Source organism: Adiantum capillus-veneris, chromosome 13 (genome assembly GCF_014529385.1).
Source record: "Adiantum capillus-veneris isolate H3 chromosome 13, ASM1452938v2, whole genome shotgun sequence".
Taxonomy (NCBI): Eukaryota; Viridiplantae; Streptophyta; class Polypodiopsida; order Polypodiales; family Pteridaceae; genus Adiantum; species Adiantum capillus-veneris.
This window is the reverse complement of record NC_140943.1, coordinates 50,374,504-50,513,365: the sequence shown is the minus strand read 5'-3', so window position 1 is coordinate 50,513,365 and position 138,862 is coordinate 50,374,504. Positions and strand designations below refer to the sequence as shown.

At 44.2% G+C, this 138,862-nt stretch overlaps 1 protein-coding gene across 2 annotated transcripts; it reads right to left on the bottom strand.

Moving 5' to 3' along the window:
* Positions 1-22,122: 22,122 nt before the first annotated feature.
* KEU (Sec1/munc18-like (SM) proteins superfamily) lies at positions 22,123-137,601 on the bottom strand. 2 transcript variants are annotated; one of them, XM_086526753.1, is made up of 21 exons: positions 137,369-137,601; positions 136,915-136,970; positions 99,158-99,239; positions 94,760-94,838; positions 62,429-62,479; positions 62,238-62,334; positions 62,125-62,157; positions 61,901-62,029; positions 33,469-33,663; positions 33,312-33,395; positions 33,119-33,214; positions 32,957-33,033; positions 32,601-32,697; positions 24,303-24,428; positions 24,084-24,179; positions 23,703-23,816; positions 23,552-23,629; positions 23,233-23,447; positions 23,066-23,156; positions 22,651-22,740; positions 22,123-22,575 (listed from the first exon to the last, which is right to left on the bottom strand). In XM_086526753.1, the coding sequence occupies exons 1-21, from the start codon at positions 137,442-137,444 to the stop codon at positions 22,519-22,521; spliced, it is 2,019 nt and encodes a 672-aa protein (XP_086382879.1). In that variant the 5' UTR covers positions 137,445-137,601; the 3' UTR covers positions 22,123-22,518. The 2 variants fall into 2 exon arrangements, with proteins under 2 accessions (XP_086382879.1, XP_086382880.1); XM_086526754.1 differs by having other exon boundaries at positions 23,552-23,626.
* Positions 137,602-138,862: the final 1,261 nt, after the last annotated feature.

Here is a 138,862-nt window from a genome sequence, read left to right as displayed (position 1 = left end):
GTGAAAATCAACCTTCATCAATTGCTTATCTAGTTCCTATAAAGAATTGTGGCCAAAAGTCCGAAGTTCTAATGACACGTATTGAGGTAAAAGAAGAAAGACTTGTCGAATACAATTTTTGGATCATTGATGGTCAACACTCAATTTATGTAGCCAAAATGTTAAGATTTCAAGAAATGAAAAAGGATGGTGGCTCCCAAAAGTTAATACAAGTTTATGAGAAAAGAAAGGCCCGGATTGTTGTCGATCCATCCCCACAAGTTGCAACAGCCATATCAGCCATAGCAAATGAGGAGGCCAAGGTGCTATATGTTAAGCAACCTTACAGTGACATTCTCAAGCACCTTTGCAGTCAGTGGATATTTCAAAAACACTCATCACGTCCAAACATTGGAGAAAAGGAAGGTGCAGAATCTCGCACACCTTGGATGTAAGTTTTTTTTCTTTCTCTCTCATGGCTATATAATGAGAAAACAACTGAAATTCTTATATTTTATTTGTTTTTGGTTTTGCAAGCATTTCTCAAAATGGCAAGGAATTCTATTGGTGCATCATTCATCACCAAACAAGCTCATATGGTCACTTACTCTGATCATATTTATGATCGATGACAAAAGATCATAGAGCAATTAGAGAGAGAGAGAGAGAGAGAGAGAGAGAGAGAGAGAGAGAGAGATACCAGGGGCCACAATTGTTAGGTATTTGTGTGGTCTAGACGAAGATGAAGTAGAGAAGATTCAAACAAAAATAGAGACTGGAATGATTGTTTTGTCTAAGGGTGCAAAGGACACATCAAGTGTAATAGACATGCTTGATCATATCAAGCAACTGAAACAAGATCAAGTTATTCAAGATGAGTTGCTTGAGAAATTCAATGTGCTCAATGAGGAGAATCCGTGTGAAAATTGGGAGGAACTTTCTACCGCATACAACATTAATGATGTTGTTTACTCCCCTTTCTTGACAGTCTATGATACTTGGCTGACATCATAACTACAACGTGGTACAAAGAAGGTTGATTTTCTAGAAGATGCAAGAAAGTATATCCAATGGAGATCAACATTGTGAAAGACAAAGCAGATTGAGCTATAGATCTTATATGGTATATATATGTTGTCAGTCTTTAAATGGAGGGAGAATCTTACTTAGAGTCATCTAAACAATCCTATCCCTATAGGATTGTGTATCTTGGACAACACACGTGATTTGGAGAGCAACACAGAATGGTCAACTGAAAGATTCAAAGGTCGCATAGATGGAATTATGGATATTGCAGGTGGGTCAACAGAGCCACAATGTGTGATCCTTTTATTTTTGAATAATAAGGACTATGTGTAGTTACAATCTGCTTTGCAAAGTATGACATACATGGTCTAAATACAGTTTGTTGGGGCATTGCACAATGTGAAGCATTTGGAATTTACTGGTGCTATAGAATTCTTCACCACTCTTGTGTTCTTGATCAAGGGAGATGCCTTAGGGACTTATAAGTTCTTCAGACCAGGGACACAATCCATAATACTAAATGCAGGACACCTTGATCTAGATTTTGAAAGTGTGAGTCAATTGTCAGATTTTGAGTTTCTACAACTCAAGAAGGAGTTGACAATCAAGCAACGTATTCAAGATTATTGCAAACAATATTTAAAGCTTGTTGACATGTTCATTGATGGCTACATAGTAGAGTTGGGAAGTGATATGCCTCGTGGACAATACTGACTACCAAAGAGAGCTTAAAACAAGACTTTTGAGCTTTGCAAATCAACATGATGAAGTCAAAAAATGGGCAAAACTTCAAACTGATCAATTAGATTAGCCCATTGATGACCATGGAGTATCAATATGGCAGGAGCATCGACAAGTGATACACCCATATCAGTTACGAACTTTTTGAACCTTGAAACAAGTGTGGGCTAAGTTTCTATACCCAATTGTCATGTAATTAAGTTATTTATTTGGAAATAAGTTTGATATCTTTTTTTAAACATGTAATGATATTTTCATCATTTATATTGTCAATTATATTAATCATTGATTTAAGATCTTTGACTTTATTTTTGCTCAAAATTATCATGTAGTGAACGTTTTTTTAATAGATCAAAATCATAGGAAAGATAAATCATTACTCATTACATCAATAATTTGAAGTCACATATCTACTAAGAAAAAATTTGATGTAAATTGGCATACAGAAAAATGATTCTTTACTATGTTGAATTGATACTGCATGGTATACAAAACTTAACTAAAACATATAGCCTACAACATTTGACATTTTTTTAACCAAAATATGTTAAACATTTTTGTATTTCAGACTCAAAAAGGATAAGAAGACAATATCTTGCACATTATGTGTGGCATGATAATCCTCTTGGTATACAAACTTTTCCCATTCCGAAGGATAAAGTCTTTGAGATAAGTGGTGTCATCTTTGAATCACCAGCTTCAAATATACAAGGAGCCGGTTATGGGATTTTTGTGCATACACCTCTTCAAAAGGGTATGACTATTCTCCATTATGGCGGTGATAAGTATTTCCATGAGACTTGGAAGAATTTGTGTGAGGTATCTCCAAGGAAAGCTAGGTACTCACTTTTGGAGGATCCAAATGTCAATTGTGTGGACGACGAGGTATATATTGTTGGTGACATAGAAGATGGAAATTTAGCAGGATATATAAATGGTACTCATGGTCTGAGTATGAGCCCAAATGTATGTTATACTTTTGATTTCAATTTTCTACCATGGCTATGTTTGTGTTGAAACCTTACACCACATAGAAAGTGGTGAAGAGCTTCTTGCAAAATATGAATTTACATGATATTACTCAAATCTCATGATAAAGTCTCGTATATGAAAGTTCTTGATAATCTATTTGAAATCGACCCATTACTGAGTATGTATCATGATAAACAATATGAAATGTGATGGTATTACCATGTTATGCAATGAATACTTAATTTCATACAAAAATCTGTTCCTAGAGTGATATCCATTGAATTTCACAAGATTTTTTGAGCAAGTGGTGGACCTTATGGCTCTCTATGGTCAAATGTAGCTTAGCTTGGACAAGTGGTGGACCTTATGGCTATCTATGCTTCAATAGAGCATAGTTTGGACAAGTGGTAAACCTTATGGTCCTCTATGCTTGAATGGATCATAGCTTGGACACCTGGTGGAACTTATGGCTCTATATGTTTCAATAGAGCTTAGATCGGTAGATGTTGTGTCTCTCTATGCTTGAATAGAGTAGAGCTTGGACGAGTGATGGAACTCACGACTCTCTATGCTTGAGTAAATCATACATTGGACAAGGGGCGGTAACTATATGGTTCTCTTTGCTTGAAAGGATCATAGCTTGTAAAAGTGGTAGACCTTATGCTTGAATGATACTTTATGCTTTAATGGAGCATAGCTTGGAGAAGTGGTAGAAATTATTGTTCTCTATGCTTCAATAGAGCTCAGATTTAGCGGTGGACCTTGTGGCTACCTACAGTGAACAAGTGTTGGATATAATGGCTCTCTATGCTTCAATAGAGCATAAATTGGAAAAGTGGTGGACCTTATGGTCCTCTATGCTTTAATGAAGCATAGATTAAACAGGTGGTGGACCTTATGGCTCTCTCTTCTTCAATAGATCATAGATTGGACACGTGGTGAACCTTGTATCTTTCTATTCTTGAATGGGTCTTACCTTGGAAAAGTGGTAAACCTTATGGCTCTATACCCTTCAATAAAGCGTAGACTAGAAAAGTGTTGGAACTTTCTATGTTTGAATTGATCTTAGCTTGGACAAGTGGTGGATCTTGTGGCTCTCTATGCTTGAATGGAGAATAGCTTGGACAAGTGATGGACATCATGGCTCTCTATGCTTGAATAAACCATATATTGGGACCTTATGGTCCTCTATAATTGAATGGAACATAGCTTGGACAAGTGGTGAATCTTATGGCTCTCTATGTTTCAATAGGGCATAGGATGCATAAGTGGTGGATCTTATTGTCCTCTATAACTCAATAGATCCTAACTTGGACAAGTGGAATGGAAAGGTAGTGAATCTAGGATGCATTTTTCCTCTTGCATCACCATGTTTAGAATGCTCTTGTGGTGGATCTTGGATGAACCAAACCTTTCTTGATTTGTTTCAAAAGGGCAAGTACTAGATACAAGATGCACTTTTCATTCTCACACTTTGCTCAAAGTGGCTTGGTGGTGGATTAAGAATTCCCTTACTCTTCAACAAGAACTTGAACTTCAAATATCCAAGTAATTCATCTAAGAAACAATGTGTGGTCTATAACTTTTTAGAACGGCCAAGTAGCAGATATAAAATGCATCAAAGCTTCTATAAGTTGTTTAAAATGGCCACTTATTGTGGATCAAGGATGTGATAACTGGTGAAAAACTTTTGTGGTGGATTTAGAATACACTCACTCTGACGAACGCCATTTAGATTGGCCAAGTGGTGGACCTTGGATGGATGGACACTTCAACAACTATGATTGAATATTTGATTGAGCTAGTATCTACTCTTCCATGATTTCTAGATTGGCCGAGTGGTGGATCTAAGATATATACTAGTCTTCCAAAACTTGTTTCGATTCAATATATAGGATGCACACCACACATTCAAACATCATTAGAATGACCTTGATTTTATTTAGGATACATCCTTCATTGCACAAACTATATATAATGGGAAAATGGTGGATTTAGTATGCATTCCCCCTTTTCGACTATGTTTAGAATGACCAAGTGGTGGATCTAGGATGCACTAAACCTTCTTAACTATTTTTTGGAAATCCAAGTGTTAAATAGAGGATGATGAGCTTTCCCTTCCAAAACTTGCTTAAGGTGGCCTGGTTGTGGATTGAGAATTTCCTTTCTCCCTCCAAGAACTTGTTTAGATTGGCCAAGTGGTGAATCAAAGATGCACCCATCCTTACAAAACTTACTTAATAGTATCGATTGAATGGATAGTGTTACAAATATCTAGAACTACGAGATTATAACCTTAGTATTTTTCAAGGACGTAAGTAAAAAAAAGAAAATACTTAGATTTTGGATAGATTTACCCTCTAAGTATTTGCATAATAGACATGGAGCACTAATGTTTGAGAAAAAGTGATGATTATGTGGATGTCAATAATCACGTCAAAAAATCTTTCTTGTGTGATCTTTCATTTTTTTTTTGCTTAGATCCAGGGTTTGAGGGTGGGATAGATAAGGAATGCTTCAATCTAACATCGATTAATGAGAGTCTTCCACATGTATCCACAAAGGTCTCACTTGAAGAATTGAATCCAATTATTGATACTCAAATGCGAATACATGAGGCCTCTTTGTTGCATCTTTCATCAAAGGAAGTCATGGGTGAAAACTTTCAATCTGTAAAAGATGTGTAAGAGAATGTTGTTGATGCAACTACTTTAATTTCATCAAATCCCGCCAAATCCATGTTGACAGTAATATTGGACTTGAATGGTCTACTATTGAAACGAATTCAACAGCCATCATCAATTCATGAATCTATTCAATTTGATTCACGAAGGCATACTGTGTTATGGCCAGGGTGCATCCACTTTTTAAAGACCATATTGAAGAGATTCAATGTTGGGATTTGGTCAACAGCTAGAGAAGCTAATGTTTACCAAATGTTGAGAACACTTCAAATCACTACATAGGAGATAGTGCCATTTTTTGTAGTTTGGTCTCAAGAATCTTGCTATGTTTAAGCTATTGGCAAAAATATATGCATGCTTTGAATGTGATCCATGCAAAACAATTCATGTTGATGACACTCCATAAAAATGTTGTGTTTCACCTACAAATAATTGCATATCTCCTTCAAAGTTTGATGAAGAAAATATGGTGATAATGTTCTCATTGAAGAGTTGCTCCTATACTTGTTGCAACTTGACGTGAGTGAATTCATTGGCTCTAATAGTTATGAACAAGCCCCAATTTCCAATGACAATGAATACAAAGGTCTCATGGACTATTGGAAAGATTAAAACTCAAGATGGTCTCAAAAGGAGATGACCACAAATAAGCTACCAATTTTTGAGAAGCTAGGAGACCTTTCCGGCAAGCAAGAGGAGTCAACTAATCCAAGCAGGTAAAAGCAGATTAGAAGGAACAAAATAGTACAAATAATGGCAAAAGGAAAAACCAATATTGATATGGTGAAGGGATCACAACTAATATCCTTATTAGCAAGGAAGATGGGTTGTGCCACACCATCATTGAAGATTGTAACAGCCAAGGCTTTTGTGAAGAAGCTACTAAATGAGCACAATCTTCTCAAACACTAAGGTACTACTCACTAGAAATCATGTTGACTTTTCAATACATTATTTTGTAAAAAGATATTTGTATTTTGATTCAAAACACTCACTTCATCATGGTTTCTTGCAGATTTCATTCAAATTATTCTTTGAAGGAGTATTTCATAGGGGATTTGGACCATTTCATTCAGATGAAAGAAGAAACCCCTAAGAACAACCATGGATTACTTTGCAAAATTTTATGCACTTGCAGCTAAAAACAATCCACACAAAGATTATTCTCTGTGTCTGAGTTTTTCTTGATATTCAACTATTGGTTTTAAGACCAATTGTCACCTAATCGTACTTCGCCATTGGTTTTTAGACCAATTGTATCAATTGACTTGGAGATCTTTAAATTTTACTTGTGTACTGACAAATTTCCCTACTCTCATAATCACAAGGTTTTTTCGTATTGTGATACCAATTTAAGATTCTTTTGGATGTCTATAGTGATCAAATGTTGAATGCTAAAATCATCAATTTTGTTTTTAAGGTTTAAAAATGAATATCAACAAAACGTTTTGTGTTTCTTTTCAGAGCCAAAAGAAAGAATTATGTTGTTTTTAGAGTGGAATAATTCATTTGGAAGAGAAAATTTCTCTATTCAACCTTTTATGGGGCCTCATCGAAGTCATCAACCACCCCCTATTCAATTACTACTACCTTGAAGCAACAATGGAGGGTTCTTATCTTACATATGAAGGGTTTAATACTTCATTCAATTGAAATGCAACACGGTTATATTGTTCCATCATAGGCAGAAGCTTTTTGGACTTTTGTTTTGATTATTTTGAACCTTGGATATGGAGTTTCTATAACCTAACCAAAGCTCAACATATACTTGAGATGTGCTTTCCTGGGCATTATTCAAAGTTCAAGATATTTATGAGCAATAAGAATTGTCAAAATCCAAATATTATGATTGGCTATAAAAGAGTTTATCATAAGAATTTGACTTCTGTTTGGAGGATGTTTGAGGATCTACATGCTAGCAACACATTAACTTTTTATGATACTCCATATAGAGTGATGTGGAATATGTCGAGCACTTATCTCATATTTCCAAAATTTTGGAGACAAAACACCTGAACAACTTCAAAGCTTCTTAGAAGGCACAATAATTCCATGGTTAGTGGGATGGTTGTGTGCAAGAAACAAGAGGAGTTATACTTCCAATATGATTGTGAACAAAGTAGAGGATCTTGAGACAACTTATGTCATGAATTTCTACTTGTCAAGAAGGCAGTGTTGAGGGTCACATGTTGAAGTTGTTTGGCAAGGATTGACAAAGATATCAACTGTACACAAAACCACATATCAATTAGCACTGGTCCTTTGTAAATTGTTATATAAGATGAATATAAATTGTACATTTATCTTTCATCAATCATTTATCACTTTATTTTTTTCTACTTAAAGTGTACCCTATTGTAAGGGGACTTCTTTATCAATCTAATGTGTTTCACATAGAGTGCACCTTATCATTTTGGGGATTCTTTATTAATGGTGCATCCTTCTTATGGGTGCTTTTTTCCTTGTTGCTATGAGTAGAGAATTATCTATATTGTGTTCATATCTTGTGTAAATGGATTCATCCTAAGTGTTTAGGCCTCGTTGTAACTTGGATTTTTCCACAAATTTCACCCTAGTGAAAGGGGACTTCTTTATTAATGGAGTGAATTCTAATTTAAGGAGACAATTTTTTCTTTGTATTTTTAGTTTGGAATGTGATCACTATTTTTGTTTACAATGTATAAATGGATTTAGTCAAGAGAACCCTTTTTGCTTCAAGACACAAGTACGACTTGAACAATGTCTTTTTTGCTTTAATACATGAGTACGACTTCTTATGCAAGGTTTTTCTAGTCATTGGGTGGTATATATCATTTTGTACTTAATATAAGTTGTATCAATAGGAGACCTATTTTTTTATACTCATTCAATAAAAAAACATACATTGAACAATGTTATTGTCATATTGGCATGAAGACTCATACAAGATTATTCCATGTTGTTGTGATCTTGGCATGGGAAGTCATATGCATGTATACATGCACAAATAAACAATTTCTTATCCAAATAATGTGCAACTATAACCCATTCATTTAGAACATAATGTCAAAATTGCAACTCTTTATCATAAAATCCATTATTGACATTAGTTTATTTCTTTTTCTTAAGACTTGTGTTTTTCAAATGTGTTTAATGATAAGAACAATGTAATAAACACAAGATATTTACATTTATTATAGTTGCAAATATATTAAAATTTTCTTTATACCAACTTCTTTTTTCTCGTAATACACATAGAATAGCATTGACACAAGTAACATGAAATTGATTGAAGAGTTTAGAATGGCCAAGTGGTGGATTTAAAAACTAGTTTGTATAAAATGTATTAAATTAGGATGACTTAACATAAGTGTAGTTGAATACCTAAATGCCTTATCCTCATGAACATGTTCAAAAGAATGCATCTATGTGCATAAAGTGGCGTATCACATGGTATTCTAGAATGTAATATATGTGATCTTGACACTTCTTGATGTATCTCAACAAATATCTAAACAAGCAAAGTGAAAGCAATATCTTAAATAAAATTCAAATTTTCTGTTTTGTGAATGATCAAATTGGCTATATTCATAAAAATTGAAAGTGATCATTAGTCTTGGGAACGGGGTTTTGCCCACTGAAAACCTTATTTATTTCAATAGAGAACAACTTAGACATGAATGTAGATACTCATTTTAACTTATCACTTTGAGTGTAGCTTGGACAAGAAGTTGACTTTGTATTCCTCCACAGGTTAAGGGAACTTAGCTTGGACAAGTGGTGGGATTTATGTTCCTCCATAAGTCAAGGGAGCCTAGCTTGATAAGTACACCATGAAACCAACACTCTTATGATGCAACCAAGCATATGATACATATTTTATGTATGCTTCATGCCTCAAATGAAGAAGTCCTAGATTAGCGGTGGACCTTTCTTGAATAAGCTTGAATGTCATAGAAAAGTGGGTTATTTTTCTCAATTTGGGTCCTAGCTTGGACAAGTGGTGGACCTTAGATAAGTTTAGGTACTCATTTTGAACTTAGCTTGGATAAGTGGTGGGCCTTGAAACCAAGATCTTCACTTTGAGATATATCATAGGTAGAACAATAAGACATACACAATGATAATGGATGGAATGTACTAGTATCTCAATGGTTGATTGACTAAAACCATGAAATTTCATGTCCAATTTTTTTATCAATCTGTAATGTACGTGCATAAATTGGAATGAGACCTTAAGCATTGATGTCTTTGACAAAAATCTCATTACTTTAAACATGATATGTTGAAAGTTGTCCAACCTAGGAATTGGGATTTTTCCACTTTACCTAATATAGTCTTTTGTGTCAAACAAGTTACATAGAGATATTGCTATGTAAGTTTGGACTTGAGGACTACAAGCCTATTTCCACTCCCATGGAAATAGGTTTAAAGTTGATTCTTCATGATGCTGATGATCTTGCCAATGTCACTCTTTATCAAACTATTGTTGGATGCCTTATTTATGTATGCGATATGAGGCCGTACATTTAGTTTGCAATCTCACAGGTCACCAGATTTATGCATAGCCCCAGGGTCTAAGAATTGGTAGGTTGTTAAGCGGATCTTTCTCTACTTGAGTGACACTTTACATCTTGGGTTGTTTTATCCCAAGTGGGGATCATTGCCGCCAGATTTACATGTTTTTTTAGACTCAGATTGGGTTGGGTGTTATGACATGTGAGTGTCCACAATTGGTTTTTGTTTCATGCTTGGTAGTTCATGCATATCATGGTTGAGCAAGAAGCAACCTACTATGGCCACTTCTAGTTGTGAGGATGAGTCCAAGGAAGTCTTCACAGCTACGGTTGAGTGTGTATGTCTTAGATGCCTTATGACTGATTTGGATGTTAGATAGGACACTGCCAACATCATCTACACTAAAAGTCAGAGTACATTGGCAGTTGCGAGGAACCCATTTTTTCATGCTCGCACAGAGCATTGAGGTGCATTATCACTATGTTAGGGAGATACTCTCATCAGGAGAGATCATCTTGGCTTATGTGCCAACACATGACAACCTTGTAGATCTTTTAACAAAGGCATTGTCTCATGAGAAGTTTGAAGCTTTCCATAAATCTTTGGTCTTACTCCCCTTTGTGGACTGATCATGTCCTCAAGGAATGGAATTTCCCTATACTCTATGTGCCAGCTCTCATTCACTGCATCACTCCCAAGGGGGATTTTTTACCATACATATGTGGTAGTGTTGTGTGTGACCACACTTAAGACCAGCGGGGCATTTTTCCCCTCACCATACATATGTGGTAGTGCTGTGTGTGACCACACTTAGGACCAACGGGGCATTTTTCCCCTCACTAGAAGGTTTTTTCTCCCGTGCATTGTATATACGCCAATCACTCTAGGACTAACTCATCTTTTCATTGCACACTAAGTAATATTACTCTCTATTGTCTGCCTTGTGCTTATTTGTCTTCTCCAAGCTGTGTGTGTTTCCTTCTCCAAGCTGTGTGTGTTTCCTTCTTGCAACCCTATTTTCCAATGAAACCAGTTTACAAAACCAGAACCACTCATATTGAACATTCCACTAACCTGTAAATTTCATTTCTAGTTTTCAAAGAAGGTAAGAAGGATGATCCCGATGTCCATAACCATCAGTCATTTGAGAAATATGAAGAAAAGGATATCGCAAATATGAATGGGGGTGTTATTTTTCCCAGAAAGTGAAAGAGGCGGCTAAGAAATGATCTAACCATTTCCCAACTTGCCAACTCAGGTCCTACAATAAGCTCATTAAGGCTTTTTGATTGGAGTACTCAGATAGCAGGGGAGATGAGTACATCCTATGCAAGCTAAACAAGATTAAATAAGGCAAGTTTTTGGTCAAAAGCTACATGGAAAAGATAAATGAATTAATTAGACAACTACAAGAGCCTCCCTCAGAGAAATGAATGAGAGCTTGGTTTTTGAATGGTTTCAAAAATAGCAAATTAAGGAAGTAGGAAGTCCCAACACCTACAAAGACGTTTAATGATTTGGTGCAAAGGGCACTAAAATTAGAACAACAAGCCAAGAAGGAGAAATGTCACAAGAAGCGATAGTCCAATGATAGTGAGCTGTCAATTGAAGAGTCAAACTTCCAAAAAACTTTGAGCATAGTTTTCAAACCATGGGATCCAACTTACATGTTAATCATGTTTTTGAAGGCAGATGGAAAGTGGATGCAAAAAATTCTACCAAAACATGTGTTTTCTCTCTTCAAAAGGTATTCGAGCGGGCCCCTTTTGGGTTTCAAGTTTTTTATGGATCCATGAGTGAGCCCCTCTATGCATCATTGCATGAACTAAGAGATTCTAAAGGGCTTGAACACATGCATGGAAGAGGATTAATTAAGAATATAATATATATACATGATGAACTAACAAAACAAGCTAGTACATGCACCAATCATAAAATGTGTAATGATGAGCACATATGTCCATGATGGTGGAGATAAAATATGGACAAAATATGATATATACAATAAAAATGAAAATAGAGGAGTCGTGAGAAGGCACCCTCATTGTTTTATTGATAGAATGATGCAATTTTATTTACTTGATGTAAACAAAAAAATCCAAAAATAAATATCTAGCAAAAAATGAATGCTTCAGTAAAAAGTATTTTTTGAATTCTCTTAGAGTGGATTCACACAAAAACTTAGGAAGGTTTGCATGAATGATTTCATTTATAAAATAGGGTGTATGCATAATGATAAGAGAAACTATGCCAATGGTAAACCAATATAATTGACATATTTAGGCAAAAACAACACACACCTAGGTGCAACTATCTAAATAAATACCAAAATGAAAAAAAAAATATCTAGGACCTCTGTAAGGTAAAATATTTACAAAAAAATGCACCATCATAGAGTTTTTATCCTTATTTATTGATATATTTTTTTATTCATCTAGCGAGAATATGCATGATCACAAAATCAAGTGGGTGTCCACTTATTAGGAAGCATTTTTTGGGTGGCCCAAAAACAAGTTGTTGTACATGCACACATTCTCAAGCATCCGCAAATGCAAAGCATTTGAGAGAAGAGTTTGAGAAGAAGGGTAGCAAGAGACACTAGGTAGAGAGATTTGTTAATGAATGCATACTAAGAGAAAATTAATAGGATTTTCAGCCACTTCATATCACGCAAAACGGAATGATCTCTTGGACAAATGTTACGTTGAAGTCAAAGAGTGTGTTGTTAAAGTCATTGTTAGAAATATATTACTATTTGAATGCACAATTGTCAGAGATGGTTAGTCTAATGTCCAAACAAGACCATTAATCAATGTTAGTGTGTCCAAAAGGAGAGATGTGCATAAACGTTATTGACAATTCCAGTGCTATTAAGAGTGGTTCTTATATTGTTGGTATGTTGACCACTATACTTAAAGAAACAGCTACCAAACATGTTGATCAAGTGGTCATGGACAATACAAATAATTGTAAAAATATTGATACTATGAAAAAAATATGTTTTTCACACATTTATGTCAATGATTGCAATACATGCAATTTAAACTTGGTGCTAAAAGACTAGTACACTACTGAAGAAACCACAAGGTTTACCAAAATAATCAACGTCTATCAAGTTGTAAAGTTTGTCTTGAAATGACAAAGAGTGTTTAATATATACAAGATGCACATGTCAATTATTTTGAAATTTCTTATTGACACTCGATTTTGCACGTACTATTACACATCAAAGTCTCTCCTACGTAATAAGTGCTTTGTAATTGACACGTTTGATTGTATAGTATTTAATGAATGGCAACTTGATCATTCTAAACGGGTGAAAGAGAAGGTATGAGTTTCGGAGGATCTCTAAATAGATCTACTTAGTGAAAGAGTGTAATGGATGCATATCACATGATGATGTCTGTTATGTTTGCAATTCACAACCTTAATAAAAAATCCCCAAACCTAGGGAAAGTATGGATGATTTGGTGGACATTCGAACAAAGTTTAGAAAATTCTGAGAAGTCAAAAGAGTATGTAGTGGAAAAAGAATAGCGAGTACCATTCTTGGTTAGAGAACGGAAAGTCTTGTTCAGGTACTTTCATGGTAAGTGGAAGAGTGCTCATAGTCCACTCCATAGTGTGGCTTACATGCTTGATCCTGAGTATTGAAATTTAGACTTAATGTCAAATGTAGAGGTGGTTAAGGATTTTTTTAGGTTCATCAATACATTCTATTTCAATGCTTAAGATCGTATTAGTTGCATCAAGAATCTGAGTGCATTCAACTTAAAAGAATAACCTTTTACAAATGAATTTGTCAATCAAGGGCAACGGAGAAATATGCATGGAAGTGATGGAAGATGAACGGTGGTAAGCATCCATTTGCAATAATATTTTTGGGACAATGTGTAATAAATTTAATATTTATGATAAATTGGAGTATGTATAAGTACATTCATACCACAATTTGCAATAGATTATTAGTTTACATGGTCTACAATGCAGAGATATTAAATCATATCGAAAGCATTGGCTACAAGTAAGAAGTGTCTAGTAGGGTGTATGATTGTCATGTAGAAGATGAAGGCGAGTTCAATGTTGGTGTAGCACAATGTACAATATATGAGATCAAAGAGAACCTTATGGCACCTCGGTCATATTGCATGTGGGAGGAATGTCTTCTTTGAAATCGATGCAACATATCTCAATGCTACCAAGCACTATTTTGATTTTGTGATATGGACCAAATTATGAAGCTGATGGTACCAATAACTCATGATAGGCTTCTTCGGTTGTAGCATTCGCTCCGTATTCTCCCACATAGTGCTAATAAAATCCTTAATGAAAATATCACTTTCATTAATCTGTTGGATTATGGCATCTACACACATTGAGATTGCTACTATGCTCTCTTTGCAAACTACTCGCATGATTATCTTTTTCTATTTAGGTGTCATCTCTACACAGGGCAATAATGCAGTATGTTAGTTTTATATTAATTAACATTTGTTTTATATCATAAGAAGAAATAATATCCTATGTTAGTTTGATATTGATTAAGACTACACACTCAATGAAGTTAAACCTCTTTTTTGGTATTATCAATTCAGATTCCTTTCATAACCTATTTTCTGCGTATAACAGCCATGTAGGTCACATTCCTTTGATGGGATATAGAGAAGAGACATTTGCACCTTCAGAGAGATCCTTCATCTTATAATAAAGAGGAGTAGCTAGTAAGACAAATATTGAGGCTTACAATAAAGGCCAAGATGCTAGTGTCATTCACATGAGTTGGATTGGGGTGTTTATGATCACACACAAACTCCCATGCATCGAGATCAACCTATGGTTAGTGTTCTTTAATCCAATATTTATTTTTTTAGATTCTTATAGTTGGGTATGTCAATGATATAAATACTATTGCACATCTAGGGATAGGTATCTCTAGTTGTTGATGAGGATGCCATCTATTGTCAATCTGGTTGTCATTTTCAAATATGAAACCCAAGAACTGCAAATGGAAGTCTTGTAGAAATCTTTGCCTCTTAGTCTTGAGAGAAAGACTCATGGCGATTATGCATCTTCTAATCATCTACATACTCTAGTGCACACATATAATTACAGACACTATGGGAGATGGCGTGGAAGATCTCTTCCTAGATATGGAGATATTTTTATCTTTTGGGGTGTGTGTTACATGATAGTTTCTTCTACCCTTTTGAATGGAGGTTGTGGCCTCCTCATTACATAGAATCTACAGTTTCTCCACATTCAGAGGTGACCCTTATGTGTTTTTGTGGATCCATATATGAAGGGAGTCATTGGCATCAATTGGCATGTGACATCTATAGCATGACCGTTTATGGTTTATATTTCAATGAAGCCCCCATTTCTCGGTGATGAACTATCAATAAAGTACAAATTTCATAGTTCATAAAGAGTACCTCCACCCTTGGATTGAATATGTAAATATGAAACGTACACTTTTGAATTATGTATTTAACTTTTGATTGATGCTAATTATTATTTTGATTAATCAATTTGTTTTTCTCTTGATTGATAAGCATATGTTACAAAATATTAAGTTTATTTCCCTTACATTGGATGCGCATAATCGTATCTATGTGATAGGTTCTAGATTATGATGTTAAAAATGATGTACGTCTACCTTCTCCTGGCATCTCAAATATTTCAATTGAGTGCATGAAACTCCTTTGCAAGAGTGATTCAAGCAGTTATGATAGATTAGAGAAACTATATTTGTCACATGTGAACAAATAACATGATCTCTTTGATAACAATGATGACATGGATGATTTTATTCATTAATGGTATGAAAAAAGTGGCATCGGTGATAAAGAAAGTTTCTTAGAGCAAAAGGACTTGAGAAAATCTACAAAATGTTAAATTTTTCACAGTTAAGTGCAACTTTGCTTATTTTGAACCTCCAAAATAGTTATTTTTGGAGTAATGCATTCGTTTTGGCACTATTAAAGTCAATGAATTCTTGATTATCAATGTTAACTACATTAATTTCAAATGTTTTGATATTGAATATGTATGTAGTGTTTGCTCAAAATGTTACAGGTTACTCTGAAAATCTTAAATTTTTCACAATTAAGTGCAATTTTACTTATTTTGAACCTCCAAAATAGTTATTTTTGGAGTAATGCATTCTTTTTGGCACTATTAAATTCAATGGTCTTGATTATCAATGTTAACTCCATTAATTTCAAATGTTTTGATACTTAATATGTATGTAGTGTTTGCTCAAAATGTTACACGCTACTCTTAAAAGTTTTTACCCTCAAACAACGTCCTTCTTACATCGAGAGATGACGTGAGTTGAGCAAGCTTAGATTCAATATTACAGCACCATGACATGCACGCATGTCACGACGATTGTATTTTGTATGGAAACAAATAAGGGTGAAGAGAAACACCCAATATATAAAACATCTCCAAATAAAGACACAAGTGATACATTTGTTGGGGCGTGTGACATATATTGCACCTCTATTTGGAGCCTTTCCCCAGAAATTTATGCATGCCTAGCCATCCCAAATGATGCCTATTTATAGGTATACAACCCATGGATGTTTTGACACATGTTCCACTTGCATATGAAGTGAAGAGGTAGATCAAAACAGCCCTAAAGGGTGCACACTAGTTTTTTCCTTGATTCTCTCCATTTGGGTTGATCCTTGAGCTCTCTCACACCTCATCCATGACGTAATCTTGGCCTATGCCTATATTCTTAAGAGGCACTCTTTTAGTCATTTCTATGTTGAATAAAGAAGCTCTACTATGTTATGTTCTCCCATGAATCTCAAAGATACAAAGAACATGTAGATGTCTTTGACCACAAAACAATTCATGCACGGGCTATGTGTCCCCCCATGAATCAGGTACCGGTCACCACCTTTAGTTTCGAAGCACGTATCTATGCCTTGAAGCCAATGAGTACCAGGGAAACCGCATCTCCAAGGGACCATTGTGGGTTTGTAACTCCTTTGTGCTCATGTCCAAAAGCACAACAATGGGATGTCGATGTGAACCATCAACGTCGTGCCTTCGTCATCAAATAAAGGTGCCACTTGAGGGAAGAAAACGCTCGCTACAATTGTGAATTCAAGATCCACGAGAAGAAAATGCCATGGACTAGCTTGCAAGCTAGCTTGTAGGGGAAGTTGAGAAAATTGTTGATACCAATCTAAAGCAGATGCCGATGCCAATGCCAAGAGCTCATGATAGAAGCAGAGAGACCTTGATGGCTCTGTGTATGTAGTACACTTCATGTGTAGCATTATGTCTGAGGTCAAGAGCTGTATGTAGATTGAACGTGTGTGTGTGTGTGTGTGTGTGTGTGCGCGCGCGCTATGTGTGAGTGCGTGATTGCGTGATTGCGTGTACGGAGAGAGAGAGAGAGAGAGAGAGAGAGAGAGAGAGAGAGAGAGAGAGAGAGAGAGAGAGAGAGAGAGAGAGAGAACACAAGATGTGGGTGAAGCAACTCAATACTATGTGTGTGTGAGAGCCCCTTATTCTTCTAACTACTAAAAAATAAGTTGTGTACAAGTAATGGGCGGTCGAATGTCTCTGGTGTGTCCAACCAAGGTAAGAAGCACACCGCCTTTACCGCAACAATCTCCCACTTAAAGAAGAATGTGTTGATAAGTGCTACTAATATAAGACCTAGTAGTATGTACAGTAGATAAAAGAGGAAACTTGTCTCTACCTATGCCCACTCGCTCTCTCAAAGCCAATGCATGCCGTCATGTAGAATCTAGCGGTGTGCAGAAGCATATATCCCTTCTAGAATAGTATGCATACCCTATAGGTATCCTGTAATGACCAGCATCACTCCATGATGCATCATGATAGTGTCAATCATTGTACGACTCACAACCCCAACTGCAAACGCTCCCATTGTAACTGTTATCTGAGGTCTCAACACTAAGAGGTCGTACATGAGAGTCCTAAAGGATGACAAAATTCGTGCAACCTCGGCTAATATGTCCCTGTCAACCGCCTCTGCATTACGTGCAATCCTTGCACCATCAGGACTAGAGACAAACAGATGTGATGAATCGGGGGTTCTCAACATTACGACCATCTCTACATCCACCGTACATGCTCTACTTGTCCTGGCATCACCATATCAGCCTCTAGCATGAGCATGTCAAGCAACTCCATATTGCTCATCTCCATGGTAGGAGGCATCTCTGTCCTAAGAGGATCAATCCGTTGTATCTCGCTAGAGCATGGGCGCTCTAACTTTGCATCTATAGACATGTTGTGCACAACACTTTGGAGCTCATCCGCAAAAGTACATGTCTGCAAAGTCACTGAGACTGCACCGTCTCGTACATGTGACACTGCTCTACTTCCTAATTGGCAAAGCGTCGAAATCTTTCACCACCACCGGTGACTGCTCTAGTCATGCACTCAAAGAGCTTTCGTGCTCTACATGTCTGTCCTCAGACCCTGCATGCACAAGTGAAGTGTCACGCTGCTTATCAGTAAAGTGTATTCGCCTAGGCTGCAAACATCTACATGGCAACAGACTCACAGAGACTATGGCGTCTCTGATACCAAGAACATAGAGAAGAGTCGAACGAGCACCACGATGGCCTCGCGCTATCACAAGAGAACCTCTCCTCATCAAGTAAAACTCATCAGTCAATTGAACATGACACCCATGATCTCTAAGCTGCGAGATGGAGATGAAACTCCTATGAGCATCATGCACATATTGAACATCATGGAGCACAAGCATACTCCCACTGACAAAACGCAAATGAATGTCACCTACACCATGAACACCATCCTGTCTCAAAGCAGAAAATGTGTTAAACCACTCCCCACGAGGAGTAACAAGGTTTAAAGCATTGATGTCGAGATGTCAATTGTGAGAAAAACTCCACGTATGTTTAGGTGAACCTGCGGAAGTAGGGATGCCTACCACACTCATATTCTCAACAATAGCCGATGGGTTGTCTCCAACGCCTGAAACAACATCTCCTCATGTACCTAAGTCTGCCACAATGCCAACAAACCACATGTTTGCGCCACTGAGATCTGCATGATGCACCAACCTGTGTATCCAATGACAAACTGTCATAGCAAGATTTTATAAGTGAGTGCAAAATGAGTCTATAGATCAGTCCACACAATATGTAAATGCATTGTCTACGAGCATATTTGCTCAACACAATGCAAAAGAAAACTAGTTGATCAAACACCTACTACCAAAACTATGGCAAACATAACATAAAGCACATAAACCTCTACCAAAACCAAGGACCAATCGTGTATCAATAGTGACCATACGCAATGAGAGCACAAGCAAAATGACCATCCGCATACGCACAAGCCAAAACTTGGCTAAAACAGCTCTCTACTAGCACCTGTCACAAAACACATAAAAACTTGGTGAAAAATCGGCAGTCTCGTTTGTAATTCAAGTAAAATCTCAATGCAAATCTCAACCATAAAACTGCATCCAAGATGCCAAAGTGGAAGAAGCTCTCAACCACTACAAACTAACCAAAATCTGTCAACAAATGTTATGGCAAAGTGGGAGTAAACTTCGACCACTATAGTCTCTGAAAGAGGACTCTAAACCATGAACCATAACACTACTCAATGTCAATGAGTAGTGATGCCAAAATGGCTCCACAATCTCACATAGAATGGTAATCCGCACTCAATGTACATCCATGAATGACCACGCATAAACAAGCGCCAGAAGCATTGACATCGAAAACAATGCTCTCAAGAGAGCTCACCGGCACTCAAAAGTACTCGCCAAAATGCATGTATAATGGACATCAACCATGCGCCACAACTATATGCAAATCCATTCGTAAAGATCATAAACTGAATCACAATCTCTGCCAAAGTCTCTTGTGAAAACCTGTAAGAGAAGCTCCACATGTGTGCTAAAAAAAAACCATGCTTCGTTGCCCAAATCTACCAAAACACCCTCAAAACACAAGCCCTACACAAGCTATGCACCCAACTTTGAGCACCTGCCATGCTTTCAAAAGTCCATCAAAGTCGTACACTGCGAAAACAGAAAACCTGAAATTTTTGTATGGACAGCAAAATGGCGAGGAATTTGCAAACCACGTCGAAACAGAAGCGCATGGAGGGAAGAATATTGAGATATGCATTCTACAAACAAAAAAACGAATTTGAAGACAGTGCTGCTGTGCGCACAAGTTTTAGGGCAACACTTTCACTTACACACAATCTTCCACACTCTTTTATTAGCTTCCACAAGAGTATGCATCACTCTCAGCTAAGCTCACAAGCTCCCATTGCATTCTCACAAAGCTTCTATGCTTTTTTAATCTCTCCACCACCGAGAGCGAGCGATCTATCGAAGCTCTCAAAGTCGTCGTGCTCCCCGCCATCGCCAAGTCGTAACTCTGATACCAATTGTGAGTGCGCGAATGCGGTGCGTGTGTGGAGAGAGAGAGAGAGAGAGAGAGAGAGAGAGAGCACAGGATGTGGGTGGATCAACCAATACTATGTGTATGAGAGAGTCCCTTATTCTTTTAACTAGTAAAGTATAAGGTGTATACAAATAATTGACGATCGGACGTCTCTGGTGTGTCTGATCGAGGTAAGAGGCACACCGCCTTAACCCCAACCATGTGTGTGGATGTGTGTGTGTTGACAAAGATATGTTGCTTGCTTGCCTCTTGCATGTATATGATGCTTCCAACGCATCCCCAGTTGTGTATGGTGCCTTCCGATCTACAAACAATAATTGAAGGTACTCACAATAAAATCCCATTGATTCTAAACTTCCCATGATATCTCTATGATAGCTATCGCTCTCTCCCACGCAATTTGTATACTAGCGTTGAAGTTGTATAGTATGTAGTCCTTCGATTTTAGCTTCTGATCACCTTGCATTGTCTTCAATGGTGCTCGCAAAATTTGTGCTCAAGTTTTAAGCCTTCCGTTAACAATGTGTTGCACTTTTCTTTTCCCTCCAAGGGTGCACTATGTAATCACGTTAACATACCACGTGAGTTCAGCAAAGAGGGATTTTTTTAAGCAAAAAGTTCTAGCATATTAACGGACACATTAACAAAGAAGATTTCTATATTCCAATTTGGAAAAAAATCCCTAAAATAAGGGGGTCATTTTATAAATTTAAACATGTTTAAAAAGGGGTTTTTCAATACTCCCCGAACACACGTTATATAGGGGGGTTCTCAATAGTGCACCCAATGAGTCTTTTCCATGCGCTGCTTATAGTGATACAGCATGTTGGCTTTAATTAGGTTTCCAACCTTTGCTTGAAAATTACCCAAAAATCTACGCTCCAAGCTTCCCTGTGATGCTTTTACACCTTGCAAAGGTCTCAAAGGTCTCTTTCCTACATTGCAGCAAAGCATAAATTTATATGCTTATTGCATCAACGCTGGTCGTTGCATAACACTTTACAAAGTGTCCCTTGTAAAGATTGAGCAACAATATCCCTCTCGAATGTTAGAACGAGCTTCGCTGTTTTCCTCCCCTATGTCGCCCACCCCGCAATTGTCGTGCACTCTAATACGAGTTGTAGAGACATGCATGATGCGAGTGTGTAGAGAGGGAAGAAAAGAGAGAGAGGAGAGATCTTTGGGTGGAACTACACTTGGTAAGTGTGTGCTTGTGTGTGCTTAGGTACCTCTCAAAAAAGAAAAAAAAAATTAACCTGATTGTTCCTTTGCCTAGCACGAGCAAAGGTTTATGCGCGCACATGCGAGCTTTATCCCTCCTCTATGTCAAAAGAGGGGCTTGTTCAATTGTGCATTCATGATTCCAATGAAGCTACATGATGAACCAAGAATTTTTCTCCACTACTCGCTCACCATAGGCCTCCTTTGGGGAGGACCTCCAACTTCTATCCTCCTCTCCAATGGAGTGAGTATTCTATGATTCTCTAAATGCCATTATGAGATGGCTATAGGCAACGTTAAAGATGTGTGAAAGGATGATGCTTTATTTAAGAGAGAGAAAAATGCTCTTTCTCGTTTTACAGGCATGGTCTTGCATGGGGTTCTTTTTGGAGCTTTCTAATGTCTTGAATGACTCCCAAGATTTACAATTTATTTTTTACAGTGGGAATATGTCTCTCTATGCATCAAAGTCACAAGTCTCTCAAGCACACAAAATGGAACCTCTTGTAGCCCCAGCACACTTTTCTTTTTTTGGTAGGTATTAACATATACCGTTTCATGCAAAGTAACATAGCATTTTCCACTCTTTCAGATATAAATGAAGCAAGTACTTCTTCTTCAAATTATGTACAACTGAGCCTTTAAAAATTTACAGCTCTTGAAAGTCCCTTCTTTGTTCTCTGTCAGTTCTAAGGGCCACAGCATCAAAACACCTCTCCCGAATTTGCTCGCTCCAACGCACACGTGCACACACACACCCCCACACAAAGCGAGTTTCAAAAACCTTAAAACTTTCGAGCATAGAAGTCCCTACTGTGTGATCATGGCAAAACTTATAAATGCCGGTACCCAAAAGAGTAACAAATATTGTAAGTTGTGGTCTACTTGTACAGCAATCTGGTACTCATGCCCCAGCTTGCAAAAAGATCTTGTATATCTTTGCCGATTGTTTAGATCTCGAGTTCATCCAAGGAAACCTCTTCCAAAACACTTAGCACTTTCAATTTCTGCAATACAATCTTAGTTATCAGTATGCTAGATCATGGGAAAAGCAAAACAGATCATTGTTGAAAGGCACTTACTGTCAAAAACTCATGAGGCTCATCAAGGCTGGTAGTTCCAAGTACTACTTCCCTTCGGAACTGTGCAGTAAGCTTGTGCACAGCACGCAACTGCAGAGATCAAGAAACTTTAACCTTCATGACAAGTCCCAGGCCTTCAATAACAAAAAACCAAGGCAATATCACCAAAATACCCCTGAAATTTGTGGATATTCCCAAAACATTACTCAAATTTCAATATTTCCGGAATACCAGTCATCTTCTTTTGAGGGAGAACCAGTCTTCTTAAGAAGAGTTGAAACAAAACGTTTTCTCTGCAGCTGTTTAATCTCGCAAAAGGGGGTATTTTGAGAATTTCCACAAATTTCAGGGGTATTTTGGTAATTTCCCATAAAACCAATATATTGCCCTCTAGATGACTTAGTGAGAACCAAACCTCAGATCGAGTAGCGCCTCCAACCACAAAGACAAAAATCCGTTTTCCAGTTATCTTGGGATCGCTGTAGGCATGTCTTAATGCTGACTCACTGCAGGGTGGGGGAAGTTTTGCATTCAACACTCGATTGTGAATTTCAAGGGCAATTTATTAGACTTCAAAAATACCTAGACTGTCCATCATCAGAAGGCCTCGATCTTGTCGCCCAAGTAGAACTCGGTTTTGATGTTCTCATAGACTGGGCTGGCTTAGAGTTTGCTGGTGTCGACCTTACAGAGACACTCTCTCCAGCCATTGAATGCAAAATTGCAGCTGATGGTTCTTTCACATAGGGGTACTCTTCCTTTGATAGCTCACCCTTGGCTAGATCCTCTAAGACTTCCTGTGTAATTAAAAAATTTTTGATAAAACACAACATATCAGCACTTCACATCCCGTAGGTCCACTCTGAGGCAGACATTTCTACGTATTAGCCTCATTTCTTACCTGTATCATTGGGCAAAAGCGAGCTAAATCATAAACTTCTTCATCTTGGTTCTTCTCCTTTCTTAAACCGCGCTTCTGCTGAATCCAGCATGCACTATTAATGTCCGTAACTGCACACATTGTGCTAGCAAAATATTACAGAGACACGTACTCTCCGAGTGCCAAATTTGAGTGAAAAACCACCCGTTTGTTTCTTTGAAACAGATACTCCCATATACTCCATGTTAACCACAGGATTCATATCTTCCTCACTGAGCCTCGCCAACTGAAAAGCAAGGAAAGCAGTAGAATATTATGAGAATCTGCTCTGGTTGCATATTTCAGACCCAAAATTATTTATTTATTTATTTTAAGTGAAAATTTTTGCTCTACAAACCTTCAAATGTTCAGAAAAGTCTTTACTTACAAAATTAAAAGACTCTCCTATCTCAAGTTTCACAAATAAAATTATCTTTTCTTGATGTCGAAATGTCCTGAATTATAAATATAGACGCAAACAAAAAGGAGAAACTCAGAAAGCGAGATGTCTGACCGTCATCCATTGAAGTCTTTTAGCAGCGTCAAGCTTTTCTGGATGTGAAGTAGCATAGATCATAAGCAAGCGCAGTTTGTTCTCTTTAGTTAAATTCTGCAATGGACCACTGCATTACATCATTTAAGAGCAGTATGTGCCAATTGAAACTGCTGCTGCTTGCTTAGAGAGTAGTAGACTAAAATTAAGGGAAAGCAAAACCACTTAAAAGTCAAGCACCTCATTTGTTGTGAGGATGTTTATAAGCTCCTTGCTGCTGGCATCTCCAAATACCAGCTCCTGCTCCAACGTGCCTACTTCACGCAAACAAAGCTCCCCAATCTTTGCATTCAATTTTGTCGCTATCTGCACGAACAAGTAAAATGCCAAAAAAGATACATTTAAATACTCTATGCAACTAAAAAAGAGCTTGGTAATTTCAATGCTCCACCACTACAATTAACAAAACAGGGATTTTCAGTCCAAGTAGATGAATGTTTCCATGCTTATTGCCAAGAAACACCAACATTCTTAAGTCACACACTCTCTGTACACACACAAGACCAGGTTTCATGGGGTGCAAGATACATAGACTTCCTCTGAAGTATGTGCTAATTCCCAATTGACAGGATTTGCACTGGTGAAGGGCAATCCCAAATCACAGATTACATAATATTCATCTGGAGCTCTCAAGTTTCATAGATTTGATGCTGCTGTGAATTCTAATGCAAGAACTGCATTGTTTAATAAAAGCATAATTAAGATGGTCATGCACCACACCTCTATATATGAAGGACATAAAAGTCTTTTTTTCCTTTCAAATCTACTACAATAAGGGGGAGCACGTGCGCAGAGGCTGATCCATCTCAATGGCATGCCATAATGGCCAAAGTCAGAGGTTACTGCAAATTAATATTCTTAGAAAACTGGCCTATGAGATCACCAAGGGGCCCCATTGGCTCTTATCAGACAACTACATGGTTGTCTAGTGTTGCTTGTCCTATATGAGTTATCCTCCTTACAATAAATGCATCCAATGTGATCACTAAACTGTGAATGGAGCTTAGAGTATCTGCTGAAAGTCTGACTCCGATAGACATTTTATCACAATCCATAATGAAAAGAAAAATCACCTCCAATGAACAATACTGAGTGCAGCCCGAATATTTGTGCTGATAACCCGATCAGAAAAAGAGAGGCCAAGGTACCACTAGCTCTCAAATTGCAACCTTATGGATGACTAAAAGGGAGTGTGTGTGCACTCTGACAGATATAACTTCAACATTTGATCAATAAATTAAAGAAATACCGACAAGGGCACGCAGTTGAGGAGCCAGTGCCCTCCCACACACATATATAGGGTGTCAATAAAAACCTCACGATATTGACCCTCAACAACGTAGGTTATGCAACAAAACGTATAGCCAAGTCTCAGAAATGGCTATCTTCCGAACCAAGTCTTAGAAATGGCCGGGACTGCCGTACTAGCCAAAAGATGGGTCCACAAAAGCGTACAATGGCAGTATCCACAAAGACGTAAAAGTTTGTCAAGACGCTCAAACAGGCGTCAAAAACATAGCATGCAAATAAACATCCCTGCAGGGAGTCAAAACGCTCTCAAAAGAGCTCAAACACTATCAAAAGTGTCAACATATGCATATACGCGTAAAGTACTGCTCCCACAGGAACCAGAGTATCGCAAGCACTGAAACCTGTACCTCTATTTGTACCTGTAGTCGAAGAAAATAATGCCGTCAAACTCCCACTCTATGTGTGTATAAGGCCACTCCGAAAGAGGCTACACACTCCCGAATGAGCCATGGGCTCTCGTAGATGGAAGAGACTGCAACAATGATACCTGTAAGTGGCTATGGAAACTCTGGAGCACAAACTACCAAAAGAGGGCTGAAAATTTCAGCTCCTGAACCGTAGCTCGAATGGGATTTCTAATGGCTCGAATGGCTCCAAAAGGGGGTAAATCGCTAGCACACCTGGTGAAAACGCTCTCAGAAAGCCGATGCCGAAATCGGAATCCTGTTTGCACTCTTGAAAGTGCACGCGCGGAAACGGTTTCGGAAATGAAACCGCTCTAGTGTAGATGCAACATGCATACCACTAGGGCTAGAGCTATGATGACACTCCTGATGCAGGTATCGAGTGACGGCCTGCATGGCTCCACAATGCACAATGCCAGTGTCAGTTTGATACCAGATGAAGGGGAGGAGCTAGGAGCACAGCGGAAGAGAAATACGCATGGACACACTCACACACACACCACCATAGCCACACACACACAGGTTGAAGGGGGAGAGCCAACGTATTGTGTGCCCCCTTTCTTTCTTCTCTATCTTATGCACTAAGGCACAATACACATTGTACTTAGTGTTAGTGGCTCACACAAGTGTATAGCTGTACACTTAGGGTTACTAGCAGATAGTGATGGGCGGTCGGCCACATGGCAATAAAACCTAACAGTCGGGCCAAAGTGATCCGGATCCTCTGATGCAGCCTCCGTCGTTGCTGTGTAGTCCTCCGCAGCCGTGGGCGTCTGGAACTCCCCATCTCGATCGCTCAATCGATCAGTGTACCTCTGGTATAAGGCGATAAACTCTACTGTGGTGGTAGCTCCTCCGGGTATCCAGTGTCTGCTCTAAAGAAGTCTGTGATATGTCTCTGAGATTGCCTAGCCTGTCCTCTCGTCAGGCTCTCTCTGTGTCTACGTAGCTCGAGCAGAAACAAACCAAGGCATCTCTGATCCTCGTACCGCATGACATTGGAGAGTGGTTCAAATCCCTCTTTGAACAAGCAGTGGAAGCAGCCTCGTATCTCGTAGTAGATGGGGCAGTGGCATGTGTAGTGCAACTCTATCTCAGGCTCCATGTCACACATGGGGCATGTCCTGGCCTCTGCTGGTACTCCGTTGTATCTCCGAGTCTCGATCCGCAGCTGGTGTGAAGATGTGCTTATCTGGCCAATAGCACATCGTATCCCATGAGACAAGCGGGTGTCCATATATCTGGGCCTCGTCACAAAACAGTCCTTCGTAAGCTGGAGAAGATGCTCTCGTAGAAAGCCATCTTCATGCCCATCTCCTGTACTGGCTGTATCCATGTCCTCCTGGTGTCTAACTGAGTCAAGTCCTGGCGGATGAACCAGTGATCTCTCGAACTGTGTAAGAGTCAAGAGGGTGCATCCAGTGAGTACTGGAAGGGGGGCAACCTGTCTATGCTGAACCCATGCACCTGAAACCATGATGTCATCTCCCCATACCAGTATGTTGTATCTCCCTGCATAGCTAACTGTCAAGAGGACTCAAGTGCAAGGTGAGCATATCTGTCTCTGGGAAGTTTGCACATGTGGTGTATGAAGGAGACAGATCTGGTGAGTGCCTCAACCACTAGTGGGGGGACAGCTAGCTCTGCTCGGATAATGGCACGTGGTACTGAAGCCTTGGCTCTAAAGAGCCGGGAGATCATAGAGACCAGGGGCTTCTCCATGTCTCCCCATCCATTGGTACGACCCGTCCTCCCCTGATGATCCAATGGAGATTCCCATATCTCAACTCCATAGAGCAATGCAGAAGCCACCAAAGTGTCAAAGAGCCAGAGCTTTGTCCGAGGTTCCTGAAACTGAACCTATGAACACATCCTCTCCAGTCTACCCAATGTTGCATGGGCTCTGGTCAATCTAGTCTCTGCTGCTCTCCTCAATGAAAATGCTGGTCCACTAAAAACCACTCCAAGGTAAGTGTAAGCATCTGTATACTCCACTGTCTCCTGGTCGAATGTGAATGCGGGTGCTGACCTCCTGATCCGCTGTGGGGTGGTATTAAATACCATGACCTTGGTTTTACCAAGGTTGACAGACAAACCACTTTCATGGGTAAACCTATACAAAGCATCCAAGTGACGTTGCATCCCCTCTAGAGAGTCAGAGATCAACACAATATCATCACCATATATCAATAGTGGAATCCATGTCCCTGCGAGCTGTGCACCTCTATCACCATCTCTCTCAATGTAGTCAGAAACCTCATCCACATACATACCAACTAGAGTAGGAGAGAGTGGGCAGCCCTGCTTCACCCCAATAGTGGAGTAAACCGGTGTAGATAGACCCTCCGAGCACAGTTACAGGGGACGCGGGGGACGGGCCCTAGGGCCGGGGGACGGCCGTAACCGGGCCGGGAACGGATGGGAACGCTGTGGGACGGACGGTATTCGGGCCAGACGGGCGGGTCGCAGGGGGGACGGCCGGAACGGCAGGGGTCGGACGGGGTCGGCCGGGAACGGCTGCAGTCAGGCCGAAAAATGTGACCGTTTTTGACCGTTTTTAACGGATCTGTGCAACCCCAACTGCCACATTTTGGGAGGCCTTGGCCCTTGGGAGGCTATAAAAGGCTCCCTTGGGCCTCTTAATACTCATAGTCTCATTCCAATTTGCAATTTCCCTCAAGCTCAAGCTACTCAATGCTTTCCTCTCTACTCAATGCTCATTGCTCAAGCCTCAAGGCTCAAGCTTGAAGAATGACCATTGACTACTCTACACTCTAGTCTCCACTCTCAAGTCTCTCCCTCTTCTACCCACTTTGAAGTTTGAACTTTGAAGCTCTCCTCTCCCTCTTCTACCCACTTTGAAGCTCTCCTCTACTCTCTCTCCACACAAGCTCTCCTCTAACTCCTCTAACTTCTAAGCTCTACTCTCTCGAGTCTCTCCACCATCATGTCATCTCAAGCCAACTCCACTTCTCAAGCCAGTTCTTCTCGAAGGAGGCCCGCCGTGCAAACGTGGTCGTGGTGGGATGAAGTCGACTTTAGCTCGCGTGGCAAAGGTGGCGGTGCAAGACCATGGACGTGCAAGCTATGCCCATACAAGAGAACGAGTGGTTCAAACAAAGTGCAAGCCCATCTTCTTCATGAACCCGGTCACGAGGTGAAGTTTTGCCCTCATGTAGCTCCCGAGAAGAGGTTGGATCTTCTTGAGAAGCTCACAGTGTATGAGGTTGCAAAAGCGGCCAAGAGGGGCCGTTTTGTTGCCGTTGATCCCTCCGCCACGGCGACACCGCGAGAGCAAAGGGAAGCCAACCTTGACCACATCTCTCTAAGCTTCAAGAGCCATGCATCTACACCGTCCTCTTCCGTTCCGCATCGCCAAACCACTCTCAACGAAAATTGGAATCCTAAATTAAAGGAAGAGGTGGATAGGTCGGTTGCCCGATTCTTCTTCCACGACCACATTGCCTTCCATGCTTCGCGGTGAGTTTCCCTTGGCATATGCACATTGCAATCTTCCATTTTGTATTCATAATGGGTTATGACTTCTCGACTCTCGACTCTCCATACTAACACAACATGCTCTATTTTGTGTGGATAGGTCTCCATACTTTCGAACCATGGTTACGAAAATAGGGGAATATGGCTCCTCTTATGTGCCACCTTCATCGGAGAGGCTTCGCACCACCCTCCTTGACAAAGAGAAGCTTGCCGTGGAGCAAGCGGCCCAAGCAACAAAGGATTTGTGGGAGACCAATGGCGTCTCTCTCCTTGTAGATGGATGGAGCGACACCCGCAAGCGGTCCATCCACGGGGTGGTGGCCTACTCTCGGGGGGAGATGTACTTTGTGGAGTCACATGATGCATCCGATAGTGGCAAGGCCGCCAAGATGCTTGCTGCGGAGTGGAAAAGCACCATAGAGATCACCGGCCCGGAGAATGTCCTTTGTATGGTTGCAGATGGAGAGGCGTCAAATAGGGCAGCCGGAGCTATCATTGAGGGCATGTATCCCAGCATCCATGTCACATTTTGCATGGCGCATTGCCTCAATAACCTCCTCAAGGACATAGGGAACTTGTCATGGATTTCACCCACCATTGGTGACGCCTCTCGAATTGTCTCCTTTGTGCTCAACCATCAAAAAGTGCACCATGAATTCTCAAAGAGGAGCCACTTGTCCTTGCTCAAATATTCAGAGACAAGATTTGCATTCAATTGGCTTATGCTAGGCCGCTTGTCTACATGTGGCGGAGCCTTAAGGGACCTCTTTCTCAGTGATGAGTTCCAGGCAATGTCGGAGTCTACATCAGCAGTAGGATTGAAATGCCGAGAATGGCCGACGACGCCGCTTGGTGGAAGGAGGTGAAGACTCTTGACGCCATGGTCAAGCCTATTCTACACCTACTTCGAGTGGTGGATGGCTTGCAGCCATGCATTGGCAAAGTCTACGAACCCATGGATCGGATGATAGAGGCACTTGAGAAGCTTGTGCCTGACCCTGTTCAGTATGTGGAGATTCATGGCTTGTGTGAGTCGAGGTGGAATGGATACTACTCTCCACTTCATGCGGCAGCTTATGTGCTTGACCCTGAGTTTCAAGGAAGGCGTCAAGAGACCGACAAGGAGGTGAGCAAAGGATGGCGGCTTGCATTGGAGCACCTTGAGCCTAGCAGTGACATTAGGAGCAAGATTAGAGACAAGCTACTCAACTACAGGGAAAAGCTACTCAACTACAGGGAAAAGAAGGGCTCCTATGGATGTGTAGATGCACAGCTTGATCGCAACAAGATTGGCTCGGTTTTGTGGTGGGAGGACTATGGAGGAGATGGCCCACATTTGCAGCGCTTGGCTGTTCGTCTCCTTAGCCAAGCATGTACCACTAGTTGCTTGGAGCAACTATGGAGTGTGTACAGCCACATTGCCTCTAAGAAGAGGAATCGCCTTGGGGTTCAGAGGGCCAATGATTTGGTGTTTGTGAGCGCTAACTTGCGCATGCTTACCAAGAGCGTCACACACAAGGCAGATCCTTTCACTGAGTGGGAGATGGCACAAGAGAATCCATCTATGGCCGATACTCTTTTGGAGGAGCTAGAGGAGGATTTCGAGCCTCCCGAGCCCTCATACGTCGCTGACAACCTCGACTATGACGACGATGTGGAGATTCAGCAGGCGAGCACTTCTTGAGTTTGATGATCATTGATCACTCGACTCTCGAGTCTAGACTCTTGAGTCTACGACTCTACCTACTACATAGCCCTTTGTACTTTTTGTTATCCTTGAGGCCTCAGGCTTGTCCTAAGTCCTTTAGACTTTTTGACTCTTGAGCCCTTGTGACATGCACTTCTCATTTTGTATCCATCGATCATCGATGTTTTATTAGCACATTTCAGCCTATATGACTCGTGTTCTTTGGTCTATTTAGTGTAAATTTATGGTCAAAGTGATGCTCTATGTGTGTGGCATGTGTGTAGGTCAAAAAATGCCAAAAAAACTCTTTTTTTTTGCCGTTCCGACCCCCGTCCCCGTTTCCTGACTTTTGCCGTCCCGTCCCCGTTCTCGACCCCAACCCGCCGTCCCATGTAACTATGCCCCCGAGGTGTGTACATGCCCCACTGCCGACCTGTATAATGCCATGACCCCCCAAATAAGCTCTGTGGGTACTCCCACCTCCTGTAATCTGCGCATCAATCTAGCTCTGGGTACTGTGTCAAATGCTTTGCAGAAGTCCACAAAGCTACAATAGATCCGTCTCCCATGTGATCTACCCTCCTCAATGATGGCTTTGAGTGTCAAGATATGGTCAAGAGTAGAAAAACCTCTCCTAAACCCTGCCTATCCGGCTACGCGTATCCCCTTCCTCTCTACCCATCTACTCAATTGATGTTTAAGAATGGATGCGTACAACCGTTGCAATGTGTGTCCAATCATGATAGTGCGATAATTCCCACGCTCCATAGGGTCTCCTGACTTGAAGATAGGTACAACAGTAGATACGAGCCTCCCTCCGTGCTGCCAGTATGTGGCACCCCAGTCGAACAGTGTACTGAAAGAAGGGGATCCCAGGGCAGATGATCGACAGAAGAGAAGGGGTCTCTCCAAAACCACTCTCCAAAGTCCCACTGCACTCGCGCCAGAGGGCAGCTCTCCGAAGCCCAAAGCCGCCAATGGCCTGTCTCAAAATCCGTTGCGTCCTCCCGCAGATGCCCACTACTCGTATCCTCTGAAAACAACGCTCTGCAACCTGTGGAGCCTCTATTGAGACTCTGTGTAGGCGACCTTGTCCCTGGATCTCAAAGAACACGGTGGGTACGGACTCCGAGCAAGCACGAACTGGGACGAGGACCTCCAATCGTGTGAAGGCCCCCATCCATCTGGGAGCTGCTGTCTCTAGACGGGTGAGCCAATCAGCTGGTAAAGCCTCTGCCAAGGACAAAGGAAGGAAGGGAAAAAGAGACAGCCACCTTCAGTCAACCCAGCCACCCCACAGACAAGAAGAATAGCAAAAAACAAACAAGCATCCATGTAAACACACACACCTCCCCACGTGAGCATCACGTGTAAGAATGCAAGACGCATACACAAGAGGACAAAAAAGAGAAGAAAAAAGTACAGAATTCTCCTCAGATAAAAGAAAGCAAGGAAAAACAATGGAAACACAAAACATACCCACCAACACGTATCTGAATAATCTTATGCAATCTTGGTTGTGCAAAAAGCCTGTAACCCAAAGACAAACACCATAACAACAAATTTATCAAGACTTACATCGATGTGCAAGCTCAGCTTCTCAATTTGATCACGAAATTGAGGTAGTGCCTGAACCATCTTTTGCATGTCACGGGTTGTTAGTTCTTGTCCTTCCCTTCATATAAAAATAGCCCACAATTAACTCTTGTAAAGAGGTGTGCCAAGACTCTAGACTTACCCTACGATAAAAGACTAGCTGAACATTACCACTAGCAAAGAATCAAACAGCACAAAGCACAGTGAAAATTCTCTCTTAATCTCAGAAAAGGAAAAATCAACTCTTAAAAATAGAGAGAAACTCAAGGGCGTCCTGTATCCTGCTACCAGTACGTTGGCTTGACTTCAGTTCACAATTGTGTTCTGCAGTAGTGTACCTAGCGCCAAGTCGTATTTGAGCAGCTTTGTTCTTTTCCTTTAAAGTTGTCATTTTTTCATCAAGCTTTTTATTCACCTGAAAAAATTACAGACTGCCACTCATTCTGGATCTAGAAAGAGCAAAATTCTAAATTGTGGGTTGCAATTTTAGTATTTCTTACATCAGCAATGTGGAGATGACGTAATTCAACCCAGACAGGATCGTGCTCTTCAAGAAGAACCTCTTTTCTGTCTGTTCTACCAGCGCTGGTCGTGATCTATTCATGGGCCAGTAGAATAATGGCATAAAAGCCAAGCATAATAAATAAAACCATAGATTTAAATTTGAAAATTGTGTACAGTAATGGCCAATACCTCATACACATACTTGTTTCCTTCCATGTTGAGCAAATCATGGCACATTGCATCATAAGTCCACTCATGTATTATAGGAGCAATCTGCAAAGCATGCATAAGATTAGATCACAGCTCTAGTCACAATAAAATGACATTGTCATTACTAGACACGCACCGGATCAATAGAGCGATCAACGATCAATAGCTCACAAGTCTCTTCTTGAGGAAAGCCCGATAGACCCTTGTATTTCTGAAGCCTATCCCAAAGAACCGCAGCCAGCTTGGTAGGTACAAGATCCCGAAAGGTTGTGGCAGCCATGGAATCTGCTGCTGCTGATCTCGCTGCCCGATACCTAATTACAGGAAACTCCTGGTTTGGAGAGTTTACACCCAAGAAAATCAGCAGTTAGCAAAGAACGAACATCTTGAGAACCATGACCCTCCCTCAAGAAAAACCTATCAATTATGTGAAAGGAGGTAAACACAGATATATCAGTACAAGGCATACCATTAATGTCCACACACACAATTTACAATAAGTCGCATTCAACCTCAATCCAAGACTAAGGTATTTTTGCAGCCAGCAACATCTACTAATACAATCGTGATCAATGCAAATTCTGCACCTGCAACCTCACATATCATGATAAGAGCAGTCCATGGTTGACAAATCTAACCTGAACCATTGTACGTAAGAGTTTCAATAGCTTTCGATGAACCAACAATCTCTTTTTTGTGTGAATTACTAGATCTCAATATCAGCTTTTCATTATGGCTTGTGGAGCCTATTTGAAGAGCCCAGGAGGGCAGGACATTATGTAGTACGAAGTTTTGTGCCAGTGTGCAAGCAAATTCACTCACACCGGGAAACCTGTACAAGGACAAGTGCTTCAAGTAGTGAAAATACTACAAGGGGGCCTGTTTTGTGGTCACATGACCTCCTGCCCCAATGGTGGAGTCACCAAGTGCTAGGTTGTCTTTTTGATTGATTCATTGTCGAAATGTTGGAGGTTTGTAAATTGAGTCAGCGACTGCTTGTCGTAAGATTGACAACCTAGTTTCAAGGTACCTGAAGCAAGGACCAGACTCTTAAGGGACCTCATCAATTCCCAGCGACCGCAACTGACTCATGGTGGTGCCTCCACTAATCGGGTACTCCGAGTTAGAGATCAACTGGAACCACTACACCCACTACTTAAGGATCAACTTGGACTCGAGCGTATCAAAGAAGCAGACACCTCAAGTGGAGCCGTCTCTTCATCTTGTCTAAACGTCCGTATCAAAGTGGAGCTTATCAAAGAAGCAGGCACCTCAAGTGGAGCTGTCCCTTCATCCTGTCTAAATGTCCGTTACAACAGAGAGTGCAACATTACATGAATGCTGAGATGCGCGATGAGATTCAAGTTATTGGATACCATCCTCACCTTTTGAGTATCTCAAATGGACCACAATAACAGGTAGGTAACTTTGAGCACTCAACTGAACGGAGTATTTTCATGTCCTTCGTATTCTTGGGCGTACCCACATCCTCCTAGACCTCACAATATGCTAACCAGCATAAACAATGGCACAATCTTTTTTGCATATCTTTTATAAATCCGCTACAGATTGCATCTTCTCCCATTTGTCTCAACATATTAGGCACTCAACTTTGTAGGCAGCTCTCGAAAAGGATTTTTCACAAGATATTTCAGGCCCCGACATCTATCCTCAAAAGCAGCTAATGTAAAATCCTCATACCACAATGCCACAAAAATCAGTTTGTCCACAACAGTGAGAGGAGAACGGGTGGCCAATGTAGTGGCAAGCTCTTGTGATGAGAGAATGGCAATGAAAGTACCTCTACCCAACAAAACAATGTCTTCCACTCGATCCTGATCTGTGGCAGCTAATCACACCATTAGCCATTCCCGAATTTTCACTGGAGTGTAGGAGCACCCAACAAGTCACCCAGTGACGCCTCTTTGAGAAAGTAGTTCAATCCTGTGTGGATGAGTGATGAGTAAGTGAGAGTCTGCGTGCGCGCGCGCCGCGCATGCGCGTCTGGCAAGTGAGTGTGTGTGGGTACACGCGAAAAGCTGCCTGAGCGGAAGCTGATAGGCAATGGCTAAAGCGGCTACAGCCTGACACTCACTCACACTCTCTCCCTCTTATATAGCAGGTCTTGAGTTCTGGATAGATCTTTGAGGTCTCTTGGATTGTTCCTACAATATTAAAATTTTCTCTTTATTCATCTTCATCTTGATCTTCTTCTCTCGCCATGATATCCAGAATGATCAGGTACAATTTCTTCTATACATATGCCAATTCAGAGACACTCTTGGGGAGTAGAAAGTTAACACAAAGCGCCAACCCAGAAAGGGATTAAGGATTTCATCACCAGCTCCACTCAAGATGGTGCTGAGCGGAAGCAATACCATGTCCCTCCCCCCCACCCCCCGGACAAGGTATATTGCTTGATCAAGCAGTCCAGCTTCATCGTTCCAGACGCTTGAGGCCTCGGAGATCTATGCATAGGCGGCGTGCACACATAAGGATACAGGGTATCATAGCTCAAGACCAGGTGAGACCTCCCCGGCATTTCACCATGGAGGAGATTACTGCTATGCTGCAGCAACCTATGCGGGAATTCATGGGATGACTCGTCACCCCCCCACACACACACACACACAATTAGTGTGTCCTCCTCATTGCCATACCCCCATTCTATAATTTGTAACGTGAGATTGTATCCTACTTGCCTACCAACTCCATGACCTTTCCTACTGAATTGTTTAAGGATTGGGGATGTTTACTTTTATGCTTTACCTCAGATGATTGTATGACACCTAATACAGTTATAACTTTTGGTCTCATAGGTCATTTTGGCCTATTGACAATGTTAATAAACATTTCATTTCACTCTCTCTCTCTCTCTCTCTCTCTCTCTCTCTCTCTCTCCTACCACAGCCCCTCGCGGTGCAACCCCCCCCCCCCCTCCTCCTTGCGCTGCCCCCACAAACCCGCCCATCCCCTTCGCGCTGCCCCCCCCCCCCCCCCCCCCACACACACACACCCGGAGGTACAGCAGCAGCTGATTTCAGAATTTTGCAGATTTTCAGAATTTGGCAGGTTTTTGGACAGTTGCAAAAATTTCAGGGAATTTATAGGAAACTACAGAATTCAGAAACTGCAGAAATTGCAGATTTTCAAAAATTGCCAAATTGGCAGAAAATTGCAGAAATTGCATAAAGCGAATTTTTTGACGTTTTGGTCGTATTTTGCAGAAATTGCAGGAAATGCACGCCATGTATGCTTAGTGTGGAACATGTTGCATAATGTGGAAGCACTTGTGCGTGTAGGTCAATTTTTTCTTGTTTTTGGCACCGATCAAACATGAGGAAGCAAAATGATATGGCCGACCCCTTAGAAGACGCAGTTCACAAGTGCAAAGAAGAAATGGTCGAAACCATTAACAAGATCAACCGCCACCTATTAGGGACAATAAAAATGCTCGAAGATCGCGTTTCGGCCCAAGAAAGCAAGATCATGGCAATGGGAGATCGGATGACGGCCCAAGACGAAGAGATTGCGTCACTCAAGAAGGAGCTCGCTGAGGCACGATCACAAAAGACGCTTGAAGAGGGAGAATTTCAGCCCTCTGTGATAGAAGCACTCAACACAATCAAAGAGCAAGTGCGAGCCATCAAAGAGGGGAAGAGCAGCATAAAGAAATGACGACTTCTTGGGTGGACGTTATTACAAAGACTCAACAAAAAGCAGATGACGCTGAGAAATGGATTGAGGTTTCCAAGAAAGGGAAAAGCAAGGAAACAACATCCACACCCACCATTATCAACCTGACATTAGAAAAGGAGCAAAGAAAACATGTACGCTCTCTACATGTGAGAATTTGCGGTCTTAAAGACAAAGGCAATGTAGACAAAGAGATAAAAGAACTCATGGCTTTGATGGGGGTTCGTGAGCCGATGCACTAAAGAGCTTGGAGAGTGGGCAACAAGAAAAATGGGAGCAAGGAGGAAACCTCGAAAGAAAGGGCACTCATCCTTCGTTTTCCCTCCATGGAAGCGAAGGACTTTTTGAAGAAGAGACCAACTCTTAAGAAGACAGACATCTTTCTCGGGGATGACCTTACCCTCTGACAGGTCGCCCATATGCAGGAAGTAATGCCAAAGATTAGAGCGGCAAGGGAAAAAGGTAAGATTGCTTTTACCGAGACGGAAGAGTGGTGATATTGGAGCCACGCTCCACATGACGGTGTGAGGCCTATGGGACCACACTCAAAGTTGCTACCTGAATTGTAATGGATCTATGCGTCTTGATGTGGGTGCTTTTGAGGAGAGTTTTACCGAGAGAGACATCATCTTCTACTCTGAGACACATCAGGCCCCTGGGCAGTCTATGACTCACATTAGTGGATACAGATGGGAGACAGTTTGTAGACAAGAGACACGATCGGAGCACAGAGGGCGGGGCTCAAGAGGAGTGGCAGTGTTATTCAGAGGAGGAGTTGCAGCCATTGATACATATAACTCGTAGGGATGAACAAGCTAGGTACATGTGGGTGAGATTGAGAGTAGAAAATGGCAGATATCTTTACATTGCCATTTGCTACTTTCCCCCGAGTACGTCAGTATATGCACCACCAAAAGGACAGTCCCCCTTCTCTATTTTGGATGATGATATATGGGAATTCTCTAGAGATGGTGACATTATCATTCTAGGGGACTTCAATGCTAGGATTGCCCATCATCACACAGTAATTTATGATACTTCAGAGGAGATGCTGAGAGAGCTGGATGTTGCAGAGACGGGCCTATCCAGAATATCACACGATGGGGAACATACTAAGTATGGACGACACTTAATAGACATGGGGACTGCACATGGATTGTGCCATCTTGAATGGCCTACAGAGATTTCCCGCTGCGGGAGGCTTCACATGCTTTCCACACAGACATGGAGCCAACACGGTAGATTATCTCATGGCACAGTCGTGCCTCATCTCTAGTATCCAAGATCTCATAGTTGGGCCCAGACCTGTGGGGGTGGCAGTGGATCATGCTATTGTGTCGATGACCATCTCTTTCCAGTTCAGTGTAGCACACATTCCACGAGTAGCAGCCCCTACTCGCTACACCTTCACGCGGGAGACGGATTCTGTATACATAGACGGGATTTACAGACGCCTATCCACTGAGGAGCCAAGGCGACCTCTGGAGGAGCTTACTACTATACTGACACAGACATTACATGATGCAGCAGCAGAGGCATACCCACACACGCAGCCTGAGCAAAGACGTCGTTCTGGAAGCATGCCTCAGAATAGCTGGTATGATGAGGAATGTCGTCAGACTAGAGCTAGACTTCAGAGGGAAGTGCTTTTGGGGGACATCACTCACAGACAGTCACAGATTGACTTCCGACACCTAGTGCGGTGAAAGAAGAGGGCATTTTTGGCTCAACTAGAGCAAGATCTATACCAGCTATTCTTGAGTCAGGACTTGCGTGAGGCATGGCGGCTCTTTCATGAGCAGTCCCCTCCCCCCTGCCATTACCTCTACACAGACCTGAGGTCAATACGCATGATCTTTGTGCACAGTCTCTGGACAGCAGCCCCTTCCCGACCCCCTCGATCCATGCCCACACACATGTGCTTTTTTCACCGCTGAGATGGTGAAGAAGGCCATTGACACGATGAGGACTGGGAGAGCATATGATCATGATGGCTTAGTGGCTGAGCATTTCATGCATGCCAGAGATCTACTAGCAAAGCTTCTAGTAGTATGTTTAAACGTGCCATGTGTGAGGGCTTGCCTGATACTTGGAGCCTATCTACGATTGTACCTATCTTCAAGTCACGAGACCCTATGGAGCCTGGAAATTATCGCACTATCATGATTGGACACGCATTGGCACCGTTGTACGCATCCATTCTTGAGCAGCAACTGAGTAGAGATGGCAGAGAGGGAGGGAATGCGTGCGATTGGGCAGGCAGGGTTCAGGAGAGGTTTTTCTACTCTTGACCATATCTTGACACTAAGAGCCATCATTGAGGAGGGCAGATCCCATGGGAGACAGATCTATTGTAGCTTTGTGGACTTCCGCAAAGCATTTGACATAGTACCCACAGCTAGATTGATGCGCAGATTACAGGAGATGGGCGTACCCACAGAGCTCATTTTGGGGATCATGGCATTGTACAGATCAGTAGTAAGGCATGTACGCACCTCAGAGGGTCTATCTACACCGGTCCACTCCACTATTGAGGTGAAACAGGGCTGCCCGCTCTCTCCTACTCTATTATGTATGTGGATGAGGTGCACCGCTGGCAGGAACATGGATTCCGCTATTGTTATATGCTGATGTTATTGTGTTGATCTCCGACTACAAAGGGGATGCAACGTCACTTGGATGCTTTGCATAGGTTTGCCCATGAGAGTGACTTGTCTGTAAACCTTGGTAAAACCAAGGTCATGGTATTTAATACCACCCCATAGTGGATCAGGAGGTTAGCGCCCGCATTCGCATATGGCCAGGAGACGGTAAAATATACAGATGCTTACACTTACCTTGGAGTGGTTTTTAGTGGACCAGCATTTTTTTTAGGAGAGCAGCAGAGAGTAGATGGACCAGAGCCCATTCGGCATTGGGGAGACTGGAGAGGATGTGATGTGTTCACAGGTTCAGTTTCACGAGCCTCGGACGAAGCTCTGGCTCTACACTTTGGTGGCTTCTGCATTGCTCTATGGAGCTAAGATATGGGGGCCTTCATTGGATCATCACGGGAGAACAGATCGCACTGATGGATGGGGGGACATGGAGAAGCCTCTGGTCTCTATGATCTCATGGCTCCTTAGAGCCAAGGCTTCAGTACCACGTGCCATTATCCGAGCAAAGCTAGCTGCCCCCCCCACTAGTAGTTGAGGCGCTCACCAGATCTATTTCCTTCATACACCGCTTGTGGGAACTTCCCATAGACAGATACACCCACCTTGCACTTGAGTCCTCTCGACAATTAGCCAGGCAAGGAGACACAGCATGTTGGCATGGGGAGATGACGTCATGGTTCCAAGCATATGGGTTCAGTATAGACAGATTGCCCCCCTTCAGTACTCGCTGGATGCACCCTCGCTGACCCTTACACAGTCCAAGACCACCAAGCTCATCCGCCAAGACCTGACTCAGCTAGACACCAGGAGGACATGGGTACAGCCAGCACACGAGCTGGGCACGAAGATGGCTTTCTACAGAGAGCATCTTCTCCAGCTTACGGCGGATGGTTTTGTGACGAGGCCCAGATACATGGACACCCACTTGTATCATGGGATACGGTGTGCTATTGGCCAGTTACGCACATCTTCACACCAGCTGCAAATCGCTCAAGACTGGGAGATAGAGCGGAGTGCCAACAGAGGCCAGGACATGCACCCTGTGTGACATGGAGCCTGAGACAGAGTTACACTACACATGCCGCTGCCCCGTCTACTACGAGATACGAGGCCGCTTCCACTGCTTGTTTAGAGAGGGCTTTGGACCACTCTACAGAGTCATGAGGTACGAGGATCAGAGATGCCTGGGTTTGTTTCTGCTCAAGCTACGCAAACACAAAGAGAGCTTGATGAGAGGAGAGGCTAGCCAGTCTCAGAGACACATCACAGACTTCTTTAGAGCAGACACTGGACCCCCAGAGGAGCTACTACCACAGCAGATCTTATTGCCTCACACCATAGGCACACTAATCGATCGAGCGACTAGGCTGGGGAGATCGAGACGCCCAAGACTACGGAGGATTACACAGCATCGACGGAGGCTACATCAGAGGATTCGGATCACTTTGGCCCGACATGCACGATGCCCGATCAAACTGCTGTCCATGGAGGAGATTGATGAGATCCGCCAATGAGACCAATGCTAGATCTCTTGTGACTTGTGATTTAGCTACCCCAGCTAGCATCTTAGTTCACGCCTACCAGTTGAGGATCCCATAGTACTTTTATTTTATCATTTTGTTGCTCCGACTTTGTATCAGATTCACCACATTGTAACGCTCTGGTCTCATAGGTCATTTTGGTCTTTTGAAGACGTTAATATAACATTTCATTTCATTTCATTTCTCTATCTATCTATCTCTATCTATCTATCTCTATCTATCTATCCCTATCTATCTATCCCTATCTATCTATCACTATCTATCTATCTATCTCGATCTATCTATCTCTATCTATCTATATCTATCTATCTATCTATATCTATCTATATCTAACTATCTATATCTATCTATCTATCTATCTAAGGTCATGAGTTATGAGAATCAGAGATGTCTTGGGCTATATCTACTTGAGTTACACAGATATAGACACTTTATTGGGTAGAGCTAGAGAGAGACAGTCCTAGTGACAGATTACAGATTTCTTTTCACTAGATATGGGACATCCAGAGGAGCAGCCATCACTACAAAGCTCGGCCCCCACTCGTTCGACCACCACCGGCACTCTCATCGACCGAGCACTAGAGCTACGGAGATCCAAACGGCCACGATTGAGGAGAGAGGCTACACAGCATCAACGGAGACTACAACAAAGGATTCAAGCCATACTCTCTCAACATCCAGAGTGCATATGAGGATGGATTCTAGTAGTAGTAGTATTTTTGTTCTAGACTTTTTGTACCCAGACATGGTATCAGATTCACTATTTTGTATCAGATTGGTCTCATAGGTCATTTTGGCCATTTGACACTTCATTTCATTTCTCTCACATCCGCCAGCGACCAATGATGGATCTCCTATAATTTAGCTCTATTGAGGGTTGTACATCCTGCTCATCTTGTATCAGTCTTTGTATCAACTCTCACCCATTATATTCCCACATTGTGTTGTATTAGCCCCCAGTCACTACTTTCAAACCCCCCCCCCCCCCCCCCCCCCCCCCCCTACTACTCATATCCTACACAGATCCAGCTAGCTGCTTACTTCACATCTAGCAATTAAGATTTTAGTTTTTCACTTTACTTCATTTTATTTTTGTACCCAGACATTGTATTAGATCCACCAAGATTGTATCAATTTGGTCTCATAGGTCATTCTGGCCTTTTGAAGACGTTTAATATAACATTTCATTTCATTCATCTCTCTCTCTCTCTCTCTCTCTCTCTCTCTCTCTCTCTCTCTCTCTCTCTCTCTCTCTCTCTCTCTCTCTCTCTCTCTCTCTCTCTCTCTCTCTCTGTGTGTGTGTGTGTGTGTGTGTGTGTGTGTGTGTGTGTGTGTGTGTGTGTGTGTGTGTGTGTGTGTGCGCGCGCGCAAAACAAGGGGGGCTGGATACCCTTTAATATTACATATCAAATTACAAGCCTAAAGGCATTACATAAGCCCGAAGGCACACACGATATAACGGATCTTATAGTGAAAATGTCACAAAGTGATGACGTGGCATGACCTAAAGGACGGACTCCGGACATAGAGGGGTCAAATCCTCTCTCTCTCTCTCTCTCTCTCTCTCTCTCTCTCTCTCTCTCTCTCTCTCTCTCTCTCTCTCTCTCTCTCTCTCTCTCTCTCTCTCTCTCTCTCTCTCTCTCTCTCTCTCTCTCTTCTTTTTTTTGGAAAAATCAGGGCTGTATATTACTGAGTACAATATAATCCCCAACGGATGCCAAAATAGCCTATCACGTGGGGTGTACAAGCTGAATGTAAGGGTGAGAGCCACTATAGTGACAACTCGACTAGAACAATCTCATGGTGGTCTGTGTGATGAGTGGAGGAGAAACTACCGAGGGGGGGCATAATGCCATGTAATCTGGCCACCTTTAAGTGTGAAGAAGAGTGGAGATCGGGCCCAACGCCGAAGGAAGGCAAATCGACGAGCCTCGGCTGCTCGAGATGTACCTGAGGAAGAATCCCATTGCCAAATCAGGGTGTGAATGATGTCCAGCCAAATGGCAGTGAGGGTATCCTGAAGGAGCTGTGGAGCCGCACTGAGAATGTGAAGACAACGAGCTCTCCAAACATTCCATAGTGTAATGCTAGTGATGACTGAAAAAACTTCATCACGTGTCTGAGGATCCCCCTGCCAAGCAATCTGTGGCAACATAGCCAAAGTCCCTCGCCGATAACCAGTCGAGGTAAGCATAAGAGCTGGATCTGTGTCTGAGCCCTCGTAGAAAAGATGTGGTCCTGGCATCGGCATCAACCATCAGACAGATCCCCAAGTGAGAAATCCATGCTGAACACCGGCTCTGCTAAGTAAAAAGCAAACTGCTAGCCACACTACATAAGAAGATGAGCATGACCAAAGACAGTGTGCAGGTGACTCATGTAGTCGCAAAGGACAGCGAGTACATAACGGATCATGACCCATAGTAGCTAGCCAAGTCCCAACTGGAAGTCCTGCATGTGCAATCATCCACATGAAAAAAGAAATACGACGAGCCGCATGTAAATCCCAGATGGCTGACCAAAACTGCTGTAGATAGGCATGGGAGAGACCTCAATGTAACCAGAAACGCATACGAGTGGGCTGCTCTGGGTGTTGTCTCATCAATGCTAATCTTCCAATTCTGACAATGTACTCAAAGAATGATACAGGTGCACCGGTGGGGTTAAGAGTGAGGCCAATGCCACTCTCCTGGGTCCCAATAAAGCTGAGATAGGGCACGACCCTCCCACACCCAAAGCCTCCAAAGTGCGGCATCAACGGAAGCGAAACGGGGGTCAACACAACGACGCTTCCCGTGGGAGCCAACTACTCGTATGGCCTTCCATCGAGCGCCGGGGTAGACAAGGTGCGGAGAGGTGGTATCATATGTCAATCTAGCATGAATCCCCTGAGAGTAGTCAGTATCAACAGTGAACAGCATGGTGTCTAAACGAACTAATAAGAGAGTGCTCTGAGCAAAGAGACCTTCCCAGCCACTATGTGGAGGCATCTGAACCGTGCCGCGCATGACTGCGTCCCACTGTGAAGGAACGGCGGAGTCAATCTCAAGCAGTTTGTCTGTCACCCCGCGACCAATGTCATAATGTTCTGCCACAAAATCTGCATCCAGCATACGTGTCTCATGAAACAAACGCATAGAGGCAGCAGGGCCAGTGTCCCAAGCAGCCCAATCAATGTGAGTCCTTTCTCCAAGCTGACGGGGTGGATTAACCGAAGAATCAAGAACTGCATCATTCCAAATGAGAGGCTGGCGCTCAATCTCCTCACGACATGAGGGAGGTGAGCGTATGATAGCCCGTCGCATGGAAACCCAAATCTGAAGGAGCGATCGGATGAAGGGTGAGAGAGTGCTGGTGAACAAGGGGGCATCCGTAAAGAGAAAACGATACCCTGTATGCCAAGTATGACCATCTCTAGTGCCGAGGCGTGGAGTCGCTGTGCAAAGAGCAGCCTGAAGAAGCATCTTCCAAGGTTCTTGGCCGGGAAAAAGACCCCGAACAATAAGCTTGGTAAGAAGGGCGCGGCTCTGTAATTCTGGATCAATAATGCCAAGGCCTCCCTCTGACCTAGGACGAATAATCGTGGACCAGCGAACTCGAGCACGAGTATTAGTAGTCCCATCTGTGCCACTCCATAAAAAGTTCCGCACTAGTCGGCGGAGCTGAGCTATCACACCAGAATGTAGCATCCAACAAGAGGCCGTATACCATTCTGTAGCCAGAATGACCTGGTTGGCGACCAATGCACGGCCAGCCAACGACAGATGACGTGAAGACCAATGACATAGCTTCCTACGAATAGACTGTAGTACAGGTGCAAACTGCTGCTGTGAGGAAACGTCAAATCCAACCTAAAAGCCCAGATATCTGCATGTCTGACCCGGTTGCAGCCATGTGAAACCATCAGCTACCCCCTAAGTAGGTATGTCATCACTGCCAACCAGTAACCCATAGGATTTATGCCAGTTAATGCGTGCACCACTGGCAATGCAAAAAACCTCCAAGGACCTCCCGCATGGCATAAGAGCTGCTAGCAAATAGCGCAACATCAGCATAGTGTCATCAGCAAACTCTTGATCGATAAGGTCCGAAGCTGAAGGTACTCGCATGGTCAAGTCATGAAATGCATGACTCTGAGCACGAAGAAAGTCGGACATAGTCTCTCCTACAAACAGATACAGATATGCTGCTAAAGGACATCCCTGACGGACAGATCGAGAAAGCTCAAAACTGCGACTGACACGACCACCAATAGTAATAGCACTGCTGGCAGTCCTGAAGAGAGCGGAAATGCCGGAGATCCATCTCGCAGGGAAACCCATCCTGGCTAATGATCCTTCGAGAAAGTCCCACTCAACACGATCGTATGCTTTCTCGAAGTCAAGGATGAAAAAAGCGAGAGGTTCAGAAGATGATCTGGCCCACTCTACTGCCTCATAAAAAGTGAAGATATTATCCAGTATGCATCGATCCATGACAAAGCCTGTCTGAGAAGTATGAATAATATCTGGTAAGAACGGTCGCAAGCGATGACTGATCAGTAACGCTAATATCTTATAGACCGAAGGGAGTAGGGTAATAGGTCTCCACTGGTGGAGCTGAGTGGTGTCACCCCCTTTCGGAATAAGAGATATGAGACCTGAACAAAGATCCGGATGCATATATCCTGATGCAAAGATGTCCTGACAACCGCGAAGCAGTGCTATATGCAATACATCCCAATAAGTCAAAAAGAAAGCTCTAGTGAGGCCATCCTCTCCTGGACAGGAGGATGGATCTAGACTCTCGATAGCAGCATGAACTCTGCAAGTGTGAAGGGTGCCAACAAGATCTCTGCCATAGTGTCTGTACAACGGTGTCGGGTGTGATGCCAGATCTGCTCACGGGCAAGTAAAACCTCAGTAGTGCATACATCAGCAGTGAACAATGCCTCAAAATAATCTGCAGACATATCAAGAATAACATCAGGATGCATATGTAGTGTCCCCTGAGCATCGCACAAAGTCCGAAGGGTGGTGCCAGGTGGGCGCTCTTTATGCGCAGCGAAGAAGGCTTTATTCATTCGATCAGCTTTAGCTATCCAATGAGATACTGAAGCATGATGAGTGAACTCAGACCTAGCCTCCTATACGCGACGAATCTCCTCTGTGAGCTCTGTCTGTCTAGCAGCGAGATAAGCATCCTGAGGCCACTCCTCAAGCAAGCGCTGTGTGGAACCAAGAGGAATGTGAAGATCGGACTCGCGTACTCTCAACTGACGATGAATAATAGCAGTCTGATCTCGACAGTAAATACTAGACTGAGTAATGCAATGAGCAAGGAACTCTCCAGGGGGACCACAATAAGAAGCACCCGTGGACCATAAGTCACGAATCTGCTGCTGCAAAACTTCACTGGTGAGAACACTGTCAGGGATATGGCAGCCTCATCTCTGTGCAGAGGATCTAGTGAAGGAGATAAACAATGAGATGGGTAAATGATATGAGAGGCTGGTCCCTCTCCAAATAGTAGTAAATCCACCTAGAGCTGCTACCCAAGGGCCAATGTAAAAACGATCAAGTCACTCTAATAATCTCCCCTGCTACCTCTGAAACCCCCACGAGTAATGAAGTGTAGCAAGGTGGTGACCAAAAGAGGGTATGTGCCAGGCGTCAACACCTTGAATAGCTAGAAGAAATCGATCCCAAGCTGGCTGCTCATCGGGAGAAATGGATGATAGAACTGGAGGTGTGATGGACCGCCAATCAGAGTCGCTCTCGACGTTGTTGAAGTCGCCTCCAACAACCCAAGAGTCTACAGCAAGTAGAACAGCATCCAAGGAGGACCAAAAAGTAGCCCTCTCCCGAGGAGTAGTGGGTGCATAGACTGACATAAAACCAATGATAAGAGTCTCGAATCCGAATAGAAACATAGACCATAGTTACCCGGAACACGGAACGGGAACGGCGATGGGATCCTCGCGGAACGGGGGAACGGCTAGGGGTCCGGAATAGGAACGGCGCGGAACGGGAGGTATAAAAAACACCCAAATAGTGCATTTTTTAGCTCCTTGTGTTTAAATACAAGGAGTATTAGAGTGCTTTGACTTTAATACTCACAAAAAACTCGTTTTGAAGACCATTCAACCTTGCTATGACTAGATGATGAGAGAGAGAGAGAGAGACTCGAGAGAGTGAGAGGGAGAGGGAGAGATTTGAGAGAGTGGGAGGGAGAGGAAGAGAGCTTGAAGGCCTAAAGCCTTGAGCCTTGAGAAAGAGAGTCTTGAGAGGGAGAGGTCTTGAGAGTGTGAGAGGGAGAGAGCTTGAGCCTTGAGGATTAGCTTGTGGAGAGAAAGGGGGAGGGGGTGCATTTTTATGAGTCCTTGAGGCCTTGCACACTTCAAAAAGAAGCCCAAACATTTACTTCAATTTTTTCAATTTTTGCCAAATTTGTTTGTAGCCATTGGCCGTTCCAGGGGAATTCCGGAACGTTCCGGAACGGCCGTTCCGGTTTGCACTGGCCACCCGAAACGTCAGACGTTCCGGGACGTTTCGGAACGTTCGAGAAGGGAACTGCCCCCCGAAACGCCGGAACGGGGGCTAGGGGGCGTTCCCCGGTAACTATGACATAGACTGCTCTGCCAACGACAAGGGTGCCATGCTGCTGAACTGAGGCCAACTAACGTGGCCCCACTGAGATGCATACACCGCAACTCTATCCATGAAGGCCCAGAGCAGGCTCCCAAAAAGTGTGAGCGCCCGAGGGCATGAGATTACCAAAGGGAGTGGCAATCTTATACTACTGTACTAGTAATATATCCACAGTGCCTACTACATGAGCATGTAAATCTCTGCGAAGTAAAAGCTTACGGGAACCTCTTACCCGAGAAGTCTGTAAACCATTAGCATTCCAAGAAACTACATGTAAATCCATAGTCTGCATGAAAGAATTGGTAGAGCATCTGACTAACTGCGCATCTTCTTGGAGGCAACTGGGCCATCCAAGGGGTGAGCTTCAGGCAGTAGGAAAGCAACCCACAATCTCTCTCTAAAATATGGTGTCTCATTGCACCAACTGCGGACCTCAGCTTGTTTACATTGCATTACCGATGCTGCAGCTTTGACACCCCAAATGCGCATAGACATAGGAAGCACCACATCTGAGGATACATGAATGACCATAGGCAATGAATAGCAAGCATAAACTTCACTCCATTCCATAGCACCAATACATGAAGGGAAGTGTGGAAACAATACATCCAGAGCGGAAGTAGACAACCATAAATGAAGCTGAGCCATAGTTTGTGCATGCACAAAATGTAGAACCTGATCCTCGGACCATTCCTGAGCTGCGTGGAATGGAAGGAAAAAAGAATGGGTAGGCTGAGAGAGGTTGCCTATTAAAGAGGGAACACAACCTGGCTTGTGATGCATAAGGTAGAGCTGCACCCGCTATGGCCCTTCTGAGTCACCGCACATTTCAGCCCGATGAGTGCCCAAGGAAAGAGGGCAAGAGCTGAGAAAACTGCCTAGGACGTAAGTATGAGCAGCTGAGGGAGGGGGAGGACCAGAAGGTGGAGGGGGGGGAGTAAGGGCAAGAGGGAGAGGAGGAAAAGGGAGAGGTAATAGCGTTGAATGATCCATCTGCATGGGAATAGGGACCTCGGGAAGAGGGGAAGGAGCGGGCGGGGGAACGGCAAGTGAAGGAGGAGCTGGTAGCAAAGGTAAGTGATCCTGTGCTGAAGAAGAAGAATGGCGAGGAGAAGCAGGGGGTAAGGGGGTGGTGGAAACTTGAGAGGGAGCAGGAGAGGTAACACTGGGGGCTGCATGCGTTGTAGGTTGCTGACGAGGACGGAAGGAATGGTTACGACCCACTGTCTGCCATGCAGCCTCAGTAGGAGCTGAAGCGGAGGGAGGAACATGGAGGGTCGAAGCTCAAGGAGCACCTGCAGGCTGCTGAGGTGCTCGAGTAGTAGTAGGAGGAACCGGTTGTTGATGCTGACCACGTGGCTGAGCATGAGTGCCACGAGCCGGCTGTTGTTGCCGCCGATGGCGTGGCAGGGTGGGGCAATCTCGTGCCAAGTGTCCCATCTCGTGACAGCGTATGCACTGTCCTGGGCGGCCAGTGACTACCATTCGGCAAGAGTAGTCTCGATCGCGCACAGCCATAGTAACTGTATCTGGTAATGAAGTATCCCCAAACACCAGGACCTGAATACGAGGTGGACCAGATGAGAAGATGCAGGATCCTGGAACTACTGTGCCAAAATGAGCAGCAATCATCTCAAGAAGATGCTCATCGATAAAATGGAGAGGCATATCCGGGAAGGAGAGCGTCAGAGGATATCTGGGAATAAGGTGTCGACTGTCAAACTCCTCAATAGTAAACTCGGGATACCACCTCGTCAAGTATATCATCCTGCGATCAGAGAGTATCGGAGAGCGAGCCAGGAGAGTTGAGGCAGTGGCGGGGTCTGAAAGACGTACCATGAATATGCCCATGCCAAGGAATGTAAGCTCCGAGACCCGTCCCTGAGTAGTGCCCAATGCAGTCTGACACCAATCACGTATAGAAGAGCGAGGTGGAGACTGTCCAATCATCCGGCCAACCAAGGCATGCTGTGCCAAGTATTGTATATTGGAGTCAATGCGTGTCAACAGGTCGCCAGTACAGTCCACGCGACAGGCAAGTGGTGATGGAGCGCCGTGTGTAGCACTCGAGACCGGCAAAGCCGCCATGAAGAATGGACGAGACTAGCAAACGGGAAAAGCAAGACCCGAAATGAAGCTTAGACTCTCTCTCTCTCTCTCTCTCTCTCTCTCTCTCTCTCTCTCTCTTGCAGGCGGTAGGAAGATGCGCACAGTTAGGGTTTGGGACAGTTAGGGTTTTCGGACAATTACGGTTTTCGGGCTGCTAAGTATTGACTGATGTGTAGCAGAAACCCTAAAACAGCAGGCGAAACCCTAAAAACAGAGGGCAAAACCCTAAAAACAGCAGGGCAAAACCCTAAAAATGCAGAAAACAAAGATTCGAAACCCTAAAACAGCAAGCGAAACCCTAGAAACAGCAGGGCGAAACCCTAAAAATGCAGAAAACAGAGATTCGAAACCCAAAAAACAGCAGGCGAAACCCTAAAAATGCAGAAAACAGAGATTCGAAACCCTAAAATAGCAGGCGAAACCCTAGAAACAGCAGGGCGAAACCCTAAAAATGCACAAAACAGAGATTCGAAACCCTAAAACAGCAGGCGAAACCTTAACAGTTCTCTCTCTCTCTCTCTCTCTCTCTCTCTCTCTCTCTCTCTCTCTCTCTCTCTATGTGTGTGTGTGTGTGTGTGCGCGCGCGCGCGGCGCGTAAAACAAGGGGGGCTGGATACTCTTTAACATTACATAATCAAATAACAAGCCTACAGGCATTACATAAGCCCGAAGGCACACACGATATAACGGATCTGATAGTGAAAATGTCACAAAGTGATGACGTGGCATGACCTAAAGGACGGACTCCGAACAGAGGGGGGTCAAATCCCTAAGGAAAGATGCAGAAGAAGTTTTACCAACTTTCAAGTCTTGCTGAGTGGCCCATTTTTCAAAGTTCACTTCCTACCAACTTATGGGACCCTGTTCGATGGGGCCCAAGGGATAGAAGGATTAAAAATTGTGTGGAGCTGATGACATGGCACTGTTGTACGAACAGCCTGCATTTTGTGCTGACGTGGCACTGTACAGACCTCCACGATTTACGCTGCTGACGAGGCACCTATACGGATTTCCGCAAATCGCTCTGGCAGCAATAGTGCTAACTTTTGGTGTATACTTCTTTTGAAAGGCCCAGGGCCCAAAAAAAAAAATTTATTGCCGAGGCCTCACTCTCAATAGGCAGATTACCTTGGAAGCGATGTTGAGAAGCATTAAAAATAACGAAATACCGAAAGGGACGCCAAGTCTTCGAGGCCAGCCTCTGTGGGGGTAGAACTACACCGTGCCGTGTCTAGCGACAGTTTTGGTCGTGCATCTAGGACCTCCAGGTCAGCCGCAGGATATGTTTTTTCATGTGGATGATAGCACATGCTGGATTTCCTGTAGGCACTTGGTAGGCAGTCATTGGTCATGATCCAACTTGCCAGGACTCAGAGATGTACTTTGGAGCCCGAGTCTTTGAAGCATTGTTGTTGGGTTTGTCCATATGCACAACCAGTGTGGATGACAGTTTGTTGTCTATTGATTAGAGTAGGCATCCATGATGGGTTTGTGACGTGGGGGGCAGTTGCATGGATTTTGCAATTTTCGGGGTCACACACCTTTTTTCAAGGCTTGCCGACAGATCCGGTCTTCCTGCTTACTCCCTTAGGATATAGACCAGGCACCCTGCACATGATACCAATGCAGGGCATGAGTCGGATTTCCACCACCGCGACACAGTTTTTCACCACAAATGTAGCATCACACTCTGGACCATGTGGAAAGCTCCCTGTGCCCACATTCTGGGCTCTCAATCCTCCCCTACGTCCACCGTTTTGACAACCATTTGGACAAAGTTGTTGCATACTCTTCGCAGTCAGTGGGATTCTTCAACCGGCTCCTCCAGGGCAGCGGAGCAAAGTAGATGCGTCTTTCTTCACAGATGGGTGCGATTGTCAGTTCTTTTTTGCGTGATCATGGCCAAATCACATGGCATTATGCACCCTCACAATGGCTCCTTTTACATTCATCATACAAACCACCTTGATGTATATATAGCTCACACCTTCTTAGCCCACTTTTGTACTTCTTTTGGGATAGTGCATCTCCAGAGGTTTGTTATGTACACAAAATACGGTTCCCTTTCCAACGCGCGCGCCCACACACACACACACACAGATGAAATGAAATCAAATGATATATTAACGTCTTCAAAAGGCCAAAATGACCTATGAGACCAATCTGTTACAAACTCGTGAATCAAAGACCATGTCTAAGTGCAAAAAAATAGATACTAAATTGAATCTAGAAGTGCCACTAGCTCGAATTGTGTGGGGTATGTGTGATGATTGATACAATGGGTGCCCAAATACAAGAGAAAGATACAATGCGTGATGAATCCATCCCTGGATGTGGAGATAGTATGGCTCGAGTCCTCTGTTGTAGTCTTTGTCGATGCTGTGCAGCTCCTCTCCTTAGTCGTGGCGTCTCGATCTCCCTAGCTCCAATGCTCGGTGAATGAGAGTACCGCGGCTTTGCAATGGTGGTTGCTCCTCTCTTTGTCCGGTGTCTGGTGTGAAGAAATCAGTAATATGTCTCTAAGATTGTCTCTCTAGATCTCCTCAATAAACTATCTTTGTGTCTGTGTAGATCAAGTAGATACAATCCAAGACATCTCTGGTCTTGATAGCTCATGACTTTGGAGAAGGGTCCAAAGCCTTCTCTGAATAGACAGTGGAAGCGACCCCGTATCTTGTAATACATTGTGCATTGACATATATAATCCATCTTCGTCTCTGGTTTGTATGGCATAGGCGGCATATCCTATTAGTTGTTGGTATCCCTCAGAATCTACCAATCTCAATCTCAAGCTGGTGTGAAGATGTCCGTATCTGACCAATGGCAAACTGTAACCCATGAGATAGATGTGTATCCATATAGCTGGGTCGAATCACAAACCCATCCCCTGTGAGTTGGAGAAGATGCTCTATATAGAAAGCCATCTTCGTGCCCAACTCCTATGTCGGCTCTATCCATGTCCTCCTCCTGTCCAACTGGGTCAGGTCCTAGCGAATGAGTCTAGTAATCTTCATCCGTGTAAGACAATGATGGTGCATCAAGGGAGTACTGGAAGGGAGGTAAGTTGTCCATGCTGAAGCCATGTATTTGGAAAAATATAAGGACATCCGTGCAAACCAGCATCATGTAACCCAAAAAGCTTCGAACCTCTTGAACATTCTTCAAATCTGGCCAATCTCGAATGGTCTCAACCTTGGCCAGGTCCATTTTGACATCTTCGCAGAGATGATGTGTCTGAAAAATTGGATTTGTAGTGAGAAAAGTCGCTCTTCTTCCCATTAACCACCAACCCATGTTGCCACAGTGCTTGAAAAACCTGTAACAAATGGTGTCGATGCTTTGCCTCATTCTTGGAGAATATGATGATGTTGTCGAAAAAGGTGCCCACAAATGACCTATACTCTCGAAAAATCTTGTCCATCATCCTATTGAACGTTGCAGGAGCATTTGTGAGACTGAAAGGAATCACCAAATACTATCCAAAGGACGTCCTCAACGTGGTCTTGTACACATCTTCAGGCGCAATCTTGATCTGATGATAGTCACTTTTTAGGTCGATTCTACTGAAACATGTAGAACCCTGTAGCCTGTCCAGTATATCATTGATTCTGGGTATTGAAAACCGGTTCTTGATGGTGATTTTGTTGAGAGCCCAGTAGTCAATGCACCTTTTCCAAGATCCATCTTTCTTTAAAACCAACAACACTTGAGAACAATAAGGTGATGTATTGGGTTGAATGAGATCCTTCTCTAAAAGTTCTTTCACTTGCTTCATAATTTCCTTATTTTGGGCTCTGTTAACTTTGTAAGGTGGCCTCGCACTTTAGGTGACTGGCTACAGTTCTCAGGTTTGTCAAAGGAGCCTGCAGCACCTCATTGGCAGGAGGAGGGTCTCACAGCTGAGTTCTTGTCAGCTTTTTGGGCGAGGTTGTGAGACGCCAGACAGTCGCGCCGGTGAGTCACTTTGTTCCAATGGTTGGTTGCACATATAGCTACAACAGTAGAGACAGTTCGAGATTTTTGGCTAGAGCTGATCCATACTCTCACGGGACAGTTCAAGAGACTCAAGGGCAGCTCCGACCGCATGTGGAAGCGTAGAGAGGCGTTCCTTCGACTCTGGCGCCATGGGCCTTTCTTCATCATGGTTCAGGGTGTGCTCAGATCACACTACCGTCCACCTGTGTGGCTTTTCCCTTCTCCCATTTCCTGATTTAGCCTCATTGTACATATGCTCTTTGTTCATTGGGAGAGTCTCCCCTGATGATTGTTGTAGCCCTCTCTAGTAGAGGTGGTTGTAGCCCTATGGGCAGTTTCATTAACTAATAGAAGGATCTCTTTCTCGGAAGAAAAAAAATCTATGTAAGGTGGCCGGTTCGGTGGCATACTGCGGGGAATGAAAACAATGGTTTGATCTTCCGCACGCTAAGGAGGTAACCCTCTTGGTAAGCCTTCAAAGAAACAATCAGCCTGAGCTTGCAAAAAGTCTTATCGTTCCTTCTTGACGTTGGACAAATTTGATATTTTCTTGTCATCTATCTCATGTAAGAAGATCGAGTAAACAAACAGATTGGATTTCATTAATTTGGAAATGGCCAAAGCCGATACAAGTGGGACAGACTCGCCTTTTAATTTTACATCAAGAACTATATCTCTACCCTTTTGATTCTTCAAAGGTTCTTTTCTCGCTGTGTAGTCGACCACCACATTGTTCTTATGAAACCAAGGGATTCCCAAAAGGATGTCACATCCCTCCAAGGGCATGATGTAGAAGTCCTCGTGCCCTCAATACCCCCAACAATGCAACCGAAGTTTGCCTATGAAAGGTGTAAAGGAAACATCCTGTCTTGGTGCCGCTAGACTGCCTCGGCCGGTGGTCCCATTTCATATGGAGTAATCCCAAGTCGAGCCACCAAGTTAGTCAAGATGATGTAGACTTGTGAGATTGTAGGGGAGATAGGCTGTCGAGGTGGTGGGTGTGGTGCTACTGGAGGCGGTGCCTGCAGGAAAGTATGGCGACAAGGGGCTTTCTGCCAACCTCCCGTTGCACCCTGAAGTGGGGGATGTCGTGGCTCAGAGCGACGTAGAGGATGGGAAGGGCAATCTCTCACCATGTGCCCAAACTGATGGCATCTAAGACACTGATCTAGGTGACCAGTCACCACCAGCCGTTGTAGACGAACCTGCTTTGTGGTGGGATCACGAAGTCATACTGTATCTGGGAAATGGGTGTCTCCAAGTGCGTATACCTATATCCGTGGTGTGCCAGTCTTTGTAGCCAGTGAACCTGGTATAATCAGGCCCCACCTAGGGGCTACACCAGTGACATAACCTAAGAGATGGACTGGAAGCGATGGAAAGGAGCGAGTGACTGTTAAACGAGGGGTCCTTTGCTAGCGATCAAACTCCTCAACATTGAAATCTGGTGTCCAGCGCTCTAAAACCAACAGTCATGTCCCTGCAACAATAGGAGAGTGACTGTAGAGAGACTTGGCACAGCGATCGTCTGAAAACTGCAACGGCCTAGCATGATGAGCTCCAAGATGCTGCCTTTGGAGCCGCCGAGGGCAGACTGGAGACACTCCCGAACTATGCCGCGTGAAGGGAAGAGACCCACCATGCGCCCAACCAGTGTCCGCCGGCCTAGGTAATGTTTGCCGCCGAGGGCAGACTAGAGCCACTCCTGAACTGTGCCGAGTGAAGGGAAGAGACCCACCATGCCCCCAACCAGTGTCCAGCCTAGGTAATGTTTGGTGGCCGCCTCAATACTAGCAAGGTCCTCTGTAGTCAGGTCATATGTCCAGGTGAAGGGTGCATGGGCAGTCGTCGTCACGCCCAGTGCACGTGTGGTGGCTGCCATGGAACAAGAACTGACCAAGGTCTCTCTCTCTCTCTCTCTCTCTCTCTCTCTCTCTCTCTCTCTCTCTCTCTCTCTCTTTTTTTTTTTTTTTGGAAAAATCAGGGCTGTATATTACTGAGTACAATATAATCCCCAACGGATGCCAAAATAGCCTATCACGTGGGGTGTACAAGCTGAATGTAAGGGTGAGAGCCACTATAGTGACAACTCGACTAGAACAATCTCATGGTGGTCTGTGTGATGAGTGGAGGAGAAACCACCGAGGGGGGGCATAATGCCATGTAATCTGGCCACCTTTAAGTGTGAAGAAGAGTGGAGATCGGGCCCAACACCGAAGGAAGGCAAATTGACGAGCCTCGGCTGCTCGAGATGTACTTGAGGAAGAATCCCACTGCCAAATCAAGGTGTGAATGATGTCCAGCCAAATGGCAGTGAGGGTATCCTGAAGGAGCTGTGGAGCCGCACTGAGAATGTGAAGACAACGAGCTCTCCAAACATTCCATAGTGTAATGCTAGTGATGACTGAAAAAACTTCATCACGTGTCTGAGGATCCCCCTGCCAAGATATCTGTGGTAACATAGCCAAAGTCCCTCGCCAAAGAGCTGGATCTGTGTCTGAGCCCTCGTAGAAAAGATACGGTCCGGGCATCGGCATCAACCATGAGACAGATCCCCAAGTGAGAAATCCATGTTGAACACCGGCTCTGCTAAGTAAAAAGCAAACTGCTAGCCACACTACATGAGAAGATGAGCATGACCAAAGACAGTGTGCACGTGACTCATGTAGTCGCAAAGGACAGCGAGTACATAACGGATCATGACCCATAGTAGCTAGCCAAGTCCCAACTGGAAGTCCTGCATGTGCAATCATCCACATGAAAAAAGAAATACTACGAGCCGCATGTAAATCCCAGATGGCTGACCAAAACTGCTGTAGATAGGCATGGGAGAGACCTGAATGTAACCTCTCTTCTACTCCTAGTAGACAGCAGTTCACTCCTTTGATCATAACTTCTTCATTTGAACTCCGATTTAGGTGATCTATAACCTCGATCGAAGAGCATGAAGCCCTCTACGCATTGATGTAAAGACAGAATTTTTCTGAGCAATGGAAGGCTTTGCTGTAACGTCATCTCAGAACTAAAAAAACTGTCAAAACTTTGCATTTTTGTTGCCGACTTGAAGACAATGTCGGACAAAACTCGCAAGGGTGGAAAATCCACACTCGCCATGGAGAATGATGCAAAATCTCCAAGGAATTTGGATGCTAATCCAACCACATCGTCTACAACAACGGAAGCAATGATCATGGCTTACTTGATCTCATTACAAGAAACCGTCAACAAGCAAGGTGAAGAGTTGCACGCACTTGCAATGGAGAATGGTACTTTAAGACTTTTTGTTGTAGAGAATGAGCACCTCAAGAAGGTTCTTGAAATGCAGACAACACACTTGGTGCATCTTGAGAATGAGGTTCAAGAATGTAAGCGCTCTCTTGTGGACATGAATGTATTGAAAGAGTGCTTGAGCAAAGTTAAGAGTGATCATGTATTGAAAGAGGAAACAGATACAATACGACATGATGTATGTGAGATGAGAAATGCATCCAAATCATGGGCTGATATATGTAAGGATAATGTGGTTTCTACATCTCCTATCACGCAAGCCTTTGTCCAAGCAAAGAATGTAGAGAATGTGGACACTCAAGAATTGCAAGAACGGCATAAGCACTCAAAGAACATCGTCATTCGTGGAATCAAGGAGGAAAGCATGGAAACACCCCAATCTCTTGCGGTTGCTATTGAAGAGTTTTTTGCTACACACTTTGGCATGTTTGGAATCATGGCTTATGGTGCACATCGAGTTGGAAAACAAGGAATCCCTCACTCAGGAGAAAGACCTATTGTATGTACTATGGTTGATGAGGTAAAGAGAAAGATCATCCTTGACAATAGTTGGATCTACCTCAAAGGAACGGGTTGTAATGTATATGAGGATCACACTCTTATGCAACAAAATGTACATCGCAAAGCATGTGAGGAAAGAACCAAGAAGATCAAGGTGTCATCTCAAGAAGAAAAGTCACTTGCGGAGGATGCAAGTCCACCCAACAAATAGGGACACATGATCTATGAGACCAACTCACGCTTGCGAATATGCTTTTGGAATTGTAACGGCTATCCATGGAATGCGGGAATTGGCATTGATGAGCTTACCAATGACTCCGATGTGATACTTCTTGTCGAAACATGGGAGCATGATGCACAACGAATTCTTGGATTTGACAAATATGATGTGCATTCTTTGATGTGGACCAAAAATGCAAAGCAACGTAGAGACCAAGGAGGCGTAGCATGTATGATCAATAAGGGTTTGAAAGATGTTTCCATTGTCAAAGAAGATAAGTATAAACGCCACTTATGGTTGAAAATCAGCCCACCCAATGGTCAAGTCATGTTTGTGGTTGGTTGCTACATTCCTCACTATGACTCTAACTTTTATGCTCGCTTAGATATGGATAGAGGTCAGCCCTTTGTTGAACTAGAGGATGACATTGCTCATTACAAGGACTAAGGTTAAGTCATTGTCTTTGGAGACATGAATGCTCGCACAAATACGTTCCAACACAACACACAACAAGTTGACATGCCGCATGTTTCAAGAAGAATGGATGACTCATACATGTATAATCGAAGTTCTAATGATACAAAAGAATTGGATCACTATGGAAAGTCACTTCTACATATGTGCAATAGTACCGGAATGCTCATTGCAAATGGTGTATCTTTATGGCAAGGCACCAATGACTTTAGATGTAGAAAGCACAATGGTAATAGTATGATCGGCTATATGTTGTTTTCGGAAGCCACTCTAGAATGCATACAAAGCTTTACACTTGGTGAATGGAATCCGGAATCGGATCATAGGATGCTATGTATTGACCTCAAGTGTGGTAAAAGACCCGAGCATGTAGCCTCCAATCATGATGTGAATCATTTGTACCTACGTCTACACTTCAAACGAGCACTTATATATGTTGATATGGTGGACCAAATGTTAAGCATAACAGAGCATCAAGAGAGCCCAACATTAGAATGCAAGTGGAAAGTTTTCAAAGAAGTAATTTGCTCTTGTGCAAAGGAATGCTTTTCACTGAAACACATGTCTTGCAAAAGATCTAAGAAGGGTAGCACCAAGAAGAAATGGTTCGACATGGAATGTAGTCTAGTCCGAAAACACTTACTAAGGTTGGATGCAAGCAAAGACAAGGAAAGTTACTAGGAACATTCACACACATACAAAGCACTTGTTCAAAAAAAGAGGACAAGGTGGGAAGTCAAAAAACAACTTCTTTTAGTGCAAGAGAAAGCACATGCATGTGGCAAGTTTTGGCAAAATCTAAAAGGCAAGTGTGTTGAGAGCTTTGGTGACTTGACTCTTGAGGATATGTATATGCATTGCAAGAACCTCTATGAGCAACCCAATGTTGATAAGATGGAGTGTTGTAGCTTCCTTCCGTTTATGCCTCCCTTCTTTACCATTGAAGATGTATGCCGCGCGCTTGAGAAACTTGCTACCCGCAAGGCAGGGGACCTTCAAGGTGTCAAGGCTGAAATGATTACATGGACAAGCAAGAAAACACGATATTGGATATGCGATATGTTCACCCTTGCACTTCAGCATGGCATGCCTCATGATTGGAGTGAAAATTGGATCAAACCTTTGCACAAAGGAGGAGATGTAAACAATGTGAACAACTATCACACTATAATGGTTGGTTCTTTGATGGCAAAGTTATTTGGATGTATCATGGAGATGAAGATAAGTGAATGGGCTGAAAAGAACGGCAAACGTGCGCTAGGCCAAGCAGGTTTTTGAAAGCATCATAGCACTATTGATCACCTTGTCACTCTTCGAGTTCTTATGGAAGCGTCTCGATTGAAAGGAAAAAAGTTGTATTGTTGCTTTGTGGATTTCAAGAAAGTTTTTTGACATGGTACCGCGAGGAAATCTTTGGAGACGTATGCAAAGCCTTCAAGTGCCGAGAGAATTTATGCATGCAGTCTTTCGCATCTACCAAAAAGTGATATGTCGACTACATATGGGAGATGGAATTTCAGAATTTTTTGCAAGCACCATTGGTGTCAAACAAGGATGCCCACTTTCCCCAACCCTCTTTGGGCTACTCATTGATGAATTGGAATGCATGGTTCTTGATTTTATGCAACAAGAAGGTATAGAAGAGGTTAAGATTGGAAATGCAGTGATCATGCTTTTGCTTTATGCCGATGATGTAGTGCTCTTGGCACATACCTTAGAAAATGCACAAAAGCTTATGAGTATCTTGGAATGCTTTTCCCTACATAGGGGGCTGATCGTGAATGGATCCAAAACCAAGGTTATGCTTGTAAAGACCCTCAATGATGAAAATCCATGCATCGTATACAACAATGAGCAACTTGAAGTGGTAGATAGCTTCAAGTACCTTGGCCTTGAGGTTCCATCCAATCATAGATGGAAGGATTGCGCAATGCGTCGCTTGGAAGCCGGAAAGAGGGCTTATTATGCATTTGAGAACATGTGCAATGCAAAAGAGATCAAGTGTTGGGCTCTCAAAAAGTACCTCTTTGACACATTGGTGACACCGGTGATTCTTTATGGAGTGGAGGTGTGGGGTGGTAACATCAGGAAGTCTACTTGGAAAGATATACCTAGATGAATCCAGGATAAGCCCAAATTCACCCTTGAAGAAAAGTGCATCAGTAGGTCTACTTGGAAAAAGTTTGAGAATGTCCAAAAGCGTTTTCTCACCAACTTTCTCCAAGTCAAGACACAAACACCCTACATGCTCTTACTTCTTTGAGTCTAGATCGCTTCCCATTGAGGTCTTGGGCATGCAAAGGGTTGTGGTGTACATGCTTAAGACACAACGTAGCCCTTTGTATCGACTTCCTAGAATCGCATATGAAGCAAGTCAAAAGGTCCAAAAGACATGCAAGAGCAAAATACTAAGTTCGGGGTGGATGCTTGACATCAAGAAATGGTTTGGAAGATAAGATGCATGTCACTTGGTCAAGGATGCGTCGATCGACTCCCAAGTTAATGAGGCCTTCTTACAACGCCAATGTATCATGGCTTGGGAGAAATCCGGAGGTTCTCGCTTCAGCCATTACACCACACACATTGCCCCAAACTACAAATCCCTCTTCTTCTCCGAACGCGGTAACCGAACCCATCCCTACATCCTTGAGCCCATCCCAGTGAGTGCAATCCGCACCATTGCCTCCATTCGTCTTAGCTCCCATTCTCTACGCTGTGAGACAGGACGTTGGGGCACTGGCGAGGAGTCTCATCGACTTTGCACCTTATGCCCTCGTCAAGTGCGAGAGAGTGAGTACCACACACTACTTGAGTGCTCAGCTTTTGACCACATTAGGTCCTCTTTTCCCCACATATTCGGCCATGAGCTCTCCCTACATACCTTTTCCTCCCAACCACGATGTGGACTCTATTGCGACGCTCATTTCAGCCATTTTTGAGCATCGAAAGTCACTTATGACCTCCATTCACACCACGTGACATGTTCATTTGGTCCCATAGGTCATATTTGACCTCCAAGTACGATAATAGAACTCTCTCTCTCTCTCTCTCTCTCTCTCTCTCTCTCTCTCTCTCTCTCACACACACACACACGTGTGCGCCATTGTGGCTGTAGCTCTCGTGTTCGTGGGTGTATTTGTATTTTGGCTGGTTACACATTCAAGATGCGCCCGCTATTTTGCTCTAACACTACCAATCGAGAGGCAGCACGTAAGACATGGGACGCCTCACAGATTACACAATGCCAAGAGCTTGAGTACGCCGGCATCCATGTGGCTATGTGCACCACAAGGATGTGTGCGCTCGTGTGTCTGCACAGTTCTGTGAGCGTGCATGGATGTGTGCCTGTGAGAGGACCATGTAGTCTCAAGAATGACGACTTTAATTCCAATATGCATAACCATAAATCATTAATAGGATAAGGCATTGCCAATTGTTGACACTGTGAATATGTTGCCAACTCAAGAACTTGCCAAACCTTGAGTGATGCAAAGACGGTACCAAGTCGAGTTGCGATCGTATTCAGACAAGCATTGTAGTCACGACTACCTTCGCTATGCTCTCCAAATAGCTGCTCCAAAGCTCTACTATTATCAGTTGAGAAAGCCTGGAAAAACATTTTTTTAGTTTTGTGCATTGCTATTCAACCCTCGAAGATTAAAAGTATCTGCTATCTCGTTAATTGATACCGATATGGCTTACCTGAGAATCAATTGTGAGGTACTCCAAATTCATCTGGATCGTTAAAAAAGAAAATTAAACAATCAAACACAAAGAAGGATAAAAACTTATATTACAATCACACAAAGATGTACTTCTCTGAGAGTGGCAATTCTGGAAAAAAGAGGTGGATCACTTTTTATCGCTTGAACCAAATCTCTAGTTACAGGAGAACTAAAGAACACATGAGCCCTGCACTAAGAGCATGTCATAAATTAGAAGAAATACAAAGATATGCATGCGTGGGGACAAATTTTGAGAGCATGATCAACTCTAACAGACTTACTTTTTATAGAGAGGAGTTTTGCCCGAAAAATCCATCCTAAGCTTCTGTACGCTGCACATAACCACATGAGAGTCATCATTGCACAAAAAAGACACTTTCAACAACCCTTTCTCCTGATCAAACACACTGCCACATTTCATTGTAGGTAATTGATAACACCCTAATAAACTTGTCAAGCTTCAAGAACAGAGTTTTAAAATAAATTTCATGTAAATGTTCCTTTTTCCATACGCAATAACTAAACAGCATACTAAAAGCAAACACAAATTTGTTGTGATGAAAGGACAAAGCAAAACATCTCGAGGGCAAAGAGCATTGTACATAGTAATTAGTACAAGTCTCAAGAGTAGAAGAATTATATGATAAAAAATAATCATGGAAGATGTTTGCTGTGGCTCTTTAAAGCACAAGGGTCTAGAAAATCTTTAAAACCTACAAGTGCATAAACAACTATCAAACGTTCATTTGAGAACTTTATATAACAAATCCAATCTCGAGACTAAACATTTCACTCACAAGCATGGACATAGCACCACATTAATTTTTAGATTTTTAGAATCGGATCAAATTTAGAGAACAGATAACACATTTGAATCGGAATTACTTAAATGAGAACAACAAAGGAATAAGAAGGTTGACCATGAACCTAGCATGACAGTCTATCGCAAGCATTGATGTGCAACATAAGACCGCATCAATTAATCATTAGGTTATTTGGCAAAAGTAGCAAGAAGAAGTCATCAGTTTCGACAGTCCAACCATAAGTGTGCCTATGTCACCAGGTGCTGACATATCAGCATGCTGTCATGGCAGAGCAATGGCATGGCACTGATGTGTCAAAGCAATAATGTGGTGCAGATGTAGCATAGTGATGATGTGGGGAAATGTTTGACCTGACAGCCTAGAGGCACAATAGGTGTCTCCCAAGAATGCTCTTGGCGAGAGCTTTACCAAAACCTACAAGGTGCAGCCATCTGTGTTCTTATGTCACCAGAATCTGAAATCGCTTTTTAGCCCTTCTTTTGTCAGTAAAAAGCATCAAATTGCCTGTTTTTATGCATATTTGATTTCAATCTGGTCCCTAAAAACTATCGAAATCTGTAAACATGAAAAGGACTAGAGAGTTCAAAACGAGTTTTCAAATGCTTTTTTTTCTCAAAAGTCATTTTAGAGTTGTCTTCAAAAGGCTTCTAAAGTGCTGGAAATGTTACAAGTTGTGACTTGGCAATACCCTATATACAAGGGCCTAAGGGGGGTTAGGGCTTTTTAATAAAAACCTAACCCTACCTAACTGAAGAGCTTGGCAGAGGGGCCTAAAACCCTACAAGACAGAAGACAAATTTACGTGAAGTTGCTGACGTGGAACTGATGATGTGGCAGTCAGCCCGCAAAACGCAGAAGGTTGCTGGTGTGGCAAGGCAGATTTGTGCTAATCTTTTGGGGTCACAGCTTTTGAGGATCAATGCTTTTAGAAGAGAATCTTTTGGAGTTCTGCTTTTGGGCATCCCTTGTATTGTTTTTAAGAACCCTTGGGGCCACTCTCTGGGAGCATCTAGATATAGATCCGTGGAGGGTTGGGACTCTTGGGAGTTGTACCCTTGTAATCGGCAATCAATAAAGAAATACCGGAAGGGAGGCCAACCTTCGGGGCCAATGAACTCCGTTGTTCTCTCTCTCTCTCTCTCTCTCGTTTTTTCGAAAAAGTGGGGCTTGATACCCTTTTGTATTACGTAATCAAGCTTACAAGCCCGTAGGCATAAACACATATCGCATCTGATAGTGAAAAAAACCCTAAGATATTCAATTATTACAAACCATAGGGAAAAAACTACCAGTGATGCAAAATCACAAAAGATGGTTCATACAACAAAGCTAAGGAGCACGGGAGGGAGGGAAGAAAGTAGTAGAGAGCTGAAGCAGAAACAGGCCACCCTCACGTTGAGAGGAGGCCGAAAACTCCACCAAAGAATCTCCGAAAGCCAACTCCAAATCTCCAAGGCCGTATAAAACGGTGCATCCCAATAGAAGAGACATCACCACCGCAAGAAGACTCTGCACCAAAAATCTACGAGAGAGATAGCCTCTAGCTATCCCTTGCAATGATCAATAGGGCTATGACATTCTTCAACCTGTAAGCAAAAGCAATATATGGTGCAAATCTGAAGGAGAGGCCGGAACCACCCAACACACCCACCAAACCAGTTCCAAACCTAAATTACCCATCAAACACGAGAAAAAACAAAAAAGAGCAAGTAATAAACAGGCGAAACAAGCAAACATACACGCACTATCTCTCGAAGAGTGGTTGTATACTGAGTACTAAGAGACCTCTAGAGATGCTCAATGGAGCCTAACATCTAGAGGAAGTACAAGTTGTAGAAGAACAGTGGGGGTAGCGTATGTACATCAAGGTGGACTATGAAGAATGGTGAACAAACCACCATGGAGGTGTGAGAGTGCCTCCATCCATACTGAAGAGAACTGTAGTGCGTGACCATAATCTAAGAAACCGATGTCTGCACCTTTGTGCTTCCCTAGAGAGGCTTGCTAAAGAATCCCATTGGCTGCACAAAGTATGCAAAAGGGTCAGACCAAACCGCCGTCAAGGTAGTGCGTACCTGGGAGGGACGATCACCTACAATCTAAGCACAATGAACCTTCCAGATAATCCACAGTACTATATTGCATACAGTAGCAAATAGAATGTCGTGGGGCTGTATGTCAAAATCATGTGCCAAGGCAGGCAGCATATACAGTGTGCCCCGTCGATATCCCAATGCCGTAAGCAAAAACACTAAATCTGTAGGAGATCCCTCATACACAGTATGTGAGCCCAGAGATCACAAAATCCATGTGACGGCCCCCACGTCACAAAACCCTCATGAATACCAAGTCGACACAAAAGACAACAGACAGCACGCCACACGTAGTGAGCATGTGGGCATATCCAAAAACAGTATCGAAGGGTCTCCTCTTGGTATGTCTGACAACACTGACAAGTAGGGGCGTGTCCAGCCCAAGCAACCCAAGTCCCAACCGATAGGCCTACATGTGCCAGCATCCATAGGAAGTATGAAATGCGACAGCTGACAGGAAGACTCTAAATGCATGCCCAATACTGATACATGAACGCATGAGAGAGCTTCTGCTCCAGCCAGTGCTATAGTTGAAGTGGCTAATGACGGGATGGCTAGTGGTGGAGAGGATACCGTGGCGAGTGCGCGCGTTGTACTCAAAAAAGAATACCATCTCCCCTGTAGTATGTCCCGGTCACATCCACTCTCCAGGATCCCATACAAGTTGTGCCGGTGGCAGGCCCTCCCAGACCCACAAGCGCCACATGACTGCCTCCTCAGATGAGCACAGAGGGTTCACACACAAGCGCTTGCCAAGCGCACCGACCACTCTGACAAGCTCATAATTTAAGTCGGGTTACTCATCCAAATGAAAGGAACCCTGAAATGTCAAACGCATGTGTCCTCCACAATAACTGCTATCTGCAAGAAAGAAGACGAGAGTGCCTCTGCGCACCAAGCGTGGACGTCTGTAAAGCCCACCAGTCCTCATACATGGGCAGAATAGAGTCACCCTAGAGAACTGATCTCCCGTCCTAAGAAGTACATTCTCAAGCTCTAGCATACGGGTGGCAACTCCCCTACATATTCCCAACTCAGATCTAATGAAATCCGCATACAGTAAGACTACCACCAACCATACCCTCAAGATTTGCATTCCAAATCAAGGGTTGTCTCTCAATCTCCACAAGATAGTGCGGTCTTTGACGAATCAATCCCTGGAGCATAGTGGAGCATAGTCATCCATACTGTCACCAGGAGGTGCATTTTTCCTGTTGCCTTCTTTAAATATGTACTACATATTTTTATTTGTTTTATTTTTAGTTGTTTTCGAAGAAACCCTTGAAAAGGTGGAAGTGGACATTGCATGGCCAGTGTGAAACGGCTGCGGCATAACAGGTTTCTCACATCGGGAGTCTAGGTCGGTCGGGTCTGGGACTAGTCGGGCCAATTAGCACTCAACTCTGATAAGTATAGAAGCCTGTGTGCGCCAAATGCAATTCGAGCCACTCGGCAAATCACTTACAACTTTATAAGTTGATGAGAACTAGGGGAATTAAACCAAAGGAGCAAACTGGACACTTGGCAACTCCACAGTGTTTTGCCAGATCCATCCCAAGAGGGGGCGCCCATTTTTTAGAGTGGAGGCTAATTTTCAACACAAGTGCATTTATTGAGTGTGTGTGAGTAGTGGGTGCAGGTTCACAGCTTTAATGGAAAGCTTGCCTTCTCCTTTGTCTCATGTAGCACAATGATTTTCTCTCGTGCATCTCTCTCTCCCCTTTGCACATATGGTAATAGCCACAAATTTCAATTGTGTCAATTCCTTATCATCATGAGTTTGATGACATGAAGGAACAATATACCACAGATGAAGATTTTGCAAGGATCTTTGAAAAATTGCAAGAGGGGCAACATCATGAGCACTACCTCCTCAGAGATGGTTTTATGATGATGCATGGCAGACTTATCATGAGCTTGATGACATGAAGGAACAATATACCACAGATGAAGATTTTGCCGCAAGGATCTTTGAACAATTGCGAGAGGGGCAACATCATGAGCACTACCTCCTCAGAGATGGTTTTATGATGATGCATGGCAGACTTTGTGTCACTAGGCCACTGCGACATAAAGTCATGGTAGAAAGTCATGTCCCACCGTATACAGGGCATCGTGGTATTGATGCCACACTTAAAGCAGTAGAGACATTCTTCTATTGGCTTACCTTGAGGAGAGATGTGGATGCCTTCGTGCAAGCATGCGTGATTTTCCAAAAGGTCAAGTTTGACAGGCAGAAGGCACCAGGGTTGTTACACCACTGCCGATTTTGGATAAGCCATGGGAAAGCATTGCTATGGACTTTCTCTTTGATCTTCCAAGAACGCCAACACGGAGTGATGGTATATGGACCATTATTTGCAGGTTCAGCAAGCATGCCCATTTTATCCCCGTCTGGAAGAAGATAAAAACTGATCAGATGGCACGCTTGTTCATGTACAATGTGTTTAAGTACCAATATATGCCACAATCAATTGTCAGTGATCGTGATCCTCGCATGACAAATTTTGTTTTGGAGAGGATTGTTTGAGAACATGGGCACAACGCTCAAGTTCTGGTCTTCGTTTCATCCACAAACTGATGGACAGTCAGAAGAGGCTAATTCTACTGTCTTGGATCTGCTGAAATCCTATGTTTCAGATAATAACGGCAAGTGGGAACAATATTTGCATATGCTTGAGTATGCGTACAGCAATATGGTGCATTCGTCAACTGGCAAGGCACCTTTTGAGATTGTTGAAGGCGACAAAAAGGTTCATTTTACATACAAAAGACAAGATCTTTGAGGCGGATCGATATGTTGAAAATATGGATGAAATGTACAAGAAAAATAAAGTTGCCTTGGAGAAGACTCAGGCAAAGCAGAAAAAGGCTGTTGATCGTTACCGTCGTGATTTGCTGTTATCACCTGGTGATTGGGTTTTGTTAAGGTTCAGTGATTGGGTTTTGTTAAGGTTCGAGAAGGCAAGGTTAGAGAAGATTAAGGGCAAGGAACGACTGTTTCCTAAGCTTAGTATGCGTTACTATGGGCCTTTTCAAGTGCTTGACAAGATCAACGATGTGGCTTACAGGCTGAAATTGCCTGATGCGTGGAAGATTCATAAAGCGTTTCACGTGAGTCTTCTAAGATCCTTCGTGGGTGATGTGCCAGAAGATATGCAAGATGAGGATCAAACAGAAGTTGAGGAACTTGATGAGATCTTGGTACCTAAGCAAGTTTTGGCACATAAAGACAGAAAAGTTAAAGGACAGGTTGCAAGACGTTATTTGGTGAAGTTCAAGAATTATCCACCTATGGATGCAAAGTGGATGGAAGAGTATGAACTGTCAGAGTCACCAAATGTATTGCAGCTTTACCTTGAAGCCTTTGGGTTACAGCCTACCTATGCTCCAAACCAACATGTGCAAAGGAGGGGTAATGATAGAGCTAGCACATCAAATGTACATATGAATTCAGTGTGATCGATGGAAATGACAAAATTATGAAGGTCTCATTAAGTCATTTTTATCTATGTGTTACGACCTTTCTTGCGAATACATGCAATGATAAAAGAGTACTAACAACACAAGATCATCAGTGGCATGTATTTATGATATGCAATCGAGGAGGTTTGCGATTTCAAGAGGGAGGTATGTCACGAGGACGTGGCAACTGTTAACTATGTCACGAGGACGTGGCAACTACTAACCTTAGTTGTTTCTTTCCAATGATTTTTGTTTTATTTTTGAGACCCCCTTTTTGAAGTTGCAAATGGTCGGACATTGTATGGCCAGTGTGAACATGAGTTTCACCCGCAGACGGGAAGTTGGTCGGCATTGGAACTCGTATAGTAAAAGGATGACAAGGCTCAGTTCAAGATCATGTAGGTCCCCTCGTACCACTTAGCAAGTTGGTGGATACTAGGAAGTGAACTCAATAAAGGCACAATGCCAAGGTGGGGTCATCAAAGGAAAGTACCCGACAATTGGGCCACATTGCATTTTTGGATGCAGTCCCAGTGGGGATAGATGGTCAGAAGACCAGTGGGAGCCCAACGGAAGCATCTCCTAAAATTTAGGGAGCTGCTATTTTGGGCCACGAAATCTGTTCGTATCACCTCCGGCATGACAAGGGGAACATTTTAGAACTCTACTGCCAAGTCAACTGGGCAACCAGCCGGGAGATTTTTAAGCGGCAACCCCGAAACGGGAGATTGCTTGTAAATGTGCCAAGTGGCACTTTTCTCATGCTGAAGAAGGTAGCGCTGAATTTCTAGCTGGGAGAGCTCATTTGAGAGATTTTGTCACAGGTTAAAGAGCTATTGACTGCAAGCTTTCCCTCTCATGTACAGTGTGGTGCAAGAAGTCATGTCCTGCACACCTCACACTGCTCTCTATCTTCCCTACATGCAGTAATGTGATGCCCCACAAGAGAGCTCTTCATTTGACTCATGTACAATTGTGAGGTCTCATGCGTTTTTGCTGAAGCAAGAGCCTCTCTGAGCAGGAACAGGAGTAGCTAACTACTACTCCAAAAGCAGGCACCGGTGAGGGTGATAACCTCACTGTACAGGTGCGTTTGCAACGCTGGTTATGCGCTGAATTTGGACTGTTTTTCAGCCATACGAATGCCTGAACCATTGGGAACAGTGCCCCACTGTTAAAGGACAGTTCAGGAACTGTTTAGGGCTGAAAACAGGGCAAAAACCAGTAAATACAGCGTGCTGAATTTACTGTTTTTGGGCAGAAATCAGAGGGTTTATGTTAGGGGAAGTGAGTTCCAACAGGGAAATTGGTTTTGGGCAAGTTTTGGGGCTGTTATGCTGCCGAAATTTTGCCAGAACAGGTGGTATCTAGCTAGATACGAGTAGAGAATTCCCACGACTCTTCTTGTAAGCTACCCTCTTAAAGAATAAAGAAATACCGAAAGGGGCGCCAATTTTGGGGCCTACAAGTTGTCGGCATCTGCTCGAAGCACTCTAGCTTTCGAGCCGTGTGTGTTTTTTAAGTGTTAATCCCCGTTGCAGGTTACCTCTGCAAGCTCTCTCTGTGTGAGTCTAAAGTAAAGAATTTCAGGTGAAAGGCAAAGCCTACCGCCCCACAGGCCAGTTTCACCGCTCCTTTCCCTTTCGTTTCCTTAGGCCTGCCTTCTCAAGCCGTAAGAGCACCCAATCATCTTCCTTCAACCACAAGTCGTGTCGATGTTTACTAGCTGCCCTCTTATGCCATGCTTGAGACTTCTCAAGAGCCTCGCAAACCTTGGCAAAAGCGGTGTTCAAATCTCTCATATACTGATCCGCTTCAAAAATTGTATCCTGGGTGTGAAGAATTCTCTGATCTACCAACTGATTCCCTTTTCCTTTCTTTCCTTTTGCCCTAGGACTTGTGGGTAGCCTTGCTAGCTTCCCATGTCCATTGGCACATTAGTTTCAATCATCGGAACCGTGAGGCGCACTATCATCTGATCCCCTTTTCTCCGGAATCCTTTGATGAACTTGCATTTGGTTCCCTTAGTTCGTCAGAACCTTCCAATGTGCTACCATCTGATTTTTTCCACCAGAATCTTGTGATGAGCTGTCATCCGATTCCCTTGATTCATTCTTTTAACTAGCAAACTCTGGCCTTGTTGAGGTGGATACTATGTTGCCCATAGGATAAGTCAATGAGCCGGCATGCGTTCCAAGAGCACATCCCATCGCTCATATATCAAAGCTACTTCTTGCGACTCTGATTCCTACATCTTTCAAACCACATGTGGAGATCTTTAGCACGGTACAGAGTGGGAAGACAGTTTTTGGGTATTCTCTCAAAGAGGGGCTTTTGCTACGAAAGACTATGTTGTGTGCGTGGCTTGTAGTATGAGGCAGAAGGTGTTGACGGAGTGTCATAATCCTCCTTTTGTTGGGTACTTGAAGATGATTGATTTTCAGCCTTCTATCGTGATAGATTCTTACTTTTCTCACGAGAAAACCTGCAAAGGAGCTTGTCAAAGTGTGTATGTCACGAACTGATGACGTGGCATGCCCTAACTGACAAAACCGATCGAGGGGCCTAAAACGTAATGGAAGAAGCAAAAGAAGTTTTTACCAACTTGCAGATTATGGTCAAGAGGCCCAAAGGGGTTAGGGTTTTTAACCTTGACCCCTCCCAACTTGCAAAACTGGCCAAGTGGCCTAGAGCCCTTACGAATAAAGGACCCACATCTGCGTAGAGTTGATAACGTGGCACTACTCTACAAGTGTCCAGTGTTTTTCGTTGACTATTGACGTGGCACTGTACGCACGCCCCCGTTTTACCCTGCAACCCATGGGGCACAAGATCTTTGGATTACTGCTTTTGGAAACACTGCTTTTCATGTATGCTTTTGGCAAAGGGGCCTTTCAAAAGGTTGCCACGCCTCATCTCTCAACAGATTGGCTTGAAAGCACTGCGAGAGAGAGGACCCTCGAACATTGTACTCTCGCCAAGTAATAATAAAGAAATACTGCAAGGGGCGCCGTTCTTTGGGACCAGTGCATCTTGGCTTGGAACTCCAAATGCCGTGACGACTCTCTCTCTCTCTCTCTCTCTCTCTCTCTCTCTCTCTCTCTCTCTCTCTCTCTCTCTCTCTCTCTCTCTCTCTCTCTCTCTCTCTCTCTCTCTCTCTCTCTGGCGTTGACCTGCTGCCCATCTAACACCAACTGCTCCTCTGTAGAGTTCTGTTGCTGGCCGTGTCACAAGACGAGAACCACATGCCAATAGAAAAGAACAAACTGAACAGACTGTTAGCACTTCAATAACAATTGAACTGAGAGAGAGAGAGAGAGAGAGAGAGAGAGAAAGACGGAATGGCGGAATTCCACCCCAGAGAGTATTGGCCCCAAACCTTGGCACCCCTTTCGGTATTTCTTTATATTGCATCAACACAGTACAAGCCGGTACTCCAGACTCTGCCCCTTCTCCAGGAAGCATGCCAGAGAATGAGCCCATGGCCTCATATTTAAAGGCCCTAGGCCCCAAAAGCAGTTTTACATGAAAAGCCTTCAAACTCAAAAGCATCTGGTCCAAAGGCAATGCCCAAAAGCTGCCAACATAATTTACGGAAATCCGTACAGCCTACCACATCATTATGTCAGTGCAAAACGCGGAAATTCATACGGCCTACCACGTCAGCACTATCAACGTGATTTTCGAAGCGTTCGTACTGTTGCCACGTCATCAGTTGCACGTGTGTGTGTGGGTGGGTCTTGCATTATTTTGAATTCCTTTATGTCACTGGGGCCCAATCCAATGGGGTTCCCATAGTTGGTAGGACTTCTTCTTCTGACTTGTTCTTCTTAGGGTTTAGGCCCCTCGACCAGGATCTGCAAGTTGGCGGGTGGGTCTTGCATTATTTTTAATTCCTTTGTCATTGGGGCCCAATCGGATGGGATCCCCATAGTTGGTAGGACTTCTTCTTCTTACTTGTTCTTCTTAGGCTTTAGGCCCCTCGGCCAGGATCTGCAAGTTGGCTCCATTCTCCAGACTCTGCACCTTCTCCAGGAAGCATGCCAAAGAATGAGCCCATGGCCTCATATTTAAAAGGCCCTAGGCCTCAAAAGCAATTTTACATGAAAAGCCTTCAAACTCAAAAGCATCTGGTCCAAAAGCTGCCAACGTAATTTACGAAAATCCGCTCAGTCTACCACATCATTATGTCAGCGCAAAAAGCGGAAATTCGTACGGCCTGCCACGTCAGCACTGTCAGTGTGATTTCCTAAGCGTCGGTACTGCTGCCACGTCGTCAGTTGCACGGGTGTGTGTGGGTGAATCTTGCATTATTTTTAATTCCTTTGTCACTGGGGCCCAATCGGATGGGGTCCCCGTAGTTGGTAGGACTTCTTCTTCTGACTTGTGGTTTAGGCCCCTCGCCCAAGATCTACAAGTTGGCTCCATTTTTCGGGGCTTTGACACGTCAGCAGTTTGTGGCATCCCCCCTTCTTGAAAGAAAGTAATCGTTCACGATTACAATATATCTGCAGAACAACTCAAGTTAGCTCAAAAATTCTCCGAGGGACATTTCGAGGGACAATCCGAGGTACAATCAGTTTGCTCTTTTTTTTTTTGTTAAGGAGTTGGCTTCTCCTCTCAGCTCTTTTGATCAAGGAGTTGGCTTCTCCTTTCGTCCATATCGGAACTCTTGATATTCCGGCGTAGTAAAATTAGCCATCAAACCCAGACAGCACTTATCGTCCACGGGTGTCTTGATGCACTAAAATTACATATTCTCGCAATCTCATCCAATTAGGAATATTTAGTGGTTGGCACATCACAATGCAACACAAATGCTCACATATACATGTTACAAGACATAGAAACATAAAGTCGCCGATGAACACTCCTCCCTCATAACCTGACAAGGTCCGGGCCGAGACAACGACTCCCTCATCACTCCTCCCGCATAACCTAACAAGGTCCAGGCCGGGAGATATAGAGGCCATTTATAACCAAACGCCCCCAAGACCGCAACCTGCGTCGTTTGGAGGTGCTGAGAGTAACCAGTGCTTAGACTTCTTAATACTCCTCTCGCATAACCATCCAGGTCCGGGTCGGGAGTCACAACAACATTATTTTTCAAGCATACAACCAAACGCTCCCCAGACATCGGCCTGCGTCATTTGGAGGTTTTCTAGCATACAACAAAACACTCCCCAAGCATCGGCCTGCTTCGTTCCGAGGTTCAAACAATACCAAAACAGTATTTCTCATCTCTCCACCCAGGAGTAAAATCACCAATCATTGAAATCAATATTAAAACCAGAGTCAAACATTTCAAAAATCACCAAAACAGGTTCAAAACAGATACCATCCATTTCAAACAAATCTCAAACAGGATCACCAAACAAGTTCTCAAACAGAACTCAAACTTAAAAGAAACAATCTCGACATCAGTCAAGCTCGAAAAGTCGATTGACTTTCCATCCTGTAACCTGCACCAAAATTAGGGTTAGATTATTTCCATAAGGTCGTAGCCGACCACAGTATCGTCCATCAACTCTTGGACAAATAGTGTTTCTCTGGCGGCGATGGTAGTCACAAGACATAGCAGTCACACTGGGCCTCCAAGGTTTTTAGCTCGAAAAGAGACGTTGTAATCTCCTAGGGTTTCCATGGCAAGCATTTCAGGATACCCCACTTTGCCAGAAGTTGCACTCCGAAGGAAGATGTCAGAAACCATATAACTTCGGGCAAAAAATTTTCTTGAAAGCTTTCCAAGTCCTGACTCCTTGGAGTGTGCGCCTTAGTAGCTATAGACGTCAACATGTGCATGGCCCTGCTTTTGAGAAAAACAGTGACTTGAAACAAATCTTGGATCCTTCTCTTGCAAGTGATCTTTTTGGCTTATGCCCTGTAGGACATGAGCGGTGAAGATGGGAGCGCGCTCGATGCGCGATGTATGAAGCGTAGGAGTCGCTAATAAGTCCGGGGTCAGGACCTCGAAGATACTTCAAATAAAATCCAGTAGTGTCTGGCTTGCTCTGTCTGATCTTTTGTAGGACCCGTATGCTTTCAGAAATGCACACGCCTGATGCTCTCATACCACTGTCACAAGACGGGAACCACGTGCCAATAGAAAAGAACAAACTGAGCAGACTTTTAGCACTTCAATAACAACTGAACAAAGAGAGAGAGAGAGAGAGAGAGAGAGAGAGAGACGACATGCAACATGGAGTGGCGGAATTCCACCCTAGGGAGTATTGGCCCCAAACCTTGGCGCCCCTTTCGGTATTTCTTAATATTGCATCAACACAGTACAAGCCGGTACTCCAAACTCTGCACCTTCTCCAAGAAGCATGCCAAAGAATGAGCCCATGGCCTTATATTTAAAGGCCCTAGGCCCCAAAAGCAGTTTTACATGAAAAGCCTTCAAACTCAAAAGCATCTGATCCAAAAGCTGCCAGCGTAATTTACGGAAATCCGTACAACCTCCCACGTCATCATGTCAGCGCAAAACGCGGAAATCCATACGGCCTGCCACGTCAACACTGTCAGCGTGATTCCGGAGCGTGCGTATTGCTGCCACGTTATCAGTTGCGCGCGTGTGTATGGGTGGGTCCTGCTTTATTTTTAATTCCTTTATGCCACTGGGGCCCCATCGGACGGGTCCCCATAAGTTGGTAGGACTTCTTCTGTTACTTGTTCTTCTTAGGGTTTAGGCCCCTCAGCCAAGATTTGCAAGTTGGCTCCATTCTTCAGGGCTTTCATACATCAACAGTTTGTGGCATTCTCCCTAGTTCATGCAGGCATGTACAAGCACTTTCAAAAGAAAGAAGTACAGCACTTTTAATAGAAAGAAAGTCTCTCTCTCTCTCTCTCTCTCTCTCTCTCTCTCTCTCTCTCTCTCTCTCTCTCTCTCTCTCTCTCTAGGGTCCTCCAGACATCATGTTGGTATAGACACATGGTATCATGGTTTCGGACACATGGTTTTACAATGGACAGGTTGCCTCCTTTTCAATACTCTCTACAGGCACCCTTGAGGTCTCTGACGCAGGTAGAGATTAATAGACTCATTCGTCACGATCTGATCCAGCTGGACACGAGGAGGACATGGATAGAGCCGATACAGGAATTGGGCACAAAGATGGCTTTCTATAGAGAGCATCTTCTCCACCTCACGGGGGATGGGTTTGTGATTCGACCCGGCTATATGGACACGCATCTTTCTCATGATTTGCGTTGTGCCATTGGCCAGATACGCACGTCCTCACATCAGCTCGAGACTGAGACTGGCAGATTTTCAGAGAGACACCAGCAGAAAGCAAGATATGTCGCTTATGCCATCTAGAGCCAGAGACAGAGGTACATTACATATGTCATTGCACAGTGTACTATGAGATACGAGGCCGTTTTCATTGTCTATTCAGAGAAGGTTTTGGGCCTCTATCTAGGGTCATAAGTTATGAGGATCAGAGATGTCTTGGGCTATATCTACTTGAGTTACACAAGCATAGAGAAACTTTACTGAGGAGAGCTGAAGAGAGACAACCCCAGAGACAGATCATAGATTTCTTTACACTAGATATTGTACCCCCAGAAGAACAGACAGAGGAGCAGCCAACAGTGGAGAGGTCTGCCCGCACTACTGGCATTCTCATAGACCGAGCATTGGAGCTAGGATCTAGACGACCCCGATGGAGAAGAGGAGCTACACAGTTTCGAAGGAGGCTACAGCAAAGGATTCGAGCCATACTTTTTCGTCGTCCAGAGTGCAGATGAAGATGGATTTCTACTCCCCTCCCATATTGTCTACACATTGTACTGCTTAGTTCACACATTTCACGCCTTTCACCTTTCACACCTATCAGCTTAGTTTAGGATACCGCAGTATTTATATTTTGCTATCCTAGTTTAATTTACTTTGTTAATCTGACTTTGTATCAGATACACCGCATTGTAACTTTCTGATCTCATAGGTCACTTTGGCCTTTTGAAGATGTTAATATAACACTTCATTTCATTTCTCTCTCTCTCTCTCTCTCTCTCTCTCTCTCTCTCTCTCTCTCTCTCTCTCTCTCTCTCTCTCTCTCCCTCCAATGCGCCGCTTCTTGTCTCCCCCAACCCCTGGCGGCCCCGCCTATACAAGGTAACACACCTATGTGAAAAGATAGAAGCAAAAGGTGATGGCTTCTCCACACAACAAAACACCCCCCAGGACGTTCAAGGTGAATTTCATTCTCATACCAAACGGCTCACAGAGATGGAAAAAGAGATAAAAGAGTGGAAAGCGGAGATGGAAGGTTGGAGGGAGGAAAAGGAAGGTTTCCTCCAAAAGCAAGCTAGCAAGGAGGAACAATGGAAAGCGGAGAAAGAGGACATGCGGGCTGAAATCAACGCGCTCAAAGGGGAGGTATTGGCCCTTAACAAAGAGCTAGCCGAAGTTAAGACAAGAGGGGACCTCGAAGGAGGAGAATTCAGCCCTCACAGATCGAAGAGCTCAAAGTCCTCAAGGAGCAAGTGCAGGCGATCAAAGAGGATGAGAAGCAACATGAACCAAAAACGTCTACATGGGTGGAGGTGATCACCAAGACGCAAAAGAAGATGATAGGAGCGGAGAAGTGGATAGAGGTCGCAAAGAAAGGAAAAGGGAAGGAGGCATCTGCCATCAACCCCCACACCAACCATCATCAACATGACACTAGAGGAGGAACAACGGAGACGCTTGCGTGTTGTACATGTGAGAGTTACTAGTCTAAAAGATCGAGATAAATTCGAGGAAGAAGTAAGGGAGCTCATAGAGTTGATGGGAATAGATAAACCAACACACACAAAGGCATGGAGAGTCGGTAAAAGAAGTGAGGTGTTGAAGAGACATCAAAGGAACGTGCTCTCGTTTTGCGCTTTCCCACTATTGAGGCGAAGAAAGATATTTTGAAGAAAAGGCCCACATTAAAGAAGACCGGCATATTCCTTGGCGATGATCTCACTCTATCACAACTTGCCCACGTGGAGGAAGTTATGCTAGAGATTAGGGCCGCAAGGGAAAAAGGAAAGATAGCCTTCTATAGAGAAGGGAAATTGGTCATGACACTCCACGTGACGGTTGGAGACCTATGGGACCAAACTTAAAATAGCAGTGTGGAACTGCAATGGGTCTCTCAAGCTTGATGTGGGTGCCTTTGAGGACAACTTCAGAGACCGAGATATTATTCTATTCAAAGACTCACAAGGCCCCGGGTCAGATGATGCCACATGTGACTAAATATAGATGGGAAACGGCTCATCGAGTCGCTGTGAGATTTAAACATGGGAGTAGAGGATCGGGGGGGGGGGGGGGGGGGGGGGGGGTTAGGGGGGGCGGGCTTTTACATATTGTTCGAAGAGACGATCATGCCAGGTACATGTCGATGAAATTGAAGGCTGACACGGGCAGATTTCTCTATATTGCCATATGCTACTTTGCTCCAAGTACATCAGCCTATGTGTCACCTAAAGGAGAGTCTCCTTTCTCTCTGCTTGATGATGGCATATGGGAGTTCTCTAAGGATGGGGACATCAATCTCATGGGGGACTTCAATGCCCAAACAGGAAACCATCAGACAGTCTTCTATGATACCTCGGAGGAGATGTTGAGAGAGTTGGACACCACAGACATAGGGCTGAATAGACGCTCACAGGACACAGAATGTATAGAGTATGGGAGATACTTGCTAGATATGGGCACCGCACATGGGTTAGCCATACTTAATGGCTTACAGAGAATTCAAGTAGCCGTCATGTTTACTTGCTTCCCACATCGTCACACGGCTAGCACAGTGGATTATATTATGGCCACGCCGAGGAGGACTTCACAATTGGACCCCAACCCATGGAGGTAGCAATGGACCATGCCCTTTTGACACTGGACATCTCCTTCCAATTCACCACAGCTCAGAGGACACGAGCAGGAGGTCCTACAAGATATACTTTCACTTCGGAGACCGATCTGCTTACATGGATGGGATTTATAGACGCGGTATAAAGCTACTCAACCACTACCTCGTCACTCCCCCTGCAAATAACCTAAAAGGTCCGGGCCATGAGCTCAAAGGACTGTACAACCAAACGCTCCCCAGACCACAATCTGCGTCGCTTGGAGGTTCAAGCATACAACCAAACGCTCCGCAGACATCGGCCTGCGTTGTTCGGAGGTTTTCTAGCATTCAACGGAGCGCTCCCCAGACATCGGTCTACGTCGTTCCAAGGTTTTTCAAACATAAATCGAAACACTCCCCAAGCATCGGCTTGCGTCGTTCCGAGGTCCAAACAATACCAAAACAGTATTTATCACTTCTCCACCCGGGAGTAAAATCAGCAATTAATGAAACCAATATTAAAACCAGAGTCAAACAATTTAAATCGGCACCAAGACAGGTTTAAAACAGATAGTATCCATTTCAAACAATACTTTCTCAAACAATGTTCAAAAGTATCTAACTAGAAAACAACTAGAGAGGTCATTCAGGGCTTTGTTCGGACAACCGAACTTTGAGGACAACTGGCTTGCCCTTCTGCATCATGGTGATGGTTCAGTTCCGAACCTGAAGAGTCGCATCATTCTTGTCGTGCCAGGGCATGCCCAAGAGAACGTCGCAATTGCCCAACTTCATAATGTGGAAATCGGCTTTTCCATGATAATCTTGTATAGTCACTAGAAGAGCACCAATGAGCGATACCACTTTCTAAGTTTGCCCCATGGCTAGCTCAACTTCAATTTGTCCACCCTCTGTATCATAATCAAAGTGCATCTGCTTCAAGAATTCTAGATGGATGAAGTTCTCCATAGCTCTGCGGTCAAAGAAAATAAGGGCTTTCAAGCTGTTGACTTTTCCATAAGCTCTGCATAATTCATTAAAACTCTCGAGGTGTATACCATAAATATCGGGTACTAGTCCAATAGCAGGTCTAGCCCTCTTGGCCGGAGGTGGCCCCAGGGATCTGTGTGACGTGGGAGCCGAAGGTTGCACTAAGGACGTCGAGGCTCGCTCAGAACATGTATTGAACGTATGCCCTGTTTGGAAACATTCGAAGCATCAACCTTCTTGTAACAAGGCGTCTCATTGACGATGTGTCAGACGAGGCAGTTGAGGCTGGTTTTCACAATATTCCCGAGAATTTGGTCGTTGTTGCCGGCAGTTCTGGTTAGTGGCTGGAGTTGCTTCCGTGGTAAACTGCAACTTTCCTTTCATCATTTTGTAGCCGACTGCGGCATGGTCCATAAGCTCTTGCATGGTTGAAACTTTCTCGGACAAACAATATACCTGCAATGGTGATGGTAATCCAATGGTGTAGCGCTCTCACTGGTCCTCCAAGGGAATGAACTTAGAGAAGGACATCGGAAGGTAGACGTCGAGAAACCTTTGGTTACAGTCCTCCATGGTCTCTGTGGTAGGCATTTTCAAGTTGCCCCATTCTCACCTAATCTGGACTTCGAACACAGAAGTACGTGCAAAAACTGTCTTGAAAGCTTGCGAGGTTCTTGGAGCATGCGGTTGTGTTGCGATTGAGCTCAACCATTGCATAGCATTATCTTTAAGAAATCCCGCTCCTCGAGGAATCTTGGATTCTTCTATTTAGTTCCCCAAAGCATAGATGTTCTCGAATTGCTGTAGGAACTCCAATGCTTTCTTCCGATCTTTCACCCCGGAAAAAGTGAAAACATTGATTGTTGTGCCATCATCTTTGAAATCTTTGGGTTGGATAGGCGCGTATCTTGGGTACGAATAATAAGGGTATCTGTATGGGCTCCAACCATTGTAGCCTGCTAGTGGTGGTGGTTGTTGCTAAATTGGCTTTATCTTACAAAAAAATAATTCTAAATGAATTATTGGATTTATAAGTGAGAGGGTTTTCTCGCTTGGAACACCAAGGAAAAATAATTCTAAATGAATTATTGGAATTTTAAGTGAGAGGGCTTTTCTCACTGAAGACATCCGAGTACAGAGTATTCCTAGTGCGTCATTCAAAGTAATGACGGGAGCACTGAGAACGGGAATATCTGTAAGGCCACCAGGAACGGGTACTTCTGATGCGTCACATCGGATGGGTGACAGGGAGCATCGGAAAGAAGTATCCGACCATCCGGGAACGGACATCTCTGATGCGTCATAGGATGGGTGACATAGAGCATCGTGAAGGAGATTGTACCGTAAGTCCGGTAGGAAAGGACTAGGTGATGGGTATTCCTAATGCGTCACAAGGTGGGTGACGGGTGCATCGGAAAGGGAATATCCATAGTCGGGAGGAAATTCCGAACTGTGTTAGAATTGTGCACAAGGAAAAGCAAGCACTTGAATGAAGATGGGTTCAGAGGAAACTTTGAGGACAAACAGATGCTTTCTGAGAAAGCGGGATTGCTTTCCGGAAAAGAAGATGCTTTCCCGCGAGGAAGTTTATGTTTGCATTGCAATTGTGCGTGTGATTGCATCCAGGGACGCCTGGGAAGTGCTGTGAAAGCATTGTTTTTAACTTATAAGGTTTTATTGAGTTTTTGGGCAAGTTCAGACTATTTTTTAAAATACGCCGGCCGCCCATTTAATAAGTGGGCAGCCATCTGATAAATAAGGCATCAGATCAGCCAGCGTTTTCTCTCTCTGTTTTTCAGGCAGAACGGAAAATAAATTTTAAAAAAAAAAAAACCGGCCGCGATCTCTACGCGAGCAGCTATTCGTGCCTGTGGCTAGGAGCTATAAAAGCATCACATGCCCTCACTTAGAGGGGAGGACCAATCTTTGCAAGGAGGAGATGCTGCTACAGATTTCAGCCGTAAAGAAGACGTTGCCGGTGATGCCCATGGCTGCCCCAAGTGTACCAGATGTCGCCAAGTTCCCTCGCGAAGAAGTGCCTACGAAGCGTGTTTCCATCGCGACAAGATGCTGTTTTTCTCTGTTTTCAGCCCATAAACGTCGTAGACGGGGCTGATTTACGAGAAGGAACCCGAGAACACACCTCTTTTGTGTGTAGGATTGGAAGAGAGGATTTTCTATGGAGAGATCTCTTCCGGGGAATTGCTTTTCGAGAACGGAGTTGCGTTTCGAGCGTCGAGACTTTGAAGGTAACGATTTTCATGTTATGAACTCTGTGTATTTGTTTGCAGGTGTACTTCCTCTTAGTGAGGGAGTAGGAGCAGAGGAAGGTATGAGCCTCTGCAGGAGAAAAGCGCTCTGAGGAACTAGAGCTAGATCAGCCCAAGGGTTTCGTACCCGAGTTTGGGAAGTAGATCCACGGATCGGAGAGAGGTAGTCTCTCAAGTTGTGATCCGGAAGTTGGGATTCCCAAGTAAGGACTTCGTGTCCGGGAAAGCAGAGTTGTTCTGCGGGAAGTGGACTCTGGAAAGAGAGTTGGAAAAGAGTTGCAGGGATGCCATGCCCTGAGTCTGGAAGGTGAGATCCAGAGGCGAGAACCTTGATTCTCGAGGAATTGGAATAAGGAACGGAAGTTCCTTGGAATAGGGTTTTGCCCTAGGAATTGGAAGCTGAGGCTTCCGGGAACCATCAAGTCTTATTCTAAAACGAACGTGGTAATACGTTCGGTTCAAGTGCTTGTATAAACTTCTCCTCAGTAATAAAGATACTATTACGGGGGGGGACAAGCCCATCTTCTGGTCCCCAGTACTGTGTCTATCTTCTCATTCTCTATCTCTCTCTCTATATCCTCTGGCTTCAGTAATAAGTGATAAATCCTATTTATCCGAATGTATTTTATATTGTTATGCGCTCCCGTTTGTGACAGTTCTCCTCTCTTTCTCTGTAAAGGAGGACGACTCTGGGAAGATACGGGAAGAAGCCATGACAAGCCGAGAGAGAAGTAAGCAGGCGGAACCCTAAGTCCTGCAAGGAAAAAAGCTTCCAGAGTTGGAATTTTTTTTTCTCTTTGCAAGAAGTCGACACAAGACTTGGGATTCTCTGAGAAGGCGATGAGAGCATGATGCTCAAGATCCTAGAGAATCCAAGGAGCGGAATGCTCAAGATCCTTCAGAATATAGAAAATATCCATGAACATCAATCCAAAACGATAGCCAAGAAATCCCGTCATTTCGGGAAGGATATGAAGAAGGTCTTTAGACCTCAGAACACTCTGGTCAAGCTTGATACTTTTGACGGTACTTTTGACGGATGGGAAGATGTCTTAAAAGCTACCGCTTTCATTCGACAGTTTGAAGTTGCCTTTGCAGGCGGCAATTTCTGAGAAGCGTTGAAGGTGAGGCATGTGTTTAAACACCTCAAGGGGATTGCAAGTTCTTGGTGGTATACCAAAGCTCTGCAAGGAACTTACAACAAGACTTGGATTCAATTCAAGGCTGAATTTTTCGACAAATTTTTTTTCCTCTACACTTTGAGGAAGGCATCGAAGAAGATTGGGATGGGTTTGCCCAATAGGAACACGAGTGAGTCAAAGCAAGTAGTGGTTCACTCTTGCCAAGGTAGCTCCACTCTCGATCCTCTCTGAGGAAGGAAAGATGAAGAAATTCAACAAAGAATTTTTGCCCGAATTTTGTAGACGCATCTGCAAAATACTTTGCAGCAGATGGTAGAGTCAGCAATAAAAGTTGAAAGTATACACCTTAGTGTACATGGAATCCAATCCCTGTAGTGGGAATGGAATCATTGAACACAGAAAGTTTGGACTAAGGGAGTTCAATCTAACTCCTGAGTTCTTGAATAGAAGACCCTCGAACTTTAAGTGAGAGGGCAGGTTTTCAAGCAAAGATACATCTTTGCGGAAATCATAAAGTGCATTGTGCTTGTTTGCTCTTTTGCACGAGGTATGGTTATGTCTAACCGGGACTACTCACTCTCGAGTGTTTATGAGAGCAAGATCAACTTGAAACATTGTTTTCTAAGATGAATTAATTTGTTCAATTGGCCGGAAGGTCAACTATTGATCTGGATTCTGGTATCCGGTAATTCTCGAATAGATTACCTTCTACTGCGGATAGGAAAATTATGAAGGAACCATTCTGAGCTTTCCAAGCAAAGAAAAGCTTTCATTAAGCTTCAATACTCTTTAAGCCCACACCCCCTACCCAGTGTCAGGAGTTTTCTGGAGCAAGGGATTGCGCATATGTTCATACCCATACATGGTGCATCGAATAAAGGATTGCCCATTTGCCAAAGCCAGGTGGTTACGTGGGGCCCACATGTGTACAGGTAGGGCAGCATGTACATAGTGCAACGATTTTCATCGTTACCAGTACCAGTGTGTTTTTTCTACAATAATGAGGAGATGGTAGCGCGTAAAACTTCTCGAGGAATCTATCCGCGGGCCGACGACATGAGGTAAGCGAGTGCGTCAGATGGCATCTAGTGGCGTCAGGAGGCCGAATGGGGTCAATATTTGCACGTGGATGAATACAGACACAACGTGGGTGTTTTCTTGTGAGAGTTATGCAGAAAGGTCATCATTAGGACCACTTTTTGGAGCCACTTCACGTGGTTACGAGACGCATTATTGAAAAGAAATGAGTGCCAGGTGTGCACATGGATGCAGCAGGGTGACAACTATGCACTGCGAGGTCAGCTTTTGGCCTGTTCGGGGTCCGTTTGAGGTCATCTAAAAGGCCAAGGGTGCCCAAGTAATAAAGCTAAGTGTGGGAACTGAAAAAACAGAGAGAAGACCAGAAAAAACGTGGAGAAGAGAGGAGGAACATCCGCAGGTGTGTTTTTGGGGTTTTTGGAGCCTGTTTTGGCCGTAAACTGCTCATCTGAGGTCGGATTTGAGCACTTTGACATTGTAGACTGGGGTTTTGGGCCGTTCCGGACGCGATGGCGCTGTCCATTTTGCCAAATTCCTCACTCTTTTTCTGCTGTTTTGGTTGTGTAAGTTTCTCCTATGAGCGAAGCTTTTGCTCCAATTTGTGATTGTATCTGGTATATTTTACCCATATTGTGTGAGCTGTTTGCTCCATTGGTGTTGGCCCAAGCTCTATTGAATCTAAACATCAGAAATTCTCCTCTTTTGAGCTGAGTTTTTTGGGTGTGTGTGTGTGTGTGTGTCTGTGTGTGGAGTGGGTAAACGGGTAGTCTCTCTCCTCTCACTCCATAGGTGTGTTTCCTGTCTCGACCAGGTGGATTGTGTAAGCCGAGTGGTGCCCCATAGTGTGTGTGTGTATCTTCCCAAGAGTGTGTGTCGGGTCGTTATAGAGGCGTTCTGTGTGTTTCCATCCCGCTCAAATTCTTTTGGTGCCCCCACGGAGGATCTTCTTCGAGTACCTTCTGCTTCGAGCTTCAAGCTTCAAGATTCGGGATTACAGGTTACAGGTTACATGTACAGGTACAGGTACAGGTACAGGTACAGGTACAGGTGATTCACACAGGTACAGGTAGCTGGAGTACAGTGACATACTAGCATTGGTGTCACTTGCAGTTGTTGTGAGTATGCATCACTTGGCGCCTGTTTGAGCGCATTTTCTGTTGGATTGTACGTTACCTGTACATGTACAGGTACAGGTACAGGTGATTCACACAGGTACAGGTAGCTGGAGTACAGTAACATACTAGCATTGGTGTCACTTGCAGTTGTTGTGAGTATGCATCACTTGGCGCCTGTGTGAGCGCATTTTTTGTTGGATTGTACGTTACTTGCGGAAACTGCCATGGTACGCCTATGTGGAGCCATATATGGTTTTATTTGGCAGTCCCAGCCATTTCTGAGACTTGGTCTGGAAGAAAGTCATTTCTGAGACTTGACTATACGCGATTTGCATTAGCCTTCGTGTAAGGGTCGATAGAGTGAGGTTTTATTGAGCTGGGGGATTCTCAAATGTGGAGATCCTTTCGGTGATATAGGTAGTTGGAGCACCCTTTTCGTGACCTCGCCATAGGCTATGTACTAGTGAGTCCTATTTGATGCTCGGGTTCTATTGTTGACAGTTTATGCATACATATACAGTCTATATTTTGGGTTCCTACTGCTCTAGTTCTGGGGAAACTTTGTCAAAAATTTTCCAAGTTATGATGGCTGGTATTTTGGTCTTTTGAGCCATTTATGCTCTTATGCTGCTGAAATTTTGGCAAATCAGAGGATAAGACAGGTGTGCTTTCTTGGGAGCTACATGGTTGACTTTAATGGATGATCAAAATGGCCCTCAATTCACTCCTTTTAATTTAACTCAAAGAATCCAGATAAATGTTTATGTGTCCAGGAAGATTTTTTTCCAACAGCGCATTGTCTTTATGTTCAGGACAAGAAGATTAAGGGAGATACTAGAATGTCCTTTACCTGTTGTAATTCCAATGATCAACTACGAAAACTCATTTGATGTACATGTGTTTGTCCTTATCTAAAGCTGAGATCCATTGAAGTTTCTGGGGATTGGGTAGTCAAAAGTCTTGGGTTCTTGCACGTGTGTTCGAAGGGGTTCTCAAAGCATAGTAGCTTGGGTAGCCATGGCTTTCTCTTATCCGGAATTTCATGGAAGAAGTGGTGAAGATGCGGAAGACTTTTTGGAGCAAGTCGAGGTGGCATGCATAAGCAACAATATGTGTAATGAGGAGAAGATTTTGAGGCTATTTGGATTGCTTTTGAAAGATGAGGCCCGTGTTTGGTTCATGGATTTGGAAGCTAAAGAAGCAGTGGCTTCTTCTTATGGTTTGAGTCTTGACAAGTTTATAGAAGCTTTTTTAGAGCGTTTCCAAGTTTTTGAAGATGCAAATGCAGTATGGAATGAGCTCAATGCTCTTAAGGAAGGTTCTTGTCAAGGTGTTGATGCCTATGTACAAGGTTTTACAGATTTATGGACTCGTTGGTGTGTTGCTCTTAAGGATGAGACCCCCCCTTATTCATTGAAGAAAAGTTTTTTTGTTGATGGTTTGTCACCTTGGTTGCGGTTCGAGGTTGAGTTGAAGAGACCCGAGTCTTTTGAAGATGCGGTATGCATTGCAAAGCACAAGGAATGGAAGTTTAAGCGTCTTGAGGAACATGGTATCAGTACAGGTATGCATGTCCAAGATGGATTTGACATGGAAGATGAAGTTAAGCCTAAGCAGATGAAAAGTAGCCTATCCTATGATGTTTCTCATTTCTTCCCAAGGTCTATTGTGAAGCGTAAAGAGGTCTTGCAGGTTGACAGGTTTATGGAAGAGCCTAAAGAGGTGAGTAATGCTTTGGATATAGGATTGAAAAGTCTTGAAGAGGATGCATTGGCTACTTGTTTACCTTGTGATTCTGGGTGTGAGTGTGAGGTTGAGGTTATTGATAATGAGCACGTATCTTTGGATACTAGTTCCTTGGAAATTAGGGAAGAGGGAAACGTTGAGAGCCATTTTGTGGATTTGTTGGATGTGGAGCCTGTTTTGAAGCCATATTTTGATGTATGTGCAGTGATTGAACCGATTTGTGAGCATGATTGTGGTTTAGAGCAGGGATCTGTATTCTTGGAGACTGATGAACCCATGCTAGAAGCTATGGATAGTGGTGCTAGCCATGATTATGATGTGGATAAAGTTATGTGTGATGATGAGTATGCTTATGATGATGAGAAGGGGTTTGGCATATATGAGTCCAATCTCAGCTATGTGGATGCCTATGCTAGGGATATATGTGCTGCGGGGATACTTTTGTGCTTTGGATATCAACAACTTTACCTTCACACAATGCTTTTAGCTACTTGGGTGCATGATTTGCAGGTTGTTGCTATGGCTGGTGAAGCCAAGATGCCAGGTGATGAGTCACTTGAGTTGTCTCTATCGGCGGTTGGGTTGAATGTGGCATGCAATATTTATGCTTTTGGAACTCCAGACAGGACGGATGTGTTAGTTCGATATGGCTATGGTGCATTTTGGTTGATTGTTGACAAATGTAGGTGCGGTGTTATGATGTTTCTTGTGAATCAGGCGATATGCCTTTGGCCTTTTGATCCTGGTGGAATGAGCATCTACTAGTGCTGCTGCTGAGCATGAATGCTCTAACAGGCTAGGGGGTGGGCAAATTATGTCAGGAGTTTTTTGGTGCAAGGGATTGCACATATGTTCATACCCATACATGATGCATCGAATAAAGGATTGCCCATTTGCCAAAGCCAGGTGGTTACGTGGGGCCCACATGTGTACAGGTAGGGCAGCATGTACATAGTGCATCGATTTTCATCGTTACCAGTACCAGTGTGTTTTTTCTACAATAATGAGGAGTTGGTAGCGCGTAAAACTTCTCGAGGAATCTATCCGCGGGCCGACGACATGAGGTAAGCGAGTGCGTCAGATGGCATCTAGTGGCGTCAGGAGGCCGAATGGGGTCAATATTTGCACGTGGATGAATACAAGCACAACATGGGTGTTTTCTTGTGAGAGTTATGCAGAAAGGTCATCATCAGGACCACTTTTTGGGGCCACTTCACGTGGTTACGAGACGCATTATTGAAAAGAAATGAGTGCCAAGTGTGCGCATGGATGCAGCAGGGTGACAACTATGCATTGCGAGGTCAGTTTTTGGCCTGTTCGAGGTCCGTTTGAGGTCATCTAAAAGGCCAAGGGTGCCCAAGTAATAAAGCTAAGTGTGGGAATTGAAAAAACAGAGAGAAGACCAGAAAAAACGTAGAGAAGAGAGGAGGAACAGCCGCAGGTGTATTTTTGGGGTTTTTGGAGCCTGTTTTGGCCGTAAACTGCTCATCCGAGGTCGGATTTGAGCACTTTTACATTGTAAAATGGGGTTTTGGGCCGTTCCGGATGCGATGGCACTGTCCATTTTGCCAAATTCCTCACTCTTTTTCTGCTGTTTTGGATGTGTAAGTTTCTCCTATGAGCGAAGCTTTTGCTCCAATTTGTGATTGTATCTGGTATATTTTACCCATATTGTGTGAGCTGTTTGCCCCATTCGTGTTGGCCCAAGCTCTATTCAATCTAAACATCAGAAATTCTCCTCTTTTGAGCTGAGTTTTTTGGGTGTGTGTGTGTGTGTGTGTGTGTGTGTCTGTGGGTGGAGTGGGTAAACGGGTAGTCTCTCTCCTCTCACTCCATAGGTGTGTTTCCTGTCTCGGCCAGGTGGATTGTGTAAGCCGAGTGGTGCCCCATAGTGTGTGTGTATCTTCCCAAGAGTGTGTGTCGGGTCGTTATAGAGGCGTTCTGTGTGTTTCCATCCCGCTCACACCGGTAAGGGAAGACATGGTAGTGCTTTTCGCACAAGTGAAGAAATACTCTCTTTACGAGGGAAGGAACAAGTGACGACTACGGCCTGTGCTCGAGGAATCCAAGGATTGAAATCCTAGTTTATTTGATGAGCGGCTTTTGCTCTAAGATTGAGCCAAGGGATCGTCGGGTTAAGCATCTTCGCTCTAAGGATCTTACAAAGGGAAGGTAAATTCACAGGCTCACTGAAACTTATGTACACCTTTGGGTACATGGATAACACACGAAGATGCAGACCTATGCCAAGGAGTTGGACGAGAGTTTGTTATACTCTCTTGAGGGCCTTTTTATGCGCAAGGATATTCCGACACGAGAATCTCTATTTGAGATGTGTTCGGTAGAAGGATTCTCTACGGAGAAGTGGTTTTACCATTATAGTAGCAACTTTTGGTTGCGGTATATGTTTCTCCATGAGTAGGTCAAGTAGCATTTACACGCTGCTGGAATAAATTCGAACTATTCTATTCGTAAGAATATAATTCGCCAACCGTTTCAAAATGGTAAGAATTACATATGGGAGAACATCCCTGAGAATCAAAGAGGGTTCGCTCTATTGTGAACTAGGTTTGAACGTACGTTCAAAAAATGCTATGGCTAGAATCCTATCTGCCTGAGATTTTGCAAGGCGTCATTGATGCTTGCAAGGAGGAAAAGATTGGAAGGAAGTGCGCCGTGCACAAGGAATCTTCGGATTGGAACCGTCCGCCTACGTTGAGCGACGGCCCGGAACAAGAACCTTCTTTAAGGTGATCGCAGACTTTGTTTGTGAAGGAAGATATCGAGATTAATACTCATGATTTGGGCATTCCCTATGTGGGAGGACACAAGAGGTTTAATACCCTCTCGACTAACAGCGCAAGTTTATGCGCAAGGACAGATACCTAGATTGATTTCTAGGAGGATTATTCTTCTCGGGATTGAGAAGGTGGAATTGAGTTAACAGATTCTTGGATGAGGAAACTTCTGATCTCTTGGAAAGACGCGAATGACGAGTTCTTACATGGCTCGTAAGTTTGAAAATTGGTGAAGGATATCCTCGAGGTACTAGAGGAAGGACATGAACTGGTAAGGTAAGTATTGAATTTTTGAATTTTTGAATTTCTGTTTAAATTACTTTTAAAGTTCTCTTTTGAGAAAGAACTAGCTCAACTCACCATTGAGCAAGATTTGGAATCTTTCCGGTTTCTCCCCGACAGTTCAGTTGGACCTCTACAGTTGAGAACAACTGTTTATAAGTGAGAGGGATGTTGCTAAATTGGCTTTATCTTACAGAAAAATAATTCTAAATGAATTATTGGATTTATAAGTGAGAGGGTTTTCTCGCTTGGAACACCAAGGAAAAATAATTCTAAATGAATTATTGGAATTTTAAGTGAGAGGGCTTTTCTCACTGAAGACATCCGAGTACAGAGTATTCCTAGTGCGTCATTCAAAGTAATGACGGGAGCACTGAGAATGGGAATATCTGTAAGGCCACCAGGAACGGGTACTTCTGATGCGTCACATCGGATGGGTGACAAGGAGCATCGGAAAGAAGTATCCGACCATCCGGGAACGGATATCTTTGATGCGTCATAGGATGGGTGACATAGAGCATCGTGCAGGAGATTCTACCGTAAGTCGGTAGGAAAGGACTAGGTGATGGGTATTCCTAATGCATCACAAGGTGGGTGACGGGTGCATCGGAAAGGGAATATCCATAGTCGGGAGGAAATTCCGAACTGTGTTAGAATTGTGCACAAGGAAAAGCAAGCACTTGAATGAAGATGGGTTCAAAGGAAACTTTGAGGAAAAACAGATGCTTTCTAAGAAAGCGGGATTGCTTTCCGGGAAAGCAGATGCTTTCCCGCGAGGAAGTTTATGTTTGCATTGCAATTGTACGTGTGATTGCATCCAGGGACACCTGGGAAGTGCTGTGAAAGCATTGTTTTTAACTTATAAGGTTTTATTGAGTTTTTGGGCAAGTTCAGACTATTTTTTAAAATACGCCAGCCGCCCATTTAATAAGTGGGCAGCCATCTGATAAATAAGGCACCAGATCAGCCAGCGTTTTCTCTCTCTGTTTTTCAGGCAGAACGGAAAATAAATTTTTTTTTTTTAAAAAAAAACCCGGCCGCGATCTCTACGCGAGCAGCTATTCGTGCCTGTGGCTAGGAGCTATAAAAGCATCACATGCCCTCACTTAGAGGGGAGGACCAATCTTTGCAAGGAGGAGATGCTGCTACAGATTTCAGCCGTAAAGAAGACGTTGCCGATGATGCCCATGGCTGCCCCAAGTGTACCAGATGTCGCCAAGACCCAGTGCGCAAGTTCCCTCGCGAAGAAGTGCCTATGAAGCGTGTTTCCATCGTGACAAGATGCTGTTTTTCTCTGTTTTCAGCCCATAAACGTCGTAGATGGGGCTGATTTACGAGAAGGAACCCGAGAACACACCTCTTTTGTGTGTAGGATTGGAAGTGAGGATTTTCTATGGAGAGATCTCTTCCGGGGAATTGCGTTTCGAGAACGGAGTTGCGTTTCGAGCGTCGAGACTTTGAAGGTAACGATTTTCATGTTATGAACTCTGTATTTGTTTGCAGGTGTACTTCCTCTTAGTGAGGGAGTAGGAGGAGAGGAAGGTATGAGCCTCTGCAGGAGAAAAGCGCTCTGAGGAACTAGAGCTAGATCAGCCCAAGGGTTTCGTACCCGAGTTTGGGAAGTAGATCCACGGATCGGAGAGAGGTAGTCTCTCAAGTTGTGATCCGGAAGTTGGGATTCCCAAGTAAGGACTTCGTGTCCGGGAAAGCAGAGTTGTTCTGCGGGAAGAGGACTCTGGAAAGAGAGTTGGAAAAGAGTTGCAAGGATGCCATGCCCTGAGTCTGGAAGGTGAGATCCAGAGGCGAGAACCTTGATTCTCGAGGAATTGGAATAAGGAACGGAAGTTCCTTGGAATAGGGTTTTGCCCTAGGAATTGGAAGCTGAGGCTTCCGGGAACCATCAAGTCTTATTCTAAAACGAACGTGGTAATACGTTCGGTTCAAGTGCTTGTATAGACTTCTCCTCAGTAATAAAGATACTATTACGGGGGGGGACAAGCCCATCTTCTGGTCCCCAGTACTGTGTCTATCTTCTCATTCTCTATCTCTCTCTCTATATCCTCTGGCTTCAGTAATAAGTGATAAATCCTATTTATCCGAATGTATTTTATATTGTTATGTGCTCCCGTTTGTGACAGTGGTGGTGGGGGAGGTGGGGGCAACGGCGGTGGCAAAGGCGGTTGCATTGGATCAAGGTCATATGGTTGCACCATATTCCTGAAGACTCCCCGAATTGGAACAGACGACTGTAAAGGTTGCCGGTTGGAAGCCCTCGTACTTTCTGGTGCCGGAGGCAGAGGTACCACCTGAGGCATCAGAGGGGGTAACATGTAATTCAAAAATTGTTGAAAACTTTGCAGCATCGGAAAATTCTGCTAAGGATGCCGTGAAAGAATGTCGTGAAGCTCGTCGAGAAGAAATTGTAAATATTCTATTGAATCCATGAACGCCCTGTCCTGGTTTTTTTATGGCTTATGCCCTGTAAGACAGAGCGATGAAGATGGGATCGCGCCCGATGCGCGATGAAGTAAGGATGGGAGTGGCTGATAACACCTGGGTCGGGACCTGAAGATCTTCAAATAAAATTCCAGTAGTTCTGTCTACTCTTTTGTAGGACCAGTATGCTTTCAGAAAAGCACACGCTTGATGCTCTGATACCACTATCACAAGACGGGCACCACGTGCCAATAGAAAAGAGCAGACTGAACAGACTTTTAGCACTTCAATAACAACTGAACTGAAAGAGAGAGACAACACGCGACACAGAGTGGCGGAATTTCACCCCAGAGAGTATTGGCCCCAAACCCCCTTTCGGTATTTCTTTATATTGCATCAACACGGTACAAGCTGGTAGTCCAAGAAGCATGTCACAGAATGAGCCCATGGCCTCATATTTAAAGGCCCTAGGCCCCAAAAGCAGTTTACATGAAAAGCCTTCAAACTCAAAAGCATCTGGTCCAAAAGCAATGCCCAAAAGCTGCCAGTGTAAATCACGGAATCCCGTACAACTACCATGACAGCAGTAACCACAAAACACGAAAATCCGTATAGTCTGCCACGTCATGATGTCAACGCAATTTTCGGAGCGTTCGTACAGGTTTGCCACGTCATCAGTTGGCTGCGCAAGCCTTTGTGTGTGTGTGTGTGTGTGTGGGTCCTGCTTTATTTTAATTCCTTTATGTCTCTTGGGCCCCATCGGACGAGGTCCCATAAGTTGGTAGGACTTCTTCTTCTGTTGTTGCTTGTTCTTCTTAGGGTTTAGGCCCCTCGGCCGTGATCTAAAGGTTGGCTTTGCTCTTCACTGACTCGACACGTCAGCAGTTTGTGACACGTGCAGCAAACTATCCCGGCTAGTTGGATCGAAGATCTACTTTCAAAGCAACTAGCAAATCCAAGAAGCGTGTGCGTTCTGCAGATGACCTTAGTTCATGTTCACCTATTGATAGCTCGGAGAGCTGCTAATATAAAAAGAAGTTCCGAAAGAGGAACCAAACTTTAAGGCTAGTGCATCTGGAAGTGGAACTTTGTCGCTTCGTGTCACGACTACTTTGAGTTTTGAGTTGTTGAAGTTTTCCAAATCTATTCGTGCGTTCCTCTACGATTACCATCTTGTCAATGCCAAGCCGGTTACAATGTTCTTTAAGTGTTTGTTCAAGTTTTCAAGTCATAGTTATGCAATTTACTATGTGATGCGAATTTTACTGCTTGTCGACTATCAATTGTTGGTTCCAACCAATATCACCTTTAAATAGAATTGCAAGCTATAGACTTATACAAGTCATCTGCGCGGGCATGTATCTGTGCACGTACGGGTGCCCGTGTTTACATTGGGTTGGTAGGTGCATAGGTGTGTGTAAGTGGCACGAGCGTGTGACCTATTCTCTCTCTACTACTTGAGTGGCATGTAACCGTGAAAAGGCACCACGTGCCAACGGAAATAACAACTTGAGCAGAATCTTCAACACTTCACACTCTTGAACGGAGAGAAAACTTCACACTTGAGACAGGGAGTCCTCCAAGGCCCCTAGCTAAGCACCTCTTCTGGTATTTCTTTATTGATTGACTTCTCAGATCCAAAAGCCATGGGAGACTCGATCTACAACAAAATAATTTGAGTCTTCCTCAATACCCATATCTAAAGGCTCTTATAGCCTAAAAAGCAGCCTCTAAAAGAAAGAGGTGCCCCAAAGCTTAAAAAAAGTAACTGCTTTCAATAACTGCCGCTTAAAAGCTGCAAAATCCGGCACAAAACCCACGCCGATCACAGGCCTGTCCGCACAAATTTTGTTCCTAGATCTTGGTGCCGGTCAGGGTTGATGACTCCTCGTCCCTTCAAGTTTGGTCTTGGTCATGCCATGTCATCCAGTTGAGACATTACAACCCACCCCCACCCACCCACCCCTGCTTTTTAGAGAAAACTAATCGTCCCCGATTAAACCTTCAAAAAGAAATCCAATTCTTGAGCAAACACTGACTTCATGCATACATGCTAATGACCATCAGTCCCATTTTACCTAATTTAACCTGCATTAAATGTTTTAGCTCATTGTGTTGTTGTGTGTGGATGCATCTTGGAGAATGTAATGTCTAGCAGGAGAATTTGCATTTTCACAAAGGTTCTAAACTTTATTGTCATCAAAGGAAGATAAATGGGGACAAGACTTGCTTAGCTTAGCTGCCATCAAAAAGAACCCTAACATACATCTCTCAGCTACAGCCCAATTAATTGCACAAGGATCCTCTCAGCTTTGAATTTTTGCTACATGTCAACCAGACACAATAGAGTTCAAGCAAAAGAAGATTGGAATTTTTACACATGTTGTGTCTATTTGACCAACTTCTGACAATACAAACAACCTTGAAAACCTGTAATATCTTACCAAGCAGAGTTACCTAATAAAACCAATTGAAATTGTCTTGAACCATATATTATGACACATCCAACAAAACACATGGTTGTCACAAACCATACGAAATACAGATCCATACCAAATAAATATGAAGAAGCAAAAATTAGTAACTTACCTTTCTAGTTTAGGTTGAATAAAATACACTGCTTCTAGAGCTGGGAGAGGTTGTCTACGTTTATTCAAGTCCTCCACCACTACATGAGACACACAGACTCTCTCTCTCTCTCTCTCTCTCTCTCTCTCTCTCTCTCTCTAAAAGATTCAGAGCACGCTGGCCAGGCATGCACGACGCCCGGTCAGACTACTGACCATGGAGGAAATTGATGAGATTCGCCAACGAAGACCGATGCTAGATATTTTGTGATTCAGCTATCCCAACTACCCGCCCATTTTTGCTTAGTTTTCTGCTTTGCTCACATCGACCAATCTAGAATCCCATAATATATATCTTTGTTTTGTACTGTTGTTAGGTTATTTTGTTACTCTGACTTTGTATCAGATCCACCACCTTGTAACTTTCTGGTCTCATAGGTCACTATGGCCTTTTGAAGACGTTAATATAACATTTCATTTCTCTCTCTCTCTCTCTCTCTCTCTCTCTCTCTCTCTCTCTCTCTCTCTCTCTCTCCCCTACCCCGATGGAGAAGAGGAGCTACACAGTTTCAAAGGAGGCTACAGCAAAGGATTCAAGCCATACTCTTTCGTCGTCCAGAGTGCAGATGAAGATGGATCTCTACTCCCCTCCCATATTGTCTTCACATTGTACTGCTTAGTTTAGGGTCCCGGAGTATTTATATTTTGTTATCCTAGTTTAATTTATTTTGTTAATCTGACTTTGTATCAAATACACCGCATTGTAACTTTCTGGTCTCATAGGTCACTTTAGCCTTTTGAAGACGTTAATATAACATTTCATTTCATTTCATCTCTCTCTCTCTCTCTCTCTCTCTCTCTCTCTCTCTCTCTCTCTCTCTCTCTCTATATATATATATATATATATATATATATATATATATATATATATATCACATCTGACCAGATAAGAAGAGCCAGGTATAAACCTAGATGAATCCAGGAAGAGCCCAAATTCACATCAATAATGCCCATCTGTTGCATGAGGCGTTTCGTGAGATGATTCATGATGTTATTCCCCCACTCGTCATCCAAATGCACTTGATCCTGATATTGTTTGGTATCGTTTCATCATGCGCGTGCAATGTGTGATTCAAGATTAAGGCAAGCACTACTTGCATCAATTACGTGGGGATGTTGATGAGACTCGCGCTCGACATCGAGCGTTTGTGGATAAGGGATGTGCTTCAAAACAGTTTTTTTAGCACCTACACCATTCAAGGGCCTCTCAAACCATCAAGAGGGTTCTGCTCTGATCAGGCCCTTGGACCGCCTCAAAACGTGCGCTTGCTGATGCAATGGCTTCACACTTTGGAATTGTATTTGCTGCTCCTCTCCGGCTTCTGCTGAAACTCATCAAGCACGCCAACTTTTGTTATCTAAATGCATTCAAATCTCTCACCTTAGAATGCACAAGCAATGGAGGTTGATTTTGCTGAAAATGAATTGCACTCAATGTTACTTGCTCTCGGCCGATGGCGTTCCCCTGGTTGGGATGGGCTCGTTGTGGAACTTTTTCTCCTCTTTTGGGAGCCCTTAAAAGAGCCTCTACTCTACATGATGAATGTTGCGTGGACTAAGTAGAGCTTGGCAATACCTTGGAAAGAAGGCTGCTGAAATTATTACCCAAGCACTGTGAGCATTTCTCTCATTGGTGGTCGATCGCACTTATGCCGGTCATATACAAAATATTGGCTAAGATGATTGTACATCGCATCAAGGAGCCTCTTCTTGCGGGTACATCGGCTCAATATGGCTTCATCCCTTGTCACCAAATCATGGATAATTTGGCTAATGTCTTAATTGGAATGGACTATGCCAAATATACCTAGCAAGTAGACATTGAAAAGGTAAGATATTGAAAAGACCTTTCATACAATACAATGGAATTTCATTGCCGACACAATGCATGCCCTTGGATTTGGTCCTATGTTAGCCAATGTTGTATATTTCTTGTATGCTCATAGTACGTTTGTTGGCCTTCTTGATGGTGAGTTGACTGACCCTTGGCCACTTGGATGCTCTGCCAGACAAGGTTGCCCCCTCAGTGCCTTATTGTATGCCATTGCCACTCATCCCTTGTGGCATTTGGATCATTTGACTTCACTTGGTCCCCTTCACGAGGTTGCAATTACCCTCTGGAAATGACTTTCTTGGGAAGGCTTATGCCCATGACCAGGATGACATGCAAGAGATTATATAGGCATTGGATACGTTTGGGTTTGCGGTAGGCCTTATGGTCAATTTCCAAAAATCCAAAATCCTGCCTCTTAATGCACGTGATTGGCACCATCTGTTGTGGCTCGGGGATATTCTTGATCCGCAAGTGATTATCAGACACTTGGGGTATCCTATTGGCTAGAAGGTAACCAATACTCAGCAAGTGGATTGAATTATGCAACGCCTGAACGTCAAATCGCAATATTGGAAACTATCCACATGGCCATTACATATTCGGCTCCGTATTGTCCAGTGCATCTTAATGGCCTATGTTTAGTTCTACTTGTCATTGTTGCATTGGCCTCGTCCTCGCCTCACATCGCTCATGTATGATATTTTATCTCACTTGTGGCGCACTAATTCCCGCAAGAAAGGGCTCCGTTTGTTATCAATGGAGAAACTTTGCACTCCGAAGCGTTTTAGGGGGATGAATATTTTGGACCTTCGCCTCCACACTCTTGCGAGGAAGGCCATGTTATTACCTACTCTTGCCCAGTTGTCTCAGCCATGGACAGTCATGATTGCCTCACTATGTCATCATGTTAACACTTCCGCCTTTGGTCACTGGCAGACGTCCCTCTGGGAGATCGTGTTTGGCAAGATGGTCGGTCATATTGCTATTGCTCGGTTACCACTGGTTTACTCTTTGCTTGGAAGCCGTTACAGCTCATCTTTCATTGTATGGTAGACAACCGCCAAATGGGAATTGGCTCCGCTTGGCCTGTCAAAAGGAAGATGTATGTGTCAAATACTGTATGCATAAATTGTGCAAGAAGTTGTATCGGATTGTCAGATCTTTTCGAGATGCATCAGATCATGAGGAACTATGTGATGCACAAGAGGATTTGGATGATTTTTCTCATCTTCTTGACAAGGCAGAAGATTGGCATGAAGGTCGTGAAGGAAAAGGAAGAAAGTCGTGCTCTAGTATGCGCAGGATACAGATGTTACAAGAAGCTATTGAAGGCATGAGAGAGAAGTATGAAGATCGGTTTCAGGAGGAAGACGAAAGTAATGATGAGTGGGGAAATAGGGCATTCTCTCTTACTCTTGTTGACCAGTCGCCACACTAGGCATACTTCCTTTCTTGTCGTGGCATACACACAATGGATGATGTGGTTGACACGTCTAGGAATATGCTTCGTTTCCTCAAGCAGCTGCACGTTTTGGTTTGGACGTGCATTATCGTCAGATTTGGAGCGTGCTTGAGCACATTCTGGCTGCTTTCCTACCCATTCCACCATTGGCCAATGGATGTCGTACGTCAGATTGGACTTTATGGGACACCCCTTTTGTTGTCATTTCTGCCCGCAAGATTTATGCTTCTCTCCTGCCTGAGTCTTGGATGGCTAACCATTGTAATGCCCTATGGTTTTTGCATAAATCTGATCAATGGTGGAGAAAGGCTCTTAATTCAATTTGGAAGAGCCATTTGCCTCTAAAGGAACGCCTGTTTCTATGGCGCTGCTTGCTGGCAGTTTTCCCTGTTGGAACTCTCCTTAGTGTGCCTCACATCAGCTCTTCTTGTTGTGTCAGATGTTCAGCCTGTGATGAGACTGTCAGACACCTGCTTTGGAATTGTCGCTTCACCAGGGCCTTCCTTGACTGCATATCAGCTTGTATGCGCCTCTTGCTTTCCCTCCACAGTTTTCCACAAATGGTTCAGGGCTTCTGACATTCTCCCAGCTTCCCTTCAACGATTTGCAGTCTTCTTCCCGTGGGTCAGATTTTGGTCTCTAAGGTCCTTGTGGCGCCAACGCAATTTCCGAATGTTCCATCAGCAAGATGCTGATCCCTTTCCTTCCTTCAAGATTTCATTTAGGCAGCCCTTACATTTTGACCTTGATGTTATGGACATATGCCCGGATATCGTTCAGAGGATGGACAAAACGCCTACAAGATTCCTTCCAGCCACATAACAATTTCCTTGTCATTATCGTCAGCTCATCAAGGGCCAAAAACCATTGTTTAAATATACTACTATCTCCTCGAGAAACTTTGGTTAACAAAAGGCATACACCCAAAAACTTTGATTATGGAATTGCACCAAAGACACATGATATCAGCAGCTCTGTTAGAGTAGATTGCAGATTAGCAACACGTCAAAGAGCAAATATGACATAACCACCACAAATACTAAGGCAGGCAGGCAATGACTTACATGAAATGCCTTCATCTGTAATATCAGCCATTCTGCAAGAATTTGACATTACCTTTACTGTCACCTCATCCATAATTAGTACCTGCCTCATTACAAGAGTTGATCAGCACCATTGCCATGATCTGATGCTCGTCACATTCATGTTAGGACCAGAAAGCATGCTTGCTACATACCACTAGCAGCCAGACACAAAGTGTAGCCAAGTTTGCTATAGCAAATTATTATAAAAATAATGAAACCATCTCTTTCTGAGCACCAAGTCACTGTAAAAGAGAATAACTCGTCCAGCAACATATGAGATAATTTGCTTTACAAGAAAAGTGAAGGATAAAGTAGCACGATAGAAAAAGATCAACTATAGATAGCGCAACGGCATGGAAAAGCTTACCAGCAAACAAACCTTCATTAGAATTTCACACAGCCGATGACGACCAAGTTGGGAGGATCACAGTTATACGCTCTCGACAAAGGAAAACTTAGCTTTTGCTCTTAAATCTTTTACACCATCACATACCTACTCCAGCACTCTCTGTTTAGTATTATCAGAAAAGCTATCTCTGGTCTCAAGCTCCACGCTTCTATGTATGACCTATCCCATTACATTTCTTGGAATTTCTCGTGTCACCAGCTTTTGCGTCTTTACAAACTTTGCAAGGATGATTTATCTAAGAATTGGCTTTTAAAATTTTCCAATTTATGCTGCCTCTCAAATAATGCACTGTCATATCTATGTCATAGGAGGGAGATTTTGTCTAGGACAAAATTGACCTGGGTGTCCATCTCCCTGGACACTCTTTTTAATTCCGTTGAATCAAGTTGTTTGAAGAGTTAAAAGTTGACTAGAGTCTTGCAGATTCCCGTGGTTCACAAAATATTATCCAGCCACTTGAAAGAAATGATTACAGTGGTATATGAGCTTTGCTGCTACTTGCCCTCTACAAGTGGAAGCATGGTCCTCCGCGTGAATCACCACAGCATCCAAGCATGCAGATCATCAGGTTGGCCACGAAAATCCACCAAGTCAATCCATTCAGAAGTATTCAGACAAGACGTGCACAGGCTATGGTTCGGCAATTACTCTATTTGGCCGATCAGCAATGACACAACCTGACAAACGATGAATCGATTTGAAGGCACTACATGCTTATATGAGTTCTATTTATCGGCCTCCAAGGCGCAGATCTAGGGTTGATTTGCACACCCGATGTGAGAGAGTTCAAGGGCTGAATGCTGGCTGCAAAAATGCAGATCTGAAGCAAGAAAACGCAGCAGATCTGATGATGTATGCAGGCCTGAGACCACAGGAGAGGATAGACCAAATGATGGGCAGCAGGGACGCTCGTCCTAGGTGTAAATGGGGCACCTCAAGAGAGGAGAGAAGATGGCTGTAAAACACTGGTCAAAGGCTGCAATAGGAGGGCGCTGTCTGCTCCAAAGACGGTGGCAAAAGGGGGAGATCGTCTCAGCAAAATTGCTAAGAGAGAGGCCAGATGGGGGCGCCCTGGGAATCTTATGTCAAATGATGAAGGACATGGTCTTTTTATAGAGGAATGAATGGCCTCGAGTTCCAGCGCCAAACACCATCCAGGAAAAGAGTACCATCTAGTAAGCGCAATGTCTGCCCATATGGTTTTTGGCACTGCTCCCCGCTGTATTTCATAAACCAGTGATGGATGTGAGCTAGGAAAAGAATCGACCGGTTCCCCTAGACCTTATCTACATGATCATGTTGTCAGACGTCCACCAAATTGTAACAACAACCGACAAACACGTGTAAAAACTGTTTGTACAAGGTTGTTCCAAAGCTGGGAAAGAGTATGTGATGGACTTGTTAGGACATCAGATCGTACTAACAGACTCACAAAATTGCTAGAACTAAATCTCTTGGGACACTATAAACAAACCTTGTGATGTGCATGTGGATTCATGTGATGCCTATCTGGCATGACGCAGTAGATCAAAGGTTCGTTGTTTGCCCTTGATCACTTCCCTTGCCAATTGCAAACTCGGTCATCATCCAGTTCAGCTTTTCCGTTGCACCTTTGACATGGTATCAGCCAGATTGGTGATCTATGTGAGTTCCCGGTGCTGGTTTTTCATGACGAAAAGGAGCGCACATCTAGTTGCTGCTGTCGTTCACCCTCTTGGGGCAGCTTTGGCGTCGTCATGGGCTGGAGTCGCGGCAGTCCGTACAGTCTACCATGTGGCATTGTAGCGCAAAACGCAGGCGTTCGTACAGCTGCCACGTAATCAAGCTCCATGCAAGTCTTTGTGTGTGTGTGGGTCCCGCTTTATTTAATCTCGTTAGGTTACTTGGGCCCCATCAGACGGGGTCCCATAAGTTGGTGGGAACTCTTCTTTAAAAAAATAGGCCACTCGGCAAGGCTTTGTAAGTTGGTGAAAACTCCTTCTGCTATTGCTTCTTCTTCACTTAGGGTTTAGGCTCCACGGTCGAGATCTGCATGTTGGCTACGCTCTTCATTGGCTTGACACGTCGACAGTTTGTGACATTTGGGATCGACTTGTTTCACTGTATAATCGAGTGTCTCCGATGAAGTGGATTGCTTTGGAAGTGCAATTGTAGACCCTAGCGCCAAGAAACAATCATGAGGGACCGTATCAACAAGATGCAAGGGCTCTAGTTGGAGATACTTCATATGGGCACGAGACTCTCAAGATTGGATTATGGTGCTTCACGGTACACAACACCTTCGAAGGATTTCTTCTCCAACATGAAACGACACTGTTGTTGTTCCATCTTTACTGGCAACGAGTCAGTGATTCCTATTCACAATGAGGACACTACGGAGTTGATCACAAACGGCACAGGGAGAATGCATTAATCCAAGGTTCTTTCTGTTCCAAGTTTGGGTTTCAACCTTATGTCTGTTAGTATATACTTACCATGCCCACATGTCAATTCTGCCCACCATAATGTACGTTGCACAATTTGTAAGGCCCCATATGAATAGAAGCCAATAGTGCACATATATTTGGTGGATTCAAGCTTGCACGTTGATGAGGTCTTTATTTGTGATCGTAGATTGTACGGAGCGAATTCAGAGGCCCAAGCTTTTCAGGAAAGATTCGTCAAAACACCTTGGCCGGACGGCGATCGGAAAACGATCGGGAAACGTCCAGCCGGTGGCCGGTAAGTCAATGGCCGGTGGCCAGTGGCCGTGCGTCCAACAGTGCACGTCCTCAGCAAGACTTCCCCGGCAAGCCAACCTAGCGTTTTCCAGCCAACAGACCAAAGACCAGCCTAGCGTTTTTCATCAAGATCAGCCCTGGCGTTTTGCAATTGCAGATCAGCCCTGGCGACAGCAGATCTTTGCAAACTCCCCTAGCGTTTTTGCATCAAGAAGCAGATCAGCCCAGTGTTTTTCCATTGTAGATTTACCTCAGCGTTTTGCAAATTCACGGCGACAGATTCAGCCCTAGCAGTAGCGTTTTCAGTTTTCAGCAGTCAACATTCGCAGAATAGCCCCCAAACCTCACAGATCTCACCTTCCCACAGCAGATTCTCGTCGCAGAATTAGATCAGCCAAAGTTTGCAGATTCAGCCCGGAAAACGCAGATTTCAGCATCTGTGTTTTCGGCGGGTCGTCGTCATCGCCGTCGTCACCGACATAAGAGTCAGAATTCAGCAAATACAAGATTTGCACATTTCAGCCCTTAGCATTTTCAGATTTCAGCCCGTCTCGTCGTCGCCCTCATCGTCGGCAAGTCCATTGCATTGTAGAGATTTGTGCAATCAATAGTAGACCGCTCTCACCATAGAGAGTGGGGCCTTCGGAGGAGGGTTTGACAACATTCTGGTGTCGTATTCTTCTCTCTCTATTTCTCAGTCTGAACACCTTCATTCACAGTGTTTACCACTTTTGTTTGTGATCATTTGCACTCTCTCACTAAAGGAACGGAAGGCTCTCCTTCCGTAAGTAAAAGGAACCTTGAGCACACTTCGGAGCACTCATCTTGAGCAAATTTGAGATGGGACACACTTCCTATATATGTCCTTACAAAGGAGATAAGCCTCCCGAGTAACCTCCCGTCAAGAAAGTCAAAACCAGTGAGACTTGTTTCGGACATTTATACAATTTCTATACCCAATGCTTCCAAGGGATCGTGCAAAGCTTATGGAAATATTTGCGGCCACAAAGGACTTATCTTCTTTGATCTCGAAGCCACTAAAAATTTTGTCCATCCAAAATTTCTTAAGCTCATGGACTTTGAGTACGACCAGTTAGCTAGAGGCATTAAGCAGAGTTGGCTACAAGAGATACACGTGCAGTTGTCCTGCTTACTAGCGCCCTTCCTATCACCATTCAAGAGAACCATGGCAAGGCCGACTTTCACATCATGAAATTGGGGCATTGCGACTCTCTTTTGGGAATGCCTTGGCACGATCAAAATGATGCTACCATTCAGATCCGCAACAGAACCATCACCCTTAACTAGGATCACAAGGCAATTGTCCTTCGAGTCCGACTTATAGAAACCAATCTCGAATGATGTTTGTTTTGCTACGTATTTAGATACTTTTAGAACATTGATTGAGAATACTGTTTGGGAATAGATTACATATGTTTTAAAATTGTCTTGATGCCAATTGAATTTTATTTGACGCCTGTTGCAATGCTAATTTCAATGCTATAATAATCTCTAAACGAAGAAGACTACAATCTAGGGAGCGTTTAGTTGTACTTGGAACCTCCAAACGATGCACGTTGCGGTTTGGGGAGCATTTGGTTGAACCTGGAAACCTTTGAACTACACAAACTACTATCTAGGGAATGTTTGGTTGTATATGAATGTCTATATGTTTTGTGACTACATATGTGTATCTGTGTCAAGTGTAAGCCTTTTATGAAGCGTATGAATGTAGTACATCACTAGTTCTAATTTGGATGAGATAGATTGGGTATGTGGTCTTAGTGCATCGATACACCCCTGAAAGATCGACGCGGTCTGGGTGCAATGGCTAATAATTGCTAAGTTGAAATATCAAAGAGTTCTTATGCGGATGAGATGACTGGATAGAAATCTAATTGCGGAGAATGTGTTGTTTAGATGAAGGCAATGTCTGTTAAAGGATTGGATTGAGTTGTGCAGGTGTAATCGTCGACAATTACTCTTCCTTTCACAACGGGTATGTCACAAAGTGATGACGTGGCAATAACCTGTAAAGCAAAGCCACTAAAGAGAACCGCTTTCAATGCCCAAAAATTGATGATGTGGCATGCTATACGGATTTCTGCGATTTGAGGCACGAAATCTCGGATGCTAACATGGCAGCCTACACACAAGTGAACAGTGCTTTTCAGCCTAGCTTTTGTATTTGATGCTTTTGGTTTTGGGCATAGTTATAGGCAATGGCCATTTTCAAGTCCATGTTCCCCGTTCCCATCCCAATTCCCTGTTCCTTGTTTTAGACATGAGTATCTGAAACAGAAAATGGCATTTCATGCATGTTGCCGTTCCCCGTTCCCTGTTCTGATTTCCCGTTCCAGGTAACTATGGTTTTGGGGCCAATGCATTTGGGAGTGGAGACTCCACCACTCCGTGTCTACTGTGTGGATTCTCTCTCTCTCTCTCTCTCTCTCTTTCAAAATGTTTGCCTTCTTCGCAGATTCAAAGATATGGATCCAGATAGGATCTCTCATAGAGCCTTCATTGCATCTAGAGAGATGGCACAGGCAAGGGACACTAGCTCATGGTATGCCCAGACAAGAGATTGGCTAGCTCAGCACGGTTTTGATATTGATAGACTACCACCACTCCAGTATGACACCCAGGCCCCGACCTATACCCTCTCACGCTCTGAGCGGAATAGGGTCATCAGACAGGAGATATGGCATACATATATTCAGAGGACATGGCGCAGGCCCACAGACACCCTACCTCCTAAAATGCTATATTACTATGAGCATTTTCTGAGGTTCTCAGAGTAGGGATTCATTGAGATTCCATCATACATGCAAGAGTACATGCCACACCGACTTCGGGTCAACATTGGCCAGCTACGAGTGTCATCACATCAGCTAGAGATTGAGAGTGGCAGAGCCAGAGGCATACCACGAGAGGAGCGTACATGCCGGATTTGCCATACGGAGGTGGAGAGTGAGGAGCATTTTGTCATGAGATGCCCAGCATATACAGAGTTGAGAGAGAGATATGGCATTGGAGACTCATTACAGCAGCATATGATAGGCCGAGAGCAGAGGAGGTTTGGCCAGTTCCTGGTTGCGGCTTTAGAGGTTCGAGGGCAGTTGTTACAGCCACGCCAGAGTCAGGATAGCAAGACACAGACTACCATCACACAGTTTTTCCGAGGAGCAGGACCAGACCCACCCACACTACCTACACAGAGTAGAGGGCTTACCCTTCTGCAGGCAGAGTCTCAGAGGGCACGTCGAAGACCGAGGCTCCCAGGATACAGGACACATGGGTGTCACCAGAGGGAGATCTCGAGGATACTAACCTTACACCATCAGTATCTAGAGCAGAGTCATGTACCAGCACCAGGAGATCCAGCATTCCAGAGATACCAGAGCAGGCCACCACCGATGTACCACATTCTCTACCCTACATATGTTGCTTGTTTTTAGATACCCTCCCTATCATCTCATGGTGGTATCACCTTGCAGCCCCTAGTTGAGCCTGATGATGCGTGAACACACCTCGACACGAGGACCCACACTATACATTGTACACCACATGCACCACCCTACCACACCCTCTTGCATAGTATAGGCTCATTTCAGTTTGTACCCTTTTTTTTATTTTCCGATGCCTAGAGCATCAACACATGTATATGATATTGTGTCATAGGTCGAGTTCGGCCTTTCGAAGACGTTAATAAAGCTCTCTCTCTCTCTCTCTCTCTCTCTCTCTCTCTCTCTCTCTCTCTCTCTCTCTCTCTCTCTCTCTCTCTCTCTCTCTCTCTCTCTCTCTCTCTCTCTCTCTCTCTCTCTCTCTCTCTCTGTGTGTGTGTTCAATTGAGTTTGAAGCACTAAAGTTTGTTCCAATTATGTTCTTTTAGTTGGTGCATGGTGCTTGTCAATTACACACTATCCATTTTCCATTCCTAGCGTGCCGTAGCCATCAAATGTGTTGATTTTCATTCTTGATTTGAGTCCACATACATTGTTGGCTCTAGATGAGTGTTATGCACAAAACTAGATCATTGACTCAGGTGCTAGTTTTTCATGTTACTCCACATAGGGAGTGGTTCTCCAAGTATGCTCCCACCCATGGTTTGGTCAAGCTTGGTGATTCCTATCAGGTCGAGATTTGTGGCACTAGGGATGTGAAACTATGCATACATAACGGCATTAAGTTTATGCTTCGAGGTATCAGGCGTGCTAAGTTGACTAGACGTTTGGTATCAGCCGGTCAGCTTAATGACTTGGGCTACACTACTGTCTTTGTAAATGGATCTTAGATAGTTCGCAAAGGGAACTTGGTTATCTTGAAGGAGCAAAAGTCTGGCTCAGTGTATTCTTTGTATGTCTCTTCTTTGAAAGAGAATTCCATCTATGTTGCCGAGTTGTCTTCTTTAGGGTTGTGGCATAGCCGCTTGGTCATATGAGTCGAAAAGGAATGAAACAACTTCAGCATTTGGCCTACTCACCTGTGTTAAATTATTCTGATTTTAGTCTGTGTGAGCATTGTACATATGGCAAGCAAACTAAGCTTACTTCTTCGCCATTGAATAAAGAGTTAGGCAACCCTCTAGACTTGGTACATAGTGATGTATGTGGGCCTAATGCCGCATAAGTCTCTAGGGGGGTACTATATTTCCTAACGTTCGTAGATGACTCTACAAGTCAAGTGTGGGTCTACCTCTTGAAGAGAAAAGAAGAAGTCTTTGCTACTTTCCAAAAATTCCTTGTGTTGGAGTCATGTAAGGGTTAGACTCTCTATTAGTCACTGACTGCGGAGAGCCAACTTGATATCAAGAGCCTACTCAGAAGGAAGATAGCGTGAAGTGGGAGCAGACTGTGCAATCAAAATACAATTCGTATAAAAACAGATACAAGACAGAAGATCCCGAGCCTAAGTATAAGGCTAGATTGGTTGCTAAAGGATTCAAGTGAAAGAAAGGCCTGGATTTCGATGAGATTTTCTCTCCAATAGTCAAGATAACTACATTTCGTGTTGTGCTTGGATTAGTGTGCCATTGAAGCATGGAACTTGTCCAAATGGACGTGAAGACGACATTTCTTTATGGAGATCTGAAAGAGAATGTTTACACGTCCTTCATTCAGCCCCAGATCGACCCCTTGGTGGCCCCACATCGAGAAGGATCCAAAGGTGCATCAAATCAACAGCCCCAAAGGTGCCTCATCTGGGGGAGTTACCGTGGCGACATTCCCCATTCGAGTCTATTGAGTCTGCACTTGAGGTATTGCATGTGTGTACATACATTTACGCAATCAAAAGCAAATACCACATCGGTAACGGTGTGGGGGGCCCTTGAGAGGGTTGGTTGGGACCCCATCGGGTGTCATTCTCTTCTCTCTCTTTCTCTCTCCCACTACACATCTCTACCGCACTCTTCTCATTCCCTCTCTCAAGAAAAAGTAAAAGGAACCATCATTCAAGCTAAAAGGAATCACTAACGCAAGGAAAAGAAGTAAAGGATTTTTTAGTGTAAAACCTAGACCTTCAGCATATTCAATTCTGTTGCACTTGATATTGGTATGAGAGCTTTGAAATTTTTTGCACTAATCCACTAATCTTTGAATTCTTTGTTTTCTCTGTTTGAGTGTGTGTTGTAGCGTTTCGCCCAAGAACGCTTCTCTCACTCAGGGAATTGCAAGCATGTCATTGCATGTAGGTCCGTGCGCCTTGAGCGTAGGAAAGGCAAACACTCTATACCGGGGGTTGCATCTGTGGTGCACCTGCGAAAGGGTAGTTGACTTGGCGTGCGCGCTCGGCCACCTCGACATAAAGAAATCGTAGCATGGATATTTGCAGTCATAACTTCAACATGACAGATCGCATAGTTGAAGACATGCATTGGAAACATGAAGATGTTGATTGCGAGTTTCAAGATTTGTTAGCGGTCTATGACGACAAAGGAAGGGGCCATCCAAATCAGCCTATTAGCTTTGGAGTCTTGGCATTGTTTGAAGAACCATATATCCCATCTGCTTGAAAAATTCCATAATTCTAGAAGAGGCATTGCATCGTCATCAATCTGTACACATCTTTGGCAGCACATTAGGTCCACACAATCTGCATCTTCTTAGCAATCGGTAGCTATCAATCCGGAGCCAAAGGGTTCCAATCCGAGGCAACCACCACGGGAGTTCGCAGGCATTGTGAGCCTGCATTCGCAACCACATACGTTGCAGGAACGAGGATTCATCTAGAGCTTCCATCATACGGCAATCTAGTCAATTGTCGAAGCCCCAAGAGGAGCCTCTAGGAGTTACTTGCCGGTTTCCTGAGAGATCATATAAAGGACTTGCCATGGTTCATGGACATTCCAAAGGACATATCCAGCTTCATCTCCCATTCGACGTTGCTCTCGCCAATCTTCCTGCGTAGGGGCAGCATAGGCTGGCCGGTAACCTTCGTGGGCATCGGCATTTGCATATCCAGCCATTCGCTCTATGAGCATCCATTTGATTTGCAGTTTGGTTCACGCCATCCGAGATGGGGCAGCAAAGGTTATTGTTTGCCAACAAGGGCACCGTTGATCCAAGAGGAAATCCATTGGTTGCGAGTAGATGCATCATCTCCATCCATCTCCTTTGAACATTTCGATATCAACCGGAAGCCTCTCCCTCAAAAGTCATCATGGAGGACGTCTCAAAGGAACTTCATCGGAGACCATCTTATGGCATGCATGGAGTCCGATACCAATACCTCAGCTTAAGCAGGAGGGGATGTCACGTGCACATGGCTCTATGTGCCACATGGACATGCTTCATGGACTTCCAGAGCCATTTTTCCACTTCTTCCTAGATAGCAGTGTCTAGAATCCTAGGAGGATTAGTACCGGCAATTTTGTAAGCCTGTTTGCAAGACATGCATGTCTGGACGAGTCCATTAGATTAGGTTTTTCAGTTTTGGAACCCTCTTGCACAAATGGTTTGTACACGCGTTTTGACAGATGTTATTACACTACGATGGGCATCTAGCATGACATCCATGTAGTTTTTGTCACAAGACGGGCACCACGTGCCAATAGAAAAGAACAGATTGAACAGACTTTTAACACTTCAATAACACCTAAACTGAAAGAGAGAGACGACACACGACACAGAGTGGCGGAATGCCACCCCAGAGATTATTGGCCCCAAACCTTGGCGCCCCTTTCGGTATTTCTTTATATTGCATCAACTTAGTACAAGCCGATACTCCAGACTCTGCACCTTCTCCAGGAAGCATGCCAGAGAATGAGCCCTAACCTCATATTTAAAGGCCCTTGGCCTGAAAAGCAGTTACAGTGAAAAGCCTTCAAAACTCAAAAGCTTCTAGTCCAAAAGCAATGCCAAAAAGCTGTCAGTGTAATTTACGAAAATCCGTACAACTGCCACGTCAGCAACCAGCACAAAACACGGAATTCCATACAGCCTGTCACATCATCAATCAACGTAATTTTCAAAAAAAACTGCCACGTCATCAGTTCCACGCAATTTTCTTCAGTGTGTGTGTGTGGGTCCTGCTTTATTTTAATCCTTTATGTCACTGGGGCCCCATGGGACGGGGTCCCCATAAGTTGGTAGCACTTCTTCTTCTTCTGCTACTTGTTCTTCTTAGGGTTTAGGCACCTCGGCCTGCATTTACGAGTCGGCTCCTTTCTGCAGGGCTTTGACACGTCAGCAATTTGTGACATCTCCCCTTCTTGAAAAAGAGTAATCATCCGCGATTACAGCATATCTGCAAAACAACTCAAGTTAGCTCAAAAATTTCCGAGGGTCATTCCGAGGGACATTGCGAGGGACAATCCGTTTGCTCTTTTTGTTAAGGAGTTAGCTTCTCCTTCCGGCTCTTTTGATCAAGAAGTTAGCTTCTCCTTTCGTCCAGATCGGAACTCTTGATATTCCGGCGTAGTAAAATTAGCCATCACACCCAGACCGTATTGATCTTCCACGGGTGTCTTGATGCACTAAAATTACATACCCAAGCAATCTCATCCAATTAGGAATATTCAGTGGTTGGCACATCACAAGTTAACACAAATGCTCACATATGCATGTTACAAGACATAAAAACATAAAGCCGCCGATGAAAACTCCTCCCGCATAACCTAACAAGGTCCGGGCCGGGAGATATTCAACGACTCCCTCATCACTCCTCCCGCATAACCTAAAAAGGTCCATCCCGGGAGATATAGAGCCCTTTTACAACCAAACGCCCCCAGACCGCAGCCTGTGTCGTTTGGAGATGCTGAGAGTAACCACTGCTCAGACTTCTTAATACTCCTCCCGCATAACCATCCAGATCCGGGCCGGGAGTCGCAACAACAATTATTTTACAAGCATACAACCAAACACTTCCCAGACATCCCGTCTGCGTCGTTCGAAGGTTCAAACAATAGCAAAACAACATTTCTCACTACTCCACCCGGGAGTAAAATCACCAATCATTGAAACCAGTATTAAAACCAGAGTCAAACATTTCAAATTGGCACCAAGACAGGTTCAAAACAGATACCATCCATTTCAAACAAGATCACCAAACAAGTTCTCAAACAGATTTCAAACTTACAAAGCAATCTCGACATCAGCCGAGCTCGAAAAGTGGACTGACTTTCAATCGTGACACCTGCACCAAAAATTAGGGTTAGATTCCTTTCATAAGGTCGTAGCCGAGCATAGCATGGTCCATCAACTCTTGGAGAGACAATGTTCCTCTGGCGGCGATGGTAATCCCAAATCATAGCAGTCACACCGGACCTCCGAGGTTATCAACAAGAGGCACCTGTTTGGAGATGTAAAGAAATTTCAAGTTATAATCTGCTAGGGTTTCCATGTCAAGCATTTCAGGATACCCCACTCTGCCAGAAGTTGCACTCCGAAGAAAGATGTACCATATAACTTCGGGCAAAAATTTTCTTAAAAGCTTGCCAAGTCCTTGGAGTGTGTTGCTTGGTAGTTGTAGACATCGACATTTGCATGGCACTGCTTTTTGAGAAAAGCAATGACTTGAAACAAATCTTGGATCCTTCTATTACAAGTGATCTTGAAGGCTTATGCCCTATAAGACATGAGCGGTGAAGACGGGAGCGCGCCCGATGCACGATGAAGTAAGGGTGGGAGTGGCTAATAAGTCCCAGGGTCGGAGGCCTAAGATACCTCAAATAAGATTCCAATAGCTATGTCTGCTCTTTGGTAGGACTGTTATGCTTTCAGAAAAGCACACGCCTGATGCTTTGATACCACTTTCACAAGACGGGCACCATGTGCCAATAGAAAAGAACAAACCGAACAGACTTTTAGCACTTCAATAACAGATGAACTGAAAGAGAGAGACGACACGTGACTCGAAGTGGAGGAATTCCACCCCAGAGAGTATTGGCCCCAAGCCTTGGCGCCCCTTTCGGTACTTCTTTATATTGCATCAACTCAATACAAGCCGGTACTCCAGACTCTGCACCTTCTCCAGGAAGCATGCCAGAGAATGAGCCCTAACCTCATATTTAAAGGCCCTTGGCCTGAAAAGCAGTTACAATAAAAAGCCTTCAAAACTCAAAAGCTTCTGCTCCAAAAGCAATGCCAAAAAGCTGCCACCGTAATTTACGAAAATCCGTACAGCTGTCACGTCAACAACCAACGCAAAACGTGGAATTCTGTACAGCCTGCCACATCATCAATCAATGTAATTTTCGGAAAAACCTGCAATGTCATCAGTTCCACGCAATTTTCTTCAGTGTGTGTGTGTGGGTCCTACTTTATATTAATCCTTTATGTCACTGGGGCCCCATCGAACAGGGTCCGCATAAGTTGGTAGGACTTCTTCTTCTTCTGCTACTTGTTCTTCTTCTTCTGCTACTTGTTCTTCTTAGGGTTTAGGCCCCTCGGCCGGCATCTGCAAGTCGGCTCCCTTCTTCAGGGCTTTGACACGTCAGCAATTTGTGATAGTTTTAGGCTAGAGGAATCCAAAGATAAGCCTGGCGTTTTTGCTACAGCAGATTCCACTTGGCGTTTTTGCAGTTGCAAACCTAGCCTAGCGTTTTGTAATTTTCGACGTCAGGTCAGTCCCAATGCATCAGCGTTTTCAGTTTTCAACACTTAAGACACAGCAGATTCCGCCCCTATCCTTGCAGATCTCACCTACCCGCAACATATCATCGCAGTACCATCATATGTGTTGGGTTAAATGCCTAAATAATCCCTTTTTGTACATTTTTATACTTTGTCCAGGTTCTCAGTGTTAACCTGACATATTTTTTTAAAGTCACTTATAATAAAAGTGGAAAAACCAAAAACTCACTTATTGAGTTCTCCCCAAAAACGTGAGCTCTCTCTCTCTCTCTCTCTAGCTTCGATCTCTAGCGCTAGCTCTTGCTGCTCTGTGAGCCATTCCCCGCATCAATCACATTCCTAGATCACTAGATGTGCGACGGTTTCACCCGAAACTTAGCCCTGGTCAAAAACTTATAAATTATATTATTTAATTTGGTGGGTTGGTGGACAGTTTGCCCTGCCTCAACCTAAAAAAGTTTATAAACAGTAATGATTTAATTTGGTGGGTTGGTGGACAGTTTGCCTTGCCTGAACCTAAAAAAGTTTATAAACAATATCTTGCCCTATAAAGAAAGTAGTAGAGCCAACGTTTTGGATCAGATAAGCAAGCATCAGAGATCAGCCCAGCGTTTTTTCAAATCAGCCCCTTGGCGAGCATCCACTACAGGTCAGCCATAGCAGCCAGCGGTTTAAGATTTCAGCCCTTTCCCTCGCTGGCAAAGCCACGGATCTGCTAACGCTAGTCCCTCTACTACAGCCCGGAGCTTTGGGCAGCACATCGAGCCTCTCTCTCGGCCATTCCCTTGCCGCATTGAGTGCTCACATCTCCATCATCTGCTCCATCATTAGCTGCATTCTTGACCGTGTTTCTTGCGATAGATCTGCTAATTTTACATCGCAGATCTGCGTTTTTGCAGCCATCTTTCAGCTCTTCATTCCTCTCACATCGGGAGTGCAATTCAGTCCCAGATCTACCCCTTGGATGGGAATCAGCAATCCCACATCGAGAAGGATCCAAAGGTGCATCAAATCAGCCCCGGAGGTGCCTCGTCTCGAGGAGTTACCATGGCTACATTCCCCATTCGAGTCAATAGAGTCTGCACTTGAGGTATTGCATGTGTGTATATTCCATTTATGCAATCAAAAGCAAATACTACATCAACAACGGTGTGGGGGGGCCTTGAGAGGGTTGGTTGGGACTCCCAACGGGTGTCATTCTCCTCTTCTCTCTCTTTTTCTCTCCCCCTCTACACATCTCTACCGCATTCTCTCATTCCCTCTCTCAGGGAAAAGTAAAAAGAACCATCATTCAAGCTAAAAGGAATCAATAACGCAAGGAAAAGAAGTAAAAGATTTATGGAAGTGTAAAACCTAGATCTTCACCATTTCAATTCTACTGCACTTGACATCGTGTCTTCAGGATATGCACTCTATCTTCCACCACGTAGGTAGAGTCTGTTGCAATTTCTAGTGCTAGCAAGGAAGTTGTACGCTTAGCTCATTTGGCGAGAGATCTTTGCATTCATCGGAATCCAATGCTACATTTCAAAGTGCTATAGCTTTAGCTAAAAACCCAATGTTTGTGAGGTATCATGTGATACGAGATAGATTGGCTAACAAATGTATCGAGCTAATCAAGGTCCATACGGATTATAAACCCACAGATGCTCTTACGAAGAACTTAGCCTCATAGCCGTTTACACATTGCATAGAGATGATGGGTACAAGGTGAAGCCACAAGGATGCTTCACAACCATACAAGTTTCTACATATATAGGCCACATTGGCCTTCAAGTGGGAGATTGTTGGGGTCTCACGCTAACTAAGCCAAACACCCACTAACCCATCACTAACATAAATCACTTATTGGTTTGATAGAGCGATAAGGAGTGGATGAGTATTCTTCTCATCTTGCACTCAACACATGTTGTGTGGCTTCACTTCCTGCACTCACCGCATGCACACTCCGCACAAACTCACACAGCTAGTAGCAAATTCATGCATGCCATCTTCCAAGCAACTTTTGCCGGAGTACCTACAATCCCAGCTAGACCTACAAATAGGAAATTCCTAATGAGACCGCAGTTTGGGCAAACTCTGTAAAGGCACAATCCAACAGAAAGCTATGAACAAAACTGTACCCAAAAAGCACATTATTGGCCACGAAAGCACAACCTACTAGTGACAAATGAGATGACCAATGACACAACTTGCAACCAATAGAAGGCCAAATATCAACACATCACATCTGGTTCATGTAACAAACTTGGACACCCCAAGTCAAGATTCTATCGAGACACAGCAGAGAATCGAGATTCACTTCAAAACAATTTACAATTCACAATTGCTTCGACGCGGCCCGGCGGAGTTTCGTGCCTAGAGGTATTGGCCCCATAGATTGGCGCCCCTTTCGGTATTTCTTTTTGTATTAATCTGTGTTCAAAGTACAAGAGAGTGGGAGGGTTCTCACTCTCAGACTCTGCGTCCAGATGCTCTGAGGAGTGAGGGCCCTGCCCACTTATTTATTTGCTACAAGGGATGCCCAAAAGCAGTAGTCAAAAGCTTCTCCAAAAATAAAGCAACTGGCTCAAAAGCCTTGGTAAAAGTCAGCCAACGTAAATCCAGCTTTTCCGTACGCTTTGCCACGTCAGCAGCTGCGCAAGTTTCGTACGGCTGCCACGTCAACAATCTCCGTGTTTTGCGCCAGAAAATCCGACACTGCCACGTAAACAGTGTCTCCGCGTTTTCGCCTACTGCTAGCCAATGCGAGTGTGTCCAGGTCTGTTGCCCCACTTGGTAATGTGTGTCCATGGCCATGCCACGTCACTAGTTTGTGGCATACCCCCCTCTTGAAAGCATTGTAATCGCCCTCGATTACGCCTGCAAAACAAACAGAGGCCATAAATTGTCTCAGCAGACACTGACTGTTAGTACCGACGCACTAGGAACAACACATCTAGCACATATACCAATCGACAGTCACATCACGGGACATCACTTGACATCACACGACATCACATGACAAATCAGATTCAAAACTCGTTCCAATCTCAGACCATGATTAATCGGCAACGTATTTAGCAATCGCATCTATATCCAATCGAGACCTCTCAGATGCCCGATTAACTAATCCTTATTGCAATCATGTCTATAGAGATTTATCAGGCCGAAATGCTGCAGTCATTTCGTCTATCAGTTCCTGCACTTAAACAAGTCGAGTACAAATCAGTATCATATTATCGGGAATTCCAAATCATAAAGTCATTACAGCAGAATATTGTAAGCTCACAGTATCCCTGAAACCCAATAGGGACATCAGTATCACATATTATCGGGGCAATCTGTTGACAAAGAAGTGGAGCGACTCCCCTCTTGTGCAAGCCCGCTGCACCAGATTCCGCCCATGCTGAAATCTGGGTTCTATCACAGTAGACTATGCTAAATCGAATGCTTCAAGGTAAAGGTTCACAATCTGAGGAGTATCTGCCAAGTCCTCCTCCATCCACTTCGCATCCAATGCGGAATAGTTCTTGAATTTAACCAAGAACCATCTTATCGCTTTACCTTTTACCTTCTATCTTTATGTGCCAATATTTGTTCTGGAACGAGTATCTCCTCACTTTCCTTCACTTCGGGTTGCTCATCTGGCTCCCCATCATCGGGCACATCGCCTTTAAAAGACTTCAAGAGACTCACATGAAAAGCATTGTGAATTCTTCAAGTATCGTGGAGCTTCAGTCTAAAGGAGACATCATTTATCTTTTCAATTATCTGGAAAGGTCCATAGTATCTCATGCTAAGCTTTAATAAAGCCGCTCTTTTCCCTTTTTCTTTCTCAGGCATGCCTTCGCAAAACGTAAGAGCACCCAATCGTTCTCCTTTAATTTCAAATTGCGACGATGTCGATCTATGCCTTTTTGTGTCTTTCCTGAGATTTCTCTAAAGCCTCCCGGACCTTGGCAAAAGCAGTGTCCAAGTCCCTCGTGTACTGGTCGGCTTCAAAAATCTTACCTTTCGTGCTTAAGAAGGGTGGAACCTTCCGAGCACCTTCAATAATCTCAAATGGCGTCTTCCCCGTCGAAGAGTGAATCGTGTTATTGTAGACAAATTCCACCAAGGACAAATACTTTTTCCATTGAGTCTTTTGATCCGATATGTAAGACTTCAATAAATCTAGTACGACTGAATTTGCAATCTCAAATTGCCCATCTGTCTGTGGGTGGAAAGATGACGAGAACTGCAACCGTGTGCCAATGTTCTCCCAAATAGCCTTCCAAAACAAACTCGTGAATCGGGGATCTCTGTCGGAGACAATTGTCTGAGGCATGCCATGTAATCTGAATATTTACGCAATGAACAGTCTCGCTAAGTGATCCGGCTTGATTGTTTTCTTCACTGGAATGAAATGAGCTTGCTTGCTAAATCTGTGAATAACAATCCAAATACCATTGTGCCCACTCTCTATGTCTTCAAGAGATCAAAAATGAAATCCATAGCAATACTTTCCTTGGGGCGGGTGGGAATGGGTAAAGGCTGCTTTATGCCTGTCAAACTTGACCTTATGGCATACCAAGCATCTGCGTACAAAATCGTCCACGTCCTTCTTGAGTCTCGGCCAAAAGAAGTATCTCTCCACACCTTTCCGGGTGGTAACAATGCTACGGTGATCCGTAAATGGAGGACAGTGGCATTCGGTTAGAACCTTTTCCCTCAACGGCTGTGTAACGCACAACATCGTTCTCTTCATCAAGTAGCCATCCCAAATGGAATATCCGGCTACTACCTCCCCATTCTGTATTCGACCGAATAACATCTGCAAAATCTGGATCTGTGGCGTACTGATCGACAATGTCCCTGAAGCTTCTATGATGTATCACGGAAATAGCCAAGACCAACGGCTTCCGAGACAAAGCATCTGCCACCAAGTGTCCCTGCGCATGGACAATCTAGAAGTGAAACTGTGACAAGATGTTCACCCACCGCATCTGCTTTTCTGATAGCTGGTTCTGTGACAAGAAGTAGCGTAAACTCTGGTGATATGTAAAGACTGTAAAATCGGCTCTGAGTAGGTAATGTAGCCACTGAGTAAGAGCATGGATAACCGCCAAAGCTCTTTCTCATATATCTGTGTTGTCAATTCCGACAAACAATCGACTCTCATAGGCAATGACATGGCCTTCTTGCATTAAGACCGCACCTAGACTACGACCACAAGCCTCACAATATACTTCGTATGACTTTTGCAAATCCAGCAAAGTCAAAACTGGTGCTGTAGTCAATTTCTCTTTCAATGTCTAAAAGGCAGTCACCTCTGTGGGTCCCCACGAGAAAGGGACTCTTTTATGTGTCAACAAATGCAAAGGGGAAGCAACCTCTGCAAACTTTCTAATGAACCGCCTGTAGTAAGAACATAAGCCCAAGAAGCTTCTAACTTCATGGACATTCTTCAAATCGGGCCAATCACGTATAGTCTCAATCTTGGCCGGGTCCATCTACACTCCCCTGCTCAGACAATGTGTCCCAAAAAGTGTATCTCTGGTAGGAAAAATTCACTCTTCTTTGCATTAATCACCAACTTGTGATCTCGCAATGCCTGAAAGACCTGTAGCAGATGTTCTCTATGTGCTGCCTCATGCTTAAAGAAGACAATAATGTCATTAAAGAAAGTGCCAAGATCCGTCTTTCTTCAAAACCAACAACACCGGAGAGCACTAAGGTGAAGTACTCTATCACAAACTGGTGACGTGGCTTCCCTGTACACACACACACACACACTTGCCCCCGCTGGCTGCAGTGATGACGTGGCTTCCGGAACTTCCACCGTAAAACGCACTGGCAGTGGCTGACGTGGCAATAGTGTACAGACATGCTGTACGGAATTCCGCATTTTACGACGCGTTTCACAGAGGCAGTAGCGTACGAAATTTTGCTACTTTTTGGCTACGCATGCAAGGCTGAAAATCTACGCAAATTATTGAGCAGCTTTTGGGAACAAGTTGCTTTAAATTTGAATGCTTTTGAATTGGCAGCTTTTGGGATCCCTTGTAAAACCTTTATAAGTGTGGGCAAGGCTCCCACTTCTCAGAGCATCTGGGCGCAGAGTCTAGGAGTGAGACCCTCCCACTCCCTTGTACTAGAGTTGCAGATTAATACAAAAAGAAATACCGAAAGGGGCGCCAGTCTTTGGGACCAATATCTCTAAACACGGAACTCTTCCGCGCCGGTGACGAATCAAATTGTGAACTGTTTTGAAGTGAATTTCTGTCGTGTCATGGTAGATTCTGGACTTGGAGTGTCCAAGTTTATTACACTGGTATCAGAGCGAGGCCGATTTCTCTGCTACGGGGAAATCTGATCCTTTTTCTAGCGACACTTATGGATTCAGACAAAGATCAATCGACTTCCTCTGCATCTGGAGATGCGGACAGAGATCACGAAGAAGATTCTCACGAGGAGTATGGCCCTCCTCGGCCTACTCAGGCGGAGATTGAAGAGATGGAGCGTCGACGATTGATTGACGATGCAACAAAGATGATGATAAATTTTGCAAAGGACCCGAAATTTGCAAAATTTATGACCCAGACCTCCTTTGACGAGGTGCACTCACAGTGGCGGCAAACACAGAACCACCCCTCAAACCGGCACTCAAGAAACCTCCTACTCCAAGGATGTTTACAGAGCAAGAATTAGAAGAGGTGGTTGATACACGGATTTCTCAGCTTTTTGACGCACAGAACAAAGCTGAAAAGCACGACAAAAAGCAGAAGAAAGGAACTGACTTCCCAGGTTATTTGGGTCGTCAATCTGCTTTTGCCTTGGCAAAAAAGCAAAAAAAGCATGTCAGATTTGAAGGAGTATCCAGTTCTTCTTCTGACAGTTCTTCTAGCTCTTCTGACTCGAGCGAGGAAGACAGAAAAGGGAAAAAGCGAAGCAAAAAGCAAAGCTTCGGAAAGGGCAAGAAAAAGACAAAGAAGCCGAGTTTCTGACAATTCTACAAAGGACTCTTCTTCAGACAGTTCGGACTCCGATGATCACATATTCTATGCAAAGAAGAAGAATTTCTATAAAGCCAACCAGTATGACTTTCTGGAGAATAAAAGCAAGAAAGTCCGAGAGTTTAAAGAAGGTGGACAGTCAATTAAATTTGACACGTTTTCTGGATTTCGAGATGCTTCGAAGGCTTTGGCCTTCATACAAAAGTTTGACATAGCTTTTCTTTGGAGGACATTACTCAGAGCACTCCAAGATTCGGAGGGCTACCTCTTACTTCAAGGGAAATGCTCGAACTTGGTGATCCATCTTTTGTTGAACAAGAAAGCACCAATTAAACGGATAAGATTTAAAAGGCTTTTTATTTCTTCTTGGTTGACTCGGGAGTACGAACGCGACATACGAACTGCTTGGAACCATCTTCGGATGACCAAGAAAGATTCATTGGACGCACATTGCGAGAGATTCTGGAGCTCTTTTCTACCAGCCTTTTAATTAAAGAAGATCTCGTTCAAAGAAGAGATTGAGCGGTTTACCTTGGGACTTCCTACAGAGATCCAAGATCACTGCTTACAGCAAAAGTCAGATTTCATTCAGGAACTAATGAGTCATGCGGAACGGGGTTTTGCCATTCATTCAGGTAGTTTGACCTACCCCACATATGAAATCATGACGCAAAGGACCGAACAGACTTTGAACAATGAAAGTAGAAAGAAGAAGAGCAACCCAGAAAAGAAAGAAACGGATGCACGACCCAAGCTCACTCTTTGAGAGAGAGCTCTCTACATCAAAGAAGGGAAGTTCTTTGGATGCGGGGAAACGTGGCACATCTCCGCGAAGTGCCCTAAAAAGGCCACCTGAAAGAACAGAACGACAAAGATGAAGAAGACAGACCTAAGGGTTCAAAAGCAGCTGAGGAACGTGGACGAAAAGGCAAGATGAAAGTAGGACTGGTTCCAAATTGCATGGGTACTGACCCAAGCATGATTGACGAGAGTACAGAACTTTGCCGAGCTTGGGGCAAAGTGAAAGACCAAGAAGCCTTGATTTTCTTTGATGGAGGAGCCAAGGCCAACTTCATTTCGCCTGAATTGGTGGCGCAGCTCGAGATCACCCCCGATCGGATGGGACCACTAGCAGAGGCAGTTCTAGCGACACCCGGCAGGGACGTAGCCATTACACCTGTCATTGGCAAACTTCGGTTGCATTGTCACGGGTATTTGGGGCACGAGGACTTCTACATAATGCCCTTGGAAGGTTGTGATGTCCTCCTTGGAATTCCCTAGGACGAGCAATCAGCATGAGTGTGGAAAAAAACTTGGCGTTCTTTATCAAGTTCAGACATATTTGTCCTATTCTCATCATTCAACTCTTTCAAAAACATCGAGTAAATAAACAGACTGGATTTCATTAATTTGGAAACGGCCGAAGCCGACAGAATAGGAACAGACTCGCCCTTAAGTTTCACATCGAGGATCATACCATTGATCTGATACCTGGAAGCACACCACTAAACCCGCCACCTTACCGTGTGAGCCGAGCCAAAAATGAAGAGATTATGAACCAAGTGTAAGACCTCTTAAAAAAGGGTCTTGTCCAGCCTAGTACTTCACCGTATTGCTCTCCAGTGTTGTTGGTTTTGAAGAAAGAGGGATCTTGGAGAATGTGCACCGTTTATAGAGCTCTCAACAAAATCATCATCAAGAACAAATTTCCGATTCCTAGGATCGATGATATTCTTGACCGACTACAAGGATCCTCGTGTTTTAGCAGGATCGACTTGAAGAGCGGATATCATCAGATCCCAATCGCGCAGGGAGATGCCTACAAGACAGCTTTTCGGATGACTTTTGGGTTATTTGAGTTTTTGGTGATGCCTTTTGGCCTAACCAATGCTCCTACGACATTTTACCGGATGATGGACAAGATTTTTCGAGAGTACACACTATTTGTTGGTACTTTCTTTGACGACATCATTGTTTTCTCCAAGGATGAGGCAGAACATAGAGAAACATCTGCCAGGTCTTTCAGGCATTACGAGATCACAAGTTGGTGATTAATGCGAAGAAAAGTGAATTTTTTCTACCCGATGTCACGAGGACGTGGCAGCTGTTAACTATGTCACGAGGACGTGGCAACTGCTAACCTTAGTTGTTGGTTTCTTTCCAATGATTTTTGTTTTATTTTCTGAGACCCTTTTTTTGAAGTAGCAAACGGTCGGACATTGTATGGCCAATGTGAACGGTAGTTTCACCCACAGACGAGAAGTGGTCGGCACTGGAATTTGTATAGTAAGAGGATGTCTAGCCTCAGTGCAAGATCATGTAGGTCCCCCTGTCGCACTTAGCAAGTTGGTGGATACTAGGAAGTGAACTCAATAAAGGCATAAAGTCAAGGTGGGATCACCAACAAAATGTATCCGACAGTTGGGCCACATTGCACTTTTGGATGTGGTCCCAATGAGGATAGATGGTCAAATGACTAGTGGGAGCCCAACGGAAGCACCTCCTAAAATTTAGGGAATTGCTATTTTGGGCCGTGAAATGTGTTCGCGCCATTACCTCCGGAATGACAAGGGGAACATTTTACAACTCTACCGCAAAGTCAACTGGACAACCAGTCGGGAGATTATTAGGCGGCAACCCCGAAATGGGAAAATGCGTGTAATTGTGCCAAGTGGCGCATTTTAGTGTACTTTCCTATTGCAAAGAAGAGGTAGCCCTGAATTATAAGCTGGGAGACCTCATTTTGAAGAACTGTCACAGGTTAAAAGCTATGGAGTGCTTCCATTCCCTCTCATGTATAGTGTGGTGCTAGGAGTGATGCCCTGCACACTACACACTGCTCTCTCTCTCCCCTACATGCAGTTATGTGATGCCCCACAACAGGGCTTTTCATTTGACTGATGTACAGTTGTGTGGGTTCATGCGCGATTGCCGAGGCAAGAGCCTCTTGCACAGGTACTGGATTAGCTAGTGGTTAATCCCCCGCAGGTACAAGTGAATTCGGAGAGGTTTCACGTGAGAAATCTCGTCCGATTCAAAGGGCAAGTAGCCCTACATGTGCGGGAGCTCGAGGACTTGCTACGGATGCCACTGGCACACGAAACAAAGCCCAAAGCAGGGAATTACAGCCTGCTGTGTATTTTTGAAGGTTTAGGGTTTCGACCCTAAACGGTCCCTAATACCCGCAGGAGGTTCGGGGACTCGAGGGGACCGCTGTAAAGGTGATCTGGCGCATTTTCGGGGCAGAAAACAGAGAATTCAGCATGGTTCTCGCCAAGTTTTGCAAAGTGTCCGTGTGCGTCGGGAAAGTCATCTATTGCGTGGGGATAATGACTGTGAAGCGTCCTAGTACAGTTATGCTGCGAAATTGGGCCAGAACAGGTGGATTTCAGCCCGGATTATGCGGGACAGCTCGTAGAAAATCACAGGTTTTACTCCCTCTGTTAAAGAATAAAGAAATACCGGAAGGGGCGCCAATTTTGGGACCTACAGGTTGTCGGCGTCTGCTCGGAGCATTCTAGCTTGCGAGCCGTGTGTGTACTTAAGTGTTAAAACTTAATTCTCGTCGCAGGTTTCCTTTGCACGTTCTCTCTGTGTGTGTCTATAGTAAAGAATTTCGGGTGAAAGCCAAAGCCTACCGCCCCACGGGCCGGTTTCACCCGAGATACACTTTTTGGGACACATTGTCTCAACAGCATGAGTCAGATGGACCCGGCCAAGATAGAGACTATCCGTGATTGGCCCGATTTGAAGAATGTCCATGAAGTTAGAAGCTTCTTGGGCTTGTGTTCGTACTACAGGCGGTTCATTAGAAAGTTTGCAGATGTTGCTTCCCCTTTACATATGTTGACGCAAAAAGGAGTCCCTTTCTCGTGGGGACCCACAGAGGTGACTGCCTTTCAGACATTGAAAGAAAAATTGACTACAGGACCAGTTTTGACTTTGCCGAATTTGCAAAAGTCATTCGAAGTATATTGTGATGCTTGCGGTCGTAGTCTGGGTGCGGTCTTAATGCAAGAAGGCCATGTCATTGCCTGCAAAAGCCGATTGTTTTCAAGGCCGGAATTGACAGCACAGATTTATGAGAAAGAGCTTTTGGCGATCATCAGATGCTCTTACTCAGTGGTGACATTACATACTCGAAGCGGATTTTACGGTCTTCACAGATCATTAGAGTTGACGCTACTTCTTGTCACAGAAGCAGCTATCGGAAAAGCAGATGCGGTGGGCGAACATCTTGTCACAGTTTCACTTCCAGATTGTCCATGTGCAGGGACAGAAGAATTTGGTGGGCAGATGCTTTGTCCCGGAAGCCGTTGGTTCTGGCTATTTCCGCGATACATCATAAGAGCTTCGAGGATATGCTCGATTAGTATGCCACAGATACAGAATTTTGCATATATTTTCACTCGGATACGGAATGGGGAGATAGTAGCGGGATATTCCATTCGGGATGGCTACTTGAAGAGGAAAACAATGTTGTGCGTTACACAAACGTTGAGGGAAAAGATTTTAACCGAATGCCACTGTCCACCTTTTACGGGTCACCGCGGCATAGCTACCACCTTGAAAGGTGTGGAGAGAGACTTCTTTTTGCCGGGACTCAAGAAGGATGTGGATGATTTTGTACGCAGTTGCTTGGTATGCCGTGGAGAGATACTTCTTTTTGCCGGGACTCAAGAAGGATGTGGATGATTTTGTACGCAGTTGCTTGGTATGCCAGAAGGTCAAGTTTGACAAGCATAAAGCACAGGGATTGTTACAGCCTTTACCCATACCCACCCGCCCCTGGGAAAGTATTGCAATGGATTTCATTTTTTATCTCCCAAAAACACAAAGTAGTCACGATGGTATCTGGACTGTTATTGACAGATTTAGAAAGCAAGCTCATTTCATTCCAGTGAAGAAAACAGTCAAGCCGGATCACTTAGCGAGACTGTTTGTGGCCCAGATCTTCAGATTACATGACATGCCTGAGACGATTGTCTCCGACAGGGACCCCAGATTCACGAGTTCGTTTTGGAAGACTGTTTGGGAGAACATTGGCACGCGGTTGCAGTTCTCGTCATCGGTCCACCTGCAGACTGACGGGCAATCGGAGATTGCCAATTCAATGGTACTAGATTTATTGAAGTCTTACGTCTCAGATGAGAAGACTCAATGGGAAAAGTATTTACCTTTGGTGGAATTTGCCTACAATAACACGATACACTCTTCGACGGGGAAGGCACCATTTGAGATTATTGAAGGTGCTAGAAAGGTTCCACCCTTCCTAAGCACGAAAGATAAGATTTTTGAAGCCGACGAGTACACGCGTGACTTGGACACGCCTTTTGCCAAGGTCTGCGAGGCTTTGCAGAAATCTCAGGAAAGACAGAAAAAGGCAACAGATCGCCATCGTCGCAATTTGAAATTGAAGGAGAACGATTGGGTGCTCTTACGTTTTGAGAAGGCACGCCTGAGAAAGAAAAAGGGAAAGGAGAGGCTTTTTCCAAAGCTTAGTATGCGATACTACAGACCTTTCCAGATTTCCGAAAAGATAAATGATGTCTCCTTTAGATTGAAGCGATGTCTACTTTAGACTGAAGCTGCCCGATACTTGGAGAATCTCTTGAAGCCTTTTAAAGGCGATGTGCCCAAAGATGGGGAGCCTGATGAGCAACCCGAAGTGGAAGAAAACAAGGAGATCCTTGTTCTTGAACAGATATTGGCACATAAAGACAAAAAGATTAAGGGTAAAGTGATAAGGTAATTCTTGGTTAAATTCAAGAACTATCTTGCATTGGAAATTTGGATGCGAAGTGGATGGAGGAGGACCACCTAGCAAATACTCCTAAGATTGTGAATCTTTACCTTTAAGCATTTGGATTAGCATAGTCTATTCTAAATGGAGCCGTGAACTCAGCTTGGGCAAAATCTGGTGCAGCGGGTATGCACAAGAGGGGAGTCGCTCCACTCCTTTGTCAACAGATTGCCTCGATTTTTGATATTAAAGTCACTAATGTCTCTTTGAGTTTCAAGGATACTATGGACTGACAGTATTCTGTTGTATGACTTTATGAACTGCAATTCCCGATAATATGATACGAATTTGTTCTCGACTTGTTTAAGTGCAGAAACTGATAGACGAAATGACTGCAACATTTCGGTCTGAAAGATCTCGATAGACATAGTTGCAATAAGGATTAGTCAATCGGGCATCTATGAGGTCCGGAGTGGATCTAGATGCGATTGCTACATACATTGCCGATAAATCATGGTCTCAGATCCGAATGAATTTGTGAATGTTATTTGTCATGTGATGTCCTGTGATGTCATGTGATGTGATTGTCGATTGGTACATGTGCTAGATGTGGGTTCCTAGTGCATCGGTACTAACAGTCGGTGTTTGCTAAGACAGTTTATGGCTTCTGTCTGTTTTGCAGGCGTAATCGAGGGCAATTACAATGCTTTCAAGAGGGGGGTATGTCACAAACTGGTGACGCGGTTTCCCCGTACACACACACACACCTGCCCCGACTAACTGCAGTGATGATGTGGCTTCCGAAAATTCCGCCGCTGAACGCGCTGGCAGTGTACGGACACACTGTACGGAATTCCGCATTTTACGGTGCGTTTCACGGAGGCAGCAGCGTACGAAATTTTGCTGCTTTTTGGCTACACATGTGTTAGGTGCAGCGGAATGAATGTTGTATTTTCTCAAGATTAGTGATCTTTATTGCTCAAGGTTCCTTTTAGTTCTTTAGGGAAAGAGAGAGCTTTCCGTCTTATGGAGAGTGCTATGATCACGAACAAAGTGAGTGGATATTGTGCGTGCAAGTGAATGAGACTGAGAGAAGAGATACGACACCAAAGACGTTGTAAAACCCTCCTCCGGAGGCCCCACTCTCGTCGGCAAGAGTGGTCTATTCTTTGATTGCACAAAGGTGTACAATGCGTATGCAATGGACTATGCAACTTGGTCTATGCCGATGACGACGATGGTGACGACGGTGACGATGACGACGACGATGGCTGAAATCTGAAATCTTCTAATCGCTGAATTTCGGGACTGTTTCGGTGGCTGAAAATGACTGTTTTGGCTGCGTTTTCTTGGCTGAAAAATGAGGTTTCTTAGGGCTGAAAACTGATGGTCTTTACGGGCTGAATCTGCTACAGTTTAGGTGAATAATGCCGGTCTTAATTTGCTGCTGAAATCCAAAAACGCCAGGAGCTAAATTTGGTCCTTCTGTCGCCGGGGTTCTGCAAATGCAAAAACGCTAGGCTGATTTGCTATGTCGTGATGACGCCGGGGCTGATCTGCTGTGCACAAATCGCCAAGGCTGATCTGATGCAAAAACGCTAGGTCTTCTGTGGAGAAAACGCCAGAGTAGTCACGGGGGTTGGTCTTGCTGAGAAGTTGCTTGTTGAGCAAGGTGCTCCTGCTGCCTCTTCTGCCAGAAAGTGCAAACTTGGGTTTGCTTATATATTAACTTAGCAAAATTGCCCTACCTACTTTTGTTGGAAAGTCACTTAAAAATAATAAGTGAAAATAACCAAAAATAGGAAAATAGGCTAAATGCACTGGAAAATTCCCCTAACTGATGCTAATGGATTCTGATGGGAATTCCGACGATCATGCTGTGTGCAACCGGAGGATATGCATCTATGCTAAGTGACTATGCATGCACGGTCTACGAATACTCACAAAAGTGCCAGATCACTGCTAATCTAGACTTGACTTGACTTGACTCAACCCTGCTGTGGTGTAGATTGTCCACGGACACATAGGGTTGGGATGTGTCACGTGACAACATGCAAGGCTGAAAATCTACGCAAATATTGGGTAGCTTTTGGGAGCAAGTTGCTTTAAAGTTTGAATCCTTTTAAATTGGCAGCTTTTGGGGCTCTGCTTTTGGCATCCCTTGTAAAACCTTTATAAGTGTGAGCAGGGCTCCCACTTCTCAGAGCATCTGGACGCAGAGTCTGAGAGTGAGACCCTCCCTCTCCCTTGTACTTTGAGTTGCAGATTAATACAAAAAGAAATACCGAAAGGGGCGCCAGTCTATGAGGCCAATATCTATAGGCACGGAACTCTGCCAGACCGGGGTCGAATCAAAATGTGAGCTGTTTCGAAGTGAATTCCTGTCGTGTCGCCGTAGATTCTTAACTTGGAGTGTCCAAGTTTCTTACATACTCGACTGGATAAGACCCTTTTTCAAGAGGTCTTTCACTTGGTTCATAATCTCTTCATTATGGGCTCAGCTCACACGATAAGGTGGCCGGTTCGATGGTGTGCTTCCAGGTATCACATCAATGGTATGATCCTCGGGACGAGCTGGTGGCAACTCGCCTGGCAGGCCCTCAGAAAAGCAATCGGCATGAGTGTGGAGAAAATCTTGGCATTCTTTATCAAGTTGACATATTTGTCCTATGTTCATCATTCAACTCTTTCAAAAAGATCGAGTAAACAAACATACTGGATTTTATTAATTTCGAAACGGCTGAAGCCGATCCAATAGGGACAGACTCGCCCTTAAGTTTCACATCAAGTACAATGTTTCGGCCCTTTTCAATAGTCAATGTCGCTTTCTTCGCCCGATAATCGACCACGACGTTGTTCTTATGGTACCAAGGGACTCCCAGGAGGACATCACAACCGTCCAAGGGCATTATGTAGAAGTCCTCGTGCCCTAAATACCCCTGACAATGCAACCGAAGTTTGCCAATGACGGGTGTAATGGCCACGTCCCTACCGGCTGCCGCTAGAAATGCCTCTACTTGTGGTCCCATCCGATCGGGTGTAATCTCAAGCCGCGCCACCAATTCAGGTGAAATGAAGTTGGCCTTGGCTCCTCCATCAAAGAAAATCAAGGCTTCTTGATCTTTCACTTTGCCCCAAGCTCGGCAAAGTTATGTACTTTCATCAATCCTGCTTGGGTCAGTACCCAGGCAATCTGGAACCAGTCCTACTTTCATCTTGCCTTTTCGTCCACATTCCTCAACTACTTTCAAACACTCTGGCATTTCTTCATCTTGTTCTTTCTGTGCCTTTATAGGGCACTTCGCGGAAGAGGGGCCCATGTTCCCCGCAACCAAAAAAAGTGTCAAACTCAATTGACTGTCCACCTTCTTTAAATTCTCGAACTTTCTTTCTTTTATCTTCGAGGAAGTCATACTTGTTGGCTTTATTGAAATGCTTCTTCTTTGCGTAGGATCTGTGATCGTCGAAGTCCGAACTATCTAAAGACGAGTCCTCTGTAGAATTGTCAGAAACTGGGCGAAACTTAGGCTTCTTTGCCTTTTTCTTTCCCTTTCCGAAGCTTTGCTTTTTGCTTCGCTTTTTCCCTTTCCTGTCTTCTTCGCTCGAGTCAGAAGAGCTAGAACTGTCACAAGAAGAAGAAAAAGAAGATCTGGATACTCCTTCAAATCGCACACGCTTCTTCTGCTTTCTTGCCGAGGCAAAAGTAGATTGACGACCCAAATAACCCAAGAAGTCAGTTCCTTTCTTCTGCTTTTTGGCTTTGTTGTTCGCGTCAAAAAACTGAGTAATCCGTGTATCAACCACCTCTTCCAATTCTTGCTCTGTAAACATCCTCGGATCAGGACGTTCCTTGAGTGCCGGTTTGAGGGGTGGCTCTGTGGCCTTCTGCCACTGGGTGTGCACCTCGTCGAAGGATGTCTGAGTCAAAAATTTTGCAAATTTCGGTTCCTTCACAATGTTGATCATCATCTTTGTCACGGCGTCAACCAATTGTCGACGTTCCATCTCTTCAATCTCTGCCTGAGTAGGCCGAGGTGGGCAGTACTCTTCCTGAGAATCTTCTTCATGATCTCTTCCCGCATCCCCAGATGCAGAGGAAGTCGACTGTTCTTTGTTGGAATCCATAAGTGTCGCGAGAAAAGGATCAAATTTCCCAGTAGAAGTGAAATCCGCCGCGCTCTGATACCACTATAACAAACTTGGACACCCCAAGTCAAGATTCTACCGCGACACAACAGAGATTCACTTCAAAACAATTTACAATTCACAATTGATCCGACACGGCCCGGCGGAGTTCCGTGCGTAGAGGTATTGGCCCCAAAGACTGGCGCCCCTTTCGGTATTTCTTTTTGTATTAATCTGTGTTCAAAGTACAAGAGAGTGGGAGGGTTCTCACTCTCAGACTCTGCGTCCAGATGCTCTGAGGAGTGAGGGCCCTGCCCACTTATTCATTTGCTACAAGGGATGCCCAAAAGCAGAACACCAAAAGCAGTAGTCGAAAGCTTCTCCAAAAATAAAGCAACTGGCTCAAAAGCCTTGGTAAAAGTCAGCCAGCTTAAATCCAGCTTTTCCGTACGCTTTGCCATGTCAGCAGCTGCGCAGGTTTCCCTACAAATGTCACATCAGCAGTCTCCGCGTTTTGCGTCGGAAAATCTAGGACTTCCACGTCAGCACTGTCTCCGCGTTTTCCGCTGCTGCCAACCAATGCGAGTGTGTTCAGGTCTATTGCCCCACTTGGTAATGTGTGTCCAAGGCCATGCCACGTCACCAGTTTGTGACAATTCAAGCCAAGAAAAACCGGTTACTCACCTCCACACACACTCAGCTCCAATGAGAGAGAGAGAGAGAGGCGCTACACTCAGCCCTCAGCCTCCTTTTGGTCGCTGGCTCTTCAGCCCCCTTCACGCCATCAGCCTCCTGCACACTGGCTCTTCAGCCCCCTGCTGGTCGCGCTGCACTTCACCCCAAGCAAAACCTGCACCTATTTCGGGTACCTGCACCCATCGCGGGCCACGCTGCTGCTCCAACCCCCGTCTTGCCATGGGCTGTTGCATCAGCTGTCGCCGGTAGGCTCCGCTGCCCTGCTTGTTGGTTGCCTGCACGTTGTCTGTGACCAAGAGCAGCTCACCCGTGTGCAAGTCTCCCTCGACGGTAACTTAGGCAATATTCATGGTCACGAACAAGAGGATAACGCAGGTGGAAAAAGAGATGAAAGAGTGGAAAACGTAGATGGAAGATTGGTGGAAAGAAAGGGCCAACCTCATCCAAATGGTCTTCAACGAGGGCAAGCAATGAAAAAAGCAAAAGAAGACTTCCAGGCCGAAGTCCAAACGCTCCGGGAGGAAGTCTCAACCCTCAAGCAAGAGCTTGCAGAAACTAGAGCAGGGAGTGGACTTGAAGAAGGAGAAATCCAACCCTCAATGATAGAGAAACTCAAAGTCATCAAGGGACAAGTGCGGAAGATCAAAGGAGAAGAGAAGCAACATGAGGCGAAGACGTCACCGTGGGTAGATGTAATCACAAAAACACAGAAGAAGGTAGATGAGGCTGAGAAATGGATAGAAGTCGCCAAGAAAGCGAAAGGGAAAGAACCAACAGCCATCCCCACTCCCACAATCTTCAACATGACCCTAGAGGAAGAGCAAAGGAAGACGGCTAGAGCTTTACATGTACAAGTGACCGGTCTAAAAGACTGTGATGATGTGGAGGGGGAAGTCAAAGAACTCCTAATTATGATGGGTAGTGAGGCCACTCACACGGAGGCATGGATAGTGGGGAAGAAGAGAGAAGGAAATGGGGAGACTTCAAAGGAGAGAGCATTGATCCTTCGCTTCACCTCCATGGAAGCAAAGAACGATTTCTTGAAGAAGCGTCCTACACTAAAGAAGACGGGGATATTCCTTTCAGACAACCTCACACTCTCACAGCTTCTCATATGCAAGAAGTTATGCCTGATAAGGACAGCCTGAGAGAGAAAATTTGGCCTTCTATAGAGATGGACGAGTGGTTATTATGGAGAGACGCTCCGCATGACGGCAGAGACCACACTCAAAGTTGCTACTTGAAATTGTAATGGATCTATGATCTCGCGGCTTATTAGAGCCAAGGCTTCAGTACCACATGACATTATTCGAGCAGAGCTAGCTGCCTCCCACTAGTGGTTGAGGCGCTTACCAGATCAGTCTCCTTTAGACACCGCTTGTGGGACCTCCCCAAAGATAGATATGCCCGCCTAGCACTTGAGTCCTCTCGACAGTTAGCTATGCAGGGAGATACAACATGCTAGTATGGGGAGATGACATCATGGTTTCACATACATGGGTTCAGCATGGACAGATTGCCCCCCTTCCAGTACTCATTGGATGCACCCTCTCTAACTCTTACACAGTCCGAGATCACCAGGCTCATCCGCTAGGACCTGACTCAGCTAGATACCACGTCGCACGAGGACTTGGATACAACCGACACATGAGCTGGGCACAAAGATGGCTTTCTATAGAGAGCATCTTCTCCACTTACTAAGGATGGATTTGTGACGAGGCCCAGATACGTGGACACCCACTAATCTCATGGGATACGATGTGCTATTGGCCAGATACGTACATCTTCAGACCAGCTTTGGATCGACTCGTAGATATAGCAGAGTACCGGCAGAGGCCATGACATGTCCCCTATGTCGCATGGAGCCTGAGACAGAGTTGCACTACACATGCGACTGCCCAATTTACTATGAGATACAAGGCCGCTTTCACTGCCTGTTCAGAGAGGGCATTGGACCAGTCTCTAGATTCATGGGGTAAGAGGACCAGATATGTCTAGGACTGTTTTTGCTCGAGCTCCACAGACACACAGAGAGCCTGATGAGAGGAGAGGCTAGCCAATCTCAGAGCCAGATCACAGACTTCTTTAGAGCAAGACACTGGGTAGCCGGAGAAGTAGCTACCACAGCAGAGCTCACATTCTCCTCACACCAAAGGCACACTGAGCGATCGAGCGACCGAGATCCAAACGCCCATGACTGCACAGGACTACACAGCATCGACGGAGGCTGCATCAAAGGATTCGGATCACTTTGGCCCGACATGCACGACGCCGGTCAAACTCTAACCATGGAGAAGATTGATGAGATCCGCCAACGACCAATGATGGATCTTCTAAGATTTAGCTCTTTTCAGGATTGTACATCCTGCTCATCTTGTACCAGCCTTTGTATCAGATCAGCTCTTACCCATTATATCCCCACACACACACCCACATTGTGTTTTATTAGCCCTCAATCACTACTTTCATCCCCCTACTCGTATCCTACACAATTCCAGCTAGCTGCTTAGTTCACATCTAGCAGTTTACGATTCTATAGTACCCCTTTTTCAATACCTTTTTATTTTTGGTACTCAAACATTGTATCACATTCACCGCATTGTAACGTTTTGGTCTCATAGGTCATTTTGTCCTTTTGAAGACGTTAATGTAACATTTCATTTCATAACATGATCAGGCTAGATACATGTGGGTGAGGCTGAGAGCTGACACAGGTCGATTTCTATATATTGCTATATGTTACTTCCCCCCAGTACGTCAGTATATGCTGTATCCAGAGGGCAGTCGCCTTTCTCAATTCTAGATGATGATATATGGGAGTTTTCTAGGGATGGTGATATCATCCTCCTAGGAGACTTCAATGCTCGAACGGGCAACTGTCAGACAGTCTTCTACGACACTTCAGATGAGATGCTTAGAGAGTTGGATGTGGGGGAGCTGGGGTTTGACAGATGCTCACATGATAGAGAGCAGACTGAGTATGGGAGATACCTCACGGAGATGACGACTACACATGGGCTAGCCATACTTAATGGCTTACAGCGGTTTCCTGGAGCAGCAGGCTTCACATGTTTTCCACACAAACATGGGGCCAGTACAGTGGACTATGTTATGACACAGCCGAGCTTTATTCCTTGTATTCAGGATTTCACAGTGGGAGCCAGACCAGTGGGCGTAGCAGTGGATCATGCTCTCTTGACATTGTCCGTATCTTTTCAGTTTAGTACAGCCCAGAAATCAGGAGGCAGGTCACACACCCGTTATACATTTACACTAGAGACTGACTCGGTTTATACAGAGGCGATCTGGGATCGTCTATGCACAGTTGCTCCAGGCCTCTCAGTAGAGGAGTGCACTACTTTACTGACTGAGACACTACATGATGCAGCATCAGAGGCATACCCACACACTCAACCGGATCGGAGGCGACATTCTGGGAGCATGCCCCAGAATAGTTGGTATGATGAGGAGTGCAGAGAGATGAGAGCCCAGCTTCAGAGGGATCTTCATTTAGGAGTCATCACCTACAGACAGTCGCGGATTGCTTTCCGACGCCTTGTGCGAAAGAAGAAACGAGCTTACCTGGCCCAGATGGAGCGAGACTTGTATCAGTTGTTCTTGAGTAGAGACTCAGGCGAGGCATGGCGACTCTTCCATGAGCACTCCCCTCCCCCAGTGATTACTTCTCCTGATGTGTGGGGCCAGTATGCGACATCGTTATATACGGTTCCTGGGCAGGATCCCCTTCCAGATCCTACAGAGCCATGTCCACCTACGAGCACCTTCTTTACCACTGAGATGGTAAAGAGAGCCATTGACAGGATGAGGACCAGGAGGGCTTACGATCATGACGGTCTAGTAGCGGAGCACTTTATACATGCTAGGGATATGCTGATGGAGGTTCTTGCAGTGTTGTTCAATCGTGCCATGTGTGAGGGATTACCTGAGACTTGGAGGTTGTCTACTATTGTGCCTATATTCAAGGCAGGTGATCCTACAGAGCCTGGAAATTACCGCACTATTATGGTTGGACACACACTGGCACGATTGTATGCATCCATTATTGAGCAGCAGTTGAGTAACTGGGCAGAGGGTGAGGGTGTACGGGCAAAGGGACAGGCAGGTTTCAGGAGGGGTTTCTCCACTCTTGACCATATTCTGACACTCAGAGCTATCATTGAGGAGGGCAGGTCACATGGGAGACGGATTTATTGTAGCTTTGTGGATTTCCGCAAAGCATTTGACATGGTACCGAGAGCTCGACTGATGCGCAGACTGCAGGAGATGGGGGTGCCCACAGTGTTGATTTGGGGGATTATGGCTTTATACAGATCAGTGATGGGACATGTACGCACCCCAGAGGGGATATCTGACTTAGTTCACTCCACTATCGGGGTGAAACAGGGTTGCCCATTGTCTCCTACTCTATTTGGTATGTATGTTGATGAGGTGTCTGATTACATTGACAGAGAGGGTGATAGAGGTGCCCAGCTGGCAGGGACGTGGATCCCATTGTTGTTATATGCTGATGATATTGTCTTGATCTCTGACTCACCAGAGGGTATGCAGCGACAGTTGGATGCATTACACAGTTTTGCAGAGGATAGTGGATTGTCTGTAAACCTTGGTAAAACCAAGGTCATGGTGTTTAACACCACACCGCAGTGGATCAGGAGATCGGCACCGACCTTCACGTATGGTCAAGAGATTGTGGAGTATACAGATGCATACACTTACCTTGGGATAGTCTTCACTGGGCCGAGGTTTTCTTTGGGGAGAGCAGCAGAGACTAGACTGACCAGAGCTTATGCGGCCTTGGGAAGCTTGGAGAGGATGTGTTCGCAGGTTCAGTTCCAGGAACCTCGGACAAAGTTATGGCTCTTTGATACTTTAGTAGCCTCAGCTATGATGTATGGGGTACAGGTATGGGGACCTTCTGTAGGCCAGGATGGTTGGAGACGTATGGAGAGGCCCTTGGTATCTATGATCTCCCGATTGATTAGAGCCAAGGCCTCCGTACCTCACGCGATCATTCGAGCAGAGCTAGCTGCCCCCCCCATGGAGATTGAGGCACTTACCAGATCAGTGTCCTTTGTGCACAGCCTATGGGATACTACTAGAGACAGATATGCTAGACTGGGCCTTGAGTCTTCTAGACAGTTAGCTCTACAGGGAGACACTTCATGCTGGTATGCACAGATGACTTCATGGTTTCAGGCGCATGGCTTCACCATGGACAGGTTGCCCACTTTCCAGTATTCTCTTCAGGCACCCTCGCTGTCTCTTACACGGGTGGAGATCACTAGACTCATTCGTCAGGACCTGATCCAGCTCGACACCAGGAGGACATGGATAGAGCCGCCTCAGGAGTTGAGCACGAAGATGGCTTTCTATAGAGAGCATCTTCTCCACCTCACAGGAGATGGGTTTGTGATTCGACCCAGCTACATGGACACACATATGTCTCATGGTTTGCGTTGTGCCATTGGTCAGATACGCACATCCTCACATCAGCTCGAGATTGAGACTGGTAGATTCAGAGGGATACCAGCAGACAGCAGGATATGCCGATTATGCCAGAGAGAGCCAGAGACAGAGTTGCACTACATATGTCATTGCACAGTGTTCTATGAGATACGGGGGCGTTTCCACTGCTTATTCAGAGAGGGTTTTGGTCCTCTATCTAGGGTCATGAGTTATGAGGATCAGAGATGTCTTGGACTATATCTACTTGAGTTACACAGGTATAGAGACACTTTACTGGGGAGAGCTAGAGAGAGGCAGTCCCAGAGACACATTACAGATTTCTTCACTAGATATGGGACAGCCAGAGGAGCAGCCACCACTGCAGAGCTCGTCCCACACTCATTCGACCACTACTGGCACTCTCATCGACCGAGCATTGGAGCTACAGAGATACAGACGACCGCGACTGAGGAGAGGAGCTACACAGCATCGACGGAGACTACAACAGAAGATTCGAGCCATACTCCCTCGACATCCAGAGTGCAGATGAGGATGGATCCTCACCATTTCTTCCATCTTTGTTTCACACACTGTTACATCTAGTTTACCGGGTACCTATTGTATCAGCTGCTACACCCACGTAGTTTTAGATTGTAGTAGTAGTAGTAGTATTTTGTTCCACTTCTAGTTCTTTTGTACCCAGACATGGTATTAGATTCACTATTTTGTAACTGATTGGTCTCATAGGTCATTTTGGCCTTTTGAAGACGTTAATATAACATTTCATTTCATTTCTCTTTCTCTCTCTCTCTCTCTCTCTCTCTCTCTCTCTCTCTCTCTCTCTCTCTCTCTCTCTCTCTCTCTCTCTCTCTCTCTCTCTCTCTCTCTCTCTCTCTCTCTCTCTCTCTCTCTCTCCCGCCCGCACATAACACATTTGAACTACTTTGGACATCCCCGCTGATGTGATAATCCATTGAGACTTCGCTTTTGGCAAATGAAAGGTATTGTGAAGGGTTCACTGTCTTCAGGATTCCTCTGGTTTAACAATGTACTCCTTCGGCTCCTAATCCCAGTACATGCACAATAAGTTGATTCCCTTCTCTCACGCCACATTGCACAATCTCAATCGGCACATTGCCGAGTTGCAAACAGGACTCCAAACAAACATTCTTACATGCTGTCCGTCTTTTTTGGCTTTGGGGAAAAGGGGGAAGGGGGGGGGGGGGGGGGGGGGGTTAGTCAATGACTATGCGGTTCCCTAACACCAGTAATAAGTTGCAACATCTGCAAGCAAAAGTTTCCACTTTTGTATGTACTCTTAACAGCATTAAAATGAGAATAAAACAACTGCTACTCCTGGTTTTGAGATTCCCACACCTTGCCAGCAAATAAAACAATCAATTTCAAACAAATACATCAAACAACAGATAATAGTAATTGGAAAAGCACTGAAGTTTCTAGCAGTGAAAAAGTGTTTCCCATCAAGAACCCAATCTGACTTTTCAAAGGTTGCGTGATCTTGATTACCTTCCAATCGGAGGCATCCTTTCCTCTAACCATTCTGAGCATTTCTTGAAGAAGACCTGCCAACATAATCACTCAAATATGATTCTGACATGATGAGAAGCTGCTATATGCAAGACTGCAAGAGCATGCGACAGAACAACAATGCAAAAACCTCAGCTGCTCATATAAAAAGAGAGAGCCGGGCTTCACAAAAAGAAGAAGCGAAGTTGCCAGGTACAGCATCATGTAACCTGCCATTGCTTGCTAGAGCAACCTACAATAGCCTCTAATGACCTCTCCAATCATAGTGTTCATATATTCAAATGTGCACATCTTTAATGCTTCCAAAGCAAAATTTGCCAAAGTAGCCCCCAGTTTTGAAGAAAATACAATGCAGAACACAAATATGTGCAGCGGTATGCACATGTTCACTGCTTCTGATGGTAATGGATTTAGGAATTTCACAAAAACTCACGTTCTCGTGTAAGTTGTCGAAAGCTTTTGTGGCTGCCAGAGCTCCAAGAAAACAAGGAAGAATCGGATCCTGACATGGTAAGGCAGACAGGAAGAAAACCCAACACCACAGGCGTTATAAACTTCTCCAAATCCAGACAGAAATGGAGAAGCGTGGGCGAGTGGGCGAGGCAAAGCTCGAGTAGACTAACCGAGGCTTGCCCGCAATGGCTATTTTATAATGCTTGTCACGTTTATGCCAAAATGCCTTTGCCCAGGTTGTTTGAGGCTTTTGCTGGGTTGTTTCTTGCAAACAGCCAAGGTTGATTTTTTCAAATTTCAATATAATTGAACAATACTTTTGGAGACTTGGAGGAGGAGAAGGGACGTTCCACAGCCCAGATTTCTGGGATTGACAGCCCAGATTCTAGAAAGGATCATGGCCGTCCATTTCATTAAGAAAAGGAACATAATGTTCCCTTCACTTGCAGATTCCAAAGATCAAGGTTGTACCATCCAGAACACTATATACCACGGGGTCTTAAATGAACCCTGGGAGGTGGGATCGACGGTGAGCTCAAAACGGGACGGTTTGCAAAAAGTTGTCAACATTGACCACAACCCGGGTTTCAAAATCATGACCCCCTTGTTGGCAACCTAATGCCCTAACCACGTGCACATGTGGGTTTCCTTGCCCCCCTGTCACTTCACTTGCTCATAAAGTAAAACACCCAAGCAAAAATAAACTAGGACATAAAAAATAAACTCGGGTCCATCGAACATATTACTAGCACCGTGGTAATCGTGCACTAGTTCAGGGCCATAAATCCCATCACTTAGGTTTCATGGTATATAGTGTTGAGGTTCTACCATCACGTCATCACATTTTACTAGTTACGTATGTGCATCTGTACAACATATTGTAAACTCGAAGGGAAAAGTTCCCTTTGAGGTCACACTTAGTTCACGCGTGCAATGGGTAGGGTCACATCTAGAAATTCACTTGAGAGTTTGTGGGGGTTCACATGTGGTTCACTCAGGGATTACTTCGAGCTCACTTTCCTTTGGTTCACTTTGTCTTGAACTTGGGGGTTAGTCTTGGACCAAATGTTGTGCATTTGATCCCAATGTTGCCCAAAAAGGGGGACCATTGATCCCACCTAACAGCCTCGTGTCAATTAGTCTTGAGGGAGACAGGCGCACAAACTTTTGTATGCCTTAAGGCCTTGTTTGACTTCCTTATGCTTTCTTTGTTTTAGAATGCCAACATGGGCCTTCACCTTGTTAAAAGGGTGCTCAATTTTTTACCCTTTGGAAATTGGCAAAATGCCCAAAATCAAATAAAACACCCGTCAACAACCACCTTGGGGACAAATACACCACTTCGGTCGCACGTTGTTGTTGTGTCCCTTGGAGATCATCCAGTATTTGGTGTTGCTGTTTGAGGTGCCTATCTTTTGGAGATTTGTGGGAATCCCTTTCATAGGTTCCTTGGGCAACAACCTTGGTAGATTGA

Bases quoted from the DNA above. Each gene is read 5' to 3' on its own strand.
- KEU (XM_086526753.1), bottom strand. From the start codon at position 137,444: ATGTCAGGATCCGATTCTTCCTTGTTTTCTTGGAGCTCTGGCAGCCAC. The intron at 33,396-33,468 runs GTGCGTGTCTAG...CATGCTTTGCAG, and splicing joins TTGATCGCTCTATTGATCCG to ATTGCTCCTATAATACATGA. The intron at 23,630-23,702 runs GTACGTGTCTCT...TGCTGGATTCAG, and splicing joins TCAAATTTGGCACTCGGAGA to CAGAAGCGCGGTTTAAGAAA.